This window comes from Rana temporaria, chromosome 1, assembly GCF_905171775.1.
Source record: "Rana temporaria chromosome 1, aRanTem1.1, whole genome shotgun sequence".
Classification (NCBI taxonomy): Eukaryota; Metazoa; Chordata; class Amphibia; order Anura; family Ranidae; genus Rana; species Rana temporaria.
Genome location: NC_053489.1, coordinates 168,934,651 through 169,056,546, shown reverse-complemented (window position 1 = coordinate 169,056,546; position 121,896 = coordinate 168,934,651). Strand labels below are relative to the sequence as shown.

At 42.5% G+C, this 121,896-nt stretch overlaps 1 protein-coding gene and 1 long non-coding RNA gene across 3 annotated transcripts; one reads left to right on the top strand and one right to left on the bottom strand.

Annotated features, from left to right (window-relative positions):
• Positions 1-19,120: 19,120 nt before the first annotated feature.
• Positions 19,121-98,539, bottom strand: TESC (tescalcin). Of its 2 annotated transcripts, XM_040345942.1 has the most exons (8): positions 98,136-98,539; positions 48,634-48,703; positions 36,430-36,510; positions 33,829-33,968; positions 31,442-31,503; positions 29,942-30,049; positions 26,365-26,412; positions 19,566-19,643 (listed from the first exon to the last, which is right to left on the bottom strand). In XM_040345942.1, the coding sequence occupies exons 1-8, from the start codon at positions 98,191-98,193 to the stop codon at positions 19,566-19,568; spliced, it is 645 nt and encodes a 214-aa protein (XP_040201876.1). In that variant the 5' UTR covers positions 98,194-98,539. The 2 variants fall into 2 exon arrangements, with proteins under 2 accessions (XP_040201867.1, XP_040201876.1); XM_040345933.1 differs by lacking the exons at positions 48,634-48,703; positions 98,136-98,539 and adding an exon at positions 36,682-36,956 and having other exon boundaries at positions 19,121-19,643.
• On the top strand, positions 81,530-82,144 carry LOC120933015. The gene is made up of 3 exons (XR_005748053.1): positions 81,530-81,750; positions 81,844-82,018; positions 82,103-82,144. It is a non-coding gene; the product is annotated as an uncharacterized LOC120933015 (long non-coding RNA).
• Positions 98,540-121,896: the final 23,357 nt, after the last annotated feature.

Sequence of the window (121,896 nt, the reverse complement as noted above, 5' to 3'; positions counted from 1 at the left end):
CTTCTCTGACCACCATCCAGAGCACTCTGCAGCATTTACAGGCCTCCTGACCATCCAGAGCACTGCGTGCATTACAAGCCTCCTCAGACCACCGTCCAGAGCACTGTGCAATGCATTACAGGCCTCTTCAGACCAGCGTCCAGAGCACTGTGCATTCATTACAGACCTTCTCCAACCAGCATCCAGAGCACTATGCAGCATTTACAGGCCTCCTGGCCGTCCAAAGCACTGTGCGCATTACAGGTTTCCTCAGACCACTGGCCAGAGTACTGTGCAGTATTACAGGCCTCCTCCGATTGTCCACAGCACTGTGCATTACAGGCCCCCTCAGACCACCATCCAAAGCACTGTGCAATGCTTTACAGGCTTCCTCAGACCACCCAGAGCACTGTGCAATGCATTATAGGGCTCCTCAGACCAGCATCCAGAGCACTGTGCAGCATTTGCAGGCCTCCCGACAGTCCAGAGCACTGTGTGCATTACAGGCCTCCTCAGACCACCCAGAGCACTGCGCAGTGCATTACAGGCCTCCTCAGACCAATGTCCAGAGCACTGTTGTTCATTACAGGCCTCCTCAGACCACCAACCAGAGCACTGTGCAGCATTTACAGGCATCCCCACCATCCACAGTACCGTGTGCATTGCAGGCCACCTCAGAGACCACTTTCCAGAGAACTATATGCAATTCAACCCCGCTTTAAGCCTCATACACACAATCGGATTTCCATTGGACAAATCTGTGGAATTTTATGCAAAGGGCATTGGCTGTGAACTTGGTATGCATACAGATGGCAGAACCTTTTCAGCCAACATACATGAAACTACGTATTTTTTCAGCTCTTTAGTGCCACTCTTTGGGCAGCTTCTGCTAATTTTGTCTTATGGTTAGCATTGGTTCGGATCATGCGTGTTTGTACTTTGAATTTTTTTTCGACAGACTTGTGTACACAAGATCGGATAATCTGACAACACACATTTGTTGTCGGAAAATTTAAATGCATGCTATAAAACATTTGTTGTCGGAAAATCCGACAAAGATTGTCTGATGGAGCCTACAAATTATCCGACAAAACCCTGTCATCACACATTTGTTGTCAGAAAATCCGATCGTGTAAGAGGGTTTAGACCAGGGCTGTCCAAACTTTTTTAAAAGAGGGCCAGATGATCAATCATGTGAACATGCGTGAGGGCCGACCATTTTGCCTGACATTCTTTGAACCATTAAAATTCGGTCGAGCACTAATACACTACCCAACAAAAATTCTCTTGCCTTTGTGGCTGTGTGCGAGTTAAGAGATGAGCTTGGGCGTGTTATTTGAATATACTGTATTTATTGGCGTATAACATGTACCTTCATTTTAAGAGGGAAGTTTCAGGAAAAAAAACTTACATTTTAAATAAAGAACTGTAAAGCAAAATAAGGATCAGTGCCCATCTGCAGCCTCACAAGTGCCCATCTGCAGACCTACCATTGCCATCAATGCAGCACCCCCAATTGCCAGATTGTCAGGAATGCAGAACCCACCATTGGCAGGAATGCAGACTCATCAGTGCAGCCTCATTGATGCCCATCCATCTGCAGCCTTGGAGGGGACAGGGATGGGGCAGGACGAGTGCCAAAAGATTACATACAGGAGAAACTCCTGTTTACATGGTAGCCTCTTTAATAAAAAGTCCTGCCTCTTTTGATGGACAGAACAGTCATCCAATGGCAGCGCAGGAGACGGGACTCCCTATTACAGAGGCCGTCCGTAAACAGGAAATTATCCTCCTGTATGTACGGCACTCATTCCGCCTCCTCCCTGTCCCCTCCAAGGCAGCAGCCAGAATATATATATTTTGTGGCCCCGGTGCTGGGAGCCACAAAAGATATATATGTCCACATAACCAGGCATAGCCCGCGGGCCGGACTTTGGACATGCCTTCTTTAGACCATCCAGAGCATTGGCAGGCCTCCTCACACCACCATCCACAGCACTGCGCATTACAGGCCTCCTCACACCCACATCCAAAGTATCTGTGTAGTTTGTTCAAACCTTAATATCATAAATAATAACATTAATAATAATTCAAATATATATATTATTTTTTTACTCCAGGGGTATATAATGAGTTTGGAAATTCTAGAGAAATACACTGCAATACAATTTAAAAAAATACATTTGATTTTATTAGACTAAAATGTACTGGAGATTTTGGTCGACTAAAACTAAAGCAATTCAGATGAGTAAAATATGACTAAAACTAAAATGGCATTCTAGTCAAAAGCCATACCTCACAACATTTTGAGGTGGGAATAAGGGACACCTATTAGTTAAAGGATGTAGGCATAGGACACACACCCCCTGTCACTCCCCCTTAACCCTTTCCCGCCGAGCGCACGCATATATGCGGGCTCGGCTTTCGGGGGTTATACCGGGATGATGCCCGCAGCTGCAGGCATCATCCCGGTACCGTTGTTTAGAGCCCACAATTGGCTATCCAGGCATAACAACCGATGCGGCTAAAAGCCGCTCGGTTGTTATGCCAGAGGAGCAGGAGGGGACATCCCCCCCTCCCGCTGCTCTGACCGGGCCTCCCGTCCCACCGGGAGACGCGATCCGCCGCCTTAAGTGTCTCGCCCCAGACTGGAACGAAGCCGCAAACGGCTTTGATTCAGTCTCCGCAATGTAAACAAGGAAGTGGCGTCATGACGTCACTTCCATGTTACTCGCCTGCCAATGGCGTCGGATTTAAGAAAAAAAAGTTGTAATGTCTAACTATGAGGCCTCGTACACACGACAGAGTTTCTCGGCAGAATTCGTCGAGAATCTCGGTGAAGAGCCGGATTCTGTCGAGAAACTCTGTCGTGTGTACATTTTCGGCCCGATGGAGCCGCCGAGGAACTCGTCGAGCAAATAGAGAGCAGGTTCTCTATTTTCTCGATGGCAGTGGATTTTGGCTCGACGAGTTCTTCATCGGGCTGTTTTTTAAACGAGAAACTCGGTCGTGTGTATGCTAAGAAACCTGTCAAAAACTTAGACACTGGAGAACAACATCGGTAAAAGTAGCGTTTGGAATGGAGATGGCACATTCGTGTCGCTTCCAACATTATTTCATCGTTTATTTGCAGCGCTTTACACAATTTTTTGTAAGGGCACAAAACAGCAATATTCTTTTTTTCTTTTTTTAGGATATTCACACAGAGTTCCTTAAAATTTGGTGGAACCTTTTTCTTACTGATCTCAATATTTTTTTTTTTTAATATTCTCACCTTATTTTGGTCCTGTGTTTTAAATCCTGCTCTTAATATTCACCTTAATTTTAAAGTTCACAAAAATGCAAATCCTTTTATTTTTTGTAATGTCAAGTTCCCCCCATAGAAACCTTATTGCTTTGTCTTATCTCATCTGTCCCTTTCAAATTACACCTTATATCCAATTTTTTAAAAAAAATAACCTGCCTTCTCACTTGCAAAATTGTAAATCAAAAAAATACAAGGACAAGTATGAACTGTAAAATAAAAAATTAACCATTTATTTTGGTTATAAAAATAAATTAAGTAGGCAAAAGTCAGCACTGGAGAGCTTGCTGCCATTTGTGCACAGCCAGGTGTGGCCTGATGTGACTGGTGAGCAGTTGGAGGCCAAAATGGGGACTTGAGAGGTTCATTCAGGAAGGAACGCATCAAGGTCTTGGACTCCCCGAGGTCACAAACTGGAGCAGGGCAGGCAGATGTCACCAGGTTGTGGTACTATAGCAGCCTGAACTCTGGTACACCACATGGAAGTAAGGGAGTCACTTTCTTGATTTCTTCAAGGCCTTCCTTGGTGGCTTCCCTGCAGCCTGCTCTTTCACCTTCTCTGCAGCCTTCTCAGCAGCCTTCCTCTTCTGCCTGGCTGGAGGTGGTGCCACAGGGGTAGTACTCATGCCAGGAGGAGGAGTAGACGAAGGTGGTGGAGGATGAGTAGACGACGGTGGTGGAGGAGGAGGAGCAGTAGAAGGAGGTGGAGCATTAGAAGGAGGAGGAGTAGTAGAAGGAGGAGGAGTAGTAGAAGGAGCAGTAGAAGGAGGAGGAGCAGTAGAAGGAGGAGGAGCAGTAGAAGGAGGAGGAGTAGAAGGAGGAGGAGCAGTAGAAGGAGGAGGAGCAGTAGAAGGAGGAGGAGTAGAAGGAGGAGGAGCAGTAGAAGGAGGAGGAGTAGAAGAAGAAGAGGAAGAAGAATGTTGAGAAGGAGCAGGAGAAGAAGAGGAAGAAGAATGTTGAGAAGGAGCAGGAGAAGAAGAGGAAGAAGAATGTTCAGAAGGAGCAGGAGAAGAAGAGGAAGAAGAATGTTCAGAAGGAGCAGGAGAAGAAGAGGAAGAAGAATGTTCAGATGGAGCATGAGAAGAAGAAGGTGGGGGAGGTTGAGAAGGAGCATGAGAAGAAGAAGAAGGTGGGGGAGGTTGAGAAGGAGCATGAGAAGAAGAAGGTGGGGAAGGTTGAGAAGGAGCATGAGAAGAAGAAGAAGGTGGGGGAGGTTGAGAAGGAGCATGAGAAGAAGAAGAAGGTGGGGGAGCTTGGGAGTTATGTGGTGTGTGAGGATGGGGATGGCGGCAAATGACAGTGTCCTCCGTGAGAAGACCCCTCACCCCCTGATTTGCGAGGGTGATGAGGAGTCCCTCAAAGAGGAGGCGCTGGTCTACTGTCATTTCGGACATTTTGGCCAAAACCACCGTTACAAATCCCTCCTGAGCAGTGGGAGGCTGTTGAAGGGTTGCATGGGCGTCCCGAATGAGGGCTAGTGAGGCGTCACGCACCCTTGTATCCCTCACCTGCCTTCTCGGACGCAGGCGAAGAGGAGACACCTGACATCTTGTACTTCGCCCAGCCACCTCGTCCAACCCACTTGGGCCTGCCACCTCATGCGCTCCACTTGGGCCTGCCACCACGTTCAAGCCACTTGGGCCTGCCAACACGTCCAAGATACTTGGGCCTGCAGCCTCCTCCAAGCCACTCACCCTGTCCTCCTCCTGCCTGGCATTTTCCCGATCCTCCTGCTGCCTGGTCTCGTCCTGTGTATGGAAAAAAAGTACAGTTTTACTTTTTTTTTTTTTTTTTTTTTTTTTTTTTTAAGCTCCTGACTGTTGCATATTTTTTAGTCACGACTTAGCTAAGCCAATCATTGTGACCCATGTTTTATGGTGAATCACACAAAAATAATTCCTGGCCAATACTGACAAATGTTCTGTATAACACTTTTAGCTCTAACTTTTTTTTACCTTTAACATCTTAATTTACATCTCTTTAACAACATTTAAACACCACACATTTGCACATTGAAAGTACTATATACCTGGCTCCAGCTGGGCAAATCCGGATCTTCATCCAGGATGGAAGGCTGCTGAGAGGGTTCATCTGCAGAGGGAGCAGCAGGTTGGCTGGAGGGAAGGCTGGAGGGAAGGCTGGACCTTCTGTTCCTTCTGGGGGCAAGGCTCGAAAGTGACTCCCTTACCTCCAGGTGTTCATCCAGGAAGCTCAGTTTGCTATAGTACCACAACTTGGGTTTAAATACCCACCCTGCTCCAGCTCCAGACCTCATCGAAGCCAAGACCTTGTTACGTGCCTTCCTGTAGGTGCCTCTCAAGGTCCCAATTTTGACCTCCAACTGGTCAGTTGTCACATCAAACCCCACCTGTCTCCGCACAAGTGGGAGCAGGCTCTCCAGTGCGGTTTTGCGCAAGTCTCTGTTTCGTGATATGGGGTCTTTGGTGGCCCACAGAACAGGAAGTTCTTGCCACCGATCGATAAATATCTCCAAAAAATCAGGTCTGTTAAACAGGTTCATCTTTTCCTGTCCAAAACCAAGGAGAAATAAATAATGTCAATACACAGTCTATAAAGTTAATTACTCTTTCTCACCAGCTAGCCCTTAAAGGGTCACTAATGGATAACTTTTTTTTTGGAGGAAATGACTGTTTATAGTGTCTAGAGACATACAAGTGCATACATATAATGTGCCTCTAGTTTCACTTTTGCTTTTAAAATGATTTAATGTTTCTGTGAAGTAAAGAGACACACAGAACAAAAAAAATAAAATCCAGGGCATATTTTCATTTCAAAAATTATTAGCATTGTTTCGGTGGATTTTTAGACACACAGCTTAGACCACAGTGACAAGCTCCCCTGATAAATTTTAGAGGGAGCCAGAGAACCAGGAAGTGAGGATTTATGCAAAGGATTACAGCTGCTTAAAAGCAAAAAGGGACAATGAGGACATGAAATCATGACTGATATAATGTAAAGTTAGTTATTTCTGCCCCAAACAATTTGGGCTTATTGCTCCTTTAAATGTCTGTCTTTCCTGAATATGCCACTGCTGTCCCAAGTTCGAAGCATACCTACACGCTTGTCGTTCAAACGTCTTTCTTACGCAACCCGGTCGTATGGACGCTACGTGTGTTCGAGCCTTATATACACTCCGCACACGACATCCGCCCATGCTTAAAAAAAATTGATGTTTCCCCCCGCCCCTTATCTTCCGTCGCGAAAACGACAAGGAGGAATTGGCAGCAGATCATGTTGGGTCAGTTCCTAGGAAACAGATGACCAGTTGTGTAGAACTAATAAGCCAGATCTCATCCTCATTTGTGTATGAAACGTTAGAGAAAAGCACTCCGATCTAGTTTGGTCAAGACATAAAAGCGACCATTTGCATCATGTTTAAACCGACTTTTTTTTTAGAAGACATCCTGATGAGAACCGAGATTGCCCACACAACAGTAGTTGGATCAAAATGCATAAGCAAAGCGTTGGTTACGTACGACGGCACTATAGCGGACCATTACCTTCAAATTTCGAACTAGCTATGTTTTAGTTTATGAACATAAGATGTAGCCCACAAAATCATTCAATCAAGAATAACATGTAAAATGTAGTTACATACCGGTCTTTGACCCGATCGTTATCTCCGCCGTCTTCCACAAACTGTGAACGCCCCTTTTACTCACGTGGTAGCCCTTTATACACGCGCATGTGGGACTTTACGCACGTCTCCCCGCCCCTGACGTTCATGGTGTCGTATTTTCCCCGCCCCTTTTCAATCTTTTTTTTGTTGGGAGCACATGTTGGATAATATGGCAGCAAGACAGGAGCCAGGCCAGGCGGGACGAGGAATCACACGGAGAATCCGTTTTAAGGCCACCAACATGACCTTTGAGGAAATGGTGGAGATGGTCCTCATCCTCAAAGCAGAGGACTATGATGGGAGGCATGGGCCATACAAGTACCCTAATAAGGTCAAGGCCCAAATAATGGAGAAGGTGAGGAGGAGTCTCCATCAGAAATTTGGGGTGAAAAGATCCAAGGAGCAGATCCGGAAAAGGTGGTGTGACCTCAAAAAACGGGAGCCGGAACAAATGAAGAGGATCAGGAGAGTGATTAGAAGAAGTAAGTTTGTTATATATTTTGTAAGATTTGTTCCGCGCCATGTGTTTTTTATTTCAGGTTGTACTGTATTATGTTTTTCTGCACAAGAATTTGTCGTCAAACTGGACGTACATTCGGAACGACAAAATATTGTGTTTAAAATCCTCAAAATTATGACATTTCACAAAAATTGGGGTGAGATCAATATTGAAAATTATGTAGATGTGCTATTAAAACAACAAAACTTTTTGTTAAATTAAAATATATACAGTAAAAGGAGAGTCTGCTCAGCAGTCGGTGACACATGTGGACTCATTTGCATAATTGTTGTCCCCTTTAATAACCCATTTTGGGGTTCACACAGAGGTGAGGTGATCCAGTGTATACTTGGTTGGCTTACATGTTTAAAAGTAGACCAAAGCTACAAGAATTGTCATGATCTTTGTGAATGCCTTCAATCCTGTGTTTTGCCCTGAGGGGTTTTTCAAAACATCAATAGTCCCAGAAATTGTATAAAGTGAATCATATTCCTCTTTCAGGCCTATAAGCTATAAAAATCCTGTTTCCATTTTCTTCATTCTCGTAGGGCGTCATGAAGCTTCGACACGGGAGCAAGAAGTCCATCAAGCCACACCCCCGAGGGATGGTGATGATGCGCAGCCTGCCACCACATCAGGTAAAGTAACATATAACTAACCCAGCTTCAGGTAATGTAGATGTAGGCCTGCCTAATTTTAAAAAATGGTTTTGTCCCACATTTCAGGATCAGGTGGTGGCTTGGACTTGGACAGGCATACTGTCCAGATGGTTATCTCGGAAATCTGGGCCTGCAGAGAAGAGGTGGAGGAGATTCATCTGGCCAACAGAAAAATTAAAGAAAGAACAAGGAGGGTGGAAAATAAATTAAAAAATTTACTTGATGTTTTGGGGAGAGTCTGAATCAGAAAAAAAAAAAAAATTCTAAAAAACCAGATTTTACAGTTTATTTAATTAAAAAAACAACAAAAAAATAAAAAAAACAGATTTTACTGTTTATTTAATTAAAAAAACAACAAAAAAATAAAAAAAACAGATTTTAATGTTTATTAAGATAAAAAAGACCAAAAAAATTACAAAAATGATTGAATATTGTATGAGAAAAAAGACCAAAAAAATTACAAAAATGATTGTATATTGTATGAGAAAAAAGACCAAAAAAATTACAAAAATGATTGTATATTGTATGAGAAAAAAGACCAAAAAAATTACTAAAATGATTGTATATTGTATGAGAAAAAAGACCAAAAAAATTACAAAAATGATTGTATATTGTATGAAAAAAAAGACCAAAAAAATTACAAAAATGATTGTATATTGTATGAGAAAAAAGACCAAAAAAATTACAAAAATGATTGTATATTGTATGAGAAAAAAGACCAAAAAAATTACAAAAATGATTGTATATGAGAAAAAAAAACCTAATATTTTTGGAGGGTATTTTGGAAAACAAACCAAAAAAAAATTAGTAAAATAAAGAGCTTTTGAACCTCAAAAAAGTGTGTGGTGTTTTTCCTAAAATACGTAAAATTTTCGAGGGGTTTGGTTTGGGGATCACCTGGGAAATGTTTGCTAGTTGATAATGAAAATACACTTAGTTACACTTAGTAAAGAACTCCAAGCAACACAAGCAAGACATAACAAGTTTATAAAAAATATTCAGATTTATTTTTGGGAAAGATTAAATTATGGCAAATTTGCTTGAGATGGTATTGCCCCCCTACCCATGAAATAGTCCATGTATTTGTCCCGGACTTCACGGGCACTCTGGGGGGGCAGTCCTGTGTGGCCAGCTTCAAGGCCCGCCAAAGTTTGTGATGGAGCCAAAAGTTGTGCCTCAGGCCCAACCAGGGCCATATAATTTGGAGATTGTCTCCGCAAAAAATTATGGAGAATGCAGCATGCAAAAATAATAGTATTCCACTTATATTCCGCCATGTGGAGAGAGGTGAGGAAAAGGCGGAACCGGCTGGCCATGATGCCGAAAGCGTTCTCAACCACTCTGCGTGCTCGGCCCAGCCGGAAATTAAAGACACTCCTCTCTGGGGTGAGGGTGCGCTGAGGGAATGGCCTCATAAGATGGGGTCCCAGGGCAAACGCTTCATCAGCCAGGAAAACAAATGGCAGGCCTTCTACATTCTGGTCATCCGGTGGCAATGACAGATCATCATCCTGAAGGCGAAGCGCAAACTCCGTCTGCCTGAAGGCTCCCCCATCCGATATCCGTCCGTTCATCCCGACATCCACAAAAAGGAATTCATACTGTGCTGACACCACCGCCATCAGCACAATACTGTTGAACCCCTTATAGTTAAAGAACTGGGATCCCAAACGGGGTGGAGGCACGATGCGGACGTGCTTCCCGTCGATGGCTCCCCCGCAGTTGGGGAAGTTCCATCGGGTCTGGAAGTCCAAAGCCACAGACTGCCACTCCTGTGGTGTGGACGGAAGCTGGGGATGAAAAAATGAAAAAAATTAGCCACATAACCTTGCAAGCAGATAAGACAAAGACATTATAAGCACTATAACATTTCTGGGAACTAGCATATTATATCTAAATATATTTAGACAATTAACACATTAAACACCCCCTCTGATGGGCCAGTGCCCAAGTTTGGGGGAGGGCTAGATGAGTTTGGGAGTACAAAAATAATATAATTTGGATTATTGGTGAACATAGACTTTACAACACATTTTGGAGGGGAGGGCTAGATGAGTTTGGGAGTACAAAAATAATATAATTTGGATTATTGGTGAACATAGACTTTACAACACATTTTGGAGGGGAGGGCTAGATGAGTTTGGGAGTACAAAAATAATATAATTTGGATTATTGGTGAACATAGACTTTACAACACATTTTGGAGGGGAGGGCTAGATGAGTTTGGGAGTACAAAAATAATATAATTTGGATTATTGGTGAACATAGACTTTACAACACATTTTGGAGGGGAGGGCTAGATGAGTTTGGGAGTACAAAAATAATATAATTTGGATTATTGGTGAACATAGACTTTACAACACATTTGGGAGGGGAGGGCTAGATGAGTTTGGCATTACAAAAATAATATAATTAGGATTATTGGTGAACATAGACTTTACAACACATTTGGGAGGGGAGGGGGGGGGGACATTACAATGGATATAACACAATACATTGGGAAGTGACTAGACTAGGTAGGTTGGGGCCCAGGATAGCATGCTGGGGAGGTAAGTGATGGGAAATATGCATGTAGGCCAAAAAAGGGGCATCAAAGTTTACAGCATGCATGGGGGCAAAGGGGACAATCACAGCATATTCCAGACATGGTAATTAGGGAAGGAGGAGATAACTACAAGACATTAGCATACATTATAGACATAAAATGTGATATTAAAGGACCAAACTTACCCTCATATATTCCTCCTGCAGAACCTGTATGATGGCAGAGCAGGTGTCAGGAATGATGAGGCCCAGAGCCTGGGGGGAGATGCCCGTTGAGAACTTTAAGTCCTGAAGGCTTCTCCCAGTTGCCAGATAACGGAGGGTGGCAACTAGCCTCTGCTCAGCACTGATGGCTTCCCGCATAACGGTGTCCTGCCTGGTAATATAGGGGGACACCAAAGCCAACAGGTGCTGAAAGACGGGATCAGACATCCTCAGGAAATTCCTGTAATCAACAGGATTATTTTCCTGAAGCTCCCGCAGCAAAGGCATGTGAGAGAATTGGTTCCTACGGAGCAACCAATTCTTGGTCCATGAACGCGTCCTCCTCCTGTTCATGAACTCCTCATCGTCTAGGTCATAAACAAACAGACCTACACACAGAAGATGCTTAGCACGAAGTCGGCGACGACTAGGTGCCTGCAACATGGCTACAAGGCTAGGAACGAACGACAAATCAGAATTGCACTAAACAGACCGCAGTGAAGAACAGCAAGACCTATGAAGAACGACCCTGACAATGAAAAACGCGGGGACAGGACCGCAATGTAAAACAATACGACCTGACCGCACGTCCCGATTGCCTAGATACGACCCCCACAAGTACAAACTGAACGGCAGAGATCAATCTGAAAGCACAAAGACTGAAAAGCACGAATCGTCACTCACCAAACTTTTACTAACACGCGTAAACACGGAATCAGCAAAAGGAGCCCCAAGGGTGGCGCCAACAAAATCAAACCTCCCCTTTATAGTCGCGTCATACGTCGTGAGCGTCACCGCGCCGGAGAACGACCAAATTTTGGTCTGTTACGTGTGTACGCAAAGCAAGCCTGTCGAGCTTCTCGACAAGTTCAACAAGGAACTCGACGAGGAACTCGACGGGCTTGGCACGTCGAGTTCCTCGGCCGTGTGTACGGGGCCTGAGAGGAAACATTGGCTCTCTGTAAGGCCTCCATGTAGGCTGACCATGTCTTCTCTCTAATCTCAGTGTTTATAAAATTCTGTGCAGGATCCTGGACGAGGGTAAAACTGCCTTTATTTTATTTTTTACTTTTTATTTAATCGTGACAGCACTTTTTTTGTCAGGCCTAAGTTCAGGGAAGAGTTGAAATGGTTTTACAGCCTGCCACTTCTATACTTACAGGAAGAGGGACTACAGTTTATGTACATCATAAAAAATCATGCAAATCGCTGATTCAGTTCATTACAAATGGCCAGTAGCCACTGTGATCACCATATGTACAGTGAGGAAAATAAGTATTTGAACACCCTGCTATTTTGCAAGTTCTCCCACTTGGAAATCATGGAGGGGTCTGAAATTGTCATCGTAGGTGCATGTCCACTGTGAGAGACATAATCAAAAAAAAAATCCAGAAATCACAATTTATGATTTTTTAACTATTTATTTGTATGATACAGCTGCAAATAAGTATTTGAACACCTGTCTATCAGCTAGAATTCTGACCCTCAAAGACCTGTTAGTCTGCCTTTAAAATGTCCACCTCCACTCCATTTATTATCCTAAATTAGATGTACCTGTTTGAGGTCATTAGCTGCATATAGACACCTGTCCACCCCATACAATCAGTAAGAATCCAACTACTAACATGGCCAAGACCAAAGAGCTGTCCAAAGACATTAGAGACAAAATTGTACACCTCCACAAGGCTGGAAAGGGCTACGGGGAAATTGCCAAGCAGCTTGGTGAAAAAAGGTCCACTGTTGGAGCAATCATTAGAAAATGGAAGAAGCTAAACATGACTGTCAATCTCCCTCGGACTGGGGCTCCATGCAAAATCTCACCTCGTGGGGTCTCAATGATCCTAAGAAAGGTGAGAAATCAGCCCAGGACTACACGGGAGGAGCTGGTCAATGACCTGAAAAGAGCTGGGACCACCGTTTCCAAGGTTACTGTTGGTAATACACTAAGACGTCATGGTTTGAAATCATGCATGGCACGGAAGGTTCCCCTGCTTAAACCAGCACATGTCAAGGCCCGTCTTAAGTTTGCCAATGACCATTTGGATGATCCAGAGGAGTCATGGGAGAAAGTCATGTGGTCAGATGAGACCAAAATAGAACTTTTTGGTCATAATTCCACTAACCGTGTTTGGAGGAAGAAGAATGATGAGTACCATCCCAAGAACACCATCCCTACTGTGAAGCATGGGGGTGGTAGCATCATGCTTTGGGGGTGTTTTTCTGCACATGGGACAGGGCGACTGCACTGTATTAAGGAGAGGATGACCGGGGCCATGTATTGCGAGATTTTGGGCAACAACCTCCTTCCCTCAGTTAGAGCTTTGAAGATGGGTCGAGGCTGGGTCTTCCAACATGACAATGACCCGAAGCACACAGCCAGGATAACCAAGGAGTGGCTCTGTAAGAAGCATATCAAGGTTCTGGTGTGGCCTAGCCAGTCTCCAGACCTAAACCCAATAGAGAATCTTTGGAGGGAGCTCAAACTTCGTGTTTCTCAGCGACAGCCCAGAAACCTGACTGATCTAGAGAAGATCTGTGTGGAGGAGTGGGCCAAAATCCCTCCTCCAGTGTGTGCAAACCTGGTGAAAAACTACAAGAAACGTTTGACCTCTGTAATTGCAAACAAAGGCTACTGTACCAAATATTAACATTGATTTTCTCAGGTGTTCAAATACTTATTTGCAGCTGTATCATACAAATAAATAGTTAAAAAAATCATACATTGTGATTTCTGGAGAACTTGCAAAATAGCAGGGTGTTCAAATACTTATTTTCATCACTGTAGATGTGACAAAGCAATACTAAGTGCAGTGTTACTATATGGGTTTAATTTTCTGCAGTGAAATTAGAAAAAGTAGCAGGCTGCTTCAGTGTGCCTAAGCCCTGGTTCACACCAGTGCAACTTGCCATGCGATTTGACAGTTCAAAATCGCATGACAAGTCGCACCCCATTGCCTGCAATGGAAGCGTTTAAATTGTTGCGACTCAAAAAAAAAGGTTAATGCACTACAATTTTGGGATTTCATTGCGACTTGCATTGACTTCTATTAAATGAAGTCGCAAGCCGTAATGAAATTGGAGATCCAAGTCACACGGATCTGCAGCTTTGAAATCGGACTGAAGTAGCGCGATTTCAAAGCCGCACTGGTTTAAACCAGGGAAGAGTCATTTTTTGCAGATTTGTTACATCAACAGTCTTTGTTTTTTTTTTTCTCTCTCCTCTTAGCAACTTGTAAAAGATTTCTAGTCTAGATGGGGTTAAGCCTAAGTGACTTTTATAAAAATTTATATAAAGCTATATTTTTTCTGACATAAAAAAAGAAAAGCTTTAAGGAAGAACTTTGTGCAATCCACAAAACAAATCAGCAATTCATTTTTCAGATGTACTTTACACAATAGTAAATGATGTCCCATAAATATAGGGGGCATAATGCTATTTTATGGAACAATGAATTCTGCCCCACCACTTTCTTTGATTATAGTGGTCTCCAAACTATGGCCCGGGGGCTGGATGTAGCCCTGTGCTTGCCTTTATCTAGCCCTTGAGGCATTATTTCATCCACTGACACTATTGATGGGGCACCATTCCTATTTCTCCCACAGACAGCGATGATGGGCTACTATTCCTCCCACTGATACCAACAATAGGGGCACTATTCCTTCCACTGATATTTACTATGGGGGACCATTATTCTCACGAATACCAACAAAGGGGCACTATTCCTCTGAGTCTCTGACTAAAAAAAATTATGGGGCATTGTTTATTCCCACTGATTAGGGATGACCTGAACACCCCCCTGTTTGGTTCGCACCAGAACCTGCGAACACACCAAGGCCCGGATTCTCGAACGAGTTACGCCGGTGTATCTCCAGATACGCCGTCGGAACTCTAAGTCCGAGCCGTCGTATCTATGTGCCTGATTCTTAGAATCAGTTACGCATAGATTTGTATTAGATCCGACCGGCGTAAGTCTCTTACGCCGTCGTAGCTTGACTGCATATTTACGCTGGCCGCTAGGGGCGTGTACGCTGATTTACGCCTAGAAATATGTAAATCAGCTAGATACGCCAATTCACGAACGTACGCCCGGCCGACGCATTACAGATACGCCGTTTATGTTAGGCTTTTCCTGGCGTGAAGTTACCCCTGCTATATGAGGCGTACACGAGGCGTACCAATGTTAAGTATGGACGTCGGGCCAGCGTTGAATTTTTCACGTTTTACGTCGTTTGCGTAAGTCGTTCGCGAATAGGGCTGGGCGTCATTTACGTTCACCTTGAAAGCATTGGCTTCTTGCGGGTTAATTTGGAGCATGCGCACTGGGATACTTTCACGGACAGCGCATGCGCCGTTCGTAAAAAGCATCATTTACGCGGGGTCACATTAAATTTACATAACACACGCCCACATCTACCACATTTAAATTAGGCGGGCTTACGCCGACCTATTTACGCTACGCCGCCGCAACTTTAGTTTGAGAATACGGCACTTGCCTGTCAAAGTTGTGGTGGCGTAGGATGTACGCAGGATACGTTACGCCCGCACAAAGATACGCGGTTCTACGTGAATCCGGGCCCAAATGTCTATGGGAACTCGAACATTTGAAATCTAAAGTGCTAATTTTAAAGGCTAATATGCAAGTTATTGTCCTAAAAAGTTTTTGGGGACCTGGGTCCTGCCCCAGGGGACATGTATCAATGCAAAAAAAAGTTTTAAAACCGGCCGTTTTTTCAGGAGCAGTGAATTTAATAATGCTAAAAGTGAAACAATAAAAGTGAAATATTCCTTAAAACTTTGTACCTGGGGGTGTAAAGTAAGCATGTGAAATAGCGCATTTTTCCTGTACTTAGAACTGTCTCTGCACAAAGTGTCATTTTGGGAAGAAAAAAAATCATTTAAAACCGGACTCGCGGCTATAATGAATTGTCGGCTACCGGCAATTCAGAGATATTTGGGGGGAATCCCATGTCATTTTTTTTTTAAATGACGATGGGGTTCCCCTTAATATCCATACCAGACCTGAAGGGCCTTGTAATTGAATTCGGGGGGAGCCCCACGCTTTTTTTTTTTTTTTAATGAATTCTCTCTGAATTGCCGGGAGCCGACAATTCATTATAGCCGCGAGTCCGGTTTTAAATGACTTTTTCTTTCAGACATGACACTTTGTGCAGTGACAGTTCTAAGTACGGGAAACATGCGCTATTTCACATGCTTATTTTACACCCCCCCCCCCCCCCTAGGTACAAAATTTAAAGGAATATTTCACTTTTATTTTTCGAACTCGAAGCTCATCCCTACCACTGATGCCTGGGAGGTTTCTACTCCCATGAGCCACAGTCTAGCCCCCTAAAATCTTAAGGACTGTAAACCCCTTTGTTTAAAAAGTTTGTAGTTTTTTTTTTTTTTTAAAGCAAATTATACTTACCTGCTCTGTGCAATGGTTTTGCACAGAGCAGCCTTGATCCTCTTCTTTTTGGGTCCCCACCAGTGGTCCTGGCTCCTCCCCTCTGTCAAAGCACTTTAGGCTTTGAAAATGAAAGCTCAAAATTTGTCGTCATGTGCAGCTGCTCCAGATTCCGGCTTCCCTGGTCTTAGAAACGTTCCCATCATAGTTTATTGTTGCAACTCACAGTTGAAGAAAACAACTACACAGTCTGTTTTTCCTAGGGTTTATTTAGCTAATTTTGGATTTAATCTAGGTATATACTGTGTCAATTCCCCTAATTGTTTGACCCAATGACCATGTTTTTTTTAGAAATGGATAAAGAGGTCAAATGCCAATGTGTACACATTAGGATCCTTCTTTCCTTGTAAATGATAACTTATGTGCATATGGCCATAAGGGTGTGACATCATACAAAGTGTTCTTGCAAGCAAGTAAAGTATAAGCAGCGTGAAAATGTACCCTGTTCTCTTTGTATTGCTTCCTTTGTGAAAAATATCTGGTGATCCTGCCAGTCCCTTTACTTTCCTATTTTAAACTGCAAATTAACCATGGTAGATACTGAAGCACATCCATCCCAGTGTGGTCAGTTTTCTTTTTTGTATGCTACTTGGGAGCATAGCCTGCTTGTAATACATTGGTCAGGTTTGTGCTGACACACCCCCTGTAGTCTCCCCCCTCACCTCTCTAAGCCCCTAATGCAGCAGAGAACAGAGGTCATATGATCACAAAAAGAATGGCATTTATAATGTTTGTGCCTTGAAAAATTATCCATACCCCTTGAAATTTTGTCATGTTACAACCAAAAACGTAAATGTATTTTATTGGGATTTTATGTGATAGACCAACACTAAGTGGCACATAATTGTGAAGTGAAAGGAAAATTACAAATGGTTTTCAACATGTTTTACCAATAAATACCGTATTTATCGGGGTATTGTGCGCTCCGGCGTATAGCGCGCACCCCTAAAGTGGACCCGCATTCATGTAAAAAAAAACATTTTAGTACTTACAGTTTTGGTGTCTTGCGTGGCGTCTATCGGTGGCCTCGTCGGGTCCGGCGTCCGTCTGCGGCTTCGGTGTCCTCCTCGTCGGGTCCGGCGTCCTCCCCACTCGATCCCCGCGCTGAGTTTGAACTACTGCGCTGGCATATACCGAACGCAGTACACTCGTGTATAGTCGGGCAGGACGTGACTGCGGGAGGAGCCAAGCCTGCCCGACTATACACGAGTGTACTGCGCTCGGTATATGCCGGCGCAGTAGTTGAAACTAGGCTCGGGTATCGGCGTATATCGCGCACCCCACGATTTTGCCCTGAACTTCAGGGCAAAAAAGTGCGCGGTATACGCCGATAAATACGGTATGTAAAAAGTACATTTACGTTTTTGGTTGTAACATTTCAAGGGGTATGAATACATTTTCAAGGCACTGTATATAAAAAACATTTTGTCTTGCAATTCTATTTTAACCACTTCAGCCCCGGAAAGTTTTACCCAGGCCATTTTTTGCGATACAGCACTGCATAAATAGAGCTTTCTTTTGGCGGTGTTTGATCACCTCCTGTGGTTTTTTTTTTTTGCACTATAAGTAAAAAAAAAAAAAAAGACAGATTTGAAAAAAAAAAAAAAAAAAAACAATATTTTTTTACTTTCTGCTATAATAAATATCCAATAAAAAAAATTCTTCATCAATTTAGGCCAATATGTATTCTGCTACATATTTTTGGTACAAAAAAGTAGCATCTACAAACTACGGGATAGATTTAGGGACTTTTGTTTTACTAGTAATGGCAGCGATCTGTGATTTTAAGCGGGACTGCGAAATTGCAGTGGACAAATCTGACCCTGACACTTTTTGGTGACCACTGACACCAATACAGTGATCAGTACTATAAAAATGCACTGATAAATGTATAAATGTCACTGGCAGGGAAGGATTTAACACTAGGGGGCGATCAAGAGGTTAAATGTGTTCCCTGGGAGGTGTTTCTAACTGTGGGGAGTTTAGTCACTGGAGGAAAAGAGAGATTGTGATTCAGCTTAGCTGAAAACATGATCTATCACTCTTCCTCCCTGACAGATCAGCAGTGTGCTTTTTTTACATTGACACACCGCTGATCCGTCACTTCTGTGAAGGATTGGCGAGTTTTGGTGGCCATCGAGGCCGCTGGACCTGCCGATTGGCTACCGCTGTGACCAATTATAGCGGGAGCTGTGTAGGAAACCTTACCTTGCAAAAAAATAAAAATACAAAACTTCAGTTTAACTGCTTCCGGACTGCCCCATGTACATTTACTGCGGCAGTTAACGGGGCGCTGCACGTACGTGATTTTGCACACCCGGGCCGCCCTGCCGCAGTAAATGTACATGGGGCAGTCTGGAAGCAGTTAAACTGAAGTTTTGTAATTTTTTTTTTTTTTTTGCAAGGTAAGGTTTCCTACACTGTCCCTTGCAGTAATTGCTTTCTGCCACAAGGCATTTTCAGTCTTCCAGGTTGAAGGATGGCCAGCATCATTTAGCTCATGTTCCCCCGAGTTGCCATTGACACAATGGACAGTGCTAGAATAAACCGTGCTCAGATGTTATTATGTGAATGCCATTAAGTGCAGGACCACCATCAGTACCCCATCCCCACTGCTTCTGAAGGAGAAGGAAAAGAACCCGTGCCATAATTAGACTGACCAGAAGGCTCTTGTTATAAAACAAAAACAAACAAAACCTTTTAAAGCGCAAGTAAGCCCTGAGGAAAGGATTAAACCAATGTCTGATGAAGGGGATTACTTGCACACCTTTAGCTCTTGCAGCCACATATATTCATAGATCACTTAATCTAATGCTGCAATATATATTGTTTGTATTAATAAACAAACCCCTTTATTTCATTATTATAGCAAAATCACCAATACAAGAGTCTCTGAGCTAATATAGCTTCATTCCCATATCCCATTCCATAGAATTGTATAAAATCGAATTGCATAGTAGAATGACGGTTCAGTTCATCAAAAAATAGCTTGTTTCTATTTCACTGTCTTCAGTACATTTCCACAATATGTCTCTTATCTAGGCCATGTATCCAGGCCAAGTAGTATCATGGTCAACGTGGTTATTTTATAGAGATCAATAGAATATATTTTTAATCCTCATGGAGAGATCCATTTGTTGAGTTTCTCTTGATCATTTCGATGCCCCCTGCCATCACCCTTGGATAAATGGGTCACTAGCTGTATGGAAGCTCTTCATATGTAACCTGTTACTGTCTTTGTGTCTTCTGTGTATTCAACGACATAGAAGCTTCAATGGCAGGATGGTATTGTGTCCATATTCAGGAATCTGACGTGCATTTTCGTTTCAATGGAAATGCTATGCCAAATCTAAAAAAATAATAAAACATAAATAAGACATTTTGAAATATTACCTACATATTTATTCACTGTTCCTAGATTATGAAAATGTTCTTACATAAATTGGGTTATGGAAACTATAGAGTTGTTATGTAATAGTTTCAGGAGATTATCAGGACTGAAGAAATGTAAAAAAGCCATTGCATATCATTGATCAGTGTTTTTTAACAAATAGTTGAGCTGCTGTTCAGAAGAAAACTACTAACTGTCATTTTGTTTTCTCCTCAAGCTCAAATTTTCTAAGCACTGACCGATTCCCACTCCCCTTGAATATTAGTATGAATCAGAGTGCTCTGGGATTCCTTTGTCATTGGAGCACCCAGCATTATTTATTTGTAAAACCAAAGATTGTATGTAAATAACCAAACCATCACCGTCAGCAATTACAGCCTCCATATTCTTAGGGCCCTTTCACACGTAGCGGATCAGTAATGATCCGCTCCGTGTGTCCGCTTTGCTCAGCAGGGATCCTCCATAAAATCCCCGCTGAGCTGGCAGCTGACAGGGCGGTCCCCGCACACTGTGCAGGGACCGCCCTGTGTTTCCTTCCCCCCCCCCGTGTTCATCCGATCCGGCAGACGGAAGAAAAATAGAATTTCTTCCGTCTGCAAATGCGGATCTTTGCGGAGGCGGACAAATTACGGGTGTCAGCGAATGTTCATCCGCTGGACACCCGTAATCACATAGGGACCCATGTATGTCCCGTTTTCATCCGCAAACGGACGGATGAAAATGCGGACATACAGTCCGCTAGTGCGAAAGGGCCCTAAGTGCAGGATTTGAAAAAACAAACAAAAAACCAGTGACCAATAAGATGTAATAATTCAGACCTGCCCAACTAGGACATGCCGACTCCGGGAGAGTCGAAGGGGAATCACCTTTCACAAGTCCTCCCTTTTTTTTTCCTACACATGTGACTGATGGCTATAGCTAAAATTTAATTTGATCATGATTCCTTCTTCCCTCCTCATCAGTATACTAATGATGTTTTTATACACTTCACCCCCGGAAGGATTTACCCCCTTCTTGACCAGAGCAATGTTTGCAATATGGCACTACATCGCTTTAACTGACAATTGTGCGGTCGTGTGATGTTGCACAAAATTTACATATTTTTTCCCCCCACAAATAGAGCTTTCTTTGGTGGTATTTGATCACCTCTGCGGTTTTAATTTTTTTCTTTATAAACAAAAAAAGAGCGACAATTTTTTACTTTTTGCTTTGGTAAATAAAAAAAATGTGGACACCAGAAACAAAACAGGAAATCCTGTGCAGAACCAGAAGTGATGTCACACCTGGGGGGGGTGGCTTGAAAAAGGAGTAGTTATGCTCTGAGATATGTAGCCACACTCCCCACACTGCGGCCCTCCCAGATGTGACGCCACTTCCAGTTTTACTCAGTCCATGCACTCCGGCGTGGCTCCAGGATATCTGATTTTGTTCCTTGTGTCTTGCACCGCTCCTGATACTGTCATCAACTTCCTGGCTCCTAAATCTTAATATACAAGTGATGTCTTATACAAGGAGCATCATGTCACTACTGAGTATAAAAAGAGAACTGTAGCAATAGAGTTACATTTAATAAAGGTACAACATTTAGAAACTCACATGGTTGATGATTAAAACAGGCATATCCAAGTATGCATTCATCTGGGGCAAAGCTGTCCACATCCTTACCATCCTCCCATGCACTCAATGATCGTTCGGTACTTTGACAGAATGACAGTCTGCCTATGTAAACAAGCCAGACTGTCATTCCGCGAGTACAGAAGACATGAATCCGGTGAAGCAGGAACACCGTTCAATGTCTTCAAGTAGTAAAAGCTAATCCCCCACAGTTAGTAAACACTCCCTAGGCACACAGTTAACTCTTTGATCACCCCAGCCAGTGTCATTAGTACTGTGACAGTGCATATTTTTAGCACTGATCACTGTAATAATGTCACTGGTCCCTAAAAAAAGTGTCAGTTAGGTGTCCGATTTGTCTGCCACAATATCGCAGTACTGCTAGAAGTCGCTGATCACCACCATTACTAGTAACAAAGGTTAGTATTTTTGCGCAAACCAATCAATATACGCTTATTGGCATTTTTTTTTTACCAACAGTATATAGCAGAATACATATTGGCCTAAATTTACGAAGAAATTAATTACATTTTTTTTTTATTGGACGTGTTTTAGAGCAGAAAGGAATTTGTTACTCGTTCTTTGATTCTAGCACAAAATATAAAAACCGCAGAGGTGATCAAATACCACCAAAAGAAAGCTCTATCTGTGGGAAAAAAGGGATATCAATGTTATTTGGGTACAGCGTCGCACGACTGCGCAATTGTCAGTTAAAACAATGCAGTGCCGTATTGCAAAAAATGGCCTGGTCAGGAAGGGGGCAAACATTCTGGAGCTGAAGTGGTTAATGTGATAAAAGGTACTGTGCATGTAGATTCCCAATTGGGTTTCTGCTCATATCATAAATGAATATTGCACTGTGTCCTTGTAGTTGATAACTAATGAATATGAACATGTGTGAGCAGCCCAGCCCTTGATACATACACCCATGTTACTTTAAATAGATATGAGAAGTCATTATCTCGGTGCTGATAACAATACCACCAGATGATAAAATTCCATGCTGTTTTATTATTTTACACAAAAGTCTACCTGCTGAAACATTTTTCTAACTTACCATAACACGGTGTGAGTGCCGGTATACAACAGCATGAATACAGAGGTACATTTCTCTGATCCTTGCATCTATTACAGTTGCCAGTGTCTCACTAGAAAATAATGACACTGGCTAATGCGATTACAGGTACATTATACAACTTAATCTTAAGTGAACATACCTCCCCACTTCAAGTGGAACTGAACTACAAAGACGACACTTTCAATGTTACAGAATAGGGAGCATTTAGAAATGTTAAAGGGGGGGCCTAAACTGTACCCCAAAAATATGCCCTAGAATTCCTCCTGAAAAATAGCAGTGCACCTCATAGTACATGAGGGTGCCTAGTCTCATACGTGTCTATCTGTAGTGTCAGATCTAAGGCACTGCTAGTCTCCAGAGATCGGACGATGTTACAAATGTGCTGCCAGAGACTGTTGCATGAAGAAGGAAACTTTGCCTCTACCAAGATGGCTGCCTTAACCACTTGGCACCCGCGCCATAGCCGAATGACGGCTACAGCGTGGACCCCAAATGCCGGGAGGACATCAATAGACATGCTCCCCGTGCGCCCATGCAGTGTGTGCGCAGCGCACGCTGTGATCACCCTAATCACTGAGACTTGGGTGATCACGGACCCGAGTAAGGGGCCGGTCCTGGCCCCTTACCATGTGATCAGCTGCCAGCCAATGACAGCTAATCACGTGATGTAAACAAAAGCTGGTTATCGGCTTATGTGAAAGGGACATCGGTCCCAAGAGGAAGGAGGCACATCTGCCTCGTTTTCCGCCAGTACCCCCTGCTAGTGCCACCTGCAATTGCCCACAGTGCCCAAGAACGCCACCCATCAATGCCCATCAGTGCCACCTAGCAGTGCTGCCTATCAGTGCCCATTACTGCCACCCATCAGTGCCACCTATCAATGCCACCTTTTAGTGCCACTTCTCAGTGCCACCTATCAATGTCCTTCAGTGCCACCTCTCAGTGCAGCCTATCAGTGCCCACCAGTGCCGCATTATTGGTGCCCACCAGTGCAGCCTCATCAGCGTGCATCAATGAAGGAGAAAAATTACCCATTTGCAAAATGTTCTAACAAAATATAAAAAAATATAATGAAAAAAAAAATTGCTTTTTTTTGGTTTTGTTTTTTTAACAAAAAATAAAAACGTAGAGGTTTGTGGGAAAAAAATAACAATTTTATTTGGGTACAGTGTTGTATGACCGCACAATTGTCATTCAAAGTGCGTCAGCGCTGAAAGCTGAAAATTGGTCTGGGCAGGAGGGGGGTTTAAGTGCCCAGTAAGCAAGTGGTTAACATATTCCAGCAATGAGGCAAAAAATCTGTTGCCGGGGACTGCAGGCAACACTGGTGACTAGTCCTTTGCCCTCTGTCCACTTCTTTTTGGTCACAGCTTCTACAGCTCAGTTCCTGTTTAAAGGGGTCTTTGGGATGTGAACTGAAAGCAGTAATAAACCTAAATTGTAATACATTGCTGCTTACCAATCATTAAATGTGGAATCTGCATTCATTTTCTTTTTAAGGCTTTTTGCCCTCAGTTATAAGCTGGTGGTCTAGCCACATACCTCCTGTATTTTAGTGCCCCCTACCCCACTCTGGAGGAATGAGAACCTTTGGACAGAAGTATTGTTAATCTGGGGGAGGGGAGTGTTAGATGAACTAGCAGATTTAGATACACTAATAAATTGCAGCTGAACTCCAGTTAACACTTTATAAGCAGTTATAGCAAACTTTTTTTTTTCCTTTGGGATAAAGGTTTTACATAAATAAAGGATGATCATTGTAAGCACCTTTGTCAATGGTAAATGGTTGGTCTCAACCCTGTAACTGTTGCTCTTTTGAAAAACAATAGATTTACTGGCCAGATCACCACAGGAAAATAAAGTAAAGAACGCCTTAAAAAGAAATGCAATGCAGCCAAAACATCCAAGAACTGGTAAGCTGCATTGTTATAAATGTTAGCTTTTGGGTTTAGGTTAAGAATACAAAAATATATTGCAATTATGTTAAAAATTTTACTTTTGCAACACATTGACATGGAAGGCAGTTATTACACTAAAACAAAATGTATACATGCTACTTCACTTCCTCTGCAATATGTCTATGTGAAAGATGAGGGGTGTGGCTGTTACTCAGCTCTGTCAGCACAGAACACTGCAATATCGGGGGGGGGGGGGGGAGCAGCATTTTTTTTTAATAAAAAATGTATTTTAAATCTGAATTTGCAAAGTTAATTGGTCCTTGGACCTATGCAAGTATGCATATTCTTTACCTGGATGACCTCCCTTGGAAGCAGCAAATCATTGTAGTATGCACTGCTATTACAGTGATTACCGTTAGCTTCCAGGTCAAAAGCTGAGTGGCTGCCCCGCTGCTTAGTGAACACAGGAGGGCACTCACTTGGCATGGGTGCCATTTAGAGAACACCGCTTTTTTTCAATGAATGCAAAGCGCACTCTGGACAAGTTGGAGAGCTGGAATGGTGATGTCACAATCTCCATAATTTTCAACCAAAGAATACTTTGTAACAGGGAAAGTTTGTTTTCTGTAGCATAACAGATGCTTTATTAAATATTGCTAGAAGATTTTCTAATTATTTAAATAAAGTAAATTTTGCAAAGATTTTTCCCAAATATAAGTGCTCTATTTGCATTTGTGTTGTTTTTTTCATGAGTAACATGGCCCTTTTATCAGCTCATCTGGGTCAAGAGTGCACAAAAGCTTTCTATCCCCAGGATTACTACCACTCAAGGAGCTTTGAAAGAGCACCATCAGCACAGGCTCACACACTTTTTTGGTGGGGTGGGATAGGTGCACCGTTTGTCAAATCAGCTAAAATTTGTTCAATTAGGAACTCTGACCAACCAGGGTTTTAGTGCCCTCTGCTTTCATGTTGGGGAGATTTCCACGCAAACATGGTGGTGGCAACATTATTGTTGTGGGGATGCTTTTTTTTTAAGCAGGGACAGGAAAGCTGATCAGAGTTGATGTGAAGATGGATGGAGCGAAATACAGGGCAATCTTATGCCCTGTACACACGATCGGTCCATCTGATGAAAATGGTCTGATGGACCGTTTTCATCAGTTAACCGATGAAGCTGACTGATGGTCAGTCGTGCCTACACACCATCAGTTAAAAAAACGATTGTGTCAAAACGCGGTGACGTAAAACACAACGACGTGCTGAAAAAAACGAAGTTCAATGCTTCCAAGCATGCGTCGACTTGATTCTGAGCATGCGTGGATTTTTAACCGATGGACGTGCCTACAAACGATCATTTTTTTTTCAATCGGTTAGGTATCCATCGGTTAAATTTAAAACAAGATTGAATTTTTTTTACCTACGAATAAATAACCGATGGGGCTTACACACGATTGGTTTGGTCTGATGAAAACGGTCCATCAGACCGTTCTCATCGGTTTGACCGATCGTGTGTATACGCGGCATAAGAAGAAAACCTGTTAGAGTCTGCAAAAGACTTGAGACTGGGGCGGAGGTTCACCTTCCAGAAGGACACCAACCCTAAACATACAGCCAGAGCTACGATGGAATGGTTTAGATCAAAGCATATTCATGTGTTAGAATGGCCCAGTCAAAGTCCAGACCTAAATCCAGAAAATTGCTGCTCACAGACGTTCTCCATCCAATCTGACAGAGCTTAAGCTATTTTGCAAAGAAGAATAGTAAAAAATGTCACGCTAGATGTGCAAAGCTGGTAGATACATCCCCAAAAAGACTTGCGGCTGTAATTGCAGCGGAAGTTGGTTCTACAAAGTATTGACTTAGGGGGGCTGAATACGAATGCACACCACACAAACGTTGAAAACCATTTATCATTTTCCTTTCACTTCACAATCATGTGCCACTTTGTGTTGGTCTATCACATAAAACCCCAATAAAATACGTTTACATTTTTGGTTGTAACATGACAAAATGTGGAAAATTTCAAGGGGAATGAATACTTTTTCAAGGCACTGTAAATTTCATTTTGAAACATGTACATTTTTACCTTTAGAAAGTCATCAAAAGTAATTCCTTCATATATCTGATCTGGTGCCTGTTAAAACAAACATGAATTATGATTAGGAGGATGCGACTTGATTTATTGCCATGTGACTACTAATATTTGCTATATCATATCTGGACACTTTTGATACAGTTCTGTAACAGCTGTTAGGTTGGCTATACAAGAGGGAATGTGATTGTTTATATTCAAGTTATACACAACATTCTAGTCTACTCTATTCACATCCAGCAAGCTCTCAACACAGTTTTGTCTTCTGGGCACATTTTCAACGACTTCTCTCCTTTGGCAGATGTATTAAAAAGCCATTCCAACTCTCAACGTAACAACATCAATTTCATTCTTTTATGTAAATCATGGAAGTACAGCCATGACAATATGGTAAAATGAGTGGGGCTGAATATGAAAGTACATGGCTTTGTGTGGCTGGAGCTTAGGGCATGTAAAAAGTGAGAGTCAAACATCAATACCCTTAGTAACACAAGAGTTATCATTGCAAGACTGCCAAATGTGAAGAACCATGACACTTCAGAATGGACAGAATGAGCCCAGAGCAGTAAAAGGCCAGGACAGAAAACCTGACAATTTGACATATCTGTTTCGTTGAGTGTCCTTCTGAACACTAACACAGCTGCGAAGATATACAAATGCTGCATCAGCTACCTAACCATTTCGTTTCTACAAAACTGACACAAAAGAAAAAATTGGCAGTGGAAAGTTTTCACAATACAAACTGGAATTTTTTGGAACATTCATGCTACCGTGTGGTTCATTTAAGCACAAGTGTGTTAGAAGGTTTTCCATCAAAAACACACTGAAATAAATGAGTTAAACAGAAGGACTGATCTCAACACTTGAGATGGCGTATAAGCAGAGGGCTGACACATTGAGCTCCATCTGCCCATCTATTCAGATGTATAATTGGCAAAAGCTGTCATTGCTAATTTGTGTGAAAGATTGGAGGTAGGATGTGGGATATGATGGAAACTGTACATACTCTTATTCTTTCCAAAATAACCTCAAATTCCCTTTAGTCAGATCCAAACAAGCTCATTTTTTAAAATGTTCATGGGAAAATGTAGCAGGCTTCTCTCTGTGCTCATTATTTTTTTTGTAGCCAGAGCTAGAGTCATTTTAATGGAAAGGCAATGAAAATACCGTATTTATCGGCATATGACACGCACAGGCGTATAACACGCACCCTCCTAACTTTAAGAGGGAAGTTTCAGGAAAAAGACTTTCCACGGCCCCCTGCGAATAACATGCAGGCACAGTTTACCCTCTATTTTCAGGGTAAAAAAGTGAGTGTTATACGCCAATAAATACAGTATTTAGAATAAAGCAGCATTTTTTTTTTTAAATCTGGTTTGTTGGTGATCAGTGTAGGAAGAATATATGTCAAAACAAGTATACAGTTCACCATGCAAATCATCCCACCCAAGCATCCCACTACCACTCCACTGACTGAAGGGTACAGGCACCAGAACAGTCCATAATGCAATAACACAAAAAAAAAAAAGATCAAAGATGGAGACGCTCAACTTCCAGAGGTCTGGAGTACTTTTATGAATATTATCCAATACTAAGAAAGTGCACCTGCTCTTCTAAACCACATCATCTGTATATTAGGCGAAGATCGCTGCTACCTGTCAATGATCACAAAATACTTTATGTCATGTAGACAATCAAAGAAAGTAGCTGAATGGCCGCACTCCTAATACACACCTTTTATTCGTAGCAAAACAAAACACCCCATAAAACTGAAACAGTTACGAAGTAGAAGAAGAATGCCAACAGAAGACAGAAGCATATGAAGTGAACTTAGTCAATGTCAAGGGGATTGTTAGTATTCTTCTACTTCGTAACCGTTTCTTTTTTATGGGGTCTTTTTTTTCTTTACCACATAAATGGCAGACGGGAGAACGAGTGCATGGTTTTATGATATTACATATTTTTCCAATCAATTGCTTCTGATATACGTTTGACACAATTGTAGGACGTATATTCTCATAAATATGCCAATCATAATAATGAATGTCAGGATATCTGTAGTGATCGTCTCTCTCTGTTATTGTCTGTGGTATGTTGATTGCGTTTAGCTTTGCAGATACATTTAAATGCATTGGTCTGTGCTTTGTTATGTTTTTATGTTGTATATTGAGTCTATATCAGAACTTTTTTTACAGCAATGTTATCTGCTAAGGGACAGCACGCTAATACAGTGAATCAGTTCTATTTGACCTGATTAAACAAATTTATTATCATTGCTATGTCACATTTTTATTTTTATTTGTTTAAAGTTTTAATTGAGAAATATACAAACCTTAAATAAAAATAAAAATAATGATAATAATAATAATAATAATAATAATAATAATAACAACAGCATTTGTAGGACAATTTAGAGAGTAATTTTAGATAAAACCCATGTAATCTAGGGGTCTTGGACAAACAAACTGGGTGGGGTAGCTAGAGTGATATACCATATTACATCAGTAGAAGTAAAAAGGGGGGGGTGGAGTGTAGAACAAGTTTTTGTTATATGGGTAAAGGGGGGGGGGGGGGGGCACGACTGTTGTAGAGTTATTCTGAGCGGTAGTTTTCCTCACAGTGTTGGTAGAGAAGATTAGAGATGATGAGTGAAGACAGTGAGAAAAGACTTTTGGGACATAGAGTCCAGATGACAGCTAAAGTCCACTGGTGGTGGGTTGCCCGTCAGGGGAGACGCCTCCCCTGGGCTTGAGGGGCGGGGGGGAGTCCCATAATATGAGAACAAGTACTGACTAAAGTTGGCTAGGTCTTCTGGAGAGAGTGCTGAGAGCATGAAGGGTTGCCACCTGGAGTAGAAGCAGGATATAGATCTTTCATGTTTGAAGTCAGTGTTGAGTCAGTCCTTGAATAGTAGGAGTAGGAGCTCTCATTTGATTTGGGTGGTATTAGGACAGCGAGATGAAGTCCAGTTTTTCAATATGGTTCTCCGTGCAATCAGGAGACAAAACAAAGACCAGTCTTTATGTCACATTTTAAAGAGGTTGAATTCCCTGTGTTTCTCTGTTTTTACGTGCTGTCCACCTCTGTTCCATTTTAGCCTGATTAGATAGGGGAGGCGTTTTATAGAGTGTCTGTTTCCTCAATTGATTTTTATCGAACTATATATATTTCTAGTCCGATTATGGTTACTAGCTATGATTAAGCATCTACAATGATGTGAAACACATTAGCCTTTGCTTCTGTACCAACTACAACAATGATGTAACAGTTTGGGATTTTTTAACACTGTTTTGCCATGAATAAAAAGGTGTGTATTCGGAGTGTGGCTGTTCAGCTACTTTCTTTGATTGTCTACACGATTGCAGAGCCTACACCTGAAGTTGTGAGTAGGACAGGTGTTCTTTTGAGACACCAACATTCCTGGAGCGGCACTACTACTACTACATACTTTACGTCATGGCAAGTATCATTAGAGCTGTTAGTACAATCAGTATACCTTGGGCCCTGATAAATCTTCAAAAGAAAACATACAATTTTCTTCCAAGAATATCACCATTCTGTAATATTTTACCATTTGTCCAACACATATACTGGCTGCTTCCATCATTGCTCCATCTGCTATAGATCTTGCTGTCTCCTTCTCAATATGAGGATTTCCTGATAGTAATTCTTCTACGACCTATATAAAAAGAAAGGTCAAGTTAACAAAAAATACTGTGCACAGTTTAAAAAAATAACTTGGTTGTAATTTCTAGTGACTGGACTGTTAGTATCTCTAAATATATTCCTTTTGCAATTTTACCTCAATTTCTGAAGCTAGAATTACTACAATATATGTAAATCCAAAACCAGACAGCCCTAAAAAATTTGATCTAAGCTTACTCTCATAGAATTTAAAATAATCATGCTGTGTCTGTGCAACACCAATGCATATTCATGACTGATACATGAATCACTCAAAAGAACCAAGGTTTTCTCCTTTATGACTCAAGCCTGTTAAGCATTAGGCAAAGATGCGTAAAGAAGGCCATTTACTGTATATCAGACTGGAACAACCATCATGTAATGCCGTTTTTACATCTTTACTCCACTGATTTGACAAGTTATACTTTCAGGCATTTAAATTATGTCCAAAACTTCCTGGCATGTTGTGGTCCTTTCACAACTTTTACTACCACCAGTCAAACCTTGGACAATTAACATTTGCCTTGACACATTCCATGACACCACTGTGTAGAAATGCTGGCATATCTTTCCAGTACTCATCTGGACTGAGTAATCTACTCTAGTGGTGAAACATTAGGGGTGATTTACTAAAATTAGTGCACACAATATCCGGTGCAGCTGTGCATAGAAACCAATCAACTTCTAGGTTTAATTGTCAAAGCTTAAGGCCCTTTTCACATGGGCGGAATCCGCGTTCTCAGCAGGGGGATCTCCCTGCTGATCCTTGCTGAGCAGATTGATGACAATTTCATGTCCGTTCGATATGCAGAGCGAATACGGACCCAGTCCCGCTCTCCTCTATGGGACAATCAGATGGAAATGGAACACCTGATGGTAAATAGGACTGCCATCCATCTGTTTTTGGCAGACAGGATTGGATCAGAACATATGGCTGCGAGTCCACCGATCCATCCATCCGCCGCTCCATAGAAGTGCTCCATCCCGTATGGTAGGGGGCGATGCCCCTGCTTTCCTTATGGACCGACCGCTCCTGGACCAGAGGGTCCGAAGAGGTTTGCCTGAAAAATGTACAGCCTATGTGAAAGGAGCCGAACTGAACATTCTAAAGATAAAAGCCGATTGGTAAATTTTAGCCAATTTTAGTAAATCTCCCTCACTGTCTAACATTTCTAAGCATCCAGTCTTCAACATTGTTAAAAGTCCAGTCAAATGTGACTAATTACTACTGTCTGAGCCATGATGACCCACAAAACAATGGGTTTTTGTCATGTTTACCAAAAGGGTTGAATAACATTTTCTGGAATTACATTTGGTTTATGTTATGTCAAGTCAAGTATTGCCTAATGAAACATTTTCCACCAGGAAGTGGAGAACACATACATACATTTCTGTATTCCTCCAGAGTGATCATGCTATCATTGTCCGCGTCATACATGTTGAAAAGAACTACCAGAAATAAAATGAACAATTACTCATGTTATTATGTGTGTTATTAGTTAATATTTGAGAAAAATAAATGCTTCAAAAACTTTTAATGTAAAAAAACAAACAAAAAACAAATACAGTATGCATGTAGCTCTAGCTTCAAATGTTCGTTTAAACTGAAGATACTACAGATCGATATCTGAACCTACGGGCACAGGCTAATGCAGGACCCAGTGATGGATGATGTAATATCCTGACATGCACTAGAAATAACCCCACATTGCAGCTTTATATATGGGATTTTTTTCTACTCCCACATTGAACGCTGTAATAAAAAAACATCACTGAAAAGCTTCTGATATGCAGCTGTCATATGAAGAGCGTTTCAGACCTCTATCAAGACCAAGAAGGTAACTAAACCAAACCTAGCTATAATTTTGATTACTCTTTTCCACCTTTCACCTTCTGTACTACTCTGACATATTTTTCATCTTTCTGTGGTATAGATACAATGCCTGAAGCTGCCTTTTTCCCCCATAGTGAACATTGGCACTTGCACGTCTCCAAAATACACTCTTTAATGTTCTGGCTACTGCAACAGTCTCCTCTCCAATCTTCCACAAACTATACCATCACCTCTACAACCTTATTATGAATGAGGATGGGGGTATTTTACGTCACGACAAAACGTACGTCGGGCGGTGACATTAGTATATCCGCCATGGCACAGGATGGCATACATTGAATACCTGATGTTTTTCTCTCTTGTGAGTATAATGCGTTTTTTAATAACGTATGTATGTTTTTGATATTGCGCAATGAACGATTTTGTCCCCCTCTCTATACTTGATTGGCATCTGACTCATTACATGATCCGGAGAGTATACTGATGATCCATTCACTATTTGGGTCCTTTCAAGGGATTCTATTCCAAAACCCACAGGGAGGGGTTTTCTCACTGATGCGTGGTCGGACCTCGGACGAGGTCTTTATGTCTGATAAGAGTCCATCTGTCACATAAGTGGCACGTTAAGTGATCACTTGGAACACCACTTGGATAATAAAATAGCACGTGTGCAGCACAATTTCTATCACTGGCATTAGATCTGGGACTATTTACAAATTAATATTATTTAATTTTGTTGTCACTTATTATTGGTTTTGGCATTTGTAGGATTTTATTGAACATGTTTGCACTGAGCTTATGGTGTCCTTTTTTGCAATTAATGTATTTAATTGCTTACAGATGATTATAAATTGAAATTTTTCTTTGCACATGAATGTTAACTGGCGGTGAAGAAACACTGTAATGCATTGAGTACATCCGATGCACACTAACAGCACAACACCATTTTTTTATATGTATTTAATGTATTGTTACGTGCAATATAGTGAATGCAGCTGTTGATTTGCACTTTTAGGTTGAGTACACTTAGCACAGATTATTTCCTTTCTTTTATAATGAATATTACATCTTCAGTTCTACCTATACAGTGTGCCTCTTCTGAGGTTTTTAACAGACTGTTTCCCTGTTCTGTCAGCCTCTTCCAAAGTTATGTCTCAAGCCTCTCCTGAGATGATGCTTCATGTTCTCACCATGCATGTTCTGTCTGTGCACATCATTCCTTACTAGAGATCGGTGGACCAAGTTGTAGTGGTCTGAATTATAGCACTAAGTCTGCTGGTCCAAGTTACAGACATTGCTACAATTTCTGTGGCCTTCCGGATGCTGGAGAAGAGTCTTGGGGCTTTTGTGTCTTGGGAGAAACCACCAAGTCCCTGGGCTGTTCAGGAAAGGCTTGTGGGAAAAGTAATAACTATAGGACTCTCACTTGATACGTCATAAAAATGCATTAGATTCATCACTAGTGATTGCTACAAATGCAGCTGTGCGTTTGATGGCTACAGTATGCAGCTTAGGTCCATGCATAACTAGTTCTGTTTAAAAAGATCAAAAGGTAGAAAATAGAAACACACATGACAAGGATGACATACAGTTTAGTCAATCCCTGATTAACACTATCTTCATTACCACTAATTTATATAATTTGACACATTTTACAGTGCTTTCCAGAAAGTCATTAAACCATTCAAGTACTATTTAGAACCCATTAGAAAGATGCGACCACCTTGTCTCTATGTAATTGCTATGTGGAAGGAAACCAGAACACATATGGATCATGGTTTGGTTGAATATGAATACAATAGGTCTGCAAGACAGCAGTATTGACCATGTGTGCTGTGCACATATCTGTAGTTACTTTGTATAGCCCTGCTATGAGATTCCATCATGAATCACAATAGGCGTGTATAGCGTTTCTGATTATCACTAAATGCAATACCTACATTGTAATTTATTCTTACGGCATGTACTAATGGCCTCTTCATCAGCATTCTCAGCCAGTGGTTGGAAATGGGACATAACAATAAGAAACTTTTCAAAGTCAATCTCCTTCTCAAATCCGCGAGTTCCTGTTCGTAGATTTCTGAAAGAGAACACAATTTAGAGCCATGCATAAAAAACCTCTGTAACAGCACTCAATAAAATATGTACCATATGTAAGTGGTAATGGAGCACACAGTCATACACTGTATAATCTCCTTTCAACTCTTTACTTACTCCTTGCTGGCTCTATAACCATTTAAACGTTATCTCATACTTTAGACAACTTCATAAACAACAACATAAATGACAATCCGATTTCAAGTGTCTGGACAAAATACAAAGTAGTCCTCAGAGGACTTTTAATTATTATTGCAGCAGCAAAAATATGGACTAATCATCAATGATCTGTGCCTCAGCTCAGGAACTGGATATCCTTTATAATGCCCATATTCAAAACGACTCTCTGAGTAATTTTTTGGGAAAATGTAGGAAACTACTAACATTAGAGACCATTCTATCAGAAAAATACAAAAATCCCTACGCTATTCAAAAGCCTAATTTCTCCATCATAGTATCTTGTCCACTTTCCGTTTGACCATAAGCTGAACCATTCACTAAAGGTGCCCATGTTATCAAACCTTAAGGCTACAAAGGTCTGACCACCATACATACGCGGATTGCAAGTTCGGTAAGTGGGCAAACTGGCCAATTCATCTTGCTTGTCCGATGAACATTTGAAGCTCAGGTTGACTTTACATGACTGGAAACTTTGACAGATTAGCTTCTGTCATGATCACTCTAATATCACCAGACCAATCCAAAGAAATCAGTGATAATAACTAAACACAGTAATGCGACACTTTCTCCCTGGTGTGGACAACACCTCTTGAGGGGGGAGGGAGCGAGCAGGAGGGTCAGGACGCCATCTACTTTGCAGATAGAGAAAGGAGCTGTGTGTTAGTGGGCGTCCTGACACTCCTGCTCGCCCCCTCAAGAGGCTTTCTTCACACCAGGGAGAAAGCCTTGCATTACGGTCGTGAGTTACAGACAGAACAACAGGAAGTGAGGATTTCTCAGAAGAAATAAGAACATTTAAAAGCAAAATCGAAGGATGAGGTAAGTGAAGGAGGACTGCACTAAGGTAAAGGAAGCTATTTAGGGATTTTTTTTTTTACCTTTACAACCCATTTAACCTTATCACTGCCTATGTGCTTATTGTACACTTAAAGTGATTGTAAACGAACACCTTGTAAAAGAACCCATTCAGTTTAAAATAGAAACAAAAAGCAAAACATTTGTGTATAGATAAAAAATAGGATATATATATATATATATATATATATATATATATATTTCCCCTTATTTATAGGTGATCGCATTCCCTCTGTTCACGGCTGCATAAGAGCTGGGGAGAGGAGAAGCAACAGTACACTTAGCTTCTCAGTGAATGGCTGTGCAGGGGGGGGGGGGGTGACAGGACAAAACAAACACTCTTGCGCATTAGTGTCATGGCCAGGGGATTGATGACTTAAGGGATAGTGTCGGATTTTGTCACAGAGGTGGTCAGTAGCAGAATAGAGAAGAGAAAGGAAGGGAAGAAGTGGCAAAGGTTTCTACAAGTAATTGTTATATGGTTGCAGGGAGAGGTGGAAGACAGGGAGAGAGTGAAACTAACAAGGTGGTGATCAGAGAGAGGTAAAGGATCCTTGAAGAGGTTGAATGGAGTGCATAGGTAGGAGCATACAAGGTCGAGGGTGTTGCCATTAGAGTGAGTAGAAGCATGTACTTGCATCAGGTCAAATTTATCAAAATGCATATGCATTTCTCAGTGCATGAAGTGATAATGAACCCTAGATGTCGAAAAAGAAACAGTGCAAAACAAAAACTGACAGTAACCCTTTACCACACATTATCTGTAAATTAATGTTTACCTGCATGATGCCCCCATGCAGAGAAAATATTAAACTACAGCTAGCAACACTATGTTGGGCTGTTGCTAACAAGTCAGCTGCACACTAACAATCAGGAACAAAACCAAAGACCTTAAGCCTGCAGATACTACTGTAGCCTGAAGATGGCAGTGTGTCTGTTTAATACTGTAAATGTCTGACACAATTACAGAATTATAAATAATAATAAATTAAACATATTTTTGCAACTTTTGTTTCTATTGTCAGCCTATAATAAATAACACAAGGAATGTTTTATTAAACAATGTACTAATATACTAAAATGAGCTCTGTTTTTTATTGGAAAATGTATTGAGATATACAGTCAAAGAGTTATTGTCAAGATAACCAAAGCAATATACAAATACAGCTAAATCTGGCATGGACTTTCTTAGGAGAACTATGGTGATCAAAGGGAGTCAATTCCTGCAGATATGGGTTTGTTTTCAATCTGTGCAGGAGTCGGCCAATGTGTCAAGCCTTAATAAGCAAGCCAGTGTTAATTGGCTCCTTGTGAAGTTTGGCATCTCAGACAGAAAAGTGGAAATAAAATATGGATCCTGTGGGAAGAAAATAGTAGCTATTAAGAGCAATGTAAAAGAGTTAACTTACCTTTTATCGAAAAACGCATTTTTTATTTTGTCTCGAATAGGGTTCTGTTCCAGATCTAAAACCTTCTCAAAATCATTTTTCCTGTTAAAACAAGAAAAGAAAAAAAAGTTACTTTACATAGAACAGTAAGCAATATTTAGTACATACCACTGAAAATAAAAAGTCAAAACTGGTATTTCAGTTTTTGGTGAATATTAAAATAAAAAGCAACCCCAGATGGTAATGTCTCTGCTGTTCTACAGAAATACAAACCTTAATACAATACTTTGAGTCTTCATGGCTTTAACAGCCTCCAAGATGCCAAAAAGTTCAATAATCCAGTGTGCTCTCAATGAGGCCGCTCCAAGGTACTGTATACAAAAATAGGTATCACCTGGCATCCCTTGTTTCTTATCTGCAGAAAAAAACATGTCCTGGAGATGCTTGCTGGATACTGGAATTCACATAAAGTTTATGTTCTTTACAAAGCAGCCACAGCCCAAGTAGAAGAGCCTGTCCCCTGCCAGCATGCTGCAGGGAGGTACCTTGCATGAAAGTCGTTGTCTTCAATCATTAGAGCGCATAAGCTGAATATGTAGCTATAGCTCTGACTTAGCAGGGAGTAAGTTAGACCTCTGCAGAAAGAGCACTGCTTCCAAAGAGAAATCAAGGGTCCTTCTCGGCAACCTTTTTTATAGTATCTAGCTATTTTAAACTGAAAGTTCAACTGGACTTTAATTCGGTTTATACTATGGAAAATGCAACAAGAAGAGTGGGGATGCTCCAAAGTGGGAGAAACTCCCAAATATTTACAGTGTATAGGAAGATGACTAGGAGCTAGAGCTGGGAGATCTTACTGATGGTACTCTCAAGTGATATAAGCCAGTCCACCCACCATACTCCACCTATAACTCAAAAAAAGTTTAGGAAGGCTTACGAATAAATACTGCATATTATGTGTATATTAGGCATACTCAAACATAGTGGTCGGTCCGGCACTTACCCCATCTAGGTGGCAGGCTGCGGGCAGCAGCTCCTGTGTCTTCTCCTCCAGCACGGCGGCTTCCACTGTGCATCTCCTTGCTTCTCCCCCTAGGCATCCAATAGGATCGCCTGTCCTTTCAGCCAATCAGTGATGGATCTTGGTGTGAGAATACCGAATATTCATTCGCTATTCTCACACAACTGGGTGGGCTCAGAGCGCAGTGCTCCCCCCCCCCCCAAGCCCACCCTCTTTGAAGTCCATTAGAGCCTCTGTCTCTAATCACAAGCTTCAACCCCCCCCCCCCAATTGGAATCTATGGCCTGGTGCCCTGTATGTAGATCAGGGAGCCAGATGCATGGATGGGGGGGGGGGGGGGGTGGACCCCTAGTGGATTGGCCGTCACTGCTCAAACACATTATAATTGGTCAAAAGCTTGGCATAAGATACTTTTCTTATAATGAACAGCCTATTTGTTTTTAGGAACAAAAGAAGCATATTGTAAATGTGGACTTAGAGTGAACCTGTGTTTTGACAATGCTGTGCCTTTCTGTCACTCTCTGCTGCTTTGTTCACCCATCAGTAGCCAATACCCAGTAATTCCATACCTGAGATTACTGGGTATTTTTCTCCATTCAGTAGGGGAGCAAGAGGAAGGTGAGTAAGAGCTGCAGAAGCCAGTATTAAAGGCCTGCACATCTGCATTTTCAACTGAAAAAGTAGGTGAACCTTTACAGCCTGGGCAATGGATATAAGGGGCTCCACAGGAACACATGGATCAATATGCAAGCCTCACAAAGTGCCTACCATTCAGCATTGTTCTTACCTTGCCATGCCAGTGCCAAAACAAACTGAAATCTCATACTTGACTCTATATTAATATTTCCATTGTTAAGGTTTAACTAAAGCCAATGGCCCAGATTCTCGTACGAGTTACGCCGGCGTATCTCCAGATACGCCGTCGTAACTCTGAGTCTGAGCCGTCGTATCTTGGCGCCTGATTCAAAGAATCAGATACGCCAGAATTTGTATAAGATACGACCAGCGTAAGTCTCCTACGCCGTCGTTTCTTAAATGCATATTTACGCTGACCGCTAGGGGCGTGTACACTGATTTACGCCTAGAAATATGTAAATCAGCTAGATACGCCAATTCACGAACGTACGCCCGGCCGTCGCATTACAGATACGCCGTTTACGTTAGGCTTTTCCCGGCGTAAAGTTACCCCTGCTATATGAGGCGTAGATGAGGCGTACCAATGTCAAGTATGGACGTTGGGCCAGCGTAGATTTTTCCGTCGTAATTTACGTTCACGTCGAAAGCATTGGCTTTTTGCGGGTTAATTTGGAGCATGCGCACTGGGATACTTTCACAGACGGCGCATGCGCCGTTTGGAGAAAGCGTCATTTACTTGGGGTCACCATACATTTACATAATACACGCCCACATCTTCCACATTTGAATTAGGCGGGCTTACGCCAGCCTATTTACGCTACGCCGCCGCAACTTTGCTTTGAGAATACTGCACTTGCCTCTCAAAGTTGCGGAGGCGTAACTTAAATAGAATACGTTATGCCCGCCCAAAGATACGCGCTTCTACGTGAATCCGGGCCAATATGTTTTGTTTTGGTTAGACTGGAAAAAGATTTGAACCTTGGTTGGGGCTTTACTGCTGTCAGTGTCCCCATTGGGAAGATTCAGTCTCTCCTTGTGACCATTGTCAAAATGTTGAGCTACTACCAGAACAGGAATAGAGGGGACATCTTCCAACAGTAATATTTGATCTGGTGACAGCTCTCTAATGCCTGGTACACACGACCGGCTTTCCTGGCAGGAAAACTGCCATGAGATCTTTTGGCCGGGAATCCCGACCATGTGTATGCTCCATCGCAGTTTTCCCAACACTTTCCCGATGGTTTTTAAGCCGGCAGTTTCCCTATGGGGAAAACCTGCAGTGGAGCATACACACGGCCGGGTTTCCCAACCAAAGCTCTCATGGCAGTTTTCCTGTCGGGAAACCCGGATACACACCCGGTGTGTAGGGGGAAAAAGCTACCGAGCAGGTTCTCGGTTTTCCCCTCGGTTTTCCCGGCGGACTTTTACCGCCAGGAAAAACGATCGTGTGTACTAGGCATTAGAGGAGATTTCTCTCACTTTGAAAAACTTTCCTCTCACTTCCTGATGTGGCTACAGACAAGAAAGGTAAATCTCCTGAACACAGATGGCAAAAAAAAAAAAAAATATATGACTGGGGTTTAAATCCATTCCCTATTCAGGCCACAAAAATGGCATGCAATTTACTTTCGATAAAACAATGGTGTTCATCAGAACAGAAAACATAGGGAAAACCGATTAAACTAATGGCCCGGTGGCATGCTTGGAAACACATGTGCATAGGTATAAACAGGCCAATATATTTTCCCTTTTAAAAACACACAAAATTAGATAGATAGATGTGATCAAAAACATGTCCTAATAGGTTTTAATATCTGAAAAATCAAAGAGATTTAATTTAAATGAAGTTCCATGTGAAGGAATGTAGCTGCCAACGTACGTGTATAGGGAAAGGCCCTGGTCGCATCTGACCACTTTCCTGTAGGTCACGGTCTAGCCCAAAAATAATGAGCACGTCCTGGTAGTCACAGAAAACAAGAACAAAAAGCAGGACAAAGTAGGTGTCTTCACAAACTGAAGGCTTAGGGTAATCACCACCTTACTTAATTGATGCTATGTGTTGTATCTGATTGAAGGGCCTTGGTGATAAAAGGTTTTAATGATGCTCAGGCAGTATTATGTTTTTTTAAGACACATGAGTCATTCAAAAGTGCAACACCTTCATTACAATATAATTTCACAGAAGAAACATTCCAACCTCTAAATGATAGACTTTTGAGGGCGGTTCACCAGTTTAACAAGTTTACCCAACCTATGTTTGGCCTTGTGATTAATGATTACACAACACAGACTACATTGAACCATATAGAAAGGTACCGACCTCTCTTTTACTGTCTGCTGTTTAAGGAGAGTCTGTCACCAACTTAAAACATTGCAGGTAAAAAAAATCATAGAAAAAACAAATGATTGCTTGCATTTTTCCTGTCCCTAAATAATTTTTGATTCCCTTACCATGTGCCTTTGAACATGCTAAAAAAAAATGACTGGTCAATTCTCTAGCACAGAACATCCCTCCTTGCATGTCATGGCCTTCTTCTTTTTTGGGAACTTCTAATTTCCTTCTGTTCTGGCAGCTTCTCCCCTTTTCTCTCACCTCCCTAAAAAACTTTTTTGAAACTGCTCTGGGAAAAAGGGAATAATATAAGGAATACTATAGAGCAGCCTGTCTCAAGAGGGACCCCTTAGCTACCTCTCTCTTTGGCACATCACAGTGCCAACCATGACAATAGTCAATCTTTCTCAACCTTTTTACCCCAGAGGAACCTTTAAAATAATTTTCAGGTCTCAGGGAACCCCTGCTAAAATTCTTTGGTAGTCAGAGGGAAATGCTCCTTACATTTGTACTTACAGTGTTGATCCGAATGCCACCCTTACAGACAACTAAAAAGATCGTTGATATCATGCAGCTGGCTCTGCCAAGAGGCATTGACTCCGGAATTATGCAAGCACCATGAAATTGGAGGTCAGTCAGCCACAGCTCAAGGAACCCCTACCAACCTCTAGAGCATACCCCTACCAACCTACCCCAACCAACCCCTCTAGAGCCCTCCAGCTGTTGCAGAGCTACAGGTCCCATCATGTCTCTGACTTTGAGTGTCATGTTTTTAACTGTCAGCCTTGCAATGCCTCATGGGACTTGTAGTTTTGCAAGAGCTGGAGGGCAAGAGGTTGAGCATCCAACTTTTTTTTTTCTTAATTGTATTTTTATTGGGTTTTCAAAAAACAAATAAGAAATCGTTACAGAACACAGGGGTGATTTGCACAACAAAAATATACAGGCAACTCGTAGGTAAGTAATAGAAACGATAAAGAGAACATTCATGGAAATAAGAGCATCTTTAGGGGTATATAAAAGGGAACAAAAAGCTCAAAAGGGTACCAATTAGTACACGTGAGTAGCGCTGTATCCTGGCCTAGGCCAACAAGGCCCAGGCCTAGGGCAGCACGGAAAGAGTCTCCGCCGGCTTGCGCTACACTGTTAGTGTAGCGCCAGTCTTATGGGGCAGACTGGGCTGAGAGGCAACTTAGTCTAGAGCCCCCATAAAGCGGCCGCACTGCTTCCTGTATGCGGGCGGCCGGCATTCCACAACTGTGGGGGGGGGGGGCGCTACTTCTACTCTTGACTGTCCCATCATCCTGGACCACAAACCTTCCTCACTGTGCTATATGTTTTCTGCTGCACCATTGGCATGGTTATATCTTCTTATTCTCCTCCCTAAAATTATCTGAAATTTGTGCTTAAAGTAGAACTATAGGCAACATTTTTTTTTTTTCATTTTGGATAGAGTAAGGGAGGGTTATAGCCCCTGTCAGATTATTTTTTACCATCCCTGTCCCATTGCGGAGATTTCTCTTCACTTCCTGCCCCATAGCCAAACAGCAAGTGAGAGGAAATCTATGCAAATTAAGGGGATCCATTGCCCCCCAGGCCCTCTGAACTACTGTCCCCACTCAAAAATTTCAGGGTAGGTCTTAAACAGAAAGGAGTGTGGCCTTGACAAGAAAGGCTGGGTCATATTTAAATTAGGAGGTGCCCGAGTTTAGTCAGGCCTAGGGCAGCACAAAACCTAAATACACTACTGCACGTCAGAGGGGGGGGGGGGGGAGCACCCAACTTTTTTTGCATTCCAATAAATGCGTTAAAATGCAGGCTTCAGGGTTTTCAATATCTACACGAAGAAGGCTTTTTAGGTAAAAAAAACTTTAACCACTTGCTGCCCAAGCCCATTTTGATAATTACTTAGAACGATCAAACATTATTTATTTTCTGAAAGCAAAGGCCCTAAAAGAGAAAAATGGTGGTTGTTTGTTGCAAGTTTTTTATGTCACAAGACATTTGCGCAGCAGTTTATCAAAAGCCAATTTCCAGTTAAAAATACACTTTAATGAATTTTGGTGTAAACCTGTCACGCTTTAAAATTGTGCATGCCATTAAAAGGCGACAAACTAAGCCTTTACAGGCTACCAGTTTAGATATAACCAGGAGATCTGGTGCTAGAATTATTGCTCTCACTCTGACAATCGTGTCAATACCTCACGTGTTGTGCGATCACCATTTACATATGCATGCAGGACCTACGTACGCATTCTGCATTTGCACGTGAGGTCGGGCTCTTTAAAGATAACCGTCTATATTTTTATATAAGCCGCAAAAGTTTTAGGCAAGTCATACAAGGCTCGATTTCTGCTGAATCTGCTGCAATTGGAGCTGTTGGTTGTCTTGTTGGCACCGCCCAACCAAAGGCAATTTAATGGACTAAGCTGGGTGGAAAATTATAAGCTGAACAGCGGCTACATCCTATCTGATGGAGTCGCTATTCAGGTATTCAGACAGCTGCTGGTGGCAGTATAGATTCCTCAATCCATGCTGTTCAAGGCTAAACAAATGAAAAATAGCTAATCTTGGAGCTGGGAACTCAGTGGTGGTAGTATTTAGGGTGAAGCTCTTGGCACTGGCAGCAAATGCCCATCCCTAACCCTTTTTGTGACTGAAGACTAAAGCTGTCCATACATTAATTCTACTGGTTTCTGATGTGCCTGATGAACTGGCCAAAATTAGCTCCACTGGTTGGCCGGCCCGGTTGCCTCCCTCCTGCTAAACATCTTTCAATTGAAAAAAATCAAAGGAGTCAGATGGAAAACCTTTAGCTGAACAGTAGCATGCAGTCACTATTTGGGTATTCTGATAGAAGCTGGTGCCAGTAGTCAGAATACAATAGCAGTAGCAGGAAATATGTCCATTCATGGATGGACAAACCTGTTGGATTTTTTCTGCTCAGCCCATAGTCTGAACAAAAAGTCATATATGGCCAGCTTAACCCCAATCTAAACTTACCTTCCAATCTATTTACTCAACGGTGTTGTTGTTAAATCAGAGTGGATTTTAGATTTAAATAGCAATTCTCTATCTGCTGAAGATTGTTTTATCCTCTTAGAATTTCATCCCCAGCTACCCCCATTTAAACAATAGCCGTTTCCATCCCATGTTAGGATTTGGTGATGATTTGACTGAAGTCAGACCATTTAGATACATTTACCGTATTTTCCGGCGTATAAGACGACATTCTAACCCCTTAAAATCTTCTTAAAAGTCGGGGGTCGTCTTATACGCCGGTAACCTAACCTTACCTTATCCCAGAATCGCGGCCGTACGATTTTTCAAAAGCCGCGCCTCCTACGTCTTCTGTTCCGTGATAGGCGGAAACACTCAGCTTCCCAGAAGGCACTGTGTTCAGTGTCTGCCTATCACGGAGGCCCTCTCGTCCTGTGTTTAGTGTCCGCCTATCACGGAGGCCCTCTCGTCCTCGGACGAGAGGGCCTCCGTGATAGGCGAACACTGAACACAGTGCCTCCTGGGAAGCTGAGTGTTTCCGCCTATCACGGAACAGAAGACGTAGAAGGCGCCACTTTTGAAAAAATCGTACGGCCGTGATTCTGCATGTCTTGGGATAAGGTAAGGGCACAGTCTGGCATGTACTGGGGCACAGTCTGGCATGTACTGGGGCATAGTCTGGCATGTACTGGGGCACAGTCTGGCATGTACTGGGTCACAGTCTGGCATGTAATGGGGCACAGTCTGGCATGTAATGGGGCACAGTCTGGCATGTAATGGGGCACAGTCCGGCATGTAATGGGGCACAGTCTGGCATGTAGTGACACAGTCTGGCATGTAGTGACACAGTCTGGCATGTAATGGTGGCACCGTGAGGCGAGGCATGACTAGTAGGAAGGGGGTAGTCTTGTACAGCGAGTATATCCCAAAACCAACATTTTGGCTGGAAAATTAGGGGGTCGTCTTATACGCCCAGTCGTCTTATACACCGGAAAATACGGTACCTAATTTCTCCCGAAGGTGCTGAAACAAAAGCATGCTGATGTCAAAGTCCTCCTCAAGTCTTTTTTTTTAAACTACAGGGATTATGTACTCGTTGAGTCCTAGTTTAGTGCAAATATCTTCATGCATTCAAAATCCTGCACGATTAACATCAGAATATTTACAGCAAACAATGCGGCTTTTGTTATTTTCACACATAACTGTTAACCAGTGACATTCATAGTATGTCTAGCATTAGGCTTTCCTTACAGTAACACATTTCTTTCACACATTCCTAGAAAACACATGGTACTCTGCATGTTACAGCCTTGGAAAATTAAGAAAACTATGACAATTTGCAAGGTATTGGTGATGCATACCATACATTTACTTTTCTCTGTGATAAGTGGTATTTTGCTTTGCAGACAAAAGGGGTAAATACACTAGTTCTTTTTTGCCTTTGCCTTTTTTTAAACCAAAAAGGGGCAAAGCTGGAAATATGGTTGGTAGATCATTTTTTTCTTTGTACAGTTGTTCAGAATAGGTGTTCTAGTTATTAAAAGACATTTGGTAGTGGCATAGTGGTATTGTATAACTACAATTCAGATACAGTATGTGACCACTGGTCTGGAACAAGCATGCAACATGCTGGGTCAGACAATCTGCATATGCATATGTGAAGAGAGGGGGTTAATATGACTGAAGCCAGTGGATATGCATAACAACCAGACAACTAACATAAAATGCGATCATGTCTGCTTCCAGAAAATGTAAACACTCTGGTATGTCTGTGTGACTGGCTAAAATGATACCTACTTGCCTACTATAAAGTGACTGACAGTCAATATAGTAGATAATCAGAAAAAAATATTGCGCATACCACATGTGAATAACTAAATAAGCTGCGTCTCAAAAATGTCATACAACATATACAAATAATAAAGGAATAGGAGTCGCGCTAGTTACAAATGTCATATACAACCGTGAATGAGTAAATAATATATTAGTGATAATGAGTCCAATATAATGAAAACAGAACTTAAATAGAAATATTAAACAGAGTCCATAGGAGCACAGCACAGAATAGGGATCCCGAGTGTGACTAAGATTCATCAATAGGTGATATGAACAAACAGGAGGCCTCCACCACGAGAAACACAGACCCTTACCAGAGTCACAGATCTCTGTGAGATCAAAACCAGCATGTAATAGAGGGACACTGTCACAGCAGGGATATGAGCGATCCACCATCCAGGAGTTACATAAAAACTCAGACTCCCATATGTCCAACGAATGGATCAATCCAGGGCATGCAAAAAGAGATCAGGGACAGCCCATAGCGTAAAACCATAAGTAAAAATTTATTAGATAAAAGTAATGCACTTACAATCCGGATGTCATAAGTAGGCAGAAGTATACACAGGAGCCGGCCGGTCTGCTAAAGCGTGTGCCCGTACCTACGGGTCCTCACACGTGGAACGCCGTGACGTCAAAGCGCCGCCTCCCGACGTTTCGTCCCGTGAGCAAGTCCCTTTTGTGACGAAACGTCGGGAGGCGGCGCTTTGACGTCACCGCGTTCCACGTGTGAGGACCCGTAGGTACGGGCACACGCTCTAGCAGACCGGCCGGCTGCTGTGTATACTTCTGCCTACTTATGACATCCGGATTGTAAGTGCATTACTTTTATCTAATACATTTTTACTTATGGTTTTACGCTATGGGCTGTCCCTGATCTCTTTTTGCATGCCCTGGATTGATCCATTTGTTGGACATATGGGAGTCTGAGTTTCATGTAACTTCTGGATGGTGGATCGCTCATATCCCTGCTGTGACAGTGTCCCTCTATTACAGGGATATGCAATTAGCGGACCTCCAGCTGTTGCAAAACTACAAGTTCCATCATGCCTCTGCCTCTGGGTGTCATGCTTGTGGCTGTCAGAGTCTTGCTATGCCTCATGGGACTTGTAGTTCAGCAACAGCTGGAGGTCCGCTAATTGCATATCCCTGCTCTATTACATGCTGGTTTTGATCTCACAGAGATCTGTGACTCTGGTAAGGGTCTGTGTTTCTCGTGGTGGAGGCCTCCTGTTTGTTCATATCACCTATTGATGAATCTTAGTCACACTCGGGATCCCTATTCTGTGCTGTGCTCCTATGGACTCTGTTTAATATTTCTATTTAAGTTCTGTTTTCATTATATTGGACTCATTATCACTAATATATTATTTACTCATTCACGGTTGTGTATGACACTCAATTTTGTAACTAGCGCGACTCCTATTCCTTTAATATACTGTACTAGATAAGTTTTATAATTAAAGTTAAACTAACTTTCTAAGTTTTTCTTAAAGTTTAATAAGAAAAATATACTTGCGTCAGTTCTACAATTTGAATTTAAACCGTATTTGTGTGAACTGTGAAGTTAAGTCATGGATTGTGGAAACTAACTAGTGTCGTGTGATTGTATATAGTGTATACCACATTAACCACTGACTAATGCAGAGTTGCAATGCAAGGAGATCAGCTAAAAGTAGTTGGATCTGTATGTGCATTATAATTAATCGAAATTAGTCGATTAATCGATTAAAAAAAATCGATTAATCGAACACGAAAATTTTAATCAGTAACAGCCCTATATTTAACCCTTTCATGCCTAAGCCTATTTCTGACATTTGGTGTTTACAAGTTAAAATCCATATTTTTTGCTAGAAAATTACTTAGAACCCCCAAACATTATATATTTTTTTAGCAGAGATTCTAGAGAATAAAATGGCGATTGTTGCAATATTTTATGTCGGACGGTATTTGTGCGGCGTTGTTTTAAACGCAACTTTTTGGGAAAAATGTACTTTCATGAATTTAAAAAAAATGAAAAAGTAAAGTTAGCCCAATTTTTTTGTGTAATGTGAAACATAATCTTACGCCGAGTAAATAGATACAAAACATGTCACGCTTTATAATTGCACACACAAAATCTCCATAGGCGACGCTTTAAACTTTTTTTACGGTTACCAGGTTAGAGTTACAGAGGAGGTCTAGTACAAGAATGATTGCTCTCGCTCTGACGATCGCGGCGATACCTCACATGTGTGATTTGAACACCTGTTTCATATGCGGGCACGACTTCCATATGTGTGTTTCTTTGTTGCTCGAGCTTGCGCTTTAAAAAAAAAAATTCTTATTTATTTTATTTTTATAATATTAAAATTGTGTTTTTTTGTTTTTGTTTTACATTTTGATCACTTTTATTGCTGTCACAAGGAATGTAAACATCCCTTTTGACAGTAATAGGTGGTGACAGGTACTCTTTATGGATCCCTCCTTTGCACTTCAAAGTATTCAGATCACCGAAAACTGTGATTATGAATACTGTGTATTTTTTTTAAATCCAAGACCATTGGCAGCCGAGAAACCCGGAAGTGACGTCATGACGTCGCTTCCGTGTTTACATTGCGGAGACTGAATCGAAGCCGTTTACGGCTTCGTTTCAGTCTGCGCCTGGACACTTTAGGTGCCGGATCGAGGATCGGGTCTCCCGGTGGGACGGGAGGCCCGGTCAGAGCCGCATCGGTTGTAATGCCTGGATAGCCAATCACCGGCTCTAAACAACGGTACCAGGATGATGCCTGCAGCTGCGGGCATCATCCCGGTATAACCACCGAAAGCCGAGGTTGCATATATGCGTACGCTCGGCGGGAAAGGGTTAAACCTCCTAGTTCTGGGAAGCACTCAGAACACAGGTTGGTCTGGGCACCAGGGTCATAAAGTCTAGTAATACCTCCCAGTTCTGGGTGGCACTCGGGCTATTGGGTGGGCACCAGGATCATAGAGTCTATTTTGCCCTCCCAGTTCTGGGTGGAACTTGGGCCACAGGTTGGGCACCAATGTCATAAAGTCTATTTTAAGATCCCAGTTCTGGTTGGCATTTAGGACACAGGGTGGGTACCAGGGTCATCCAGTTCTGGATGGCACTTTGGCCATAGTTTGAGCACCAGCGTCTTACAATCTATTTAGACCTCCCAGCTCTGGGTAGCACTCGGGCCAGAGAGTCTATTTAGTCCTCCAAGTTCTGGGTGGTTTTCTGTAAAATATGCACGTATTGCAGAGATCGTTTTTTTTATTTTGCCTTGACATAATCTTTAAATTTTCCTGCAACATGAAGGCTGACTAGAAGCATCACCTGATTGCACACTAAGTGGCCCTAAGGGCTGCTCATTCGCACATACCTTACATAAGTAAACAAATTATATATTACCTGAGAACTCCCTTGTCCCCACAAAGATAGCTGAAGCGCTTGTGAAGATGTTCAATTTGCTCTGCAGAGACTGTGAAGACAAATGGGAAAGGAAGGGGTTAATTTCATACCCGTTAATGATGCCATCTAAACACAATAGCATAATAGTGTGTCAAAGAATTCATTGGCATGGGCAGAATTGGTACGTCACAACTTCACCATTCCCCATATTGTACTAGGAGATGCTCAATTAGAACATAAATCAGTAATGACAGAGCTGGCACCTTGCCTGAAATATTCTAGGCAAATCGCCCAAAGAAACTGCCTAGGACAGAACTGCAGTGTCACCCTTTGTGGAGAAGTCAGTAAAATGATCATGAAATATTATTGCCACACAGGTCCATCCTTGATATCATTTACAGGAAAAACATCTGGACGCATTTAATGCCAATGTTAATTCTCAATGCTCTGGAGTGGTTGTGCGACATACAACTGATTTTAATGCTTCCTAAGCTCTGCAATATGCAAATGGTTCTTAGCGAATGCGGACTAGTTTGTAAGAAATGCAGTTCATGTTTATGAATGTGATAGAGAGATGGATGAAAGAGAAAAAGTTCTAGCTAACTCTGCACTTCTATTGTATATAATATATTACCTGCATATCCTGCCACTCAGTCAATGCTAACAGAGGAAACAAAATCACAAAACAGCAATGCCAAATCACTGATTTTCTACACATAAGGCTGATTGACTGATTGGGGCCAATATATAAATATAAAGTTCCAGCTTCTACATCTGCAGCTGAAAGACTGAAGTCAGTGCTTTGAAAGGAAAGCCAAGACAATATGGAGGCTGCCACTAATGACTTCTGATTCTAAAAATGTTAGTTGCTTGGCTTGCATGCTGATCCAATGGCTACAATAGCTTTTAATGGCTGTAAACCCAAAAACGAAAACAAAAACAATACAACAATAATTTTTAAAAACTCTCCATGACCCTTGTTTCTCTAACGATGTCTTCATAAAAAGAGAAATTACCTGTTGATCCTGCCAGCTAGCAGTACCTTCTTCTCCTTGAGCCCAGGTTCACACTGGGTACGATTTGCTTCGATTTGAGGTGCGATTTCACATGTCGGCAATGACACCGTCCTAATCGGTGCGACGCCGCATCTGCGGCGCTGCACCGATTTCAAAAAGTAGTCCCTGTACTACTTTTTGCGATTTCGGGGCGCGATTTACATAGACATCTGTGCAGAAACCTGCACAGGTGTCTCTTAAATCGCAGCCGAAATCGGGACTGCCAGCGGGAGTGAAGCCGTGCGAGTTCAGCTGAACTCGCACGGCTACACTCCCGCAGCCCAGTGTGAACCAGGGCTAAAGCGGAGTTCTACCCAAAAGTGGAACTCCGGCTTATTCGTCTCCCCTACCCCATCCACCCCCCTCCCCCCAGGGTTGCCACATCATCCCTTTAATCCAGGACACATTAATTACACAGGTTCTGAGACTGATTTATTGCAGATAAGGCACCGAGTTTAATTATCACCTTAATCAGCTACAGAACGTGTTTAATTAATGTGCCTTTATTAAAAGGGATGATGTGGCAACCATACCCCCTCCGGTGCCACATTTGGCACCTTTCAGCAGGGAGGAGGGAACAGGGACCTGTTCTTGACAGACCTACTGCCTACTTACGGAGACGGCGCTGCGGCGATGCTCGGCCCCCCTCCTCCTTCTTCCTCCTCCGCCGGGCCAATTAGAAAGCGCAGCGCAGTAGGGAAGCCAAAAGTCAGGTTCACTTACTGGCAATGGTGGCGGCTGCACCCGACAGCCGATTCGAAGATCGGGTGGGGTGCCGACATTGCGGGCTCTCTGGACAGGTAAGTGCCATATGGTTTTCAAAATTGTTTACAATACTTATGTGAAAAGTTTGGCGTGCATTTGTATTCAGCCCCCTTTACTCCGATACCCCTAACTAAAATCTAGTGGAATCAATTGCCTTCAGAAGTCACCTAACTAGTAAATAGAGTCCACCTGTGTGTGGTTTAATCTCAGTATAAATACAGCTGTTCTGTGAAGCCCTTAGAGGTTTGTTAGGGAACCTTAGTGAACAAACAGCATCATGAAAGCCAAGGAACACACCAGACAGGTCAGGGATAAAGTTGGAGAGGTTTAAAGCAGGGTTAGGTTCTAAAAAAAACATCCCAGAATTCGAACATCTCATGGAGCACTGTTCAATCCATCATCCGAAAATGGAAAGGAGTAGACATATCGGATACCTTTGACACAATTTTGGGACCATTGGCATTTATACAGCGATTAGTGCTATAAAATGCACCAATTACTGTGTAAATGTCACTGGCAGGGAAGGGGTTAACACTAGGGGGCGATCGAGGCGTTAACCGTGTTCCCTAATGTGTGTTCTAACTGTAGGAGGATAGGACCCATTATAGAAGATGATATATCGTGGTTCCCAGCTTGTAGGAACTCACAATCTGCAGTTCCTCTCCTCTACACACACACACGTCCCTGTTCTGCTTCTCATGCCCATGCTCGCTCGTGGCCGGCGGTCATGAGCATCGGCACCCTCGCTTTCCAGCTTAAAGGGACCAAAGCACAGATACGAGGGTCCGCGGGAACGAGCCAACCTGTCGCAGTATATTGACAGCGGCTGGTCGGCAAGCGGTTAATCAGTCACTCATAGTATGGATTTCCCATAGGAATGAATTGAGCCATGATAGTATGAAGGCTGGGCAGCTCGGATTGTGGCTGCTCAGAAAAGATCACTGGATCAGGGTTGAAGAATAGTATAAGACCAAGTGGGCAGAAGTGGACAGAACACTGCCAAGTGGAAAGGGACTACAGTTGTACTTTAAAAGGATCGTTCATCTTTATAAAAAAACTGCCTATGCAGGTAATGGATGTTTGTAGATTTAAACAAACTGTGCACCGCTGACTAAAGTTGAAGAAAGCCCTTGGTGTAGGCCATGTACATACCTTATCAATCCTGACTGGAATACTCCCAGGACATTGCTAAGTGAGGCCTAGACATCACTGCTCACCTCCACCATCACAGGAGTGAGCTCATATATATATTTTCTTCTCTCTCTCTCTGACCAGGCCTCTCTAAGAAAAATCCTGGGAGTATTCCAGTCAGGCTTGTTGTTGAAGTCCAATGGCCATCCCATAACCTCCCATCCCTATCCAAGTTATCCCTCAATAAAACAAACAAAAAATCACGGACTGTTGTCAGACTCTCGAGTACCTGTGAAAATTCAGTGTGCCTGGCTGTGCAGGGTGGGGGATCCCAGTATAATTTAGGCTGCTTAAGGGGTAAGCTACAAATACATATTTACACAGAATATTATTTTTTCATAAATGCCTGAAGCTCAGTGTCAAAGTGTCCTAGAAAAATGACAACCGGAATCTGACTGGTTGCTATGGAAAGCAGAAAAACTCTTTCGCCTGCTATTATAAATAACCCTAAACTGGTATATCTACTATAAATAAAAATTGCTAGTTCCCTGACATTCCATTTCCATGACAGGAAACATTCAGCTACATAGAGTATTGCTGAGTTCTTTGGTTACAGGTCTACACTGCCTCCAGTATATGGCATACATATGCCTGGAAATGGGGTTCTTATTGTAGGACAACAATGAACATGTACTGTATATACATACAGGAAGAATGAATGCGGAGGGAGCTGTTTTAAGCTCCCCGAGCACATGGGAATGGTGGCAGAGGGAGTTTCTAGGTACCCTTGGTGCTGCATGCTGCACACCTGTGGGAATTAGAAGGGCGTGTCCCGGTCTGATAGGGGGGTGGTTTCTCCCTCCCTAGCACACCTGTAAGGTAAGGGGCTTTAGTACAGGTAGCCAGGGACCAATGATAGGCGGGCCGTAGGTCACAAGGACACAGGGAACTTTCTGGAAGGAAGGTAGTTTATTTAAGGCAGGAGCGAGCAAGCGTGGGCACCAGTGCTTCAGGAGCCATTACCTTTTTTGAACTCCCTCCCCCCCCCCTTGTCGCGGCCTAATTATTACGTGGTTTCCGTTTGGTTTTGTGAATAAACAACTGGGGTTGGTTTATAATAATGAGTTAATACCCAACCTGCGCCGTATGGCTAGGTTGATGACTGTTGGTGGTTCAAGTTAACGAGTGTTGTGTTGGTTGTACATACAATGGTTGTATGATTAATAAAGTTGATGAATTAATAAAATGTTGATACCAGTAATAAAGGCCTGCGGCCAAGTTTAACCCACCACATGTCTCTTGGTCGTTAATGGAATAGGTTTAATTCTGCATACAGTCCCATGGAATGAAAGGCAGCTGCTGCTGATGGAATGGATTGTGCAATATGGCAGACATGACACTTACTGTTAGTACAATTAGAACTTTATTAAGCAGAGCTGTACTATAGCCGCTTGAATGCTATGAAGAATCCTACATAACAATAAGCCACTGATGGTAAATGCTAATAATTACACAATACCACCTGCTTCTGACAATTTCCCCAACAGTTAATGTACACTTTAAAAATCAATCACATTCTTTTCAGCTACAAATCGCACAGCCTTGTAAAAAGAGGAAGTAGTGGCAACAATTTTTATACCAATTATGTGTATGTTTGTGTGCAATTTCCAATGACAGAATGGCTGAGACTATGACGCTGCTTTGTTTTTTCATAAAAAAAAAAAAAAATTATCTATTTTTTTCAATTAGGCTTCTTTCACACTATGGATTGTATGTCCGTTTTATAATATCCGTATTACACCTATTAACGGACGTTTATTAACGGATTTAATAACAGTACATACGGATAAATATTTTTCCATTCTTCCTTTATTGAAAACGGATAATGTTTATCCGTATATATCCGTATACATCCGTTATATCATTCCTTTCTAACGTCCGTTAATAAAAAACATTTCACCCTTTCTTGAAGTCCAGCTCCAGAAGTCGTATGGATATTCAGGGGAACCCCGCCGTCAATTTAAAACAAAAATGACGTGCGTCACTGGGGAAGACCAAGAAGAGGAAAGACCTTTCCTCTTCTTGGTCTTCCCCAGTGACGTAGCAGAGGTACGTCAGAGGGGGCAGGGTCACGTGACGGGTGGCTCTGCCTCCTCTATATAAGAAATGTCACAGCTTCAGCCGCTCATTCGCTGGGCTGTGCCCAGCGGTGAGAGGAGGTCCGGGATGCTGCTGCGCCGGATGGATGGATCTTCACATCGCCGGAGCGGAGATCACCCGACGCTGGATCTTCTCATCGCGGGAGATCACCCGCACCCGTCGCAGGATCAGGACAACGCAGGAAGCCGGGAACGAGTGGATTTTTCAGCGCTGGAGTTTTTTTTTTTTTTTTTTAATAAAGGACTTTATTCTTTTGTGTCAGTGTGTTTTTTTTACAATACTGTTTACTTCCTTCGTGAAATGGTAGAGGTACAGTGTACCCCATTACCATTTCACACAGGGGGGGGGTCAGGATCTGGGGGTCCCCTTTGTTAAAGGGGTCTTCCAGATTCTGATAAACCTCCCGCCCGCATACCCCCACAACCACCGGGCAAGGGTTGTGGGGATGAGACCCTTGTCCCCATCAACATGGGGACATCCTCCCCATGTTGAGGGCATGTGGCCTGGTGCGGTTCAGGAGAGAGGGGGGGCCGCACTCTGTCCCCCCCTCTTTTCTGCGGCCGGCCAGGTCAACGTGCTCGGATAATTGTCTGGTTATGGATATTTAGGGGGAACCGCACGTCATTTTTGTTTTAAATTGACGGCGGGGTTCCCCTGAATATCCATACCAGACCTGAAGGGTCTGGTTATGGATATTTACCGGGAACCGCACGTCATTTTTGTTTTAAATTGACGGCGGGGTTCCCCTGAATATCCATACCAGACCTGAAGGGTCTGGTTATGGATATTTACCAGGAACCGCACGTCATTTTTGTTTTAAATTGACAGCGGGGTTCCCCTGAATATCCATGCTCAGTAAAATGAACGTCCGTTAACATAACGGACATTTACGGAGACATTTACTAACGTCCATGTGCCATAGACTTCAATGTTAAAATATAACGGACGTTAATATATCCGTTACTTGCAACGGACAAAAAATTGACAAAAAATAGTGCAAGACCCGTCACATATTCCGTTATAACTAACGTCCGTATGTTATAACGGACTATTACGGATCTTTACGGAACATAAAAAAATCCCATAGACTTTAATGATATTTTATAAAGGACGTATAACTTCCGTTTTTTAACATTATCTGACGGATTTTAAAACGGATTATTAAAACTGATTTATTTTGTAGTGTGAAAAGGGCCTTACACATATCATATTTGGCCTTTGTAAAATATTCAACATTGCAACTGGCAGCCATTAAGCGCTCATCTTTTTTTATTATTGAGCTTTTTTTTTTTTATTGACGCTGTTTGATCAATGTTCTTTGATATACTTAAAAAAATATGGCTGTATATTTTTCCAGTTAATACAATATATATATAATATATATACACACATTTATTATATTTACAGTTGTTCATACATGTTGAAATCGAATGAGAAGCAAGCAATTAAGGTGGTTCTAAAGGCTAAAAGTGATTGTTTTACAATCACCTTGTACAAATCGCTTTAGGCCTTGTCTGGCTTCCAGTGGTAGTTCAATGTGTTCTGTCAATAGGATTAAACAGCGCTGGAGTGGATACATTTAGGCCCGGATTCTCGTACGAGTTACGCCGGCGTATCTCCAGATACGCCGGCGTAACTCTGAGTCCGAGCCGTCGTATCTATGCGCCTGATTCTTAGAATCAGTTACGCATAGATTTATATTATATCCAACCGTCATATCTTAACTGCATATTTACGCTGGCCGCTAGGGGCGTGTACGCTGATTTACGCCTAGAAATATGTAAATCAGCTAGATACGCGAATTCACGAACGTACGCCCGACCGACGCAGTACAGATACGCTCTTTACGTTAGGCTTTTCCCGGCGTAAAGTTACCCCTGCTATATGAGGCGTACCAATGTTAAGTATGAACGTCGTTCCCGCGTTGAATTTTGAAAATTTTACGTCGTTTGCGTAAGTCGTTTGTGAATAGGGCTGGGCGTCGTTTACGTTCACGTCGAAAGCATTGGCTTCTTGCGGGTTAATTTGGAGCATGCGCACTGGGATACTTTCACGGACGGCGCATCCGCCGTTCGTAAAAAGCGTCATTTACGTGGGGTCACATCAAATTTACATAACACACGCCCACATCTACCACATTTGAATTAGGCGGGCTTACGCTGGCCTATTTACGCTACGCCGCCGCAACTTTCGTTTGAGAATACAGGACTTGGCTGTAAAAGTTCTTTGGCTATCCCCATGTACGTAGAAAAATACAGACTATATACAGTATATAGCAAAAGGCATTTAACATTTTAATACACATTGATAAGATTGTTTGTGTGCTGTTCTCTTTCACGTGTATAGCTTAAAGCATTCTTATTATATTATTATAGTGTTTGGGCAAGGACACAGGAATACAACATAAACAGAGTTTTACACTAGACTGTGCTAAACCAAGTAGATGCTTATCCCCCCATACAGCAGGAACCCCAGGAGTGCAAAACAATATGCACACTGCAAGAGTATTAGAACACAATATCATATGAATGATGCTGTCGCTAAAAAAGTAAAATAGAGGTTTAAAAAGACTTAAAAAAATTTTTTTTTTTACATGCTTCTTTTATTCCATCATTTGATTTTGCTAATTGGATCATTTCATTTTTTATGAAACAATTTTCATAAATTTTAATAAGGTGTAATGAACAGTTTTCAACGTGGAATGAATACATGTTTATATTTGTTATAAAAGACTGGGAAATCAAATGTGCTTTGGCTACATATTATTAAACATAGAACGTTTTTTTGAAGACATTGGGGTTGATTTAAGGCAAATCCACGCTGTACTTCAAGTGCACTTGGAAGTAAATCTGAGGGGAAAAGCTAAAATCAGGGGAAGCTCTGCTGATTTTACCATCCAATCATTTACAAGCAAAAATGCATTTATTTTCATTTTTCTTGCATGTAACCCCCTGGGATCTACAGCGACTGCACTCCGTGTAGTGCAAAGTGGATTTGCCTTTAATAAATAAACCCCCCTGTGATGTAGTTTTTAACGTTTATGAGAGTGAACATTTGCCCTAACAGCGGCATACTAATCCAACAATTGTCTGGCAATTTTTTTGTTCAACCTCTAGAAAAGTACAGCAAAAATCAACAGAATTTGTGAATTTTTTAAAGCACTCTGAATGCCAATCAAAAGCACCTGTCACTAAATAAAATGGTTACCTTACAGTTCCGTTCACCTGTTGTGTTTGCTTTCCCTCACTTCAAAAATGATACCCCACATTGTTTTCTTGGTGCTTCAAAGCCTCTCCAAAGCCTCCCTAGAAGTCTATGACGATGCTCATGTACAGCACCTGCAGCTTTTGATGGGCTTTAGTTCGGCATAAGCGTCGCTTTGTTTTGGCGGTATTGCAGGTATGAGATATCCCAAAATGTACTGGGAAACCAGCAAGCAAACCGGAAAAATTTCATTAGTAGTCACTTCTGATGTGTATTTATTCTAGAAGTGTCTGGTGCAGACGTCACATCTGGTGGGCAGCAGGAAGGTGAGCAAGGTCATGTAGTGGAGCAAACAGCAGACGGCACACATGGGGGCAGATCCACAGAGAAAGTACGCCGGCGTATCTACTGATACGCCGGCGTACTTTCAAATTTCCCGCGTCGTATCATTGTTTTGAATCCTCAAAACAAGATACGATGGCATCTGGGTTAGATCCGACAGGCGTACGCCTTCGGATCTAAGATGCAATTCTTTGGCGTCCGCTGGGTGGCGTTCCCTTCGCTTTCCGCGTTGAGTATGCAAATGAGCTATTTCCGACGATCCACGAACGTACGAGCGGCCGGCGCATTCCTTTACGTCGTCTCTAGTCGGCTTTTTTCGGCGTATAGTTAAAGCTGCTATTTCATGGCGTACTCAATGTTAAGTATGGCCGTCGTTCCCGCGTATAATTTCAAATATTTTTTTTTTTGCGCAAGTCGTTCATGAATCGGGATGGACGTAATTTACGTCCAGGTCAAAACCAATGACTTCCTTGCGACGTCATTTCGCGCAATGCACGGCGGGACATTTTGGGACGGCGCATGCGCAGTTCGTTCGGCGCGGGGACGCGCTTCATTTAAATGAAACACGCCCCCTACCTGCCCAATTTGAATTCTGTGCCATTACGCCGCTTGAGATACACTATGCCGCCGTAACTTAGGGCGCAAAATCTTTATGGATTCGAACCAAAGCCAGGTAAGGTACGGCGGCGTAGCGTATCTCAGATACGATGCGCAGGGGCAGATCTTTGTGGATCTGCCCCATGGTGTGCAACATGGAAACGCTATAGTAGGAGGTGAGCGGAGACCAGAGGGAGAGGACTGAGTGGCAGAGGATCAGCAGGGCTGGGGAACCAGAGCAGGAGAAATTAGCAGCTGCCACATGTGGTGAGCAGCGTTGGAGCAGGAGGTGAGCGGGGACCAGAGAGAGAGAGAGAGAGAGGAGGATCAGCAGTGTACACACGCTCGGAATTTCTGACAACAAATGTTCGATGCCAGCTTGTTGTCGGAAATTCCGACCATGTGTAGGCTCCATCGGACATTTTCTGTCAGGATTTCCGTCAACAAAAATTTTAGAACTGGTTCTCAAATTTTCCGACAACAAAATCCTTTCTCGGAAATTCCGATGCACAAAATTTCACGCATGCTCTGAATCAAGTAGGAGACGGAAGCGCTCGGTCTGGTAAAACTAGCGTTCATAATGGAGATAACACATTTGTCACGCTGTAACGGACTGAAAAGCACAAGGATGAAAAGTGCTAATCGTCTCTCACCAAACTTCTACTAACAGGACTGGTATTGAACTTCCCTTTAATAGTGCAGTCGTACGTGCTGTACGTGACCGCGTTCTTGGCATTCGGAATTTCCAACAACATTTGTATGACCGTGTGTATGCAAGACAAGTTTGAGCCAACATCCGTCTGAAAAAAATCCACGGTTTTGTTGTCGGAATGTCCGATCGTGTGTGCGGCATAAGTCCCCACATTATGATTATTTGACACCAGGAGTTCTCTTCTCATTGGCTTTTAATAACAGGAAAATTGGCCATTGGTATATTTAGCGCTGAGTTAGAGTTGAGCTTTAAATATCCATGTCCACTGCAAATCACACTTTTTTTTATAGAGAACAAACAGTTTCTTTTGTACAGGGTCGGATCTATACATCCCCAATAAGTACCGTATTTATCGGCGTATACCGCGCAATTTTCCCTTTAAAATCGTGGGTGCGCGATATACGCCAATCCCCGCTTCCCGCGCTGTGTTTGAACGCCGCCGCCGACATATACCGAGCACAGTACACTCGGGTACACTCGACCGGGCTCGGCTCCCCTCGTGGTCACGCCCTGTGCCTCCTCCTAGCCTTTATGCGAGAGGAGCCGAGCATGGCGGAGCGTGCCCGAGTGTACTGCGCTTGGTATATGTCGGCGGCGGCGTTCAAACACAGCGCGGGGATCGACTCAGAAACAGCGCGGGAGAACACCACCAGGGCCGCAGACGGACGCCGGACCGGACAAGGCCGCCGATGGACGCCTGGGCAAGACACAGATGAGGGGCATTCAAACTGTAAGCATTTTCTTTTTTTCCTGAAATTTCCCTTCCAGGTTGGGGGTACGCGCTATAAGCCGAGGCGTGCTATATGAAGATAAATACGGTAACTATGTTTTTAAACAATCTCTAGTTGAAGGACATGCTGCATTTTCTGTTTGCCAAATCAATACATAGTCCGGGTGTGTTGTATTTATTCTCTGTTGCTATTCCTATACGGGTATGTCTATTCTTTCGTTCTTTTTTTCTCTAAAGAGTGTTTTCTATTTCACACACTGAAAACTGAAAATTGCTTCAAATTAGGATAAAAAAAAACAACATATCGGGAAAGCTAAACAATTTTTTATCTGAAGCAAAGCAAATACACTGCAACTAATTGCAGTTAAATCTTCTAAACAGCTTTAAAAGGTATTCAGGTGCATCCATTCAATACCAGTCCTGTTAGTAGAAGTTTGGTGAGAGACGATTAGCACTTTTATCCTCGTGCTTTTCAGTCATTTTGGTAAACTATTGAGATTGAACATTTATATGCCTATGTGTTTCAAAGAAATCTCTGCACTCCAGAGTATAACACCTGCAATCTTCTTAGAAATGTATTCATACTGTAATACACTTCTAAGAAGACTGTATTGTTGTTTTGTGGAGATTTTTTTGGAATACATGTGCTTGACAGATTGGAACTTGTCTGTCTCAAGCACCCGACCTACCAATTTGTGCAGCGCGTGTGTGTGTGTGTATGTGTATGTATGTATGTATATGTCCCTCCATCACACACATATACACCTACACAGTATCTCACAAAAGTGAGTACACTCCTTTTCATGTGACAACACTGAAGAAACTACACTTTGCTACAATGTAAAGTAGTGTGTACAGCTTGTATAACAGTGTAAATTTGCTGTCCCCTCAAAATAACTCAACACATAGCCACAACAAATGTGAGTACACCTCTAAGTGAAAATGTCCAAATTGGGCCCAATTAGCCAAGTAGCCATTCTCCCCCACCACCCCGGTGTTATGCGACTCATTAGTGTTACAAGGTCTCAGGTGTGAATGGGGAGCAGATGTGTTAAATTTGAATGTTATCGCTCTCACTCTCTCATACCGGTCGCTGGAAGTTCAACATGGCACCTCATGGCAAAGAACTCTCCGAGGATCTGAAAAAAATAGATTGTTGCTCTACATAAAGATGGCCTAGGCTATAAGAAGTTTGCCAAGACCCTGAAACTGAGCTTCAGCACGGTGGCCAAGACCATACAGCGGTTTAATAGGACAGATTCCACTCAGAACAGGCTTCGCCATGGTCAAACAAGAAGTTGAGTACACGTGCTCAGCGTCATATCCAGAGGTTGTCTTTGGGAAATAGATGTATGAGTGTTGCCAGCATTGCTGCAGAGGTTGAAGGGCTAGGGGGATCAGCCTGTCAATGCTCAGACCATACGCTGCACGCTGCATAAAATTGGTCTGCATGGCTGTCATCCCAGAAAGAAGCCTCCTTTAAACAGTTTGCTCAAGCAGACTAAGGACATGGATTACTGGAACCATGTCCTGTGGTCTGATGAGACCAAGATAAACGTATTTGGTTCCTATGATGTCAAGCGTGTGTGGTGGTAACCAGGCGAGGAGTACAAAGACAAGTGGAGCTACAGTTCATTAAGGGAACTATGAATGCCAACATGTACTGTGACATACTGAAGCAGAGCATGTTCCCTTTGGAAACTGGGCCGCAGGGCAGTATTTCAATATGATAACGACCCCAAACACACCTCCAAGATAACCACTGCCTTACTAAAGAAGCTGAGGGTAAAGGTGATGGACTCGCCGAGCATGTCCCCAGACCTAAACCCTATTGAGCATCTGTGGGGCATTCTCAAACGGAAGGGGGAGGAGTGGAAGAGGACTCCAGTGGCAAGCTCTGGTGAACTCCATCTCCAAGAGGGTTAAGGCAGTGCTGGAAAATAATGGTGTCCACACAAAATATTGACACTTTGGGCCCAATTTGGACATTTTCACTTAGGGTGTACTCACTTTTGTTGCCAGCGGTTTAAAACATTCATGGCTGTATGTTGATTTATTTTGAGGGGACAGCAACACTTACACTGGTTTACAAGCTTTACACTACTACATTGTAGCAAAGTGTTATTCTTCAGTGTTGTCACATGAAAAGATATAATACAAAAATGGGAGGGGTGTACTCACTGTTGTGAGATAGTGTGTGAGTGTGTGTATATATATATATATATATATATATATATATATATATATATATATATATATATATATATATATATATATATATACACACACATATACACACACACAAAAATACATACACACACATACTGTATGTCTACAGAAGTTTTTCAGTACATGCACTTCTGGGAATTTTGAGATAATTATTATTCATTACAGAAATTCCATAAAGATTTTTTGATTCTCGTCATATTTTTATCTCTTTTTCCCCTTGGGCTTTAAAGGAACTTGTCTTCTAATCTGGACATTCCAATGTGTGTTCCGTTTGAATGCTTTTTATGGATGTCTCCAAAGAAAATATATTTCCCACAGTCACTTTCCAGACTAGTCGCTTTTACCGCCTTTGTCATTTTTTTTCTATACTCCTGTCCATTTTCCCATAAATCTCAGAACAATGATACATGAACACAGTTGTACTGACACTGTTCTGTGATAACAGTTTAAATTCAGTCCTTATTTCAGCCTAGGCCAGCTTCAGGGCTTGCAGGGAGAAATTCATAGTTCTTTAGTCAATGGAGGGCTGTCAGTACCCAATCCAGATAGCTTTATACGTTTACACGTGCAGTAATCATCATTCACAGTACTAATCAGAGTGGGTAATCAGATTTTTTGGAATTTTTTCAAATTTATTTTAATGAAATGCTTTTGGAGTAAATATCTATCTAAAGATAGTTTTCCATTTAGGATACATTAATCATTTAGTTTATTCAGCATGAAATGGAGCTTAGTTATGTAGCATGAGGCTTTATATTGTGCAATATTAAACTTTTTTGGTAAGCTCGTTCAATGAATCCAAGCTCTGCAAGCTGAGATATCATGCACTGACAATGTTATTGTTTTAATTAAATAAAATTATTTGAGTAGTTCTCCAGCTTTGAGAGTTATTTACTAAAAGGCAAATCCATTGTGCAGTACAAGTGCACTTGGAAGTGCAGTCGCTGTAGATCTGAGGAGGACATGCAAGAAAAAATAAATAAAAAAAATCAGCATTTTTGCTTGTATGCGATTGGATGATAGAAATCAACAGAGCAGATCTACAGCGACTGCACTTCCGAGTGGATTTGCCTTTAGTAAATCAACCCCTATGTGCGATTAACCTATTAATCTAAAATCAGTTCCGATATCGCTGTTTTACTAACCCAAAAACTTATTATTCTAAGACCCCTTTCACACAGGGCTTATCCGTTTTGACGGACTCTACTTTCTTAGCAGGGATCGATCCGTTGATCTCTGCTGAGACAGCGGATGACAGGTCTGTCTCTGCTCACTGTGCAGAGACGGATCTGTCAGAACCCCGCTCTCCCCTATGGAAGATCGGATGAAAACGGATCAGCCTCTCTGTTTTCATCCAATCCGATCCGCCAGATGGATGGAAAATAGTGTTTCTATTCGTCTCCATTTGTCGGACCGAATCGGATCAGATCAGAAAGTGGCAGATGGCAGCAGACATGTCACAGTTGACATCCGTCATTCAATAGAGGTGAATGGAGCATCTGATCAGGTCCGCCTGAAAAACAGACCGGACAGCATGTGTGAAGGGGGCCCAAATGGGAAACCTTTTATTTGTTTGCAAATATTAAAGATTCTAACTACCTACAAGAATAAGTCCTTACATTTAAAGAGCACCTGTCATTTCAGATCCATCATGGCAGCGCCTGTTTGCGGGCATCCACTTACCTGCTGCCGCCATGTCCCTCACCTTGCTGTGTCCCATTAAAGTGAATGGGAATGTCGGTGAGTCAACAATGGGTCAGAGGAGGAGCGGCTGCAAGATAGATGACAGTGGCGCTTTAAAATTTATTATGTAAATTTAGTTGATTTAAATCAACTTGATTTTTTCAACAAAAAAAAAAATTATTGGGTTATAAAAGAAAAACAGATATAGAATAGTTACACAATGTACTGATAATGGAAACATTGAAAGCAGAGAAAAAAATCTAGAAGTAGTAAATACAGATAAACCATGTCCATAAATACAGAGCACAGGGGTGATATGCACAGCTTATTAGAAGATATATAAAAGTAAACAACTCATAGGTAAATAATAGAACTCAAAACCAGAGGGCAATCAGAAGCGTAAAAAAAAAAGAAAAGAGAAAAAAAAAGACAAAAGGTTTTTGTGGAGGGTATAGGATAGGTAACATAAAACCCAGAAAGGCACCAAGAGGGATATATAGAATTGGGAGGGGGAGAAAGGGAGTACAATCAAAAATAATGTCACTCTAGTACAGTTTAAGATGTGGCAATTGGCATAGGGTCCCATATTCCGATCGATCCCAAGGTTCCCAAACTTTATCAAATTGGGAGAAATCAACTTGATTTAAATCAAATCCACCCTGGTACTAATACAGAGATATCTCTGTTGTTTGTATCACATACCCACAGTTGCTGAGAATCATGCTTTGTGAATATTATTATCTTGTGCGTACGTTAAAGCTTTGCAGGGTTCTTGTGCAGTCCATTAGGCAGCAGTACCCCAAGATCTCCTTTTGTTCCAGCCTTTAAAACTTTAACCTTTTTTCTGAAAGTTTTCTCTTGGCCATTAGCCTTACTACATATATTTTTTAAGTGTAGCACCTTCTAGTGTGTGGTAGAAGTAGTGTAGGTTTTGTTAGTGTAGGTAGATTTAGTTAGCTGAGGGCTAAGCCTCAGCTTTTAATCTAAGTCAGGGCTGGGCTGGGTGTCTCATCCTGACAGCTCCTCCGTTTCCTCCCCCTGTTTCTGGAATGTCCCAGAGCTAGTGGGCAAGAGGTTAGGAGGAGCTGCCTGGAATATTTATGAGGCCTTGGCCAATCCCCAGTAATGGGCTGGCAGAAGGCAGAGCTTACCTCATAAATAGGCATGAGCCATGCCCGCAGGGCAGTCGGGGGGGAAGATGGAGATACAGTGCTGAGGAGGCTGTCAGTGGCCCTCAGGGATGCCCCCTAGTCTAGTGCCCCCTAGTGTGTGTCCAACACACAGAGGAAGCCCTTACTGGAAGCACATAGTAGTGAGTATATCAGCACTGATAGGAACTAACAAGGGGGAAGATGGCCACATGTAGCCAGTTTCTCTGAAGACAAAAGGTGTGCTTAAGTCTTCATCCTTCCCTGGGAGATCTCCTGAGAGTCAGCCGGGTGGGCTGGTGAGAATCGGTCCTGAGGACTGGTGTGGAGAAGTTAGCCTGGAGGGCTAGTAAAAAGGGACAGCTGCAGCCAGGTTGGTTGGCAGTGCCTGAAGAGGTGGTGATGGGATCAGTAGCCACAGAGGAGAAATGCAGGCTGTTCACTGTAATATTTGCTACACCACAAGAGGCTTTGAGTTCCTGCTTGTGAAGGGCCATTGCTAAAAATCAGAGAGCATGTCAGATCAACCAACAGTGAATCAGCCAGAGTCTGCAAGCAAGTGAAATGCAGGAGAGTAAAGGAGACATATATATATATATATATATATATATAATGTCCCTGAAATGGTTAACAAAGCTTTTTTGCTGAAGTCAAGTGAGCATCCCATGACCTCCCATCCCTATCCAAGTTATTGAGAGCTGGTTCACACTGGGGCGACTCAGCCGCCTGACAAGTCGCGTCCCATTCTATTCAATAGAACCGTTCTAATAGGAGCGACGCAAGTCGCTCCGACTTAGAAAAGGGTTCTTGTACGACTTCGGGGGCGACTTGCATTGACTTCTATACAGAAGTCATTTTGCAAGTCGCCTCTGAAGTCGTCTTCAGGACGCCTTGCCGAGTCGCCCCCGAAGTTGTGCCACCCCAATGTGAACCGGCTCTAACCCTCAATAAATAACAAAAACAAACAATCTCATGAACTGGATTGCCTGTGAAGGAGCGGGGAATTCAGTTCATCTGTGGCTCCTTAGGGGGTGCGCTACAAATATGTAGCCAAATTCCATTAAACTGGTACCATTCTAATTCTAGGAGTGTTTGTTATGTGCTTTGTTAGGCCTGTTCCATATCCCTTTGACTTATTGTACTTTGCAACTTTCGTAGTATAACTCTTTATTCAAAATAGATGTAAGTGTACATTTTGTTTGAAAAACTGAATAAAAGAATTATTAAAAAAAAAAAAAAAACATAAAAAAGTCTGTGCCTTTCCAGCATGCTGCAGAGAAGGACCCTTGCTCACTGTGTGTAAGTAGTGATCACTGTCAAGCTGTCCAATCAGCCAGGAGCATCAGATTTGGAGGAGGCATTTTGGTCCTCTACACAGAGATCACTGCTTACCCATAAAGGGCCAGTGTCTTTCTCTGCAGCTGCTGGCAGGGGACCGACTTTTCTACTCCGGTTGCACCTGAAATGTACCGTATTTTGATTTAAATTAAATAGTCATATAGTTATGTAAAGCTTGTGAATGGACTTTTATTATTTATTTTATTCTTGTGTCACTTATCATAAAAAGGTCTCAACTATGCCACAAAGTTACACATCAGGAGGTACCCTGGGAGCACTTTCTACAAGTCAAGGAAGTGAGTCTTTCATGTCGGAATTCTTTGTGTGCCCTTTCTCCTTTAATAACATGCTTTCCCTCAGTGGAGGAAGTACATGGTTCCTAAGGAAAAGGAACAATAGACATAGCCTCATTACTAACACAGTTATCTTGGTTTCTGGAAACTTTCATGGCAAGCGGAGTTAAATGGCAAGCTCTGGAATATCACTGTTTATTTTTAATTATAGTCATCCTTAATGTGAAAGTTACATTCACACAGCAGTGTATTGAAGCCAAGTGTGTACAGACACAGCATAAACCTGTAATACACTATGCAGCTCAGCCAAACATTTTATTCTAGATCAATTTGACTTAAAGTGGTTGTAAACCCACTGTTAACACTTGCACCTACAGGTAATCCTTAATCCAGGTTTACCTGTAGGTGCAATAAATATCTCAACCTACATTTTCACAGAAACGGGCACCGCTGTCTACGGTGCAGGCGCACTGAGCGGTGCCGTTTTTGTGAATGGCATTAACGGGGTTAATGCCGTGTTTTTGCACAGAATTTTTTTTAAAGAATTCCAAATTTTGTGAACGATTCAAATTTGGATTGGTTGAAAAATAATCAAACAATTAAAATTCTGTGTGCGTGGATTGGGGGGGGCACGCTGTTTTTCTTTAGAATTTTTCATTGCTACCATTCTTTTGTTTACATTTCAGCTCTCAGTGGGGAAGCCCGCTGACGGCTTGATAAGTCATCAGCTGTTAAGAACGTGGCGGCCATCTCTTCGGGCCTGCTTCTTAACAACCAACTTTTCTTCACACAGAATTTTAATTGGATGATCATTTTTCAACCAATCCAAATTCCAATCGTTCTCGAATTTTGGAGTTCTGAAATGAATCAACGAAACAAAATTGGTAACGGATCTATCCTAAACTAAACAAATGTTTCCGTTCTGCACATGTCTAATAGCCAGGACCTAAAACTCTTGGCAGACTAATTTATACAGCATGGTATTGTCCCAAATGCAACCCAGCCTGGAATTGGACAAAAGAACAGCACGCTAATGGAATCCTCCTTCTGCTTTCTCCTTCAGTAAGCATGTGTATTTTGCAAAGCAATAGAGCCCCTCTAACCAGAATTGTGTGATGACCGACTTGTTGGAAAATCCGACCATTTGTATGCTCCATCGGACAATTGTTGTCAGATGCTTTAAAATTGTCTGCCAACAAATGTGTGTTGTTGGATTATCCGATTGTGTGAACAACTCCAAAGTACAAACACGCATGCTCAGTAGCAATGCTCACCATAACAAAACATTAGCAGAAGTTGCACAAAGGGTGGAGCTAAAGAGCTGAAAAACCATGTTTATTGGCCGACAATTCTTTGCGGTTTGTATGCAATACAAGTTCCTGGCCAACGCCCTTCGGACAAAAGTCTTATGCTTTGTCCGATGAAAATCCGATTGTGTGTGAGGCTTATGCCCCGTATACACGATCACTTTTTGTGATGAAAAAAAATGTCATTTTTTTTATCATGAAAAAAAAATGTCATTTTTCCAACTTCATCATTAACCACTTAAGCCCGGACCATTTTGCAGCTAAATGCCCAGGCCAGGTTTTGCGATTCGGCACTGCGTCGCTTTAACAGACAATTGCGCGGTCGTGCGACGTGGCTCCCAAACAAAATTGGCGTCCTTTTTTCCCCACAAATAGAGCTTTCTTTTGGTGGTATTTGATCACCTCTGCGGTTTTTATTTTTTGCGCTATAAACAAAAATAGAGCGACAACTTTTTGCTATAATAAATATCCCCCAAAAACATATAACACATTTTTTTTTTCCTCAGTTTAGGCCGATACGTATTCTTCTACCTATTTTTGTTAAAAAAAAAAAAATCGCAATAAGCGTTTATCGATTGGTTTGCGCAAAATTTTATAGCGTTTACAAAATAGGGGATAGTTTTATTGCATTTTTATTAATTTTTTTTTTTTACTACTATTGGCGGTGATCAGCGTTTTTTTTCGTGACTGCGACATTATGGCAGACACTTCGGACAATTTTGACACATTTTTGGGACCATTGTCATTTTCACAGCAAAAAATGCATTTAAATTGCATTGTTTATTGTGAAAATGACAGTTGCAGTTTGGGAGTTAACCACAGGGGGCGCTGTAGGAGTTAGGGTTCACCTAGTGTGTGTTTACAACTGTAGGGGGTGTGGCTGTAAGACTGACGTCATCAATCGAGTCTCCCTTATAAAAAGGATCACTCGATCGATACGCCGCCACAGTGAAGCACGGGGAAGCCATGTTTACATACGGCTCTCCCCGTTCTTCAGCTCCGGGGAGCGATCGCGACGGAGCGGCTATAAACGAGCGGGGGGGGGTCCCGATCGGACCCCCCACCCGCTAGAAGGCAGGGACGTATATATACGCCCATCTGCCTGTCCATGCCATTTTGCGGACGTATATAGTCGTGTGGCGGGCGTTAAGGGGTTAAAAATGATGTAGCATGCACACCATCGTTTTGAAAAATGATGAACAAAGTGACGGCACTCTAAAGGGAAAGTTCTATTTGCCTTGAGGCTGCTTTTAGCTGGTTACTTGTTAGTAAAAGACAATTCGTGCTTTTTTGTCTGTTACAGCGTGATGAATGTGCTTACTCCATTATGAATGGTAGTTTTACCTCCCGTCTCCTAACTTGCTTCTGGGCATGTGCGGGTTTAAAACTTCATTTTTGCCCACACGCGATAATTTTTTAGGACACAAAAAATGACATTTTAAAAAATTACAAAAAATTAAAATTTCAGAAGACATAAAATGACATTTTGCCCACACACGGTCATTTTAAATGACATTTTTAAAAATGTCATTTTATTTCATCACAAAAAGTGATTGTGTGTACAGGGCATTAATGTGTAAGAAATTACAGAACGTTGACAAAAAAAAAAAAAAACGTTTTTCTTTTTCACAAATACAGATTTATTTTAAAAGGTGTTTTATCAGCTATAATCAAATCAAAGGCAAATCTGCTGGGTCAAATCACTAGCAATTAAAATAATGGGGGTAGATGAGAATTTGTTGTACATCGCTTCTGTGCTCTGTCCTGTAGCAGTCAAATATTCATTTGTAAAGGTTGCTATTTGATGCAACAGTCCCAAAGGATAAAAACCCTCATGGGAACATTACGTAATGGTCCGATTAAGTAAGCTTTACCTTCATCTGCAGATCTGTCAGTAACCTTGCTAGTATGATCATGGAAAGAAGAAAAAATATATGTCTCCATCCCGCAGTGACAGAGATAATACTTATCACTCTACTAAACAATAAAAAGAATAGGCGTGGAAGCCTTAAAAATATATTTTCTACTGAAAAAAATAAATAAAATGTATGTATGTATGTATGTATGTATGTATGTATGTATGTATGTAATAATAATAATACATTATATATATATATATAAACAAAATAGGTTCACCTAGGAAGGAGCTGCATTAGGCAGCACACATAATAGACATTTTACAGGATACAAAAGCTGATCTGTAAACTATAGGAACTCTAGGCTTTGTTATAAACCGTTTTCATACTTTAAAGAATAAATACAAAGACATTTTTATTTCATTTTTTGCCGAAGCAAACATTTTTCCACCTGCTGTTTGTAAAGATGTCCTCAATGAAAAGAAACATTACACAATAATCTCGTTTTTCAGCAGTTTGTCAGCATGATTGTATATTATTCACACACACTTATACACACACGATCGGAATTTCCGATGGGATAAAATCCGATGGAATTTTCCATCGGAATTCCGTTCAAGCTGTCTTGCATACACACTGTCAGACCAAATTCCGACCGTCCAAAACGCGGCGACGTAAAACACTACGACGAGCCGAGAAAAATTAAGTTCAATGGTTCGACCATGCGTCGACTTGATTCTGAGCATGCGTGTTTTTTTATCCGTCGGAGTTCCACACAACGACTATTTATAAACTCTGACGGTGGGCCCCAATTCCATCTGACTTTTTTCATTGGAAATTCTGATCATGTGTACAAGGCATTACATGACAGCTTATGCTGGCTTCCTTTCAGGCCTTGTTCACCCACTACCACCCAGAACTATCCTGATGTGCCTCTTTCCGTGCAAGCACATCCATCACCCTCGCCCCAGAGCCTGATACCCTGCAGAACTTGGGGAGAAAAAAAAACAGTATCCGCTGACAATCTGCTCAGCTATTTGATAGAGTTGTTATTACATTTCAATTTTGTTATCACATCACTTTTTAAATGGAGACCACTTAAAACAGGTACCATGGAGGTCTTCATGATTAAGCCCCGTGTGGGGCGAAACATGTTGGAGACATGGTCTGGATGAATCAAGCTGCGGCTGCTTTTTATTCCTTCTAAGGCTCCATTCACACCTAGGCGTTTTTACGCCCGACGCTATTGCAGCCTGAAACACGCTGGAGGGGTGATTTAACATTGTCGGCTATGGAGATGGTTCACATCTCCACGCCGAACGCCGTACGCCTGAAGCTCAAAACAAGTCCCGGACCCTTTTTTCCCGGCGGCTTCGGCGTTCGGCATAGCCGACAATGTTTAATCACCCCTCCGACGTATTTTAGGCTAAAAAACTACGCGTTTTGTCACGGCAAATCGCAGGACAATACGCCGCGTTCAGGTGTGAATGCAGCCTAACTGCTAACCACTCGGGCTGGGTGAGGTGTGCGGCAACCGGGCTACCTCTTTCTATTTTTGCATAATATATTGGGGTTATATAAGCAGATGAAGTAAATAACTACTGAACCTCTAATGGAATCTAATTATAGCTGCGATAGCTCATCCTTGTCACAACTGCTGGTCCCAGGCCTACCAAGATCCCTGGTACTGTTGATCTTACTGGTAATGAAAGCCAGATACCCATATTTTCCTATGTGGTATTCCCCCAATAGTTTAGGCAATTCATTGGCACCAGGCATACAGTACATAACTTTTTGTCCATTCTTATGTCTGTAATTCTCTTATAAGTTGACTGTGACATTGATGAATGGACATGTTATAAAATGAAGGCAGCACAAAAAGGTTAAAGGGGTTGTAAAAGGTAAAAAAATGTTTTCCCTAAATAGCTTCCTTTTTGCTTTTAAATGTCCTTATTTCTTTGAGAAATCCTCACTTCCTGTTCTTCTGTCTGTAACTCCACACAGATAGAGAAAGGAGCTGTGTGTTAGTGGGCGTCCTGACTCTGCTGCTCGCCCCCTCCCCCCTCAAGGGAGGGGGCGAGCACGACACTCCACACCAGGGAGAAAGCCTTGCATTACTGTGTGGAGTTACAGACAGAAGAACAGAAAATGAGGATTTGTCAGAAGAAATAAGGACATTTAAAAGCAAAATGGAAGGATGAGGTAAGTGAAGGAGGACTGCACTAAGGTAAAGGAAGCTATTTAGGGGAAAACATTTTTTACCTTTACAACCCCTTTAAATTACTGTGTGGGCAGGAACCTTTTTACAGCAACCATTTTAGAGAACTGGGAAAACTTTGAGCACCAGAAATACCTAGCCACTGATGTATTTCACATGCCTGTACAGGCAGTCCCTAGGTTACAAAACAAGATTCTGGAGGTTTGTTCTTAAAATGTTTCTAAACCCAGGAGCCTGCATTCACTATATCTGGTCTCCCACAGTACCCAGAACATGGAAATGCAATCATTTTAGTAAATATAAACTGCTACACCTTTTCTCATCAGCAGTATATAAGAGTATTGTGACTTCTATCAGTGCCTGGTTAAAGCTTGTAGGAGGGGTTTTCATACTGCACTGGCTGTCTGATCAGGATGCAGGACCCCTGACCCTCTGTCTAGACAGTACCGATTGGCCCTGTGCTGACCACATGCACTTTCCCAAGAAAAAAAAAAACTCTCCAGCAATACACACCAAACTGAGCATTTGCAGTCTGACTCCAGTAACTCTGACATATCTGGACATGTTTTGGAGACAATGCAAGAAGGAGATAATCTGTGCATACAGGATCAAACAGCCTTTTTATACAATTTAGAGGATTAACCCCTTAGGTTCCACAGTGAGTAAACCAAGCATGCTTTACTGCACATGCAGACTAATTTGTGGGTTTAGTAACACTTTAAAGTGGCGTTCCACCCAGAAATGGAACTTCCGTTGATCGGATTCCTTCCTGACAAATCCAGGTATCTGCTCCCACTTCCAGGCATAGATCGCTGCACTTTGTGCAACTTCCTCCCCCCACTGTCTTCTGGGACACACCGGTCGCAGAAGACAGCCAGGACCATTCAGATCGCGCAGTGTGACTCTCGCGTGTACAGCAGGAAATTGCGGGCTCCCTGGACAGGTAAGTGTCCTTATATTAAATAAGTCAGTAGCTGCAGTATTTGTAGCTGCTGACTTAAAAAAGAAAATCCCCCCAGGCGGAACTCTGCTTTAAGTTGAATTTGTGTGCAAGTTGAAACAGGTATAATTTTTAAGTTTTTTTGGATAGCATAAGGAAGGGTTAACACCCCTGTAATGTTTGTTTTGCTGTCTGTGCCCCTGTTCAGAAGATTTCACCTCACTTTCTGTCCCAATGACAATTGGATTTTGAAAAGGTTGGGTTGTTATGGAAAAAAGGATTGGTGATAAAGCTTCAGTGGAAACACCTTTTTCCATTGCCAGGGGTAGATTTCCTCTCACTTCCTGTTGTCTCCCTCCATTTGTAAGTAGGAGTCGATTGTTAACTGGATATTTGTAACTCGGGGAATGTCTGTATATACAACATGACAGAATTGTACTGTCTAAGGACATGAATGTATCTGTTTGCTGTTCAAGTGGAGGGAGATTTAGAAGGAAATGACTTGGCCAAGGTTCATGTATTGATTATACTGTACATTGGCTGAAAAATGCAAGGAAGTGGCCACTTGCGGTATCATCTGAAGTGCCATCAGTGGAAATAATAATGGCTTTATAAAAAAAGAAGAAGAGTTTACAGTGATGTGGAATGGTAGCATCCTCACATTTCACCATACTAGAGAATCTAAAAACAATCCATTATAGGAAATCGCACTTGTTTTGCAGCTGATGTCAGGCATCATGAATTAATCATGTCTAAAAAGGAAAATTTCACCGTTACCCAACACAACCAATCAGATTTCAGCTGTCATTGCATTTTACCGATATATTCACTTTGGGTACATAATATATTGAAATTCTATGGATTTGAACAATACAGATTGAATACAAGATCAGTGATAGCATATATACTTGTAGGTCAGCTATCATCCAACAAAAAATAAATCAAAGTAATTGTAAAGTGTTAGAAATTTGAATGTTATTCACCATTAGCTACCTTGTAGGACATTTATTACATAGAAAATCTGTTTGTTGTCGAACTCAACCCTGCAGAAACAATTCCATCTACCTAAATCGGAATTCTACCACTACACTAATGCCCTGTACACACGATCGGTCCATCCGATGAGAACGGTCTGATGTATTTTTTCATCGGTTAACCGATAAAGCTGACTGATGGTCAGTCGTGCCTACACACCATCAGTTAAAAAACCCATCGTGTCAGAACGTGGTCACATAAAACACAACGATGTGCTGAAAAAAATGAAGTTCAATGCTTCCAAGCATGCGTCGACTTGATTCTGAGCATGCGTGGATTTTTAACTGATGGACGTGCCTACTAACGATTGTTTTTTTTCCATCGGTTAGGTATCCATCGGTTAAATTTAAAACAAGATTGCTTTTTTTTAACCTATTGATAAATAACCGATGGGGCCTACACACGATCGGTTTGGTCCGATGAAAACGGTCCATCAGACCGTTCTCATCGGTTTGACCGATCGTGTGTACGCGGCATTAATAGCAATTTTTTTGCAAAACTGAACCGCATCTCTGATTTGTCAACATCCACTCCCATAGAGAATCTTTGTAGGACTTTCGACAAACACTCAGGCCCCGTACACACGTCCGAGAAACTCGACGGGCAAAACACATTGTTTTGCTCGCCGAGTTCCTTGTGAAGCCGCCGAGGATCTCGGCGAGCCAAGTTTCCCCATTGACTAACGAGGAAATAGAGAACATGTTCTCTATTTGGCTCGATGAGTTCCTCGTCGGTTTCCTCGGCTAAAAGTGTACACACGACCGGCTTTCTCGGCAGAATACGGCTCCAATCGAGTTTCTGGCTGAATTCTGCCGAGAAACTCGGTCGTGTGTACGGGGCCTCAGATCACATATCATTGATCTATGGTATCCTATCCTTTAAAGGGGCTGTAAAGTTTTTTTTTTTCATTTTCTAAATAGGTTACTTTAAGCTAGTGCATTGTTGGTTCACTTACCTTTTCCTTCGATTTCCCTTCTAAATGTTTTTTTTTTCTTTGTCTGAATTTCTCACTTCCTGTTCCTCCTCAGTAAGGTGTTCAGTAAGCTGTTCTAAATGACTGTCCACCGCTCGGATGATGGTGGAAAGCTTACTGAGGAGAAACAGGAAGTGAGAAATTCAAACAAAGAAAAAAAAAAAACATTTAGAAGGGAAATGGAAGGAAAAGGTAAGTGAACCAACAATGCACTAGCTTAAAGTAACCTATTTAGAAAATGAAAAAAAATACCTTTACAGCCCCTTTAAGGATAGGATACCATAGATCAATGATATGTGACCTGAGTGTTTGTCGAAAGTCCTACAAAGATTCTCTATGGGCGTGGATGTTGACAAATCAGAGATGCGGTTCAGTTTCGCCAAAAAATTGCTATTATGCCGCCATTTAGAAGGGAAATGGAAGGAAAAGGTAAGAGAACCAACAATTAACTAGCTTAAAGGAACCTATTTAGAAAATAAAAGACAAACCTTTACAACCCCTTTAAACTCTCAAAAACTGTTTTACATGCAAAAATGGGAACAAGATATTGGTGCTTCTATGGAAATTGAAGAGTGGAGTAAATTAATCCAGAGTGCACCTAAATCAATTATTAATACATTCTTAATAGAAGAAAATTATAAGGTCCTGCTAAAGTAAGTACATGGTTCCGGTACGAGTAGCTTCTATTGTCCAAGGGGCATCCTCGCAATGCTTTAGGGGATGTAATACAGAAGGTGGACCTGCCAGAAAGTGAGGAAATTCTGGATACGTACCTATAATTTTATATATTCCCTAACCCAAGTAAACCTCATTAAATCACCACTGAATGCACTCCTGGGGCGCCCAGTGGAGGGAACATCGAAACAAATTAAAAGACTGATTGCTTTTGTATTTGTTGCAGCAAGAGTATCTATTGCCTAATCCTGGAAGTCCCCTACAATTCCTTTTTACCTATTGAAAACCAAACTATCTTGGATAATGGTGAATGAGCGCTTATCGGCTTTTAAAGATAAGATTGCTTGGTTTATTGCAGTATGGGACCGTTCGATTAATTATCTTACAACTACTTAATACTTTAGACTGATCCCGGAAGTTCCTCCTTTAGGGTTGGAGTGCACCCCCTCTTCTTTCCCTCTTTCTTTTCTTTTTTCCTTTACTATCTTTGTTCTCTTTCTCTCCCCTTCTGATTTAAATTTGTTATTATCAGATTGGTCCTTATATAGGGGTTCAGTGAGTGGATTCTAAGTCTGATTTGAATTTGATTATAACGACTTAATGATGCAATGAGGAAACTTGAATACACAGCTCTTCTTTGGATGTATAACTGAACATCTTTAATTACAATGACAATTATTATTTATTATATTTTTATCTATAAAATCTCAATAAAAACATTGAAAAAGAAAAGCTGTTTGAAAATTTCAGCAGTCGAAACAGCATGAGATTTAAAAAAAAATCCCACTAAGAATTTCCCACTTGTCAGTTAATGGCCACTTGTGAGCAACTTGCCATTACTTGATTTATCAGTAGTCAAGCTTACACTACAGGGCTGAGAACAACAGAAGGAATTCTAAACTGACAGTAGACTGCATCAGCTACAAACTAGTTTCCAACATTCCTTGCCTCAGGCCTATAGCATTTCTGCACCATGATCAGTCTTCATTTGCGCAAACCCCCCCCCCAATTCTGTTGTTTAGGTTTCAATTATTGACAACCTTATAACTGTTTGTCCTTTATACTGTATCACTTCAGGCATGTATTATCCAATACTGTACACATGATACCTTCTAATCCCAAACAATGCGCAGCGTCTGTCACATAAATACATAATGTAATCATATTGCCTGAATGCGATCTGACTCGGGTGATAAAACGTACAAGGACAGGCATTGTTTTTATACCAGTCACCAGTTGCTCAGGACTTCTCTACTTTCACAATCCAAGTTTCTAATTTTATAAATCCTATTATTTAACCGTTTCCCGACCGCCGCATGTAGATGTACGTCGGCAGAATGGCACGTACAGGCACATTGGCGTACCTGTACGCCCCTGCCTTTCCGCGGGTCGGGGGTCCGATCGGGACCCCCCCCCCCCGCTACATGCGGCGGTCGGATTCCCACGGGGAGCATTCCTGGATGACGGCCGCTCCATCGTGATCGCTCCGCGGAGCTGAAGAACGGGGAGAGCCGTATGTAAACACGGCTTCCCCGTGCTTCACTGAGGCGGCTGCATCGATCGAGTGATCCCTTTTATAGGGAAACTCGATCGATGATGTCAGTCCTACAACCACACCCCCCTACAGTTGTAAACACACACTCCTACACTCCTAACTCCTACAGCGCACCCTGTGCTTAACTCCCAAACTGCAACTGTCATTTTCACAATAAACAATGCAATTTAAAATGCATTTTTTGCTGTGAAAATGACAATTGTCCAAAAATGTGTCAAAATTGTCCGAAGTGTCCGCCATAATGTCGCAGTCACGAAAAAAAACCGCTGATCGCCACCATTAGTAGTAAAAAAAAAAAAATAATAAAAATGCAATAAAACTATCTCCTATTTTGTAAACGCTATAAATTTTGTGCAAACCAACCGATAAAAGATTATTGCCATTTTTTTTTAACCAAAAATAGGTAGAAGAATACGTATCGGCCTAAACTGAGGAAAAAAAAAAATTTATATATGTTTTTGGGGGATATTTATTATAGCAAAAAGTAAAAAATATTGCATTTTTTTCAAAATTGTCGCTCTATTTTTGTTTCTAGCGCAAAAAATAAAAACCGCAGAGGTGATCAAATACCACCAAAAGAAAGCTCTATTTGTGGGGAAAAAAGGACGCCAATTTTGTTTGGGAGCCCTGTTGCACAACCGCGCACTTGTCTGTTAAAGCGACGCAGTGCCGAATTGTAAAAACCCCTTGGGTCATTTAGCAGCATATTGGTCCGGTCCTTAAGTGGTTAAATGTGTTATTTTTAGATTTGTGTATTCTTTTAAAAAAGGGACTAAGAGTTGTATGCATCTTTAGTGGCTTCAGTCCTTTTATGTTGTTATTTTTCCATCTTGTCTTTTATGGTGCACTAAACTTCTTACTTAACACAAAGAAAAAGTATTACCGTATTTATTGGCGTATATCGCGCATTTTCTTGCCCTGAAAATCAGGGCAAAATCGTAGGTGCGCGATATACGCCGATACCCGCGCCGAGTTTGAACCACTGCGCCGGCATATACCGAGCACAGTACACTCGGGTATAGTCGGGCAGGCTTGGCTCCTCTCGCGGTCACGTCCTGGACGTACAGGACGCGAGAGGAGCTGAGCCTGCCCGACTATACCCCAGTGTACTGCGCTCGGTATATGCCGCGCAGTGGTTCAAACTCGGCACGGGAAGCGGGGAGGACACCGCAGAAGGACGCCGGACCCGACGAGGAGGACACCACCGAAGCCGCAGACGGACGCCGGACCCGACGATGGACGCTGCACAAGACACCAAAACTGTAAGTACTAAAATGTTTTTTTTTTTTTACAGGAATGCGGGTCCACTTTAGGGGTGGGCGCTATACCCTGGAGCGCGCAATACCCCGATAAATACGGTACTTATTTAAGCCACTATTTTAGATGATTAGAAGGCTAAACATATTATACTAGTGTTTCAACTACATCAAGGTGGCCCAACTCACCCTCTTTCTTGTAAATTACCTACCAGAGCATGAAAATATAAGATTTATGAGATTTAATAAAAACTAGTTGAGCATGATGAAATGCGTAAGCGTGGCCTGGTCATAGCTTAGACTAGTAATAAAGAGAAAGATCTGACAGCCACAAGAGGGACATAAGCATCTCACCAATCACAGCCACCCACCCTTGCAGCAACAGGGGTGGATTTTTAAAGTGTTTTATCATCTTTTATAATGCAAGTGTTATCTTCATTTGTTTTTTTATCAATAAAATAATCACAGTGATCACTATACCAGACTTTTATGTTTTTAGAACATTGACCTGCACTAATCTGCTTTCCACCACCTGAGCTGTGGAGGATTGCGGGAGTCCAGAGGAAGATATTGGGATTTTTGAGGAAAGTCCAGCTGGTTAAGTATAGATCTTGTTGACTATACAGAGGCGCAATTTGACCTTTAATATGCTGAGGTGAGAATTTGCCCCAAAGGGGGATTTTGGAGGAGGTTTCCACTTTCACACACTTTGTTTTTTCCCCACTGCATTGAATACATGTATGGACTTGATCACGGATTCACATATGGACACTTTTGTCAATTATAACTGTTGATTTGGATTATGGATTTCATTGATATATCCTTGTGATTTATTTTTTGAAAAAAAACACTATTTGAAGGTAGTGCAGTACATTTAAATTCAATCTTGGGTGATTCTTCCACTTATTGCCTGAAGCCGTTTTATATATGTAACTGGTGTGAATCATTTAACACATGATTTTGTGAAATTACAAAAATTAGGGTGGGGAGACACGTCAGTAATAAAGCTAAAAACACACGCTAAATTATTGCTTAAGAACAGAATATTTAAAGTTATACTAAAATTCATTTTTTTCTATAAAAATAATAAGCATGTTATACTTACGTCCTCTGTGGCAGTGGATTTGCACAGAGAAGCCTGGATCCTCCTTTTCTCTGGTCGCTTTTCTGTGACCCTGGCCCCTCTATCCTGTTCAGTGCCCTCACAGCAAGCAGCTTGCTATGGGAGCACCCGAGCCGAGTCACAGCATCCTGTGTTCATTCAGACATGGAGCCCTGACCCGGCCTGCCCCTTCTCTCCTCTGATTGGCTAGCTGACTTTGATAGACAATGGCGCCGCTATGGCGCCTCAATCAGGAGGGAGAATCTCTGCCAGCTGAGACACTTGTGGACATCGCTGGACAGAGAGGGACCCCAGGTAAGCGTTGGGGGGGGGGGGGCTTCTGCACAAATAAAGCTTTTTATCTTAATGCATAGAATACATTAAGATAAACAACCTTCTGCCTTTGCAACTCCTTTAAAGCCAACAGCTTCCATTTAGACTGTACTACATTGCATATGAGTTTACATCCTGTGTTGGTTAAGGATTGACTTCAAGAAGTTTAAAGAATGCCACAACACAACAGCCAGATAACCAGCATACTATAAAGCAGGAGGTCCAAGAGATGGTGTGGCGAATTTACTAAGGAGGTTAAGAATAAATCACATTAAAAAAAAAAGTAGTGTGAAGATTTACTTCAATTATCCAATCATATGCCAAGGAAATAATAACAAGCATGTACCTTTCACTGGATTGGATGATTGAAGTGAACCTTAGCTCTTTTTTGTGTGAACATTCTCGACTAACTAAGTAAAAAGGCAAGTGGTGGTTTTGCTTGTACTAGGACCTCCGTATTCGTCATACAATATTGTATGCAAATTGTTATTGGAATTTTTCAAAATGTATTAAGGGAAAATGCATATGATGTTAATCATACATTCACCTTTAAACTGTTTTTAAGCAGCAAAATAAAAACAGTGCTATTTCAGAGACTGTTCGATTCTGATCCAGTGCTTTTATACCACTAAAGTTAAATGTCATGCCCTTCTCACAGTTGGAGGGCCCATCATACCAGGTACACAACAGGTATCCCCACATCTAGAGCTTGTGGACCCCTATTTTAATACTAGCCTGTATGTCTAAGTACTGTATATCACATTGGTGTTTCAACAGTAAGACGGCCAAAGAAAAATACATGGGACTTTTTTCCAAAAACACCAAAAAGGACATAATTCATGTTCCTCATTTTCATGTTATCTGGATAATATATTTTTCTTTATTCTTTCTGCAACAAATAATAGAAACAATATAACGTAAAAACTCAAACTGATAAGAAAATTAAACCCACAATAAAAAAGTGTGAAGTCTAATCCAAAGTTTGCAATTATTTGATTACAGAAAATCCAATGTGAGCAAATCTAAGACAAAAGCATAAAAGCTCTAGCTTTGTTCACGGATTAGAAAAAAATAATATTATATAGCTCCTCATTCTCTGTCATCATACTTCTCATTCTCCTCCTGTGACAGGTACCCACATCCTCATACATGGTCGCTGTGCTGTCTGGGAGGGATGCTTTATGCGCTCTGCTGTTTGCCTGCTGGTCTGCCACCTCTGTCCCGGGACAGGCATATGTTTGGTCTTAACTGTATTTACATTACCACTTTGACATACTATGTAAGTAACCAGAATTGACTTACTACCTCTTTTTTGGTGGATCCAATTTTAATACCTTGATCACTAATCAAATCTGTATTCCAGATATCCCACTACATCCGCCCCTGATGAGTGTTTTTCATATACACGAAACGCCGCGTCGGGCTTACAAAGATGTAGCTATATGCGTTTATGGGACCCATTCTGATCAACCAGTACTTCTATGATCTATTTACATTTTATACTTCACCTATTGCGTGGTTATGCCCAACCTCTATGTGGCTATATATGTTGTCATGGACTGTTATTTATTTAATGTATTTTTATATCAATTATTGTATTATGTATGAAATGTATGTTCTGTACTTTTGTACAAGTTATTTGTTTCTACCAAATATTCTACTTTCTCAATACATGAACATTTCATCTATGGCTTGTTTCATTACTTTGTCCCCATTCAGCCCACTGTTTCATTTAAAGTCCCAAATTCCCTTTGTTGCAATTTTCCGCATACGGGATGGAGATATAGTATGGATGTAATCTCATATAAAGTCCAAGACACAAGGATGGAGATACATCACAGACGTATTCTCATTTAAAGTCCCAAACACCTTCGGGTGGTCCCCCCCTTTTTTTCTTATAGTACCAGGGATGGAAACAGTGATCGGCAGCTGGCAGTGTTCCCCTGCCAGCCCTATATGGGGCTGTCCGTGCAAAGTGTGCATAATCTGTCCACACAAACGGCATACTTTAATTATGGTTTAATTTGCCATTCAGTTGCTGAACACACCACTTAGCTGCTTGCAAACATCACGCACTGTTTAGACCTTTTTTTTTTTTTTTTTTTTTGTCTGCATCCCGGGATTGCGATGCACTCACTGTGCTTCCCTTTCCCCCCCCCTTTGGGGGTATGGGCGGTTACCGTCAGTGCATCGGCGTTACGTGCCATCCGAGTGATGTCCTTATTGGGCGTCGCCCTGTTGTATGGCTAGTACCCATCACAGCTGATCAAGTGGGTGTGTGCAGCATCTCTTCAGTACAGGCAATTGTGCTGTCTGATTGAGGGCCCCGCCCCCACACTGGTCAGCTGACGTGACGTTGGGGGCAGTCTGGTGCATTTGCTGGACGTATTTAAGCACCTTCCCAGCTCTTCAGCCAGTGGCCATTTTCTATGCAGGCCTTACAGCTGTCACTAGCTGTGGCCATCCTACTCGCATTCCAGGTATCCTTTGTTAATTTTAATGTATTTGTTATGCCCTTATCCCCCTACTATGTGGGTCACTGTTTGATGGACCTATTCATTCATTCATTACAGATACCTACCTGTACTATAAGGATACACTACAATTTTACTTTACCCATGGTCGCTGTGCTGTCTGGGAGGGATGCTTTATGCGCTCTGCTGTTTGCCTGCTGGTCTGCCACCTCTGTCCCGGGACAGGCATATGTTTGGTCTTAACTGTATTTACATTACCACTTTGACATACTATGTAAGTAACCAGAATTGACTTACTACCTCTTTTTTGGTGGATCCAATTTTAATACCTTGATCACTAATCAAATCTGTATTCCAGATATCCCACTACATCCGCCCCTGATGAGTGTTTTTCATATACACGAAACGCCGCGTCGGGCTTACAAAGATGTAGCTATATGCGTTTATGGGACCCATTCTGATCAACCAGTACTTCTATGATCTATTTACATTTTATACTTCACCTATTGCGTGGTTATGCCCAACCTCTATGTGGCTATATATGTTGTCATGGACTGTTATTTATTTAATGTATTTTTATATCAATTATTGTATTATGTATGAAATGTATGTTCTGTACTTTTGTACAAGTTATTTGTTTCTACCAAATATTCTACTTTCTCAATACATGAACATTTCATCTATGGCTTGTTTCATTACTTTGTCCCCATTCAGCCCACTGTTTCATTTAAAGTCCCAAATTCCCTTTGTTGCAATTTTCCACATCCTCATACATGGCCATCCAGGTGCATTCATTGTATCATTGTTAGTGTGTTTGAAATACATTTTATTTTTTATTTTATTTTTAGAATTCTAAAAAGGTAATTGTTTTGAAGCTGAACATTACTGAGCTTTCTATCAAACCGTCTATCAAGCCTCCTATCAAGCCTGGCAAAACAAAATGGTAACACCTTAGTTCTATATTTTCACTCAGAGAAATGTAAAACTTCATGAAATGTTAACATAAAATTATTTAAGTGTTATAAAATGTACCAATTTAAATTATCACATGCTATTAAAACCTAACATGTTTACATCTTTGATGATTTAAGCGATATTATAACATGCTTTAGCAGGTCAGTTATACCCTTTTATTTGACTGTGTGGTATGTATCGTTACACTATGTATGTACAATTGTAATATACAATATATACAGTAGTTACCTCTACCGATGGCTGTGGTTGATGGCGGGCTGCCCATGCCTGTGCACTAAAATCCCACATTGACTTAAATAGGACATACCGATATATCAGAAGAAGGTAAGTGCAAAGCTGTTGGATGGGGACCCTAAACTATATATTGAAAAGTCTACTGCACTGAGAAAATCTTCATTTGAACAGGTACATATACTTTAAAAGAGAAGTAGGGCCCAAGCTTGTTTTGTTATACTTCTCATCTGGGTCATACGAGTGCACTTACTTTTGCACTCCTGTGACCATGGAATCGGCCATCTGTGGGCTAAAGCCAATTTTTTTTCTGACGTTACAGAGCCACTCCAGTCTGTAAAAGGATTCTGACAATATAAAAAATGTTGGGATCAACCCACAATGTCTGACTGGCAGCTGGGTCAGCCTCTCAGCGTGCCAATGAGAGCACGAGCCAGCCCTTCCCATTTCCTTTCCTGTCTGGTGCTCCAGTGAGCACTGGAGGGGCAGAGCAGAGAGTAGTGACTTGCTCAGTTCTCAGGCTTAAAGGCAATGGGGACCAATGCTGCAGCCATATAGGCGAGTACATATGTCTGTTTTGTTTTTTCTACTTTTGGCACTCTTTAACCGCTTAAGGACCCCTTCACGCCGATATACGTCGGCAGAAGGGCACGGCTGGGCAAATCAGTTACCTGTACGTCGCCTTTAAGAACCCAGCCGTGGGTCGCGAGCGCGCCGCCGACGGCACGCTCGCGACCTGGTCCTGTGCTCCGTGACCGCGGGACCCGATCGCCACCGGTGTTCCGCGATCAAGTCACAGAGCTGAACAACAGGGAGAGGTAAGTGTAAACAAACTTTTCCCTGTTCAATCCTAGTGTGACTGCCACTGATCGTCTGTTCCCTGTCATAGGGAACGGCGATCAGTGATGTCACACGCCAAGCCACGCCCCCACACAGTAGTAATCACTCCCTAGGAAACACTTAACCCCCTTCAGCGCCCCCTACAGGTTAACCCCTTCACTGCCAGTGTAATTTTCACAGTAATCCGTGCATTTTTATAGCACTTTTCGCTGTAAAATGGACGATGGCCCCAAAATAGTGTCAAAATAGTGTCAAAAGTGTCCGATGTGTCCGCCATAATGGCGATCGCTGCCAGAACTAGTAAAAAAAAAAAAAATATTAATAAAAATGCCTTAAAACTATCCCCTATTTTCTAGACGCTATAACTTTTGCGCAAACCAATTAATAAAAGCTTATTGCGATTTTTTTTTATGAAAAATATGTAGAAGAATACGTATCAGCCTAAACTGAGGAAAAATAAAATGTTTTTATATATTTTTGGGTGATGCTTATTATAGAAAAAAATATTGCATTTTTAAAAAAATTGTTGCTCAATTTTTGTTTATAGCGCAACAAATAAAAACCGCAGAGGTGATCAAATACCACCAAAAGAAAGCTCTATTTGTGGGAAAAAAAAGGACATAAAATTTAGTTTGGGAGCCACGTTGCACAACCGCGCAATTGTCAGTTAAAGCGACGCAGTGCCGAATCGCAAAAAGGAGCCTGGTCCTTTAGCTGCATAGTGGTCCGGGGCTTAAGTGGTTAATGCAACAATCCTATGTTTCTATTTTCTACAGCCACTCTGTATTGTGAACCCATCTACCAAGTAAGCATTTCCACTCGCACAATAAAAGTGACATTTAAAACAGGCGTACATTGAAGTACACTGATAACAATTCAAAACCATTTCAAATGTATAGATAAAAAATATCAGCAGGCACCAAACAAGAACAGAACTTGTCATCGCTGTGCTGTCTCCGACTGCATGCATGTTCTTTAAAGCACCTGACCAGAGAACACACCAAAAGAAATGCTATGTGCTGCCTGACTAAGCTCTTTGTGCTGATCGAAAAATAAAATATTACACATTTTGGTAGCCATGATTTTTGTTGCCAAGGAGATGTATAGCATAATGGTGTGTAAATAATTTATAATAATAAAAGCTAAAAACTGTTTACAATTATTTTTGTCATATAAATATGAAATATTATATATAAAATTCATATTTACCATCTCCAGCCATCAGGTGGAGCTGTAAGTTCCTTTTAACATGTTTACTAGGCATTTTTTTTCCTGAAAATAACCTGTTGTGTATGGAGATTAATAACTAAAGCTCAAATTACAAAGAAGGTCAAAAATTTGCACCGATTTTACTGTTTCACTTATTGAATTAGAGAGGTGTCATACACACCTATTACCGATACATCCCAAGTCACATTGTACAAGCCTTCCTAAAAAAAAAGCCAACTGGAGGAAGAAACAATAAAGATTAGGCTTCCAGTCCAAGGTGAGACCAAGCTAACATCCCTGCTATTCCACCAAATGGTTGCTATGGGTATGTGTGTGTAAAGCCTCCTGACAACAAGTGTCCGATGGACAGGTTTAGTTTGGATATTCCGACAGTCTGTATGCTCCATCGGACAATTGTTGTCGAAATGTTGGCTGTGCATGCTCTCAAATTGTCCGACAACAAATATGTTACATTGGATCATCCGATCGTGTGCACACAAATCGGTCGGACTAAAATCCAAAGTACAAACACGCATGCTCAGAAGCAATACTAACCATAAGACAACATTAGCAGAAGTTGACCAAAGGGTGGCGTTAGAGCTGAACAACCATGTCTAGTATGGCCCTACATTTCTGTTTGTTTGGCTGAAAATGTTTTGCCGTGTGTATGCATACCAAGTTCACAACGCTCACAACGCCCTTCGGACAAAAATCCATGGATTTGTCCAATGGAAGTCCGATCGTGTGTATGAGGCTTTAGGCTGGTGTCACATGGCCTCTAAGTACACATCCTTGTGTAAAATTCTGTAGGATTTAAGTAATTCAAAATGTAATTAAACAAGTTTAGTTGTGTAGCGCCTGGCTACTTTCATAGCAGGTGCTGGTGTAAATTTAGAGGGTGGCCAGAGAGTTAGTTGCAACTCTGACCGTGTTTATTTGATTCAATTTTAGGGCCTCTGTATCAGCTTTTGCTGTACTGTGTTTCCACTGTCGTTGTCTGGGGGGCCTCACACCCCGGACCGACAGGTGGCAGCAGTGGAGTCAGGGTAGTGTGGCTACTTCTCCTTCGGCAGCCAATCAGGAGGGTTGATCGCCTCGCTGTGCATGCTGGGGAGGGTTATTTAGGGGGCAGACGCCATCCGCCTGGGCAGTCATGCCACCACCCCGTGTGTGGCCCTCATGGCCGGGGTGTGTGCTTCAGAGTTCCTGGTTTCGGGACCACATTGGTCCGGAGCAAAGAATCTACCTAGCAGACTCAGGGCTGGATTCAGATACAATGGTGTATCTATCCGCCCGGCGTAACGTATCTCAGATACGTTACGCCGCCGTAATTTAGGGCGCAAGTTCCGTATTCAGAAACAACTTGCACCCTTAGTTACGGCGGCGTAACGTATCTGTGTCGGCGTAAGCCCGCCTAATTCAAATGTGGATGATGTGGACGTGTTTTATGTATATTAACTGTGACCCTGCGTATTTGACATATTTGACGAAAAAATCCCAGTGCGCATGCTCGAAATTCCGCCGCAAATCGTCATTGCTTTCGACGTGAATGTAAATTACGTCCAGCCCTATTCGCGAACGACTTCCGCAAACGACGTAAAATTTTCAAAACTCGACGCAGGAACGACGGCCATACTTAACATAGGATACGCCTCATATAGCAGGGGTAACTATACGCCGAAAAAAGCCTAACGTAAACGACCGCGGGCCGGACCTACGTTTCTGAATCGGCGTATATACCCAATTAGCATATTCCTTGTGTAAATATAGGGAAGCGCCACCTAGCGGCCAGCGTAAATATGCAGCCTAAGATACGACGGTGTAAGACACTTACACCTGTCGGATCTTAGGGAAATCTATGCGTAACTGATTCTATGAATCAGGCGCATAGATACGACCGGCCAGACTCAGAGATACGACGGCGTATCTGGAGATACGCCGTCGTATCTTCTCTGTGAATCTACCCCTCAGTGTGTAGACTGAGTCTGCGGCTGCAGAATTGTCCTGTGCTGTCCGTCCCGTGGGAGGGAGCTGACCGATGGAGAACCTGTCTGGGAAATAACGAGCACGAGGCTGGTATCTCGAGAGAGGCCTACTGCTTCATCGAAGGACACTTCGTTTCTGAGAGGCTGGACGATGGTCGCCTATCAGTACTGAGATTGCTAAACGTTGTTCAAGGGAGATCCGGGTGCTTAATCCAGTGTTGAGAAGAATTTTGGACCGAAAACATCTCCACCTTTGGGAAGGTCTGTGGCAGAGACTTTGCTAAAGTTCCGAGTGATACTCTGGCTGCTAGTTCGGTGAGAGCGGCCTATCCAGAGGCACTATACCCACTCTGGCTAGAGTGGCGACGCAATTTGTCGTTGGAAGCAGGACTGCTTCCGGAACCCAGTTAGAAGCCTGATTTCATTTTTTACCACTTCTGCTATCATCTTACCTACTACTACTTTTACAATTTTTACCCCGCTGGGTAATAAAGCACAAGAAAAAGATACCTACAGTGTGGACAATACATTGACTTTATTACAGCTCTCATCCAGTACCCTAGACGGCGGAGAAACAGAGGTAACGTGCCACCCAAATCAAACCAGCAGCTCCTTCGGGGGCAGTGCTACAGTTGCATCTACACAGCTGACTCCATTCGCTCCCTTTGGCTGATTAACCACTTAACGCCGCCGCACAACTATTTATGTCCGCAAAATGGCACGGACAGGCAGAAGGGCGTATATATACGTCCTTGCCTTTCCGCGGGTCGGGGGTCCGATCGGGACCCCCCCCTGCTGCGTGCGGATTCCCGCGGGGAGGGATCCGGGACGACGGCGCGTCTATTCGTTTATAGCCGCTCCGTCGCGATCGCTCCCCGGAGCTGAAGAACGGGGAGAGCCGTATGTAAACACTGCTTCACTGTGGCGGCTGCATTGATCGAGTGATCCCTTTTATCGGGAGACTCGATCGATGATGTCAGTCCTACAGCCACACCCCCCTACAGTTGTAAACACACACTAGGTGAACCCTAACTCCTACAGCGCCCCCTGTGGTTAACTCCCAAACTGCAACTGTCATTTTCACAATAAACAATGCAATTTAAATGCATTTTTTGCTGTGAAAATGACAATGGTCCCAAAAATGTGTCAAAATTGACCGAAGTGTCCGCCATAATGTCGCAGTCACGGAAAAAAAAAAAAAAATCGCTGATCGCCGCCAATAGTAGTAAAAAAAAAAAAAATTAATAAAAATGCAAAAAAACTATCACCTCTGCGGTTTTTATTTTTTGCGCTATAAACAAAAATAGAGCGACAATTTTGAAAAAAATTCAATATTTTTTACTTTTTGCTATAATAAATATCCCCCAAAAACATATATAAAAAAACTATCCCCTATTTTGTAAACGCTATAAATTTTGCGCAAACCAATCGATAAACAATCGATTTTTTTTTACCAAAAATATGTAGAAGAATACGTATCGGCCTAAACTGAGGAAAATTTTTTTTTTTTATATATGTTTTTGGGGGGTATTTATTATAGCAAAAAGTAAAAAATATTGCATTTTTTTCAAAATTGTCGCTCTATTTTTGTTTATAGCGCAAAAAATAAAAACCACAGAGGTGATCAAATACCACCAAAAGAAAGCTCTATTTGTGGGGAAAAAAGGACGCCAATTTTGTTTGGGAGCCACGTCGCACGACCGCGCAATTGTCTGTTAAAGCGACGCAGTGCCGAATCGCAAAACCTGGCCTGGGCATTTAGCAACAAAATGGTCCGGGGCTTAAGTGGTTAAAGTTAGAAGAGAATTCATTTTTTAATCTATGACTGAGCATTTTAATAACTTGTACCACCAAGAAAATGATACAAAACCAGTTTTTCACTCCAGGCTACATTCACATATTACCCAAAGAAGAAAAAAAAAAAGTTTAAAAACGTTGAAAAGCTTTAAAAATAAGAATACTGGTCAAGGAGCAGTATGTTTTTACAGCACTATGAGAAAAAAGAACACAACAGCGTTGTCTTCACACCTGGGCATTGTGCGTGGGATTGATCACATCATATACTTCGCTGGGCAAAACCTTAACGGATATGTTCATAAAAGGCAAGTATAAAGCAATATAAAACAAACAGGCATTGTCGCTCTGGAATAATCCTGGAGATTAAAATAGATCCATCTATAGATATAGTGCAAAAAGGTAATTAGCTGAAGGTAACAGATTGCTATTTTACACTAGAGAAGTTGGGCTACTTTCATGCCTTTGAAAGGATGAGAGCTAAAGGCTTTGACTGACTGCTGTTTTAAGGTTTTAGTGAACAGTAGCATATTGCATTTCAGCTTGTGTAATTAATTATATTTAATTTTGTTACATACAGATAGCTTGCTTTTGCTGCAAGCATATGATGTACTCATGTACCAGTCAAAGCTCTTTTCAGCTTAACAAGGATTTCGAAATGTTACATTTTCTTACTGGTTAAAGTAGTATTGAAGTCACATTTTTAGATTTTGCCCTACAGGTAAGCTTATGAAAAAAAATAAAACATCTTTGGCCAGATTCACGTAGAGGCGCGTATCTTTATGCTGGCGTAGCGCATCCCATTTACACTACGCCGACGTAACATAGTGAGGCAAGTACTGTATTCACAAAGCACTTGCCTCCTAAGTTACGTTGGCGTATCGCAAATGGCCCAGCGTAACCCCGCCAAATTCAAAATAGGCAGGTAGGGGGCGTGACCCCATGTAAATGAGGGCCAAGTGCTCAGAATCACGCCGCAAATACTCAATGCTTTCGACGTGAACGTAACCTACGCCAAGCCCTATTCACGTACGCTTACGCAAACGACGTGAAATACGACGGCTCTTCCGACGTCCATACCTTGCATGGGCTGCGCCATCTTTTTGGTGGTTTAGCTTTACGCCGGAAAAACACCTTACGTAAACAGCGTATCGGGCGCAAGTACGTTCGTGAATAGGCGTATCTTGCTCATTTACATATTCTAGGCGTAAATCAACGTACACGCCCCTAGCGGCCAGCGTAAATATGCAGCTAAGATACGACGGCGTAGGAGACTTACGCCGGTCGTATCTTAGCAACAGAGAAGCGTATCTCAGTTTGAGAATACGCTTATAGATACAAGGGCGCCGCATTCGGACTTACGACGGCGTATCTACTGAGTCTTTATGAATCTGGCTACTTATCTGTAGGTGCCTGTGAAACACCCTGAACTTGCACTGTTTAGCCGATGATGTCACTGACACATGAGCAGTGAATACAGAATACAGAGTGCCGTTCCAAAATGGTGACACCAGTACGCATGCACAGAAATGACGGCCTGGTCATTCAAACGGCCGGAGAGCGCAAACTTGTAATGAAGATTGGGAGCAGATGGTAGTGCTGGGAGTGGTGATGGCTCAGCACTGAAGGGCTCTGTTCCATAAGGTAAGTCACCCTTTCAGGTGCTACTTGCTGCAAAGGCTAGTTATAGGTGGGGGAAGTGGCCATCTGTTTGTACTGTTGGAATACTGGGGAGGGGACACACTGAACACCTTTGCTGCCATTTTGCTATATACTGGGTGTCCAGTGTTCCCCTGTGCCTTTAAAGGAGAGGTGGGCTCCCTACAGGCTTACCTGCCCTCTGCCTATCCATCATAATGCATGTGCTTCTACTGTGGAGACTCAAAATTAGAGTTAGGACTGCAGAGAACACTGGGGTGGCGGGAAGTGGCTCTGCAGCTTACGCATTTATTTGCAAACAAAACCCCTATTTTTTTACGCATACTGTTAGACAGGATAATTTGGTAGGTTGCAGACTGGTTGGTAAGTTGAGCTGGGAATCTTCTTTGGTTTTGTTTGACATAAATCTGCAGTGGGACCATTTAATTATATTTTCGTACAGTTTAATACCACTTTAACATTACTTAGTCCTCTTTATAACTAGGGACAAATATCTGGAATGTACACAATCTGCCTTCCGCACCCTGGGTACAATCTGAACTAAATGTTAGTACCCACTGGTACACCATCCAACCCTGTCAAGCTGCAATAGCTTTCACCCTCTCATAGAAATGTACAGGACACCAGTAAGGATGAGCTCCGGCGTGTTCGCATAGAACACGTGCAGAGCCCGCCAGGAAGTGAGCATTGCGCTGTACTAATCACAGCCAGGGAGACATTGTCTCGATGCTCAGCTGCAGGGATCGTGATTAGCACAGCGCCGTGCACACTTCCTGGGGGGCTCTGCACGTGTTCTATGCGAACAAGCCAGAGCTCATCCTTAGTCACCAGCAGTGGAGTTAGATGGGCCAGGGTCTCTTGCACCGGGGCTAAGAATCCAATGTTCATGGGACCTAATTAATGCACTAAGAGACAGTGAAGGAAAAACGACTTTAAAAAGTAATAGAAATGGAGATGAAGTGATTTAACCACTTACCGCCCGATAACAGTACATTTACTGCTAGTGGGCGGCACAGCAACATACTGAAACATTGCGCTATACTTACTGTTTTTTTGGCGCATGTTCTTGTGCCCCCTGCCGATCTGTGCTGTAATTGGACACCACTGGCAGGTGACAGGGTGTCAGGACCTGGTTCATCAGCTGGTGGCAGTGTGCTTCCCTGGGCTTATGAGCTTATGTTCCAGTGACCACCAGTGGGTGTCTCCCAGCAGCCAGCAGGTTCCTGCAATCAGTTCCACCTGGCCCCAGCTGCTGGCAGTTTACTTAGGTCCCACCTCTACTACTGCAACTCGGGGAACCCTGCTGACAGCGGAGTACTCTACCTTTGCTAAAGACGTGGTGGCCGGATTCCCAGCCCGCTCCTTAACCCCTTCCAGCCCGGCCTATAGCAGAATGATGCCCGGGTGGTGGTTCCGTTATCCTGACTGGACTTCGTTCAGGATAACAAGCTGGCGCACGCCCGTGGGGGCACATAGCGCCACGATCGGTAGTGCAGTGTGTCAGTCAGAAACGCCGCAACTCTGATCTAGGTAAAGAGCCTCTAAAGGAGTAGAGGAGAGCTGATCGGCTGCTCTCCTAACAGGGGGGTCTGATTGATTATCAGCGCAGACCCCCCTGAGGATGCCCACCCAGGACCACCAGGGATGCCCACCATGGAAGACCACTAGGTATGCCACCCATGACCACCAGGGATACCAATCAGTGCCCATAAATGATGCCAATCAGTGCCTCCTTATCAGTGATGCCCAATAGTGCCACCTATCAGTGCCCACCATTTGTACCCATCAATGCAGCCTTTCAGTGCCCAGTGTCGCCTATCGGTGCCCATCAGTGCTACACTTTAGTGCCCCTCATCAGTGCCATCTCATTGGTGCAGCCTCATCAGTGCCCGTCAGTGCAGGAGAAAAACGTATTTACAACATTTTATAACAGAAAAAAAAAAATTGTCGGTCTTTTTTTAATTTTTTTTAGAAAAAAATAAAAACCCCAGTGGGGATCAAATTCCACCAAAAGACAGCTCTATTTGTGGGAACAAAATGATAAAAAAAATTGGGTACAGTGTTGCATGACCGCGCAATTGTCATTTAAAAAGTGACAGCGCTGAAAGCTGAAAATTGGCTTGGACAGGAAGAGGGGGAAGTGCCCTGTATTGAAGTGGTTAACCAGCTATTCACTGGTTTTCCATCAGCCACTTTAAAGCTGCAGCTCCCATAAAACGTATCTTACACACTAGCCTAAACGCTGCTAAATACCGGAAAAACAACGCTAAAACATTACCGTATTTTGTCCAGCATTTCTAAAGCAGTTTTCAGGTTTCTAATGTGCATGAAGCCTAAAAAAGGGTAAAACCTACCGGCGATTAAAGTGGTTAAAAAGTGTTAGCTATACAGTACTTATTCCAAGTCAGTCACATACAAACTAACAAGCAACAATAAAACCCCTGTGTTTTTAACTCCCACTTTGCTCACATGCAACTCCTGACCAGTAAGTTGAGAGAAAATAATGTATTAGTGCAGTAATGTTATGCCCTTTGCTCAGGAATGTAAATAATTTGTATCATGCCAGAGGGAGAAGGTTCTGTGAGTGGAGGCACGCCAAGAATGTTTTTATAGTTTTCTAATATTTGCATGCGTCTTTATTCACAGATCAATCTCCCTCTGGTGCAGTGTTAGCCTGTGAAAAAAAAAATTGAGATGCAACAATGTAAAAAAAAAAAAAAAAAAAAAAAAAAAAAACACTAAATGTAAGTACTAAATATCACAAAACAAATATTTACCCAATTCCGTAATCAAGGTTTTTTTATTTAGAAAATTCATTATTTTTGGTGTAAATACCGTTATTTCAAAGGCAAAGATTAGTACAGCCTCATCAGTGGCCGTCAATGAAGGAGAAAACTAAATGTTATAATATAATTTTTTGTTTAGCAAAATATAAAAAAAAAACAGAGGTGCTCAAATACCACAAAAAGAAAGGTCTATTTGTGGGAGGAAAATGATAAACATTTTGGCCCAGATTCACAAAGGACTTACGACGGCGTATCTCCAGCTACGCCGTCGTAAGTCCGAATGTGTGCCGTCGTATCTCGGCGCCTGATTCAAAGAATCAGATACGCCGGAATTTGGCCAAGATCCGACCGACGTAAGTCTCTTACGACGTCGTATCTTGGGTGCATATTTACGCTGGCCGCTAGGGGCGCTTCCATAGATTTACGCGTAGAATATGCAAATGAGCAAGATACGCTGATTCACGAACGTACTTGCGCCCGCCGTCGTTTGCATAAGGTGTTTTGTAGGCGTAAAGTTACCCCTGCTATATGAGGCGCAGCCAATGTTAAGTATGGACGTCGGAACAGCGTAGAATTTGACGTGGTTTACGTTGTTTGCGCAAGTCGTACGTGAATGGGGCTGGGCATAGGTTACGTTCACGTCGAAAGCATTGAGTATTTGCGACGTGATTCTGAGCATGCGCACTGGGATACGTCCACAGGCGGCGCATGCACCGTTCGTTCGGCCCCTCATTTGCATGGGGTCACGGCTCATTTTAATACAACACGCCCACTGCCTTGTTCATTTGAATTACCCGGGCTTACGCCGGCCCATTTACGCTACGCCGCCGTAACTTAGGGCGCAAGTTCTTTCTGAATACGGTACTCGCCTCTCTAAGTTACGGCGGCGTAGCGTATATGAGATGCCTAAAGATACGCGATTCTTTCTGAATCCGGCCCTTCTTTTTTTTTGGGGGGGGTAATCGTACAATTGTCATTAAAAGTGTGACAGGGCAGAAAGTATTGAAGTGGCTAATCTGGGGTTAGGTCTACAAGCAGATTTAAATATACTAACATATTGAAGCTGAACTCCAGCTCACACTGCAGTTACAGCCAACATTTTATTTTATTTAATTTTGGGATACAGGTTTTGCATAAATAAATAAAAGCTGATCATTGTAAACACCCTTGTCAATGTTAAAGCGGTGGTTCCCCCTTAAAAACGACTTTTTCTTATTCCACTGCCCCCCCCACATTCCATCACGATTAGGGCTCTTATTATTTTTTTCATGCTGTACATACCTTAGTACAGCATATTCACCTGTGCATCCGGGTTGCGAGTCCAGCGGGAGTGGGCGTTCCTCACACGCTGGTGATTTACGTTTTGCCCAAAAACGAGCTCCCCCCCGTCGCGTAAGCCACGTCACGATTGGCGAAAGGAGCCGAACGGCGATGCGCATGCGCAGTATAGCGCCGACTCGCCGTTCGGGTCCTTTCGCCAACCGTGACGCGGCTTATGCGACGGGGGGAGCTCGTTTTTGGGCAAAACGTCAATCACCAGCGTGTGAGGAATGCCCATTCCCGCGGGACTCGCAACCCGGATGCACGGGTGAATATGCTGTACTAAGGTATGTACAGCATGAAAAAAATAATAAGAGCCCTAATCGTGATGGAATGTGGGGGGGCAGTGGAATAAGAAAAAGTCGTTTTTAAGGGGGAACCACCCCTTTAAATGGTTTGTCTCAGCCCTCTACATTTACAGAAGAGCTTGTTCTGTTGAAAAGCAATAGACTTACTGGCTGGATCAGCCGATGGAAATAAAGGAAAAGGGGCCTAAAAAGAAAACAAATGCAGCCATCACTTCCAAGAATGGGTGAGCTGCAATATAATATTTGTTTGGGGTTTAATACCCCTAAATCAAGCAAAAACTAGGAAAAGTTATAAAATGCATTTTAGTGAGGTATTTTGGTGCTCATTTCATGGAAAGCATATTTTTTTTTAACCCTCTAAAGTGCCCTTAGAGAAGGGATCTCAAAACTATGGCCCTCCAGCTGTTGAAGAACTCCAACAAGGCATTGTAAAACTGACATTCGTAGACTAGGCATGATGGGAATTGTAGTTCCTGAACAACTGGAGGGCTGTAGTTTGGAGACCCCCCTCCCCGTAGAGTGACAAACCGAAAGGATTTTTAATGCAGGAGAGAAATACTGGGGTTGGTTCACTAAAACTGGATAGTACAAAATCTGGTGCAGCTGTGCATGGTAGCCAATCAGCTTCCAGGTTTATTTATCAAAGCTTAATTGAAAAAGCTGAAGTTAGAAGCTGATTGGCTACCATGCACAGCTGCACCAGATTTAGTTTTAGTAAAAAAACACACTGTGTCTCTTATGCGTTAAAGTTCCTCATCTGCTTACATGCCCTGTACGCTGAGTTACGCATGCGCAGCTAAGTGTACAATTTTGGCAATGCTGAGATTAATGTGCTCATGTGCATGCACGGGAGTGACGTTGTCTTGGCCTGGCCAATTAAAATGGGCGAAGACTGGTACGCAGAAGCCAACTGGCCAAAGATATCAGCAACTCACAGTGCTGAAGAGGAGGCGAGAATAGTTCTACTGGATAACACTCCTGGTGGTCCTTTAAAGTGGAGTTCCACCCATAAATATAACATTACATCAGTAGTTTTAAAAAAATGTCATTAGTCCTTTAAGAAAAAAAAACATTTTTTTTAGATGCCTTCAAAGTGTTGTTGCTAGGCAGAATAGTTAATCTTCCCTCTTCCTGCACCTAGGTGCTTAAGCTTCCTAACCTACACCGCACAGACTCCTGGGAATGTAGTGGGTGTAACTTTCCAGGAGTCTGTGCACTCCCCAGTCTCGAAGAATCATGTGACTTGGACAGTACAGGTGCTGAAACCTGATCTGAAACCTATTACACTGCTTGTGCAGCACTGAGCATGTGCGAGATCTGCAAGGCTGAAATCCAGGAAGTCATACAGTCTGGCTTCATGATGCCCACACTTAAGATGGCCCCAGTCAATTTCTATTTTATAAAGTGTCTAAATGCTGTAACAACCTAACTAAACGGACCTTAGTTTACAGACTAACTTTACTAGAATACATTAAGCTTGTGTATTACAGGGGTATTTATATTTAAAAAGTCAAATTGTGGCCGGAACTCCGCTTTAAGTGGGTTTAACCTCTTGGGACCCGCGCTATAGTCAAATGACGGCTACAGCGCGGATCCGAAAATCCAAGTGGACGTCAATTGACGTCCGCCCCTTTGCGCGTTCCCCGCGCGCGCTCCAGAGCGTGCAGCGGGGAACTGCTGTGCTGGCCGTGTCCCTTGGACACAGCCAATCACAGATCGCCGCGAACGGCCAATCATAGTGGCCGTTTGCGATGCGATCTGTGCGGCCAATGAGAGATGATCTCATATGTAAACATATGAGATCATCTCTCATTGCCGTTTTACACAGAGACAGCGGTGCGGTCTCTGGAGAGGAGACCGATCTGTGTCCCTTGTACATAGGGACATAGATCGGTCACCCCCCCCAGTCACCCCCCCTCCACCCACAGTTAGAACACTAATTAGGGTACACATTGAACCCCTTCCTCACCCCCTAGTGTTAACCCCTTCAATGCCAGTCACATTTATACTGTAATTAGTGAATATTTATAGCACTGATCGCAGTATAAATGTGAATGGCGCCAAAAATGTGTCAAAAGTGTCCGATGTGTCCGCCATAACGTCGCAGTCCCAATAAAAATCGCAGATCGCCGCCATTTCTAGTAAAAAAAAAAATAATAAAAAATAATAATTCTGTCCCCTATTTTGTAGGCGCTATAACTTTTGCGCAAACCAGTCGCTTATTGTGATTTTTTTTTTTTTACCAAAAATATGTAGAAGAATACGTATCGGCCTAAACTGAGAAAAATAATGTTGTTTTTTTTTTAAATTGGGATATTTATTATAGCAACACGTAAAAAATATTGTATTTTTTTCAAAATTGTTGCTCTTTTTTGTTTATAGCGCAAAAAATAAAAACTGCACAGGCGATCAAATACCACCAAAAGAAAGCTCTATTTGTGGGGAAAAAGGGACGTCAATTTTGTTTGGGAGCCACGTTGCACGACTGCGCAATTGTTAGTTAAAGCGACGCAGTGCCGAAAGCTGAAATTTCACCTGGGCAGGAGGGGGGTATATGTGCCCAGTAAGAAAGTGGTTAATGTCCTGGAGGCGACGCAGCTTCTCTACCATGTAACTGCTGTGAGTGACATCACAGTGGTTTGTCCTCCTGGCTCCCAATCAGAAGCCTTGAACAAGAGTTGTCCATCAGTGTTCTGGGAATGCGCAGTGAACACTCTCAGCACACAGCCCCATGCTGCCTCGGATGCAAATGCGCAGCGGTTGAGCGCTAAATAAATCCCACTTTTCGTACATTACACATTCAGAAAAAGGTTCTAAAATCGTCACTTAAAACTGGGTAAGCAAAATACTAGTTTTCCATGGCTAAAACCATCATGTCAACACATGTTTGTAAACTGCACTTTAATACATTGTAAATATGCACTTCTTCTTATAAAGGGAATAGTAACATCCAAATGTCATTATAGAGAATTATAAAGGTCTGCTGTGTAAATTGTTGGTGCTCTATAAATACCTGTAATAAACAAAAATGATGGAATACAATAAGTCTAGTAAATATGATTGGACCATAGAGCAGCACTAATTTCAGCAGCAAAGTGTCCCCAAACATATGAATTATTAGTAAGGGAGAGCTGAACTTTATACATAAGAAGCTGCCCCCTGTTATCTACATACATGGTACATTATGTACCACATGTCCCCAATCACACAAGGAGTCGGGCACCGTGGAGGCTGGTCACCCCCTGTACATGGCACCTATCTCTGTCCCAGAAGAGGGTACTTACAGCCTGTCTTCTCCATCAGTTCCTGAGTCACCGCAGACCGAGACTGTGTCAGCCCCATAGTGCGCTCCGCGGGTCCGATCCTCCGATAGCAGGGACCAATCCAAAGAGCCCGGGACCCTCTCCAGCTACTTCCAGCCCCGGAGATTCATCCAGCGGCTCCTCCACTGAATGGCAGCTGTGTATTCTGTCCAGACGGGAGCCGTGTGTTCCTAGCAGAAGATTCTCAGCACAATCCCCGTCTAGTTCCTCTCTACACTTCTCTCTGAGTCCAGGAAGCCTACAGACTAATTACAACAGACTCGGTGCCACTTGTCCCATGGGTCCTTGTGCCTGCCGTGTTCTACCTCCTTCAGCTACAGTTCTACACAATGCAGCTGTGCATGCTCAGGGAGGGGAGAGCAATGACATGCACTCACATGCCGGCTCTGTCTCTGCTAAGTACAGACAGTGATACACTTTACCCACACCACACCATGGTGTCACTGCCTGAGCCAATCATCTTATGATTATTAATAATTATCATGGTGTCACTGCCTGAGCCAATCATCATCATCTTCTTATGATTATTAATTATTACCATGGTGGCACTGCCTGAGCCAATCATCATCTTATGACTATTATTATTATCATGATGTCACTGCCTGAGAAAAGCATCATCATACAAATCATCATCATCTTATTATTATTATTATTATTATTATTATTATTACTGATATTATTATTTTTTAACATGGTGTCACTGCCTTGCCAAAACATCATATAAATCATCATCATCATCTTATTATTATTATTACTAATATTATTAATTATTAACATGGCGTCACTGCTTGGGCAAATCATCATCTTATTATTATTATTATTAATAACATGGTATCACTGCCTGGGCAAATTATCATCATATAAATCATCATCATAATATAAAAATAATAATACTAATGATGACAACAATAATAATAATAATAATACAAAATTATGACTATTTTTATGATGATGGTTATAATAATAAGTTGATGATTATATTAATAATAGTTCAACAATAATTTATTTGCATAGATTATACATTTGAGTTTGGATCAGTTTAACAGTATCAACTTAACCAGTCAAGTTTTTTTTTTTAGTCTCTGTTTCACACCTTATAATATTTAGCTTTCTTACCCTCATTTATTATACATCATTTTGTTGGGGTTGAAGGGGGCAGATAGGGCTTTCATTTTGTTCTAGAATTGGATATATATATATACACACACACACACACAGTGCCGGGACAAGGTCATCCAGCACCCAGTGCGAAGATGGCAAACTGCGCCCCCCCCCCCAGGTGGAGGGGGCAGGGCTAATTGCGGCGCACAGCACTAAAGGCTCCATTCACGCCTTTGCAGATATGATGGAGTATGTGTGGTTTTGTAAAGTACATAGAGGACAGTCCATTCATTTAAATGGGTTGCCCTACACATGAAGGATGCACAAAAGAACCTTTTTAAAAAATCACACTGCACTAAAACGCATGGTACTTTGTTATCATGCGTTTTGCAGGTGAACAAGCGCAAAAGCAAGGTGTGTGTTGTGCAATTAAGAATTAACATGGTCAGTGCACACCTGTAAAAGAGCTGTGTGTGTTTGTGTATTGCAGGAATGCACACAATTTTGCACACATTCCTGCAATGCACAAATGTCTACCTAGGAAAGAGGGAATTGATAAAAGTTAAAAATCTCTCTAATAAAACAATAAAGTAGGCCAGTCACATACACATTTCAAGTAAAACAAAACAAAACCACTTAACACTGTCCCCATCAGAAGCCCCCTGTCAGAGTCCCCCTTTAGATCAGGTGTCCCCATCAGAGTCCCCCTTTACATCAGCTGCCTCATCACAGTGCCCCCTTACACAATATGTCCCCATCAGAGTGCCCCCCTTACACAATATATCTCCATCAGAGTGCTCCCTTACTTAATGTGTCCCAATCCCAGTACCCCCCTTACTCAATGTGTTCCCATCCCAGTTCCCCCCTTACTCAATGTGTCCCCATCCCAGTCCACCCCTTACTCAATGTGTCCCCATCACAGTGCCCCCTTACTCAATGTGTCCCCATCCCAGTCCACCCCTTACTCAATTTGTCCCCATCCCAGTCCCCCCCCTTACTTAATGTGTCCCCATCCCAGTCCCCCCTTACTCAATGTGTCCCCATCCCAGTCCCCCCCCTTACTTAATGTGTCCCCATCCCAGTCCCCCCTTACTCAATGTGTCCCCATCCCAGTCCACCCCTTACTCAATGTGTTCCCATCAGAGTGCCTCCTTACTCAATGTGTCCCCATCAGAGTGCCTCCTTACTCAATGTGTCCCCATCACAGTGCCCCTTACTCAATTTGGGCCATCAGAGTGCCCACTCACACAATTTGTCCTCATCACAGTGCCCTATTTACAGTTTTCCCACCACAGTGCCCCCATCACAGTGTCCCCATTAAGGATGAGCTCCGGTGTGTTCGCACACCCCACGTGCAGAGCCAGCCAGGAAGCCGGCACTGTGCTGCACTAATCACAGGCAGTGAGAGGTTTCCCGATCTCTGCAGCCGCGCATCAGGCTTATCCTTAGTCCCCATCACAGTGCCCCCTTACACAATGTGTCCCCATCACAGTGCCCCAATTTATCAGTTGTCACCCAGCCCCATGTGTACTTACAGCTCTTCTGAATGAAGGCAGCTTCTCCCTCCTCTCCACAGTCATGTGATAAGTGATATGACAAGAGGCGAGAGGAAGGAACGTCTGCCGGCTGTCTATCTCCCCCTGCAGGCTGGAGGTAGGAGAAACCCTAATCCTCCCTCCAACAAGTGTCAGTCAGCAGCTGCTCCGTGTGACAAAAGTGAAATTGCGATCACTCCTGTTAGTGAGGAACGGCACAAGAAGTGAGCCTCCCCTCAACACAGCGCCCAAGGCAGATGCCTGCTTGGCCTCACCCTTGTACCGCCACTAGATATATATATATATATATATATATATATATATATATATATATATATATATATATATATATATATATATATATATATATATATATATATATATATACACAGAGAGAGAGGGAGAGAGATAGATATATTTTAGTATCTTTATTTATTTGATTTTGAAAAAATAGTGAAAAATGCGACAGTTTGCAATTTATGTAATTTTTATACAATGCAAGCATTTTCTGCTATTTACAATGCACACTGGAAATATTGAACTTGAGGTCAAGTTGGTGTTTGTGTGGGCACTGAATTAGAATGCAGTGACACTTTCATAGGTATGTGATCACTAGGGTTGCCACCTCTTCCCTTTAAAACAGAACACATATGAATTACACAGGTTCTGTGGCTGATTAAGGTGGTAATTGAACTCAAGCGGAGCCTTATCTAAATTAAATTAGCCTCAGAACCTGTGGAATTCATATGTGTTCTGTTTTAAAGGGATGAGGTGGCAACCCTAGTGATCACTAAAATTGGCATACCAAATTAATACAGTAAATACAAATCTCCAAAGCATTCAGTGTAACTGTAGAGACCTGGAAATGATGGGAGAATATATACTGTGTGTATACTGTATACACACATTTCATACTGACCGAGATTCGAAGATTAAAACTTGGGACTATGACTTGGGGCAGTATGCAAGGAGCTATTTTTTTGGGTAATGCAAGCAGTGGCGGTTGGTGCTCCGAATTTTTTTTTTGGGGGGGGGGGGGGGGCGCAAACAAACTGAACAACATCAATTGCAGCCTCACTGTGCCCATCAAATGCAGTCACTGTGCCCATCAAATGCAGCCACTGTGCCCATCAAACGCAGCCACTGTGCCCATCAAATGCAGCCACTGTGCCATCAAACGCAGCCACTGTACCCATAAATTGCCACCACTGTGCCCATCATTAAACGCAGCCACTGTGCCCATCAAACGCAGCCCCTGTACCCATAAATTGCCACCACTGTGCCCATTAAACGCTGCCACTAAGCCCACCAAGCACAGCCACTGTGCCCATCAAACGCAGCCCCTGTACCCATAAATTGCCACCACTGTGCCATAAGTTACTGTAACCATCAATTGCTGCCAGTGTGCCCCATCAATTGCCGCCAGTGTGCCCCATCAATTGCCACCAGTGTGCCCCATCAATTGCCACCAGTTTGCCCCATTAATTGCCGCCAGTTTGCCCCATCAATTGCCACCAGTTTACCCCATCAATTACTGGCAGTTTGCCCCATCAATTGCCACCAGTGTGCCCCCCCGCCCGGGACTTACCCGTCTCAGGTCAGCGCTGTCCACGCTCCCTCCAAGTCCTTGATGCCTTCTCCCGTCCTCTTCTGCTATGCACAGAGCCTGTCGTTTCAGCCAATCAGGTGACAGGCAACCAGACTTGGTGCACCTGATTGGCTGAGAGGCGGGTCACTGTTAGGGAAGCGATTTATTCGATTCCCTAACACAACACTGTGTAAACAGCGAATGCACAGCTGTGCGCCCGCTGTTTACCAATTTGGAAGCCTATTAGAGCCCACAAGCTCTAATAAGGATGCCTATTAGAGCCCACAAGCTCTAATCATGCACTTCCAAAAACACCCCCTCCGCTGTAATTCAGATGCCTTGCGCCCGACAAGGGACCGGGCACCTGAATAGGGGGCGGCAGCGGCGACAATAGATACATTCACGCAATGCATAAATCTATCTATTAGAGATTGATGTGTGCAGAAGAGAGGGGGGCGGTGCTCCTCCACCATATGAACGCACCGCCACTGAATGCAAGTGTGCCCAATACTCCTTGCAAATCCTCCTAGTGTATGTACATTGCACAATGCATGCAGGGACAATATAACTCCTGTGTATGCACCACAGAACCTTGAAGACGTGGCAGGGGTAAATGGAAGCAGCGGCAAATGAAACATGGATTGGAGCGTGAACCTGTCATGATGGAGGAGGACATATTGAGAGGTAAAAGAGCCATAAAGAGCAAGTATGCTGTCACAATGATATTCATAGCAAAAATTGTATTACTAATTATAAATCTAAGAGTCTAGGCTCCGACACCCTATAAAGCTGTAGAAACAGTGATTTCCAGCTTACAGGGGCATCAGCCAGGTATGGTATATACATAGTTACATTGGTCCAAGCTGGATCAGCGTGACTATGTATAAAAATATCCACATGTGGGATTCTTTCTTTAAGTATGCTGATCAAATTCTATCAAGGATCTAAGGGCCAGATTCTCGTAGATCGGCGTAAAACTATGCGGCCGTAACGTATCTCGTTTAGGTTACGCGGCAAGTGCTTGATTCACAAAGCACTTGCCTGTAAAGTTGCGGCGTAGCGTAAATTCTCTGGCGCAAGCCCGCCTAATTCAAATGATCCAGGTAGGGGGCGTGGATCATTTAAATTATGCACATTCCCGCGCCAATCGTACTACGCATGCGCCGTCCCTAAAACGACGTCGCAAGGACGTCATTGGTTTCGATGTTAACGTAAATGGCGTCCAGCGACATTCACGGATGACTTATGCAAACGACGTACATTTTTAAATTTCGACGCGGGAACGACGGCCATACTTAACATTGGTTGCCCCTCATATAGCAGGGGCAACTTTACGCGTCGCAAAAGCTACGGAAACGTCGTAAATTCACTGCGTCGACCGCACGTACGTTCGGGAATCTCGCATAAATAGCTAATTTGCATAGACGACGGGGAAAACGACGTCGGCGACACCTAGCGGCGGGAAAAAAAATTGCATCTAAGATCTGACAGCGTAAGAGCCTTACGCCTGTCAGATCTAATGGATATCTATGCGTAACTAATTCTAAGAATCAGTCGCATAGATACGACGGGCCAGATTAGGACTTACGACGGCGCAAATGGCGTTGCGCCGTCGTAAGCCCTTTGAGAATCTGGCCCTAACTGCCTACACCTGGTTTTCAGTTTTCATAAGGCAACTTCCACTATTTCTTGGATCCATTAAGGAACAGCAGCAAGATAAGGCTCCTACTGTTATTTTTGGGCTGCAGGAGATGGGGGGGCAGTTATTTTTGTATTTATTTTCCTAACAGTGAATATGAAATTTTAGGACTGTATCATCAAATGTACAGGGTTTATTTGACATAATTTAATACAAGTTTTAATTCTTATCTTCATGTGGAATGTTTTATCGTAGATTTTGAACTGCGCACAAAAGACTTATTTTTATCTCTAAATACACGCCAGACTTATGTTCCATGATAAAAAGTTGTGCCTAAAAGGGGGATGCTGAGGCTCATCACAACTAGAAGTTGATCCTCTCAGCCACACTTGGGAATGGAAAGATTTCCCCTCTGGGCTTACACATAGCAGGGAAGATCCAATATACAGTCAAGTCCTGGACAACACTATCCAGAACTAATAAATTAGTAATACATTTTTTTTCATATTGATACACAGAGGGCTGATACATTTTGGCACAATCTTGACCTTCAAAAGACAGCAGTGTTTTTGGCACACACCAGCCTTAACTGTAATAGGCTGATTGGACTTGTATAAGATATAAATGAAGAAGGGATTCTTAGCTGAAATCCAATATTGCAGACAAAAGTTAAAAAGGGTAAACAGGGACTAGACGAGCCACTTATTAAATGTCAATTGGAAATTGCAGCAGAAATAATATATGAGAAATGTAAAGTATCTATAAATATGGATGATATAGTTATGCATATTAAATGTAAAAAGTGGAGTCTCTCTGACTCTTGAAACAGTGTAAATTACTTTTCTAGGTATCTTAGGTTTCTTCTATGGGTAGTCTTGCCAAAGAGTTATTAGGTAGCCCTTTTGTCTATTAACTATGTGTAGCACTACCCCCGAAGCAGCTGCTGGTTTAGATTTGGGCCTGTCGTTACCTTACTGTTCCATATGCTCGTTTCAGGGGTTGTCCTTGAAGAGTTGTCCATAAGAATGTATGCACCAACACATATAGCTAGATTCAGGTAGGCAGGCGTAGCGTTGCGGCGGTAGTGTATCGTGTTTACACTACGCCGCCGTAAGTTAGCGAGGCAAGTACATGATTCACAAAGTACTTGCCTGCTAAGTTACGGTGGCGTAGCGTAAATCGGGCGGGCGTAAGCGTGCCTAATTCAAATTTAGCTAAGGGGGCGTGTTTTATGGTAATGGGGGGTGACCTTACGTGATTGACGTATTTTACGAACGGCGTATACGCCGTCCGTGTACATATCCCAGTGTGCATTGCGGCAAAGTATGCCGCACGGTCCTATTGGTTTCGACGTGGACGTAAATGACGTAAATCACGGGAACGATGGCCATACTTAACATTACTATTCCAGCTATTTGATGGAATAATGTTAGGCCTGATAATGTGTTACGTAAACGGCGTATCTGTACTGCGTCGGCCGGGCTTACTTTCGTGAATAGGCGTATCTAGTGATTTACATATTCTACGCCGACCGCAATGGAAGCGCCACCTAGCGGTCAGCCTAAAAATTACACTTTAGGATACGACGGTGTAAGACACTTACGCCGCTCGTATCTGAGCCTAATTTAAGCGTATCTGGTTTCCAGAATGCGCTTAAATTAGCGCCGGCGCACATTCAGACTTAGGCTGGCGTATCTACTGATATGCCAGCCTAAGTCTTTCTGAATCCACCTAAAAGGCTCTTTCAAGGGTTTTATTAACAAAGTTCTCCAACAGAGGGGTAGAGGGACAGGGAAAGACTCAGGCACTTTTGCTTTGCGGATCACGGGTATCAATTAGATCCAGAGGATTAACTCAGCTCCACACTGGATTTTAGCAACCTCCAGATAGGCCTACTCACATCCGGCCTAGCAGCTGATGCGAAGCGTGACAAAGTCTCTGCCACAGACTTGAAAAGTGTCGTCGACCATGACACCGACTGCACACTCAATATAGTTCCAACAAAAGTTACACGACTTACGATGCCAAGAATCTTTCAGCCGGACCGGCAGCACAGTGAGGTAAATTCGCCAGGGTACATCCATCAATTGAATCCCACTGGTTGAGCTCCTTTCCTTAGACAAGGTAGCGAAGGACCATCCCTGGTTCAGTAGGCCCCAGAAACTCTTGGGCCTAATCTCAGTTGCAAGGCCTCGGGCCAGCTGGCCCCGAGGTTACGAAACAGCTCAGCATCCCTGAGGCCAGGAGGGCCCTCAGGTCGGGATTGGAAGATGAACCCCGCTAAACGGCGTCTGTCCCTTAAGTACCCCTCCCCAGAATGCACAGCGGGTTGACCACGCCCCCTGAGACACTTCTGAGAGAGAGATGCCCAATACATTCAGCCTGTTGCCTTTCCAACCGTGACCTGCGGTGACAGCGACACCCACCGTCAGGGGGAAACTTGTGCAGCCCAGCTGAACTGAACAGAACCAACAATTTAGAATAATCATCCTGAGCCAACACTATTGCTCAGGCAACTATATTTTAACACATAGCACCCACTCAATGGGAGCAGGGCGCTACATATGCATCCTAGGAGGAGATAAGAGGTCCTGGTGGTTGTAGTCAGGCAGTCCTGCATGGGAGGAGAGTGAAAAGGTCCAAGTGGCGCTGCACCCAAGTATAGTAAGAACTTTTCTGGTGAGGTGGGCAGCAGTAGGGAGTGGGACTAAGTAAGAGACCCCAGTGGGCTTCCACTCTGGGGGAGAAAACAATTGGGGGTATTGCTCAGGCTGGACTAAGCCATGGGTTAGAGGAATGATGTATAAGAAGACACGTGTACTTTTCCTCTTCTAAGACAAGTTAATAGGCCTTCGGATCTGCAGTCTTCGAAAAAAGATCAAAAGTAGATTGCAGCTGTGTATTTTACATGGCATTGTGACCACTGCAGCACCCCTCCTGCAACACCCTACAAATGGAAACAGTTGTTAAGATTACCTGTCATGTTTTTGGAACTATTATGCAAATGCAAAATGCTGTTTACTGGTTAAATAGTTTACACTGTTTAATGGTTCAGTAAAAAGCATAAAATGAAAGCGGAGGTTCACCCATAGCTTACACATTTTCCCATTAGCTTCGTGCTCGTTTTGTCTAGGGGAATTGGCTATTTGTTTTAAAATATGATCCGTACTTACCCGTTTACGAGATGCATCTTCTCCGCCGCTTCCGGGTATGGGCTGCGGGAATGGGCGTTCCTTCTTGATTGACAGTCTTCCGAGAGGCTTCCGACGGTCGCATCCATCGCGTCACGATTTTCCGAAAGAAGCCGAACGTCGGTGCGCAGGCGCAGTATAGAGCCGCACCGACGTTCGGCTTCTTTCGGCTACGAGTGACGCGATGGATGCGACCGTCGGAAGCCTCTCGGAAGACTGTCAATCAAGAAGGAACGCCCGCTCCCGAAGACCCATACCCGGAAGCGACGGAGAAGATGCATCTCGAAAACGGGTAAGTACGGATCATATTTTAAAACAAATAGCCGATTCCCCTAGACACAACAAGCAGGAATCTAAGGGGAAAATAGAAAAAAAAAGGAATTGGGTGAACTCCCGCTTGAAGGAGTGTCTCAACAATGTACTTGGTGATGGCTATCTGCATGTAAAGTGGGATTAGTTTGCTGTATGGCCACAGGCAATTGGAAATAACAGCAACGTTCCCTGTCAATATGCTGGACTGGTCATCTGATCTCTTGAAGGCAGCAAACCACAGCCAATACCTATCGAAAGTGAACATTTTAGCTGACTCATTTAGAAGGCTGGTGGTTTGGAGAAAAAGGGGTGGCCAGCCTGGTGCTGGTGACAGGTCTCCTGTCTGGACCACATGCCTTGTAACCTATGTCCCTGGTGTATTTTACCTAGGTGTGTGGCATGGCTCCCAACAGACTGGACCTTCAACCACAGGATTGGGGGCCCCCCACAAAATCTGAGTTTTTGGCCTTGGAGTGTGAGCCTGAGCATAATAATTAGGTTTCTAACCTTGCTGGCTCTAACTCTTTACCATAGGTGCAGGAACTAGTTGTACAAGTCACTATTAGGGGGATGATACACTCTGAGGAGGGCTAAGCAATCAGTAGTCCCCTAGCTCAATGAGACAGTACTTTACATGCCTCTTCTAATTAGCCCTTTTCAAAAGAAGAAGCACTGGCCCAAAAAGGAAGCTCCACCACCAAAAAGAAGCCTTGCTATTTAGCATTGTTGCTCTACCTGTATAATCTGTTGAAAACGAGCTGTAATGCAATACTTCAGCTGAAATCTTGTCAGGGCCTACGATTTCAATAGGCAGTAAAAGCCTAGGAGATGGGCGAAAAATGTAATGTGCCTCCTAAAGGGCTCCATCTGAAACAAGATTTTTAACTTTTTTTACTGCATAGAAAGCAAACAATTGTTACTTTCATAGCTATTAATATTTATTTTTGGTAGTGGTGGTTTGATTAATTTACAACAAAAGGTTGGTAGATAGGTGGTAGGTGGTTGTTAGATTTGGTAATAAATAAAAATACAGGTTGTCTTTAGACAAAGGTTGTGATTTGGCTACTCTGCAGTAAGGTAATTTGGTTTAGCACAATGATAATCACAGGAAAAATTGTATTACTCCACCGGTTACAAAACAAAAGCCCCATACACACTGTGGCTCAAATTCTTGTATATGGGCGTAAAACTGTGCGGGCGTAACGTATCTGATTTACGTTACGCCGCCACAAGTTTTACGGGCAAGTGCTTTATTCACAAAGAACTTGCCTGTAAAGTTGCGGCGGCGTAGCGTAAATCACCCGGCGCAAGCCCGCCTAATTCAAATTAGCCGGGTAGGGGGCATGGAGCATTTAAATTAAGCGCGTTCCCGCGCCGAACGTACTGCGCATGCGCCGTCCGGAAAATATCCCAGGGTGCATTGCTCCAAATGACGTCGCAAGGACGTCATTGGTTTCAACGTGAACGTAAATGGCGTCCAGCTCCATTCACGGACGACTTACGCAAACAACGTAAATTTTAAAATTTAGACGCGGGAACGACAGCCATACTTAACATCGGTTGCCCCTCATATAGCAGGGGCAACTTTACGCCGTGCAAAACTAACGTAAACGTCGTAACTTCACTGCGTCGATCGCGCGTACATTCGGGAATTCGCGTATTTAGCTAATTTGCATACTCGACGGGGAAAACGACGGAGGCGACAGCTAGTGGCAAAAAAAAAAATTACATTTAAGATCCGACAGCGTAAGAGCCTTACCCCTGTCGGATCTAATGGATATCTATGCGTAACTGATTCTAAGAATCAGTCGCATAGATACGACGGCCCAGATTAGGACTTACGACGGCGTACATTGCGTTGCGCCGTCGTAAGCCCTTTGAGAATCTGGGCCTATCAGTTTTCCTGCAGGTTTTTCTCTACAGGTTTACCAAAACCATCTAATATGAGGTCAAACCTCAAGAGTTTAAATTTGTATGCAATCAGGCAGGCCCTTGCACTACATGGTTTTGGTAAACCTGAAGAGAAAAACCTGCAGGAAAACTGATAGTGTGTATGGGGCTTAAGACTCTAGGCTTTAACCCTCTATAAAGCTGTAGAAACTGTAATTTCCAGCTTACAGGTAGGTGATTGCTACATTTGGTATAAAAGAAAAATACGGGTCATCTTCAGACAAAGGTTTTGATTTGGCTACTCTGTAGTAAGGTCATTTTTGATTTCGCACTAAAACATAATGGGCCAGATTCACAAAGAGATACGACGGTGTATATACAGATACACCATCGTATCTCTGACGTAAACTGGTCCTATCTATGCGCCTGATTCATAGAATCAGATACGCATAGATAGGGCTAGATCCGACAGTGTTACACTGTGTTACACTGTCGGATCTTTTTTTAAATTTAAAAATGGCGCCGGGGGCGTTCCCGCTGATTTACGATAAATAATATGTAAATCAGCGAGATACGCAAATTCACGAACGTACGCGGACCCGTCGCCTTGTTTTTACGTTGTTTCCGTAGCGGTTTTCCGTCGTATACTTACCCTTTCTTTTATCAGGCGCAGCCAATGTTAAGTATAGCCGGCGTTCCCGCGTCGAATTTGAAATTTCCTACGTCGTTTGCGTACGCCGATTCACGAACACGCGCGTCGCAAGTCCCGCTCACGTCGCAACCACTGACGTCCTATTGACGTCAGTGGGAGCAATGCACGCCGGGAAATTCCCCGGACGACGCATGCGTATTTAAATCGGCGCGGGAACGCGCCTGATTTAAATATGACACTCCCCTAGCCGCGGAATTTGAATTCCGCTGGGGGATTTAGGATCCGCCGTCGCAAGTTTGGAGGTAAGTGGTTTGTGAATTAGCCACTTGCCTCCTAAACTTGCGGGAGCGGATCTTATTTCACGTAGATCGAGCGGATCTATAGATCCGCTGAGCTACGTGAATCTGGCCCAGTGTTTCATGACAGATATCTCAAGCTGCTTGCTATATTATTATTATTATCATCATTATATTTGCATTCTGGCGTACCATGGTTTTGTATGTGGACAAACATATGTATGTGCATGTAATGGTGTATTGAAAGAATCAAAGTATAGATCTGCGATGTGCATCTACTGGCATATGTATAATAATGTGCAATATATATAGAGCTGGTAAAATAAGTATTGAACACGTCACCATTTTTCTCTGTAAATATATTTCTAAAGGTGCTATTGACATGATATAACTACTACGTTTGTAACAACCCATGCAATCCATACATACAAAGAAACCAAAACAAATAAGTTCAGAAATGAAGTTATGTGTAATAAAATGGAATGACACAGGGAAAAAGTATGTAACACACTAACTGAAATGTATTTAATACAAAATCCTTTGTTGGTAATGACGCTTCGAGATGCTTCCTGTATGGTGAAACTAGTGTGATTCCCCGAAAATAAGCCCATGTCTTATATTAATTTTCGCAACAAAAGACACAGTAGGGTTTATTTTCGGGGTAGGTCTTGCCATGTAATGTGCTGTCTTCTCTCCTCCTGCCTGACAGTAATCCCCAGTGTGAATGCTTGTAAAATCCTATAATCCACTCTTATTACAGTAGTATATAATGTACAATGTGTGTGTTTCGGTAATATAATTGTGCCAAATACCTTCGTTATCGCGCCGATGTGTTTCTGTGACCCGCTTGAGCTCTCTTTCCCGCAATTATATTACAGAAACACACACATTGTACATTGTATACTACTGTAATAGAGTGGATTATAGGATTTTACAAGCATTTTAAACACCTAGGGCTTATTTTTGGGGTAGGGCTTATATTACAGCTCTCCTGGAAAATAACGCTAGGTCTTTTTTTTCGGGGTAGGTCTTATTTTCAGGGAAACACGGTAGTCCAATGCATTGCTCAGGTGTGATTTTGGCCTATTCTTCCACATAAACAGTCTTCAAATCTTGAAGGTTCCATGGTGGCCTCTTCTATGAACTCTGATCTTTAGTTCAGATGGGGACATGTTCAATAATCATTTTATCCTCTCTATATATAATTCTGTCCTTATGAATTTCAGGTCATTTAAGTAGCAATGATTTACTAGGATTGCTTAAAATCAATTAAATTATGTTAAGCAATTTAAGTAAATCAGTTTCTGAAATTAACACAGTTGAAGCATTAGGATTGTAAACTATGAGATGAAACGTTACTCAGAGGAAATGGGGTCAATCTGTAATGTATCCTGAATCTGCTTGTCTATCACTATATGAACAGCTTTGATGCTACAATGTGTAATTTTTAAATTCTCTATTTAAATAAGCTAAATAAAATGTAGATATGTTACTCTCAAAGTTTTTAATGTCAGTATTTACATATTTCTGTGATGGTAGGATATATATTTGAGTTATTTTTTTGCTCTACATTTTATAAGACATATATAATTTAACCAAGCTTAGTACATCATCTAGCAACTGACCTCCAAACATTTTTGGGACCAGCCTTTACCGGAATCTGACCTTGTCTTCTGCACATTGACACGGCTGATCTAGAGTCAGGGTCTGACCAGATATAAATACCATCATGCTACAGAAGTTGGTTAGAAAGCAGAACAGATATATTTTTAAATGAACTTGTAATATGTCACCGGCTGTCCATGGAGGACTGCTGCTTTTAGAAAAATGTATAGGCATATATTTAGAGATTTTTTTCAAAGAACATAATTCTTGCTCTAAAACTCTTTTCAGCAATCAAAAAGTTGCTTTTTGGAAAGACTACTCCCTATTTTGTTATGGGAAAATGATCTGAAAAGGGTGATTCCAGAAATTACTATTGATATATTCTTCGGTTGTTGCAGGACGTTAGAAGGGTTGTGGTCAGTGGGGTGCATTTTAACACCTGTCGGGGGAATTTCTACCATTCTGGCAACAAGCTAGGGAGTCGATAGCAAAGGACTTACAATACACTCTTCCAGATGATCTCCTTGTAGTCCTCTTTCAAGCCACTCTCTGATGTTAATCAGAGCATACAAGAAACCTCCAATAAATATTGCAAAAGGCTTGATTGCATTATTATGACAATTATGACTGCAGCCTGTAAGGAAATCATAGGTGGATCCTAAACAGCAGGAGCGGACTGACCATTGAGGCCCTCGGGCACTGCCACTAGGGGGCCCCATCAGGGTTGCCAGGCTCAGTAAAACCAGGGACAGTATGTAAAAATCTGTGTTTTTTTTTTTTTACATCTGTCCCTGATATGTCCAAAACCGACATGCTTTTGATGTGAAAATCCCGAGATTTTAGCTGCCCCGCCTCTGTACTGCTTCCTGGCTTGGTGGCCATCTGTAAGCCCGGGGGCCCCATAATCTTCTATTGCCCGGGGGCCCCACGAGTTGTCAGTCCGCCCCTGCTAAACAGTACTTTGCTGGCTCTGTAGGGTGCACAATTTGATATTTTTTACTATGTCTGGGATGCGTGACAACAGGAGGGTGGTTCTTCTATGTTCTTCTTTTATCTTAAAGTGGAGGTTTACCCAAAAAATCATCTTTTAACATTACATTCAGCCGAGTTGTCCTAATGACAATCGGCTGTTTTTTTTTTCCATACATACCTTATTTTTACTGCCGCTTCCAGGTATGTCTTCTGCGGGACTAGGCGTTCCTATCTGATTGACAGGCTTCCGACCGTCGCATACAGCGCGTCACGAGTTGCCGAAAGAAGCCGAATGTCAGTGCGCAGGCGCTGTATAGAGCTGCACCGACGTTCGGCTTCTTTCGGCAACTCGTGACGCGCTGTATGCGACGGTCGGAAGCCTGTCAATCAGATAGGAACGCCCAGTCCCGAAGAAGACATACCCGGGAGCGGCGGTGAAAGTCGGTATGAATGGGGAAAAAAAAAAAAAAAACAGCCGATTGTCATTAGGACAACTCGGCTGAATGTAATGTTACAAATTTATTTTTGGGTGAACCCCCGCTTTAATCTTTACACAAAGAAACTCCTCTTAGTTTTGGGACTGTATCGGCTATTAATGAAGCTGTATAAAAAAACCTACTATAATCTTTATTAATACCATCAATAAAATGTGTCCGTTTTCTTATGTGTACAGGTATACATCTGAGCATACGTTTTACAATTCTGTCTATACCTCCTCTCAACGTAACCTAGCTCATAACACAATTACATCACAGAGTTTATTGATACAGAAACACTCAACGACCATTACAGAGCCAGACACCACTTAAAAACATAAGGATATTATCTAGATCACTGCTTGCTCGACCCTGGCTCACAAGGGCGTTGTCAGAGCAAAAATGGACCACTCATGGAACACAGACCACATGTTGAATATTTAAGTACTGATCGGTATATAAGGGTAAATGTATAAGTCTCCTAAATAGTTTCAGCTCTCAGTTGGAAAAGAGCTATTGGTCCCTTTTAGGAAGCATCTACCTTTTGAAAGGTATCACAATGACAGATCACAATGGTCTTGAATAAAAGTCTTAAGGGCCAGATTCAGATACATCGGCGTATTTTTAGTGCGGCGTAGCGCATCTGATATGCGCTATGCTGACGTAACATAGAGAGGGAAGATCACTATTCACAAAGCACTCGCCAACAACGTTGCGCTGGCGTAACATGAAATAGTAAGCCCGCCTAATTCAAAGTAGGTGGAAGGTGGGGGTGATGTATTTAAATGAATCGTGACCCCATGTAAATGAAGCGCCGAACGAACGGCGCATGCGCGCGCATGCTCAGTATCACGTCGAATTTACTCCCTAACATACCCCGGCTCAATGCCTGTGACGTGAATGTAACCTACGCCCAGCCCCATTCATGTACTACTTACGTAAACTATGTAAAAATCGACGGCTGTTCCGACGTCCATACCTTAACATGACTTACCCCTGCTTTATGAGGGGTAAACTTACGCCGGACGTAAGCCTTACGTAAACGGCGTAGCTTAATACGACGGGCGCAAGTACATTCGTGAATCGGCGTATCTAGGTCATTTGAATATTAGACGCGTAAATCGACAGAAACGCCCCTTGCGGCCAGTGTAAATATGCACCCAAGATATACTTACTAAGACTTACGTCAGTCGGAAGAAGCCATATTTCAGGCGTATCTAGTATTGTGAATAAGGCGCATAGATACGACGGCGCATCTCTACACTTACGCTGCGTATCTGTTGATACGCCAGCGTAAGTGTTTTCTGAATCTGGACCTAAAGTGTTTAGGTGGTTGCAGCATTTAACATGGCCTTAGTGTTCCATGGGTGGTCCATTTTTGGCTTGACGAAGTCAGGGTTGAGCAAGCAGTGATTTAATTTGTCCTTATGTTTTTAAGTCATGGCTGTCCCTGTACTGGTATTTTCAACAGCTTTTGTACACCCATAAGCTCTTCTCTGTATAAATTAGTAAATACTGATTTTGGAAAACAAAAACGTACAGGCATTAGGGCTAAGAAGTATCTTAGGAGCCACTAAGTATTGATAGATTGGATTTGTGTGTACACGTCTGATAGGTAAAGGGGAAAGAGAATAAAGGAGAAATCAGCTAAGAACTATGGGCCAGATTCACAGAAAAAGTACGCCAGAGTATCTGCTGATACTCCGGCGTACTTTCAAATTTGCCGCGTCGTATCTTTATTTGTAATTTACAAACAAAGATACGACGGCTTTTGGCTAAGATCCGACAGGCGTACGGCTTCGTATGCCTTCGGATCGTAGGTGTAATTCTCCGGTGGCCGCTGGGTGGAGTTTGCGTCGTTTTCCAGCGTCGGGTATGCAAATTAGCTGATTACGTCGCATTCTCTTACGTCGTCGCTAGTCGGTTTTTCCCGTCGCAAACTTAAGCCTTCTATTTCATGGCTTAGATTTAGACCAGCCATGTTAAAGTATGGCCGTCGTTCCCGCGTCGAATTTCAATTTTTTTTTTTTTTGCGTAAGACGTCCGGGAATACGAAAGTACGTTACGCACGTCGCCGTTCAAAAAACACGTTGGGGCGCCGTAATTTCGCACAAAGCATGGCGGTAAATTTCCAAACGGAGCATGCGCAGAACGTTCGGCGCGGGAACGCGCCTAATTTAAATGGTACACGCCCCATTTGAATTAGGCGGGCTTGCGCCGGACGGCTTTACGTTACACCGCTGTAAGTTTACACGCAAGTGCTTGGTGAATCAGGCACTTGCGCTGAAAACTTGCGGCGGTGTAACGTAAAGACGATACGTTACACCGCCGCAGATATCTGTGAATCTGGCCCTATGTGGTGGGTTATGGACATTGATTTATGCTTTTTTATGACTGAAATGTGAGTGAAATTTGGTTGTTTTAACCTCTAAAAAAAAAAAAATCAACAGTATCACACTATTGGGAGTTTCCTTTTATCTCTATTTGATTTGGAAAATATTGTCCATTGAAGAGTAATATGCAAAGAGACATATTTAAAAAGCTGGACAAAATATTTGAGACCTAAAGTTATATATTTCCGGTGGGTTATTCTGGCACACACCTGGTGGAAAGTGGCTTCTTACACAGTGGTTTTCGCAGTGAGAAATTGTAAAGCAGAAAAAAGGGTACAATTTCTGTTTTTTTCTTTAGGACATTTGTCATTCCTATTTACTGAAGATTTTTTATATGGACAGTTTTTTAAGATTGGACTTTATTCAATATTCTCTTTTATGTTACAGATTTATTTCCCCTTTATGTTTGATTTATAATATTGTTTTAACGTTGTGTTGTCTACATTTTCAATAACCTTTTTTTGTTTTTTAAAAGGGTGATAACATGAAATAATATATTTAAAAGCATACACTTGTTGTTGAATAGATGTTGGAACTGCCCTTTGTATGCAGCTGTGCGGTATATACTGTGCATCAAAAGCACCACACCTTTACACATTCACTTCCCCATATTGCCATAGTTTTAGTAAAAGCTAGGTAATTTATTAGGCATTTCATCCCCCATCACTTTTCCCCAAGTGGGGGACCAGTACAGTCACAGCATACCCTGAAGATTATTTAGTTAACAAATTCTTCTAAATCTGCATTATCTCAGGTGAAGAGCAGCCAGTAATCTGCCAGCATTATTACTGTAATCCTCTCACTCCCCCCCCCAACCAAGCACGGCCTCCAATAGGGGGGTACCCCCTGGCCTCCTGTAGGTAGCCCGGACACACAGAGGGGCCCAGACAGCAGGGTGACTGGGGCAGCAGGAGAGGAGGACAATTACATAATGATGCACTGTGTCTTTGTCTCTCCCTCCAGCAGCTGAAAGCCAGTGGGAGGGAGAGGAGGAGAAACTGGCTTTCAGCTGCAGGAGGGAGAGACACAGACACAGTGCATCATTCTCCAATTGTCCACCTGTCCCACCACATGGATCCCCCTCCCTGCGCTGCCCACATCAGATTCTCACCTGTGAGCCTGGGCCCCCTTGTCCTGTCAGGTAAGCTGTAAGGGGTCCTGTGATTTCTAATGGCAGCCCTGCCCCCATGGCAACATTGTGTCTATCCCATCTACTTTGTAAACCAGCAGGTCAGCAAATGTGAAGTATAGATATTTGGGAAAGACACAAACATTTAACCATCTACAGATACATAGGTAATGTGTGGGAGAGAGAGTAGAAAATAAAAATTACCAGAAAATATTGTTTCTTAAATAAGCTCCTTAAAGTGGAGGTTCACCCAAAAAGTCAATTTTTAACCTTAGATTGAGGCTCGTTTTGTCAAGGGGAATCGGGTGTTTTTTTTTTTTTAAATCGAAGCAGTACTTACCGTTTTAGAGAGAGATCTTCTCCGCCACTTCCGGGTATGGGCTGCGGGACTGGGCGTTCCTATTTGATTGACAGGCTTCTGACAGGCTTCCGATGGTCTCATACATCGCGTCACGATTTTCCGAAAGTAGCCGAACGTCGGCGCGCAGGCGCCGTATAGAGCCGCACCGACGTTCGGCTTCTTTCGGCTACTCGTGACGCGATGTATGCGACCGTCGGAAGCCTGTCAATCAAATAGGAACGCCCAGTCCCGAAGACCGTACCCGGAAGCGGCGGAGAAGATCGCTCTCTAAAACGGTAAGTACTGCTTCGATTTAAAAAAAAACACCCGATTCCCCTTGACAAAATGAGGATCAATCTAATGTTAAATTTTTTTTTTCGGGTGAACCCCCGCTTTAAGTATTGGATACCATTTGCATTTTTTGAAGGGCTGCACTTATTTACCCCCACCCAGATGTGCGGTCAATAATCTGATATATTCAAACAGAGTAGTACAAATCTGATTGACGCTGCTCAGTTTGAATCTACTGAAATTAGAGCAGGGGCGGACTGACAAATCATGGGGCCCCGCGCAATAGGAGATTATAGGGCCCCCGGGCAATAGGAGATTATGGGGCCCCCAAAAGATACTGGAGAGGCGAGGCAGCTATAATCTTGGGATTTAAAAAAAACAAACAATGATTTTACATGCTGTCCCTGGTTTTACTGAGGCTGGCAACCCTGATGGGGCCTCCTAGTGGCATGGGGCCCTCGGGCAGTGCCCGAGTGCCCGAATGGTCAGTCCGCCCCTGCATTAGAGTAAAGTCAGTGGTGGATGGTCGAAAGCAAAAGTGCTGTTCTCTACTGAAAGGGGTTTTAGTGTACCGTGCAAGAACTAGAAAGTGTTTTTAAATTGTCATGTAGGATAATGTAGGATAGCAGTGGCAATGCAATAAACACATACTGCTGCTTTTGGGATTTGTATATGTGATTCTACTGATGCAAGTAAACTTTGCATAAGCTTAGTTAGAAGAAAAGTTACACACATATGATCTGAAATGCAGCACTGAATGGAAATATTTACCTAATATTTACATTTCCTCCTTACAGACCCACAAAGCTATAACAGGCAGATCACGGTCAGGGCTGTAAGTTACGTAGCAATGCTTATGCAAAAAAATGTGTCAGCATGAGTGAGTTTACACATTGGGCAGGGAGTGTATATCAGTTTAGAACACACCAGTTTATTAAAGCTTAAACAATGATTTATTGGATGTCGTACTGTGTACAAACAGAGATGTAATAGATTATTATAGCTTGTATAAGATGTAACATTCCCTTCCTTCATTCAGCATGAGTTTTATGAAGTCAGTAACTAGGTTTACTGGCGCCCAGGAAGGAACCATTGATTCAAAGGGCCAGACTGCAAAGACTAATAGATATGATAGAGTTCACATGTGAACCAGTTGATTTGGAGTCTATAAATCTTACACAGATATTTTTTTACATTTTATAGAGTCCTGACAAACACAAACTTCAGTAGTATGGGTTATGTCAATATTCAGTGCTTGCCTTCCATTTTGTTCACACTAATATATGCAGCAGCCTATCCTTGATAAAAAGAAAAAAGAAAACCTTCTTTAAAAATAGTGTACACTTCTAGCAATTATACCAACAACCTATCAAGTTCCCTGGGAGCCCAAATCCTAGGTTGCTGTAATATGCAAATCTTGACTTTGGCTAAGATAGATAAGTGCTGATGAGCCTCTTCCTAACTCCTTTTTCTGGGAATGGACAGTGTCAGTGTGTTTTATTTTTTACAATTATTTTTTTTATTATTTATTGCAATTCCTTTTTATCAGCCCTGTTGGGGGCTTTGGTGAGATATCAGGGGTCTTAACAGACCTCTGACATCTCTCCTCTGAGACAGAGAAAGGGACTAGGGACACAAATTCCCCAGTACCTTTCTCTGCAGCCTCAGCTGTACTGAAAATGAGAGAAGACAGCGGCTTCTCTTCATTCATAAACTGAAACGTTGTAAACACAGTTTACGATGTTTCAGTTATGTGGATGTACAGAGTCATCACTGACTCTGTAGTCTGTACATTCAGAAAAGGTAGGAGCCGGATTTACCGGCTCCTACCGCCACTCTTCATCCTGACAGATCGTCTCCATCCAGGACACGGCGGAAGCACGGGGGGGACATGGCGGCAGCACGGGGGGGGGGGGGGGAACACGGCGGTAGCACGGGGGGGGAGAGAGAAACACGGCGGCAGCACGGGGGGGGGGGGGAACACGGCAGTAGCACAGACGGAGAGAGAGAGGGGGGGAGAGGAGGAGACACACAGCGGCAGTAGCACGGATGGCAGCACAGAGGGAGATGGCAGTATGGAGTGGGACACAGAGGGGGGCTGGAGGAGGATACGAGGACAGTCAGCGGTGATCAGTGCTTGTAACTCCCCCACCACACTGATCACCCTGACTGTCCAGGTATCGGTCCCGATACCGGTACTAGTATCGGTACCGGGACAACCCTACTTGTAATACAAGGTTCCACTGTAATCAGGTCACTTTGTTTAGACACAATGAAGGGTGGAATGTATACAGGGAGTCACAGGAACTAGTAAGAAGTTTAGTTTATCATCCAAACATTTCTGCACTTGCACCAGTTTACTCTACTTCTCTTTGTTGCAACCTGGTGATCCTGGAACATGCCTGCTGGTGAAGGAACACCATTCTTGCTGCCTTGCTCACTAGAAGAGAGAGAGAGAGAGAGAGAGAGAGAGAGAGGAGAGAGAGAGGAGAGAGAGAGGGGGGAGGAGAGAGAGAGAGAGAGAGAGAGAGAGAGAGAGAGAGAGAGGAGAGAGAGAGGGGGGAGGAGAGAGAGAGAGAGAGAGGGAGGGAGAGAGAGAGAGAGAGAGAGAGAGGGAGAGAGGGAGAGAGGGAGAGAGGGAGAGAGAGAGAGAGAGAGAGAGAGAGAGAGAGAGAGAGGGCTTCAGGAGGTTCACTCCTTTTACTAACCCTGTGTATACCTATTCTGTATGAGATTACACAGACCTCAGAAAAAAAGCAAAATTTACAAATTATTTATATTACACACACACACACACACACACAACCACCAAAAAAAACCAACTGCAAGACATTTAAAAACATTTTAGTGTATATACTCTAAATGTAAGACAGGTGCAAAAGAATATTACCATTACCAATATTGCTGTTGGCCATCATATTGACGGGATAATAGGAATGTGTTGGGAGCCAGAGGAGGTAGCAGAAGGCTCCAAAGCATTCCAGAAGTTTTGGTATTTTTTTTGCCACAGCAACCTAGAATTTGGCCATAACAACTAATGCCGGGTACACACGATCGGAAATTCCGACAAGAAAACCGTGGATTTTTTTCTGACGGTATTTTGGCTCAAACTTGTGTTGCATACACACGGTCACACAAAACTCTGACCGTCAAGAACGCGGTGACTTACAACACTACGACGAGCCGAGAAAAATTAAGTTCAATGATTCGTGTTTTTTTGCGCATCGGAAATGCATACAGACGATTGGAATTTTTTACAAGAACTTTTCTTGTCAGAAAAATTGAGAACCAGCTTTCAAATTTTTGTTGTCGGAAATTCCAACAGAAAAAGTCAGATGGAGCCTACAAACGGTCAGAATTTCCGACCAAAAGCTCACATCAAACTTTTCTTGTCGGAATTTCCGACCAAAAGCTCACATCAAACTTCTCTTGTCGGAATTTTCGAACGTACGCGGCATAACTGTACGCGGCATAAGTCTTCACACCTCTAGTTTCTGCAGTAGTTTTTTTTTTGTTGTTGTTAACTGACAGAGTGTCTTTAAAAGAAAAACCATGTTATTTAATGCTGCATGCATTCTCCCATAATATCTTTGCCCTAAATGTGACAAGGACAATCTGGCTTTTTCAATAAATCTGTGTCTAATTGCTGTCTTCTGGCATAATTGCTGAATTACAGCGTCCTACACTTGGATTTGCCACCAGCTTCCAGACAGCCTGCCCAGACCTCTACTGCCTGACGCAATCATTACTTGTTACATCTCAAATCTGTTATCTTTTATATTAATTATTCTGTTTTTCATTACAGAAAGTTATCTTTCAATTAGAAGTCACAGCCTGCGGCAACTGCAGTCCTGTAATCTGTTGTTCTCTTTTGCAGATATCAGTAAAGGCCACACAAATGTATTTATGGAAAGGCAGAGGCATCTGGTGGTACTGTACGCTTGTTTCCTGTCATGGCAATGTGATAAGGTATCTGCATGCTCTCACAGTATTGTACCTAGAGGCAATATGATCATTAGATATGGTAGGTGTTAGACAGCTAATTTACAAAAAAAGAATAGTCATATATGGGAACTGTTCATTTTTACTCATCATATATATTCTACTCTATGCAGACACTACTTAAAGGGGTTGTAAAGGTTTGTGATTTTTCACCTTAATGCAGCATATGCATTAAGGTGAAAAAACACCTTGCTGTCACGGGCCCCCAGCCCCCCTGTTTTACTTACCTGAGCCTGTTCACCTGCTGTGCGCGTCCCCCCCGCATCCTCTTCTTCACGGCCTCTCGGCGTTGATTGGATAGATTAATAGA

Coding starts and splice junctions, on each gene's coding strand:
- TESC (XM_040345933.1), bottom strand. CDS start 36,839: ATGTTTTTTTCTGCAGATAAGAAACAAGGGATGCCAGGTGATACCTAT. Junction 33,969..36,429: donor AATGCGTTTTTCGATAAAAG/GTAAGTTAACTC, acceptor GTTCTCTTTCAG/AAATCTACGAACAGGAACTC. Junction 26,413..29,941: donor GTATATGTGTTGGACAAATG/GTAAAATATTAC, acceptor TTGTTTTAACAG/GCACCAGATCAGATATATGA.